General features: G+C 40.0%; 7 protein-coding genes across 8 annotated transcripts; 3 read left to right on the top strand and 4 right to left on the bottom strand.

Annotated features, from left to right (window-relative positions):
* Positions 1–424: 424 nt before the first annotated feature.
* Positions 425–23,610, bottom strand: arhgap1 (Rho GTPase activating protein 1). Its single transcript, XM_038716102.1, has 13 exons — positions 23,475–23,610; positions 15,372–15,612; positions 15,074–15,172; positions 14,833–14,920; positions 13,332–13,463; positions 11,100–11,186; positions 9,418–9,516; positions 8,972–9,079; positions 8,762–8,835; positions 8,563–8,640; positions 6,736–6,864; positions 6,350–6,453; positions 425–6,262 (listed from the first exon to the last, which is right to left on the bottom strand). The coding sequence occupies exons 2-13, from the start codon at positions 15,493–15,495 to the stop codon at positions 6,095–6,097; spliced, it is 1,290 nt and encodes a 429-aa protein (XP_038572030.1). The 5' UTR covers positions 15,496–15,612; positions 23,475–23,610; the 3' UTR covers positions 425–6,094.
* Positions 23,611–24,396: 786 nt separating this feature from the next.
* arl6ip6 (ADP-ribosylation factor-like 6 interacting protein 6) lies at positions 24,397–28,929 on the top strand. 2 transcript variants are annotated; one of them, XM_038716120.1, is made up of 5 exons: positions 24,397–24,505; positions 24,948–25,204; positions 26,675–26,728; positions 27,839–27,962; positions 28,116–28,929. In XM_038716120.1, exons 2-5 carry the CDS (start codon positions 25,048–25,050, stop codon positions 28,207–28,209), a joined length of 429 nt encoding a protein of 142 aa, XP_038572048.1. In that variant the 5' UTR covers positions 24,397–24,505; positions 24,948–25,047; the 3' UTR covers positions 28,210–28,929. The 2 variants fall into 2 exon arrangements, with proteins under 2 accessions (XP_038572048.1, XP_038572042.1); XM_038716114.1 differs by lacking the exon at positions 24,397–24,505 and having other exon boundaries at positions 24,819–25,204.
* A 5,101-nt stretch (positions 28,930–34,030) lies between these two features.
* Positions 34,031–43,831, bottom strand: slc19a2 (solute carrier family 19 member 2). The gene is made up of 6 exons (XM_038716076.1): positions 43,637–43,831; positions 40,015–40,575; positions 39,663–39,909; positions 39,248–39,440; positions 37,968–38,109; positions 34,031–37,865 (listed from the first exon to the last, which is right to left on the bottom strand). Exons 1-6 carry the CDS (start codon positions 43,775–43,777, stop codon positions 37,692–37,694), a joined length of 1,458 nt encoding a protein of 485 aa, XP_038572004.1. The 5' UTR covers positions 43,778–43,831; the 3' UTR covers positions 34,031–37,691.
* A 1,348-nt stretch (positions 43,832–45,179) lies between these two features.
* On the bottom strand, positions 45,180–53,421 carry atg3 (autophagy related 3). The gene is made up of 12 exons (XM_038716088.1): positions 53,214–53,421; positions 52,944–52,985; positions 52,805–52,854; positions 52,358–52,428; positions 51,258–51,365; positions 50,299–50,351; positions 49,537–49,621; positions 49,404–49,438; positions 49,159–49,311; positions 48,876–49,003; positions 48,522–48,590; positions 45,180–47,186 (listed from the first exon to the last, which is right to left on the bottom strand). Exons 1-12 carry the CDS (start codon positions 53,283–53,285, stop codon positions 47,105–47,107), a joined length of 948 nt encoding a protein of 315 aa, XP_038572016.1. The 5' UTR covers positions 53,286–53,421; the 3' UTR covers positions 45,180–47,104.
* Positions 53,422–54,637: 1,216 nt separating this feature from the next.
* Positions 54,638–60,776, top strand: cars2 (cysteinyl-tRNA synthetase 2, mitochondrial). Its single transcript, XM_038716055.1, has 15 exons — positions 54,638–54,947; positions 55,040–55,090; positions 55,171–55,288; positions 55,482–55,553; positions 55,885–55,990; positions 56,090–56,170; positions 56,602–56,731; positions 57,100–57,233; positions 58,093–58,160; positions 58,273–58,339; positions 58,436–58,574; positions 58,857–58,980; positions 59,886–59,984; positions 60,112–60,327; positions 60,473–60,776. Exons 1-15 carry the CDS (start codon positions 54,718–54,720, stop codon positions 60,560–60,562), a joined length of 1,725 nt encoding a protein of 574 aa, XP_038571983.1. The 5' UTR covers positions 54,638–54,717; the 3' UTR covers positions 60,563–60,776.
* Positions 60,777–60,862: 86 nt separating this feature from the next.
* LOC119900807 (DDRGK domain-containing protein 1-like) lies at positions 60,863–66,800 on the bottom strand. Its single transcript, XM_038716067.1, has 8 exons — positions 66,608–66,800; positions 64,848–64,997; positions 64,202–64,332; positions 62,929–63,030; positions 62,722–62,844; positions 62,580–62,618; positions 62,389–62,494; positions 60,863–61,614 (listed from the first exon to the last, which is right to left on the bottom strand). The coding sequence occupies exons 1-8, from the start codon at positions 66,693–66,695 to the stop codon at positions 61,454–61,456; spliced, it is 900 nt and encodes a 299-aa protein (XP_038571995.1). The 5' UTR covers positions 66,696–66,800; the 3' UTR covers positions 60,863–61,453.
* Positions 66,801–96,859: 30,059 nt separating this feature from the next.
* LOC119900792 (sodium/potassium-transporting ATPase subunit beta-233-like) lies at positions 96,860–104,746 on the top strand. The gene is made up of 6 exons (XM_038716042.1): positions 96,860–97,065; positions 100,637–100,765; positions 102,571–102,726; positions 102,821–103,005; positions 103,488–103,571; positions 103,735–104,746. Exons 1-6 carry the CDS (start codon positions 96,975–96,977, stop codon positions 103,993–103,995), a joined length of 906 nt encoding a protein of 301 aa, XP_038571970.1. The 5' UTR covers positions 96,860–96,974; the 3' UTR covers positions 103,996–104,746.
* The last annotated feature ends 28 nt before the right edge of the window (positions 104,747–104,774 follow it).

Below are 104,774 nucleotides of genomic sequence, written 5' to 3'. Positions count from 1 at the left end.
TATATGTCTTAAAATTAAAACCATAGATGGAGCTGCAGCTAAGGAGCCCATAGTTGTCACCACACCACACATCAACTATACGGCCTCAGACAGGGACGCTGTGCAATACTGCAGTAATCTGCTGAGTCAGCAGCTCCCGGTCAGGCTGTGAATGCAGCAGGTGCACGTCAGGTCAGCAGGTACATGGATTACTCATTACATCTTACCTGACAAACCAGAATACTTGATATCACAAGTATACTCTGTTGCAAAAAGATAAGAAGCAGAGTCTTCCAGAACCCCCACCCGCACCCCCTCTATATCAAATTTAGAGAGTAGCTTATGATTATGATCTGATATGTTAGGATTTTTTTCGTATTGATTTATCGTGTGCGTGTATTGTGAAAATCATGTTAGTATAAAAATATGTGAGAACTCATCACAGTAAGTTTTCATTCACCATTTCTTTATTGTTTGCACACATTGATATTACAGTATTTCACCATTATATCATACATATATGAGACTAGGATCCACAACATATCAAAAGTAAAGGATGAAAAAAAAGAGATAAGAAAATAAGATCACTAAGTATCAAATAAATCTGCATGAAAACCAGATAATTTCTCCCACAGAGAAATATTGTTCACCGTCACCATGAAAACAGTTACAGTACAAAGATCCATAGATTAGACAGGGCTGTAATCGATAAGCAGAGTTGAGGAGAAACAAGTGAACAAGAGAAATTAAATAAAACAGAAATTATACTTTGTGGTAATGAGTGTAAAAATTAAAGATACTGTAAAACGGTTGGCACCTAGTCGGATTATATAGTGGAGACAGAATTTGGTTGTGTAACATTTTTACACATCTGTGACTGATCCTAGATGTACAAGGATGGTCATCATTTAAATACATTTGAGAGCGATACATTATTAATTGAATTGACTGGATATTGTAGAAATATAGAGACATATGTAGCCTTAAAATAAAAGCCAAACATAAATATGAAAGTGATGAGGCGGTTTCTCACGAGATTTGTAAATTATAATAAAAGGAGGATAAGGGCCATGCTGAAATTTAAAATAAGTCTGAGATGAATCTGATCATCCTGAGATTTAAGACAGATATGATTTGTAAAAAGTCAAAGATTAAATTTAAAAATTATCTGATTTAAATCTCACAATTTTGCATTTAATTTCAGAAATCAGATTTTAATCTGAGTAGTTACGGATTTCGTACTAATGAGGTTATATTTCTCAAGCCTGCAATCATCCATTACAGCTGAGCTGTGTTCAACAAGTCAAGTTTGGATGGAAGCTCCATTGTTCCCTTTGTGTTTTCCATTCAGCCTGTTAACGTGCCGTTTTGAACACTGTCAAACAGACAAAACACCAAAGCTTTGTTGAACGCACCTTGTGTCGTTTTAATCTATGGCAGAAGGGGCACACTGGCACTTTGATGGCTAATCACATGATCACTTGGGGGGAAACAAATAAGGCACGAGCACTCATACACACTTGCATACTATTGTTGTCAAATTAGTATCTCCAAAATGTAAATTTTGAGCTACAAAAACTGCCCTGGTTCATTATTTTGGTTGTTTTTTAAATGAGGTTTTGAATGTGTGTTTTGAGAGAATGGTTGTACAATTTTGTCAACCTAAAGAGATCATTTTTCTCTTTATGTCAAATAATAAAAATCCCCAAAAATGGAGTTACCATGTTTTTTTCACCTGACAACAATAATACACACCCACACACACACACCCAGGCACTCACAAAACACCTCAACTGACAGGAGCCCTAGTTTAAAAATGTTGAATTATATATTTAAACCCCAGCAGTTAGACATAATTTGTCTACTCAAACGTGCAGGGTCCAGCTGAGTTAGCATTTACACACAAACACACACACACACACCCATATATATTTACACACACCAATATAGCATGTCAGTTACCACGGCATTGACATGACTGGGATTTACAACAAGTAAACATTTGAGATTTTTTTGCTTTCAGCTTCAGTCAAACTACCTCTGATCTTTTGGTGCTTTTCGGTCACATAATATTAAGAATCATAGCAACATTACAACAAATATTTACCTATACTGCTAGTACTTTGGCCATTTACAAAAATAAAAGACAACTGATTCAACAGCACAGTATGGCCTCGAGTCTTTTTATGAACTGCATGATTACAGAAAGGAGACTCAACTGATCAGGGCCACGAAGGTCAAACAGGTAACTTCCAGCAAAAGCTCATATTTAACACATCATACCTGTTAACAACTATAGGTCAAAAGTACACTAAGGAATTACAAGTGATCAATACATGAAAGAAAATGAGTGAAGAACAGTCTGACATGAAATGTAGCAGGAAACTGCTAGCCTCTGAAAGCAGATTCAATTTAAACAGCCTCTTTCTTTTAGCTTGATTTAAACCCTAGTTCACAGGAAGCTGTTAGTGTGGGCAGATGATTTAGCTACAGTCTACGGGGAGCTTTAACAACGTTTCTCCAAACAAATCTAAGATTTGAGACAAGGCAGAACAAAATAAACACAATTTTGGGAAGCAGTAATGTTTTTTCTTCAGACCTATCTTGTGACGCCAACCTCCAGTTGGGAACCACTGCCTTAAGCTACATGTGTGCTGTAAATCCACTCAGAGGTGGGACAAAGATTTTGTTTTGCAAGTCACAAGTGAGCCCAAGTCAAGTCAAAGTCTTACACTTTTCGAGTCTATAAACACACACACAACTGTCATTATTTGCCTGTCTGCTGCTCTGCAATGACAAACATCTTTCTCTCCCGCTCAAGCTACCCGATTGGCTGCTATCCGATTATTTAAATGTGTATCTGTTGGCAGACAAATTAAGAACTGATCGGCTGGCGCTATTTAATAACATAATGTTTAATATTTGGGCTTAGGGAGGATACCAAAGTCATTCCAAGGCAAAAGGCTTAAGTCTAAGTCACGAGTCAAAGTCGAGATGCAAGTCTTTTTGTTTTTGTCCACACCTGTGACATAGTTTCCACATTGTCGTTTTATTATTATACTCAATGAATAATCAATACAGCCATGGAACTGTAGCAAGAAGGATAATCCACTCTGTGTGGATGTAAATAATGTATGAAGCCCCTGTGAGTTATATTTTTTTAGAACTGCACAGCTTGTTATGGATTATCCTTCACTAACAGACCAGAGGACCCCCAGAAACAATCGTACAACTTGGTCAAACTCCATTAATGGCACGGCATCAACCAAAATATAATTAAACTAAAGACATTTTTTTATATATATGTATATATATATATATATATATAAAAAAACTTGTGTCACATCAGTATTAGTACTTGTTTATGCTATATGTGGGAGGAATCTAAATAAATAAAAAGAGCTGATGCCTTCTGTAAAGGACCGGTGGAGTGAGAGCACACAGAAGCCGGACTAATCTTCACCCCATGTATGTTTTAACAAGCAGTTCAGGCCGGTTTTGGTGAGGTTGTGAAAAGAAAAAATCTATATATAAAAATATAAAAATGTGTAAAACTTTTTCAATAGAACATAATGAAATCCATCATTTAACAAAAAAGAAAACCTAGGCTAGGCCCTTGGCTATTGGCCAGCTAGCAGCACGCTTCGAGCAGGTCTGCGTCTGAACTGAAGACTGATGATCACTTTTGTTAGCAGGTTAGCATGCTGCTAACCCACATGCACTTACTATGCTAACATAAGTTAGCACAGAGGCCTGGTCTATTCTGACAGAAACTTCAATGTTGTTTGGTCAGTGCGCAACCATTAGGATTAGCACCGTGACACAAACTGAGGGATCCAGAACCCGTCCAGAAGTGATGCCACATGGCTTAACGGGATGGCCGGAGTGAATGAAAACAAATGAAAACTACCAAACACTCACTCATAGATCTACTAACAGCAGAATTTGACTTGGCTAAATCAAGACTGTCTCAATAAGCAGGGATTTTAAGACATTTTTCACTGTAGCCCGATTTTGTGATGACACTGATTAGAGTCATGTTTTTACATCTTGCCACGTCCATGACACAAAATCCACACCGGGCGCATAGAGAGCTAAGTCAACGAACCTCAATGCTTTCAGCCGACCAATAAAGGAAACACTGGAAGACATGATTGTGTTGTTGTACTGATGGAAGTAGTGTTTTTTAAAAATGTACATAAGATGAAATTTATGAAGACAACATGGAAACATGGAGGAAGTGTTATTCCCATTAACTTGGAAAATAAAGACTTGGTTGAGGTAAATAAAGGCTCTAATCACCTGCTGGACTGTTGTGCATCTTTCTGTTGTGCTTCTAAATAATAGAGCTCACTGGACGGAGAGGTGTCAGCTGTTTATCCTGTACCATTAAAAAAAACCAAAAAAAAAAACAGCTACTTTGACGATTATAATGACAATGGAATTAATTCAATTATAATGTTGTGACAGGGTAAAAAGTCCCGAGACACTATTAGCAATACAATATTAAAGTCAAATACAGTAAGGAGAGAGCCATAAACAATCATACATAAACTATGAGGATATTTAACAGTATATTATAGAGCTGAAAGTCCTCAGTCTGAAACCTAAACCGGGTCAAGCACTTATTTTATCCACATGCCCAGCTGTGTTTAGGTCCTTACTAACACTTTATGATCTGCTGGTAGAATTACACAGCCTCTACTCTCCTGCTTACTTTAATTACAGCATTTTATAGATTGTCCACAACGTTTGGAAATTAACCTGAGACTTTCATGGAGACGCAAACTCACTCCTCCACTCTCTTCATCACTCCTCGCTTTAGTTTGGGGACGTTTGGTAAATGCACTGCTGCCTTATCTGTAGTTGTTGTTTTTTTTCAATATCACCCTGCTCTCTCTGGGTCTTTCTGTGAAAGCTGGAGGTCATTTTTCTTTTCTTTTTTTTTTTTTGGCACAACATAGAAAACAGCAGAGAGACTACAGCACAGCACAGATATACAGAGAAAGACTGCGGACATCTAACTGCTATTAATCTCTCTATTGAGATAAAAGATGACAGCCAGACTGTGTTCAGGTGGGGCCTGAGACACACTTAAATACAGATATAAACACATGCAGTTAGGACTGGAGTTTTGAAGGGTTGGATGGGTGTGATGGGATGGTGGAGGAGTCAGAAATGTATTATGTGACAGAATGGCAGGTGTGAGACTAACCCTGCTTTTACACTGGGACCAACGTGATTAATAAATATTAACGTCCTGAAAGATTCACTTCCTGGTTACGTTACGGCACGTTATAGAGCACTGAAGTGTTGTTTCACATTTCACTTCAGAATTCAGTCTGTTGTGTTTTCTGATGGGGAGAAGCTGAGTGGCGCAGACATGACATGAAACCCAAAGTACTGGTCGATAAGTGGGAATATGTCAATATGTCGTTCGGTTTACTCAGCTTCAAGACAAAGTTTTGGCAAAGTTTGACAGTTTGGCAACATCGGCATATCGTCAGCGTGAGAGAATCACAGAATTTGGTGGCACAAAAAAGGGAGTGGACCTTTCAACCTTTATTTTGTTTATAACTACTACTAGACTATTAGTATGTGTCAGGTAGCTCTGTTGACTGGATAAAAGGCAAGGCTTTGACACTGCCTCCATCTACAGGGGTTAAATCTGCGCCTTTGGTCTCCACAGTCAGGTCAAAGTGACCCAGTGTGAACTTTGTGTGGGATTTTGTGCTAGAACTTGTTTATAGAGAGGTGTTTGGCTCCTGTCAAATGTATGTACCATCTCCCTCCACATCTGCGTCATGCCTGGAGTCACATGGCCAGAAGCTAGCAGCAGTCCAGACCACTTTACGTAACAGCAAGACACGCCTGATGGGCCAATCAGGATGTAAAGACTGAAGGGGAGACTAAATGAAATGCAGTTGGTCCACAGGAGCTTTTTAAAGTGCATGGAATTTTAATGGAAAAGCAGATGAAATGGTCTTGTCTAAGTGCTGTAGGCGGAGAAGTACCCTGATGAAGCTCCTGATAGAACAGGAGCAGGTGGACTAAATGCTGTAAGGGAAGGGGGGGGGTCTCAGTGGTGTTTCTGACGGGAAGAGAAAGGCGGGATTTAGGTAAAGACCAGATGCTGCTGGTCCAGCAAGATTCTGGTGAAGTTGTTGATTGGCCCAATGGCGCTGAGTGACATGGCGTTGTCCCGCCCCCAGAGCAAGTTCGGACCAAACACAACAGCCAGGTTACTGTTGGTCATCTTATTCACATCACTGTTGGCAGATACCTAAACACAAACAGGAGACTGTTGGTAACAGACCGATTTAAATGTTTTCGCAGGTATCTAGTGGGTTGTGTAGTTTATCAGCTGTACCTGTGCCAGGAATGTGATGAGGTATCGCAGTGAATCGTAGTTTTCCTCTGGCAGCGACTCTACCAGTGCCTTCATGACTTCCGCCTGGCCGTCACCGGATACAGCTGCATCACACCAAACACAAACACCATCATTTAGGACGTAGACGCTAGAGACGCAGAACATTTACATGTGCACGAGAACCCATGTTGCTGAGAGAAATCAGGTGTTAAAAAGTTTGATTTTTGTATGTATAATTATTTTAACAAAAAGGAAGGAGACTGACACTGATTCAAGAGCTTTGTTTGTAAACTGGATGTTTCTTTTGACTGAGTAGTGGTAGTTTATAGAAAAATGAGAGTTCTTTAAGTCTTAAGATAAAAATAGTAATGATTGTTTGAGCATACAGGTGAAGTTGACAATGTCATTGTAGAGCTGGTAGGTCAGCAGAGGCTCAGGTAGTTCCCTCAGGAACGTCTTCAGAATCACAGCGGCCAAGTGGACGTCTTCCAGCTCTCTGAAATTCACCGTCTCACCTACAGAACACACACACAGACATGACAATAAGAAAAGAAACTCCATCCAAAAATGTATTATTATTATAATTATTATTATTAGTAGTAGTAGAAGTAATAATAATACTAATAATACATTTTATTTCTATAGCGCTTTTCTGGACACTCAAAGACACTTTACAGGTAAAAGCAGAAGTTATGTACATTTAAAACCGATTAAAAACATAAATAGCATAATATAAAATATACAAACAGTAGATAAAAACATGTGTAAAAGCAGGTGTAAAATAACAATATTTGATGTTAAAAGCTAGTCTAAAAAGGTGGATGTGATTTGAAATAGTACATATATCAAGCATCATTATTATTATTATTATTATTATTATTAAGTCCATCATAACCAAAAATCCAGTGTGCTCATTTGTAAGGTTTATTTGCAAGGTCTTTCCTGTAAATACAATGTTGAAGGTTTACAAGAAATATGTAATTGATCGAATTTGCATATGCACATGTTAGTAATCTGCTTTGATATATGGCACACAACATTTCTTTCTGCACAGAAACTCACCATCGCCATCAACACCAGCAAATGGATTGCGTCAGAGTTGTTGTATTAGAGACCATCAAGAGGGGCGGTTGTGGCTTAGAGGTAGAACGTATCGCCCACCGCTCAAAAAATCGGCGGCAAATCACATGGACACATTAGCGGGTGTCATGCTGAAGTGTCCTTGGGCAGGATACTGAACAATTACTAAACCACATCATGTTAAAACTGACTGGTCATATTTCTGGTTTATGAAACACATCTTTAAACCCAACCGTGTAATATATTATTTACATTTTATTGATAATAATGTGAAATAATCAGCTTGTTGCAGAGTAATAAGTGTGCAATAAACGTTGATATTAACGCTGTATGTTAGGGTTTTTTTACCCCTATAGTTCGTTTGCTCGGGTCCGAATCTGTTGATGAGTTTTGTAAACTTCTCTTTGGTTTGGTTTCTTTTCAACACAAAGAAAAATCCAAGCGAACCAAAATGCATCACTACAAACCACAGGAGAACGTTCGCCAGGTGAGATGTGTCTCGAAAGAAACGAGAAAATATCTAGAGGAAGAAGTCCAGTGTTCTGGAGTAGTGCATATTTAGTGCGAGAAACATGGAGCAACAGCACATTTGGCATTTTTCTCATAACCGTGGTAATTTTCTGGGCAACATACCAGGCCGGTAGAATGTCAAATACACTTCAAGGGAAACTTCTTGAAACAACTGCACTGCTTTCATTTCATAGTTTTCACGTGACGTCACATTCCAAGGAAAACGCTCCCATGCAGGGCAAACAAGACGTTAATTTCCGCTGCCCGTCAACCAGGAAGCAAGTGATGCACTGTTACTTTGAGTTTGTTACTTTTGCGTTGCCAAAATGCTGGACGGTTGTTGTGCTTTCAGACGCACTAATCGACGAGCCTGAGATGGTGTTAGGTGAGGGATTCCCTAGAAGATAAACGTAAACATTACCACAGCCGAGCGCTGGCAGGGACCTGGCGGGTTTTAACGGCGAAAATATGGCAGCGGGTGCTGTATATGGATCGCAAGTGCCCAACACTTGCAGTTTGTGTCTATATCTATCTTTTTCTTTTGTTTTGCCCTCCAGGTCACCGCGCATGTCACGTGACTGAAAACCATGACTAGACTGGTTAAACAGGCCTGTTGATCCTACCTGAGTTGTATCTGAGCTGGACGTCCTTCACCAGAGTCACATTGGCAGACCGTCTGAAAATCCCCTCGATCTCCAAACCTGACACACACGGTGAAGAGCAACAAAACAGTTCTTAGTGAGAGAACAATTAATGAGTGAACTACAGTCAAAGCTCAGTAGTGCATAATGTTTGTGTTTCTACCGTGACAAGAAGAGTTACCTTGCTCTAACAGGAAGGTAATGGTGTCCCTCATCACCACAGGAACTGAATCACCGTCACTCCTCTGTCTGAGCCTGACACACACACAGTGTTTAGGATAACAAGCTTAGACCAAAGGTTCAATACAGCCAGCGTTATTATGAGTTGACTGGGGCTTTAATACAGCAGCATACCAAAGACAGACAGGCCAGCAGAGATTTAGAAACTTACAGTTTGAGCGGCACCCCAAACACCTGGCCCGGGAGCGGAGGGCTGTGAAGAGGAGACGTGGGAGGCTGGGCAGTCGGCTTTATTGACGCTCTCAGCTTGTTGTCGTACCTGACACAGAGACGGTGTTAGATTATCAGCTGCTGAGGATTTTGAAAGAGTAAATATAAAAGTAAACTAATTGTTCCTGAAGGAGAGTAAATGTGTTTAGGTTCAGATCATTTCTGGGTGGAAACGCATTATAGCAGGACAGAGGGGTAAAAATACAAATAATGAATGTAATACAACCAATACTTTTGCCACCGGAACATGTTAAAATGCAAGCAGGGTGTGCAAAATGGCAACAGTAGAATGCAACAGTAGAATGCAGTGGGAAATCAAAAGCAAATATCCATTGTGCATAATTTCAAAGTGGATTTTCTGGAACATAATCTGGAATCCGCTCTTACTCTTTGACACGGGCAGGAATGATGAGCTGCTCACACTTCACCACGTCTTCCAGTTCACTCAGATAGCTCACGTAGTTGATCTTCCTGCCAAACTTAAAACTACAAAGAGATAGACACAAAATTCAGCTTCTGTTATAGTATTGTTTGCTGCATTCACATTGTCAAACTATTACCCCACTAACAAACGTTATTACCAAGCTGTTATGTAAAGCGCTACCAACTTTTGAATGTGAGGCATGCTAACTTTAGCTTTTACTGTTAGCTGGAGTACCGCGTCACCTGAGTCAGTCTGTGCCGAGAGAAGAGGAGGTTACTTTCCAGTATCAAATCTTTGTGACAAGCATATGTAACTTATAGCAACTGAAAACCCAGTATGACATATCCAAAGACACAGATGTGCCAGTGGTGTTGTAGTTTTCCACAGCTGCCACTAGATGTTACTAGAGCCATGTCTTAAGGAATAAGGGATTTCATCAGTTATGTTAATTTACCCCCCAATCAATTTGAAATAAGTGTTCCTCATTTAATTTAAAGGCTTCATTAGAGAGAGGGTACAAACTTCTTGCAAACCACAGGATATCAAATATCATGTAAAAGTACTCACACCACTGTACATTTATCTCGGAAACATTAACCAAATGGACCAAGTACTACTGGTTTGCTTATCAGTGTTGCTCTGTGAGAAGTACAGTGCTGACACTGGAAACAGCAGGATTTTCCCACGAAGGACTAATTTGACCACAAAGCCCCACTGTGCCTCTCTCACAGTGACCGTTTTTATATCAGGTAGCACCCAAATGTCCAGCTTAACATAATTTGTGTCACACGTAGCAATTATCAATGGCCAACCACCTTTTGTTGAAAGATAAGGGGCTTGAAGAAGGGCTGGACAATCCCATGAAATTTGGGAATCCAATACCAAGTCATATCAGGGCCAGAAAGACCAGTATGGATGTACTTTTTATTATTAAAAGCACCTAATGTACTATCTTGTTTACTGAGTTTAATGCATCATTAATATGCTTCAGAATGCATTCACCACTGAGTGCTTTTGTTTTTACTATTCTCTGTTAATTACTTCATCACATGCAAGTTTTTAACGGTAAATAAATGTGGGAACACTATGAACTGACGAGGTGATAAGTGCGTGCATGCACACAACAGCAGCAGAGAAGCACTCTCATGTCATCCAATCCGAGCAACACGGGTTTCCATCCTCTACAAGACTTAGTATCTGTGGCATCTATTACACAAAGTATTCAATTCTGTCCCTCAAGACCTTTTTGCTAACTAATAAAACTGTTTAATATAAACGCCATTTAACCAGAAATTAATGATAATGTACAACAGCTTGTGTTTTGTATGTCCTAAATACCAATCCTGGAAAAGTCTGCTCACAAACCGATTTCTAAGCAAACACACCTACTGGGCCCATTTCATTAAAAGTAATTTTACCCTAGTTGGACTTTTGCAGAACGTGAAGATGAAAGATGAATTTAGGTGTGAAAATGCAAAGTTTTATTCAGCTAGTCATATTGTTCAGAGAACACACAACGTATACAACAACAATAATGGCTTATATTCTAAAAGCGTCAAGAAAACCTGGTTAAAATGTAGAAATGTCACATTAAATTATAGATAAATAAGGTGTACCACGTACAGTAATTTTACAAAAAACTAACCTGATGATCGGTTTGAAGAGGATCAGCAGAGTCTTGATGAACATGGTGGGGTGGACGATATACAGAGCCTTGATGTTCTTCTTGTACCTGAAACCACATGCAGATGATTAGTCTGTCGGCTGATTATTCCGGAGGCCGATGTGTCATCCGAAATGACAGCAGATCTAATCTAAAACATTGACTGGCTAGTGTTAAATAAATATTGTTATACTGTGGAGAATAATGCAGCTGAATCACATCACTTTAGACAAACTGTACCCCGCTCTACAAATAAATCTACAGCAGAACCCAATGTATTTTTCTGTTTCATTCATTAATAAAACCTCCATCTAAAACAGCGCGGCCATTACTACCTAAATAACATGTATATTAGATTGTAATGTGCATGCAATAATCAAATTATATATTTGTTTTTAGATGTCTAAGATTTTAGTGTCATTAACTTAAAAAAGAAAATCAAAAAGCAAGTTTACGTTTCTTCTAAAAGCATTTTGAACACTCCCACACAGGGAGGGTGCAGTGGACAAGGAGGTCAAGGCAAAAGAAAGTCCTGAGTATACTGAATTTTTGTTCTTACATTAATAACTCATTCATATAAGGAGACATGACTGTCATGACATGTCAAGTGGACTGATAATCCCCATAGATACTCAATTAATCAGTCTTAGTGCTCTATTTTAATCAAGCAAGAGCAACTATACCAAGTACCAAGTGACAAAATGTATCTTGGGCGCATGGACTGTGGGCGTATCCACCTGCTATTTCAGTTCATGTGTACACAAAAGCTGGGTGAAGTGGGTTATAAATCAGAGGGTGTGGTGATTAATAAATACACTCTCTGCCGGTCACATAACTAGTCTCATTGCTCTGAAACAGCTGACTCAATCACAAAAAGGAATGAGAACAACAGTTCAAAAATTAGGACACTGCCTCTCCAGGAAATCATCTGAAGAGTGCAGAGTAGCAAAACATGACCAGACGGGAACAAAAAAGGCAGATGGGGTCAGTGTTTTTAACAGTACAATGATTATAAATACTAATAAAATAGTTTGGTGAAGCAGTTCAAATGATCGCATCACTCTATTTCATCACACATTACATTGTAAATGGTTACATCATATCTTAAAATGAAAACGTCAGCATTTGCTTTTTATATTCCAACAATTTAACATGAACAGCTAAATTTAGTTTTTGTTTCGCAGTATTAATCAGCTCTGGTACTCTGACGTCTCCCGCATAAATAATCAGAATACAGGATTATACCCGACCAGTCCGACGTGTGTTTAGGTGTGTGTTGTCATCCTGTAGCAACGTGTCATTTGCATGTGATTTAATAAAGGTAAAAACAGCGGGCGGCCGCGTGTAATAGCGCTGCACTGCAGAGGATGCGGAATTATCAACACGTCTAATGTTTCTACGTCTAACGTGTAATATGTCTAATGAATTGAAGAAGAAGCTTTTCACAGAGTATAAAGCAGCTGCGGACAACAGACATTAACACATAAATCCAGACTGCTTAGCTGGCGTTCCTGCTTTAACCACATTAAACGCAGTCCCCTCCAGGATTTCTCAATCGCAACTCTTCACACAAATTCAACAAATCCTCCTTTTCTGCAAATTTGACATGTCATCGCCTTGTTCCTCAAAACATTGTCATACGTCACCTCCTTAGAAGAAGCAGCAGACGTGTGTGACACCAACGTCTCACATTTGCCTACAAAAGTAACAGCAAAGGGCCGCGAAGAACAGGATCCAGATCTCCTTTACGAGAGCGGTGGTAAACTGTTTTGCAAAACGTGCGGCATTGTGGTGAGGACAAAAAAAAAAGGAAATCGTCTATTGGCAAACACTTCGCCAACATATAACATACGCGGAGAGTGGCAGAAACGCATGGAGGACGTCAGACGAGACGAATCACTGTGACACAGGCTGTTGCATCCCGGTCAGCTAAAAAGGAAGCTGAAAGAATCAAGGTAAGCTGGTTTAAATATGTAGGGTTAGGATTAGGCCCGTGAAATCCTGGAGGGACTGCTTTTGATGACAATTTAAACCTCCCACTTCTTTGATCCTCTACTCCCACCTGTGATCCGTGCGCACCAAAATACCACACAGGTCAGGACTTCAAACCGGTCAGGAAATACAAAAACGGTCAAAGCGATGACTGCACTGTTTGTTTTAAACCGGCCTAAGTGAAGATTTCAGGTCTGATAGGATGATCAGTATTGAGCTTACTTTCTGTCAAACTCCCTGTACGCGTCTCGTAGCCAGCTGAGAGATGGTTTGTTTTCACTGGTCAGCCCGTGATGGAAATAGATCAGAGTGTAGTCACTTTCCACATACTGATCCAGTGTTCCTTTAAGGTACCTGAAAAAAAACATCAAACAAACTCATTTTCGTTTAAATAGACCATTGTGGTGTGTATATCCACTGGACTCCATGTTCTGATCCAGGTTTACAGAGGAACCACATTTATACCAACCATCTTAGTGATTCAGCATGTTAGAGCAGCTGTCAGGCCATATGGTGAAAAACATTTTGTTTCCTTTGTTGAAATACATTTAAAAACAGACAAAACCCAAACCCAATATAGTTCCCTTTTGAGACCTCTGAGAAACATCCCCTGCTTCATACTGAGCCATACGGATGTCTCCTGGTGAGCCTAAGACAGAGACAACGTAACCACAGTATCCCAGGTTTGATTGCAACCAATGCAGAAATGCATTTGAAGGTAGAGTCAAAGTAAACACGGACTCTGAATCCAGCACAACACTTCACAATACTTTGCAGCTGCCTCTTAGCACCACTTAATTTCCCAGTGGATGGCTTGTTCCCACCCACAGAGCTATCAACACACAAGCAGGAACATTTACAAAGCACACAATAGATACACAAGATGTAAGTGCAATACAAAGTGTCACAGCATGCGATAGAAATGTCATTCCCATGTTTCATATTTCAACAACAAGACTACAAGTGCGTTAGCAGCTCCTAGAGATGTGAAAAAATGCTGCATGGAAGAAAAAAAACAGACTGAATTTGATTGTTTCAAGTAGCCAGGTTAAAACGTTGAATTTGTGGGGTGATGATTACATATTTCTGTGGTCAAACTATTTCTATACTATTCATTTTACTATATAACATTTTGCCCATGAATGTGCTCATTAGATTTCGAGGCAATCTGCTCCTTAGATGTTGATTTCTCTTGTGTACAAATGTAAAATGTTGACCGGCACTAGAGAGAGTCATCTGAGGAGCATGTTCATCTACAGCTAAATTAACGAAAGTGCTGCCTTTTCATTTCAAGACACCAAGCACCAAAAGAGACTTCTTCTGGGAAACAGGAATATGTACAAACATTGCATGACAATTTGGTGAACAGTATCGTGACTGACTGACCATCCACAGCTCCCACGGATTGTGGGATAAAAAATTATTCTCAACTACAGCGCCTACTCAACTAAAGTGGACAGTTTGTTCTGCTTAGAAAATGACTCACTGACTGTTGTTGTTCGGTAATAAAAAAAAATCCTGCTCTGCTAGGACTCGATCAGTAAGTTCATTCTCACTCAAGGACCTCAGCATAACTTAGCCTGAATAGGCAATAAAATGTAGAAATGTAAATATTACACACACTTGGATGAGGAACCACTGTGGGGAGTGTTCTTCTCTTCTAAATAGAGAACATGTTGCCCTCTCAGTAAATGCTATTTCTCCTTAAATCATTAGTACTTACATCAGAAGCTTGTGATGGTCCAGCTGGTGGTGTGGAGGCATCCTGCAGGCATTAAACACGATCACCTTCCTGCCAAAGTTATCATCACCTGCAGACACACACAAACAGACAAGCAAGGATTCACCATTTTCTCTATTAAAATGGATTACTTTGATTAAATAAATATGCTCCTACTCTTGACAAGTAGTCAAGTTTAGTTTAAGAGAGAAGACAAACAGAGGTTTGCGATTGGGGGACTGACCTGCCACTTCAATAATCTGGTGCCTGGCAATGTCATAGAAGGGATGGTCCCAGGGCAGGTGGGGAGAGTCAGCGTCGAAGCGCTGGGAGAGGTCCGTCTCTGAAATAAACACACATATGCATGCCAATTTCATGTCTGTTTCACATCCAGCAGTGACATCACAGGGTCCTGGAGTACACCTGTACATCACTGCACCACGGTGAGAAGTTATGGGGAAGGGTTGGACCGACCCCTCACAAGTCTAGATGTTCACATGTGTGACTTTTAGTGCGAGTGTGTCCTTAAAAATCCCTCTCACCTGACTTGCAGAGTGTAGTCTCATCAGCGGGCCACTGCTGGTCCTCTATCGTGGCCAGCTTCAGCTGTTCCAACTGTGCCGTCGCAGGCTCTTCACCCAAATCCACCAGCAGCTCCGAAGACATCACACACACACGGCAGGAACGGCGCTACACGCACACACTCACACAAACTAGCACAATGATGTCTCGGACACCCACATACACACACACACAGACTTCCAGAGAGCAGCAGCCAGCGTCCTGTAAGGGAAGGAGACACTTCAGGTCAGCTGGGTTTCAAAACATTTCAACTACTGCTGAAACTATAGACAGATTTTTACAATTCATTAGAGAAAACTGGTTCCTGCTTTATAAAGCCTTGTTTTGATCACGTTCGACCCTGTTTAAGTTTTTAACGCTGTTAATACAAACACTTTCTGCATCTGCCTCAAAATAAAAACCCTCTCGCGTTTCAGTGGACAGAAACCCTTCATTCGTCAACAAGGCGTTTATTGTGAAACATCTGCAGGAACGTCTGTGGAAAACTCATCATTCATCGGCTCTTATTATGTTATCATCAGGGGCACGTGCAACACTAAGTGCATCACTGTTCAACTGCACTTCAGTTAGTCGGTGAGCGAACGCATCACCGGTCAAATGCACTTCTGCAGGTGCAGCAGTAAGTGAACACATCACCATTCATCCGGCCATGCTCAGTGCTAATTCAGCTGGGTAGTACGTTCATTCTGTTGCTGGTATTTGGTCATAACCTTATCGTGTTGCGTGATGTAATGCACTGAATGTTGGCTATTGTTCATTACTGTACTATTTATTGACAAGCCAGCACACCGAGGGATCTCTTGATCCTCCTTTTGAGTCACTACTAAAAAAGAGCGAAGAACAGTACTAGAATAGCAGAGTAGAAAGGAATGTGAGAGAACAGCAAATACCGGTCGAGGCAGACGGCCGCCCACCCTGAGTTAAGGTACTGCTCGAGGTATGTTCTAGACCTGCTCTATATGAAAAGTGCGATGAGATAACTTCTGTTATGAATTGGTGCTGTATAAAGAAAATTTTACTGAACCCCCTTCAGTGAACACTTGTCACAGCAAAATGGAAACTGCTGAATATGTTACATAAACACAACACTTGTTATGTCAGATAAAGGGGAAAAGAGAGACAGGGAGGGAGGGAGGGAGACATTAGAAAAACCAGGAAATAACCCGAGGGTCACTGCATATTCATGAGACTAATTAGCTTAATGGTTTACAGCAAAGACAAAAGCAACACTGAGGGACGACCTTGTTGTAAATCAAAAGGTGTTTATACCTGAACCCAGCTGTCAAACTCAAAGCAGTGGAGGGAAAAGCTGACCGTCATCATTTAAATACGGAGAGAACAGAGCACATGTTCAGAGAGTCCCTCCTGGAAGACGTTCAGTTTTTCACGTGAAAAGTGGCAGATATAGCTGTGTAACATATGAAAAAAGAGCGCGCTGAGAGAGAGGAGCTCAAACCGTGGCTCGTTTCTCACCTCCGCATTGCCGGCCAGTCACGGCATGAAGCGGGTCTTATCGTCACTTTCACAAGGTCCAGAAAGGGTGGGACACAGCCACCTCCCTTATCTGATGTTGGAAAGATGTCGGGGGAGAGGGTTTCTGAAGCTATTTGTAGGCTACATGTAGGTACTGACCTCCTTTTGTTAAGTGTTTTTTTTGTCAGTACCTACATAGCCTCCTTTTGTTGTGTTTTTTTTGGAGACAACTCATTTAATTAAACTTTGACTCAACCTGAATTCAGTTGTCCTTACCACCTTAATTTAACCCAAATACCTTGTTACTGCCCTACCCTAACGAGCTGGGTTGTAACACTTAAACTTGCAATTTGTTTTTTGACCCGTGACAGCTACCACAGCTTCTTGCAACAAATGCATCTCTTGCTTCTGACTGGGTGGGGCCAAACAAAATAAGCCCCATTAATGTCGGAGTAAATAAAGTGAAAACTGGCTTATATATATATATATATATATATATAACAGGCTGGTGAAGGACCATCACTGATAGGAAAGCACCATAGAGATGCACCGATCAATCGGCCTGTGACCAGGATCGGCAGTTTCCAGCTTGATCGGTCATGACCGATGACTGAGGCCAATCAATCTCAGATATCCGATCCTGTGCCGGTCAAATTTACATGCATGCTGTGATGGTCATGCACACTTGGCAACGACCGTTGTCACAGCCACACACACACACACACACACGCCAAGACATGTTGCCCATGTGGAAGTTATTCACCGTGCGTGAATAAAAGCCAAAGCTCGTAATTTGTAATACCTGAAAGACCAAAATAAGCAGTGTTTCCCATTCATGAACTTTACTTGGGCGGACTGCCAACGTATAATAGCATTGAATATCAAAGAGCTAATCTGTCAGGTTATATTTTGGGAAACACATATTTCCATCTGATTAATTGCTGGGGACGTAAGAATATGAAGATATTGCAATTGCGATATGATTTGTGGGAAATTATAACATTTAAATCATTATTCTCATTGGAAAATATATTAAAATGAATTGTGGTGTGATTTGTGATGTTTTCTTAAGCCTCTAACAATACGATGTGTAGCCCTGCAGCACAACAGTATTAAATGTCATTTAAAATGGCATTTTCACACACATATTACCTTTACTAAATGCTACAATTTATTTATTTATTTTTTAATAAAATTTTGATTAATTGATATCAATTTAGAGTTGGAACAAGCAGATAAAAATAAATTAACGTTACTATCATAAACCCTGTTTAGGGTTGCACAAAAAATGTGATATTATATAGGTATGTATTGATCATGAATGCCTTGATATCAATATTCATTTTGATATTCTTAATTACATGTAAAAACTCAAAAGTTATGGGAAAACGGATCAAAATAGATGTATAACCTGGTGTATAAATGAGGTTTTATTACAACAAGAGGTTTATGTCATGTGGTACTGGTATGACATGGATACATAAAGACCATGTCTACACAACAGGACATAAGATAATAAGAAAATTGTATCAGAAACGGGGCCCACCAACTCAGGCTCCAGATTACAGAGGCTACAGATTACGTTTGGTTGCATTGCCTCTTATGCGGTGTATCAACAGTTTGTGCAACATCTGTTGGCTTAAAGCAAAAGTCCTTCCAACCGAGAAGGCTTTCTTTTTGGCCACTAACGTTTTCTCTTCAAATCCCCTCGCTCCTCTGACTCGTTTCACTCTCTCTTCACTCACACGCTGTCGAAGTGGGCACACGTGTCACGTGGTATGCCCCGTAGGGTATGTTGGTGTAGCGGCCCTCGCACTCAGATGTGACAGGAAAACTGGCCGCTGAAACATGATCATTATAAAAGCAGTTTCAAGCGGGCTCTAAATCGAACAAAACAAGAAATATTGCATACTTTCCGTGACATTTTTGAATAGATATTGTGCAACGTGATACCGCGATAACCTCATCACAGATTACAGGGAGTTTAAAAACATGAGCTGGGAGGAAAATTTGACATTTTGACTGAGTGAAAAGTGATCTGACTTCTGCAGCGCAACATCATCAAAGTGAGACCGTGACACAAAAATTCAGCAGCAACATAATGTCTTTATATAGAGCTAAGTCTATGTTTCTTTACATACAGCACGTGTGGTGTTGGCCACAGTGAAACTATCCATCTGAGGGCTGATAACACAGCCCTCTCTCTCTCTGTGTTGCAGCTCGGGTGAGATGACTCTAGTTTACATTCAAATCCTCCCTCCAGCAGCTCCAACAACTGGAGAACTCAGTGAGCTTGAGCCAAAAGCATAATTTAACCGCTTCAAAATTAATGACTGCTTGTCTCTTCCTCTTCTCACATATTAACTCTCTCTCTCCCTTTATTCTGTACTAACACTTCCTCTTATCTCCCAACCCCCACTTATTTACCCTGCTTTCTTTCTCTCTCTCACACACACACACTCTGTTCTCTCTCAGCTGTGTGATTTTATGCTAGCTGACAGCATGTTGCTTTAAATAAATATTGCTACTAACCAACAGACACGGTCGGCCTATTGATGCTGACCAACCACACACATACTAAGATAATGAAAAACCACTGTTAGCACACAGTCAGCATGTTTTTCAGCAACCAAAACGCTGTCAGGGAGGACAGGGAGGGTAGATTTTTGGACGACGTGGACAACAACAGGTTCCTCTTTTCTTGCTTTGTGTCTTCCTGAACCCTTCTCCATTGTGCTCATGTATTAGGTCAGCCAGTATGGGTCACAGCAGAAGGCGGAGGGCACACCGCCGGACTGTGAGGTCATCGGTGGACATGATTTAGCTCTACAGTTAAATGTTAAAAACTGAAACCAGCAGCACATTCCTCTTTTAAGAAGCTTTGCGGGACACAATCGGATGACTAGTGTGTGATTGATTGTATGAAGGACTATAAACAATGAGTCAATCAGTCATAAGGCTGAAGCCGGGTCCAAAATTAACTTTTAATTAATTAGAACTAGCCCACCGCAACAGTCTACACTTCAAGGTACTGTTAACATTTAATGTAGCATAAGGCAAGGCTTAATTCTTAGTGGTAAATGTGTACACGTTAGTTGTTACTGTTCTACGACTGGTTAGTCCGTGAGTTTGGATTGTAAAGTTAGAGCGATGAGTTACTCAGCTGATCCCAGTACCGAGGGGCGCCAAGCAAAAGTATTTCTTATCCAAATACTCAATGAATCGTTGAAAGAATCTGTAGAACACTTGATTACTAAAATAATCGATAGCTGGCTGCAGGCGTAAAAGGCTGACCAAATCATTATTACATGGTCACAACGCTGTCAACACAAAATCAACATTAATCCAGGTTATTGACAACCATCTGCTCGGCAAGCTTAGATGCAACAGAAAGTATTTCTTAACGTTCCTGCCAGAGGCTTACAACATCGTTTTGTAAAAGCTCTGTCTTACTGTTCCTGTTACAACAGAATTAAAAACAAGAGAAATGCACTGCTTTTATCATCATCATGTCAAAAGATAATTTCCATGACACCTGAGCAAACGGCGTCCAATGAAGCCTATTTGTTTTGGCTTAAAAAAAACAGAGAAAAAGCTAATAAGTGGACCTTTTGGTAGGATAACTACTATTTCCAAAGGTAAAAATAATGAAAATTGATGCTTTGTGAACAGTTTTTTGTTGATGACTAAGAAATCTAGACGTTATGACTTTCAACACTGCCAAAAATACAGACGTTCCTCTTTCTATAAAGCTGATACTGATGCTGTATTGAGCTGATGTAATGTAGTGTATGCCCTTAACGTAGGCAGGCGACACTGCCAGAACTCACTACGCCCACCAGAAGGAGTGACTCGATGGCGTCTGCGAGTGGTTGGATAATGCTACAGGACTAGTAAAGAAACATGCCACTGCCCCTGTTTGGCAGTATTTAATAATGTCATATACCCCAGTGAAATGTCATGAAGCCTACAGACAGCCTGTTTGCTTCCTCGAGTATTTACTACAGTGGAGCAGCGCAGCTTCCAGTGTGCTCAGGCCTGACCCACCCGGACTGCAACACCTGTCTCGAGGTGTTAATGTTTGTGGGTCATGTTGCAATACCGCCTTGCACACGCACACGCAGCCAATTTGCAGATACGAGCGGTTTACCCAAGGATGCAGTCATAACAGCACTCCTTCATTTCTCTCCTCTATCACAGCACTGCAGAGCAGCAGAGGAAAGCAGCTTAGTGAAAATGTTCTCCAGGGGGTTGGGAAGTGGTTACTGAAGGAAAAAGGGCAGGAATACTATACTGCAGACAAAAACCTCCTTCACATTTTGAAGTTCCACCCTCACTTGTGTTGTTCTTTTGAGGAGCTGAAGCGCTTCTGGGCAGATTCACAGACCAGGGACACTAGTTTTTATGTTTGGTTACTGATTCGCTAACAAAGACGCGACACTTGAGGACAAAGACTACTGTCTCAAACAACAGCTGCTTCTGATGCCTTCTCTTGAGGGCTTATGACACTGCTGCTCATACGGCTCAAACTGGAAACTCCCCTCTCTGCGCTCCTCCTCACTGAATCAACAATGCTACAGCTGGAGCATGAAGGGGAGAATTCACATGTTCAGACCGGTTCAGACCGACGACCGGAGAATTTGGTAATTTAAAGTCTGCCATCGTCATGACACAACAGCAGGTGTGACTTGTCCTTTCAGTGAAAATGAATACAAAAATGGTCATTCCCATTAGTAATCATGAATCATATCACAAATCGTAATCTCTGTCAAAATAATTGCAATATGATTTTTTTTCGTGCAGAGCTAGAATGGAAGTCGCATCCCATATTTGCCTCAGAGTGCAGAACCCATGGTCCACTGTGGTTCTCCTTGGCAGCATCCAGTGAGGAGGGACCTCCTGTGCCAGCAGGACGGGAGGGTTTGGCATCTATGTCCAAGTCTCCTTCAACTATAGCGATTGAGAGGGATAGGCCTCTCTTAACTGACCTTGAGCCTTTGCAGGATAGCGTGTCGATACTGCTTGGGATGCTAGGACACGGGATTAGTATAATTCTCCTGCCCTCTGCAGAAGATACTGCAGTATATTTTGGAAGCTGACAAGACTGCCACAACCCTAAAGGTTCATGTGGCTGCTTTAAACCATGTCCAATTTGTGCTGAAAATTAGACCAGACCCAAGTTTTGATTAGTTATAACCGATAAAATATTAAATGCTGATCAGTGTGAAACCTTCTTTTGGTGTTGCCCACAGACGAGCTCAGTTCCTGCTCTCCATTGGCTACAACAGGGAATGCAAGACAGCAAGATGCAAGGCTAGCAGAGACAGTGTGTCAGCAGAGTTGTAATAGCCACAAAGTAACACACATGCATGCATTCACTAAAAACACTGCAACCACCACGACACTGCTTCCGTTGAGATGGAAAATGAGGGCTTATCACTTGCATCTGTGCGGTCAACTACACTCTACATTTTAATTTTTGGTGGATGTTTATTAGATTAGTCTAAAATTGACTGGAATAGATTCCAGTCAATTTTAGACTCGACATGTTTACATTTGACTACATTTCCAATTCATTCATTCATTCATTATTTTTCCACCAGAACTTCACCCCAGGCAATGTCGACAATTTCATTTTCAAAAACTTTTGTTTTTCTGTAATTTAAATTCAAAAACACCATTTGAGCAGAAATATTCTGTAATTTGAGCATCATTATTTTTTTAATCCTTTTTAACCTGGGTAGTTTTAAGAGCTGTTTTCTCTCTGCCCAGGTTCAACCACCGTCTCCTCTGTGGGCCAGGAAGCACTTTAAGGGCTGAGGGCCTTGCTCTATGGCACAACCCAGCCACATTGCTGCTTCTCTAATCTTTACATTATCTGCATAACTTCCTGTTATGAAATGTTTCTGGTCACATTTTTTATGTATGCATTTATAGTATATATATATATATAAATGGGATTTAATGTGTACAAACATTTCAAGAGGAACCTTCTGAATATGTACAAGTTGATATATAAATTATGTTTAGGGTTGGGGAGAAAATATGCAAAGGACAAGAAAGCATTGACACATTAAGCTGCCAGCTCTCTCCATGCAGGAGGCAGTATTAATAATCTAGCTATTGATATGTCCTGTCTGATAAAAGCAACAAGTGATCCGCCAGGTAATTGAGTTCCTTTACTTTAAAAAAGATAGAAAGAAAGGCATTTAAGCGACCTTAGCTGTTGTTTATAAACGCCAAACAAGCTAACGTAGTTAGCAACATTAGCTGATAAATGTTTTCAAAGCTGGTTCATTTATCAGTATGTCTGCATACAGATTACACAGACGACGTTTTATACGACCTATGCTTTGTGGAAATTCATTCACAAAGACAGAGACAGAAGTTACGCATAGCTAAACAGCCATATCTTCGCAGAATAACACAACAAATCAATATTACCACAGCAAATTAGCCCCGTGTTACTGTAACGTTACGACTGAGCGCGCACGACTAAAAAACGCCTCACGCCGTCATCGTGCCTCTGTCTTGATTGTTGAGTTTAATATAACAACACCGAAGAACAGCACAGTTAAACGTGTATTTACCGTATTTGTGCAGATGCGTCTGTAGAGTCACCCGACGGGCTTTGTGGCGTCTGTTGTCGCCGTAGACTTCAGCGCTGTTGACAGCAACAATCTGCGTTAACACCTCTTCCGGTTTATTATTTTCAAAATAAGCGAATGGAGATCTGTTTACGTTGCGCCTGTCAAAATAAAAGCACCCGCACGATTAACGCGCCCACTGGTGGTATAAAAGGGAAATAACAATTGCGGAAGGCAATGTGGCGAATATTTTCTTTCATAACAACTTTTATTAGAGTTTGCAGTAAGTACACGGTGGACGTATTCAGAATAGCACACTGTAAATGTATGGAAGTATAATCGGGGAAATGTGTCCTCTGTGACTTTTATACTGTTATATAATATCTCTCTATGTTGTTGTTTGGTGGTGCATGCTTCTTCTGATTATTCTGCAGATTACACACAGCATGTCAATTTGTTTTCAGCACTAAAACTAAGTTTAATATCACAAAAATCTGCTAATCTGCTAGGCCTAATGTCAGGCTTTATAATACCCAATGAGTAAAGTGTTACTTTCTGCAGCTACTGTTTTTGCACTTATGTCCTCTGTATATAATATAACACCAAAGAAATACACTTCAAAGAGGCAGAGATACCAATTCCACCATCAGCATCTTCAATAATTCTTAATACCATGTAGCTACATTAGGAGGTTAAATGTTGCATGTTGAAAAATCACACCCGGCCCCAAGCGGGTTATGAACATGCAGGTAGAAACACAAGCAGTGTGGCATCAGGGGGTGTAAGAGACCTGCTGAAAAGTGTGTGCTGTGATCTGATCTGATGTGCTGTGACATGCTGTAGTGTGATGTAAGTTGCTGTTAGGTGATGTGCTGTGATGTGATGTGATGTGACCTCCTTCACGAATAGGGGAAATAGCTCCTGGTAGGGTCTCCCATCCCAAATTGGCCCCAGAGGAGGGGCTAAACTGAGAGCAATTCCCAGAGACTATAAGAAACAACCAAGAAGGAGCTGCAGCACCTCACCTGGAAAAGGTAAACCATGAGAAGGACAGTAATGCCTCATACTGTTGTGAAGAGGAACCTGAGCCGGAAGGCCAAGCTATGGAATTACCAGGCTTATAATTTTCTATATAGGAATACTTTTATATATTGAAAATTAATTTTAATTCTGTTTTACAAAATCACTAACTTCACTTCCTCCAAGCCCAAACTTTATAGCACACATTCAAGTCAAGTCAGTTTTATTTATATAGCCCAATAGATAAAGCTGATGGCAGTAAATGTGTTGCACAGGCTTAAAAAAAAACGAACTACACCGACGGGAACAGCCTGAGGGGCAATTCTGTGTGCGGAAGGAAGGAAGTGCGACTAAAGAAGGCTGTAACAGTTCCTCCAGTTTAACACGTGACTTATAATCAAGCCCGAAAACATAAATTTGTGTTACCCTATTGAAAGTTCATTCTTTCATGTGCAGCAGAAAACCGAGGAGTGCGACAAACGGGGGCGCATTGAGAGAAAGTTTCGAGGACACGGAGCCTACAGAATCTGTCTCTGGGAGGCCCGAGGTGACAGTCATGTCAGGAGAGTGTCCCGGTGGCAGTGCGGGACGGCCCTTCACCAACCGGAACGGCCACAAACCGTGGTCCGTGGTCGCGCTGTCCGTACTGTGCTCCGCCGGGGCTGTGGCCGCGGTCGGCTGCTTCAGCGCGCTCATCTACCCGATACTGAAAGGTAAAAGTGTCATTCAGGGGTGTGTGTGCGTGTGTCTCGCATAGAACTTGTTACTTTTAAGTTACTTCTTTGCGTAAACTTGGGTTTTAACTGAAACTAAGCCACACACTTTGACAACTCCTGGCCAATTTTCTACAGTAGGGGAGACCGGGGATGGTTGTAACATTTACATTTTAATCCATTGCCTTCAGAATGTGATAAAAATTAATTAAATGTGTCTGCAATTAAATGGTAAATCTGTTTCTCCTGCAACACGGACAGACGATGCATTTAGTGTCAAACACAAGGAGTAAAATGTTACAATTCACCCCATAGTCTGGGTTAGCTGTACCATACACTGAGGTGAAATGCAATATTGTGTAATAAAAGGGAATATTAGAAAAACATGGTATTGAAAGCTTTTTATTTAATACTTAAATTAATTTTGACATAATTGGTGTGTCTGTGTGAGTGTCAGTGATAGTAGTTACATAGTAGTGAACACAATAATGAATATTAGTGTGTGTGTTTGTGCATCCTCACAGTGGCTCTCCTGTAGTGCAGTGCTCCTGGGCCCACAGAGAAGCCTACAGGTCTTACACTAACTTTTGAACATAATAATAAAACAATTAAACATTACTGTGCGTGTCAGACACATATTTAAACTCCATATAAAACATAAATACAGCTAAAACATTAGGACAGACAACTTGCTTTACTTGTTTGATGAGTTTAACTACAAAGCAGGAAATGCTATAACAAAAATAGCCTAAATGAAACATTAAAATAATTTCTTCCCTTCTAAAATTGGCTGTTTCTGCCACAGGATGCTACTTTTCCTCATGTGGAGTAAGGACTAAACTGAACATGTGCAGAGTGAATCAGGTGATTTGTAACTTGTTCCTGATTGGAGAAATTGGATGTGATAAAACCATCTCCGGTCTCTCCTAAATTAAAACTTCAGCTCACTGTGAAGGCTTTTCCTAATACATTTGTTGTTATATTGTAAAATGTTATTTGAAAGGAGCTGTTCATAAGTGAGTCAAGACATTCCGTGTTACCACATTTTAACAATAAACAATTGTGAAATTAGATAATCATCAGATTCCAAGGAGTCTAATCTAATCTAAACTGTAACATGAGCACGACAGTTCAGTCTGACTTTACGAAAGAGTAGTTTCACAAAATAACCTTCACTCAAGGCTGCTTGGTATCTGAAGACCGTGACATGAGGTTGACAGATCCAGAAAAGGCCAGGAAGTGGACCTTGAGATTTGTTTTTGGCAAACTAACCTAAAACAGCTGGGGGGAAATATGAAACAACACAGACTCAAAAGCACTGCTTCTATCACAAATAAATTAATTGTAGTTAAATCCATCCACCTTTACTGGTGGTATGACAACAGCTGATCAATATGATATTTGCTTGTGCCAAAGAGCAAAATGCTGCTTTTCTTCATCATTAGTGATACTGAGTGATGGTTGTTTCAGAGCTGCGGGTAGAGAGGGTGAAAGGAGAGGATGGAACTGAAGAGAGGATGTTGGGTGAGTATCAATTTCTGTTCATGTGGTCCCAGATTCACTGCTCCTTCAGGATCATCTTCATATAGGCCTAAAGTTTGGACTTTATTTAGCTACATGTATGCAGTAACTTTCACTCCTTCCACTGACAGTTTTGCTGGGACATCCAAAACATTTAGTTAGCATTTAATAGCTAAAGCTCGTATGGGTTTGATGGTGCTCATGGCAATTTTAGGTATTAAATGCTCACAAAATAATTATCATATTAATAGTACCATATCAGTACTAATATAATATTTAAAAAGTTGTAGATAAAAAGTTACCATTTCATTATCAATTAATCTGCAAATTATTTTCTGAATGAATTGATATATTGTTTGTCTCTAACAGAGCCCGACCGCTAAATCGGTGTGCCGATCTTATAAGCCGATGTAAGCTAATGGCAGATAATTCGTTTTTTTAACTAAGTTTAAAACAGCTGATAATTGAAAATTAAAAAAGAAACCCAGAGAAGTCCTGTTTTGAGTGTTGTCGTTGCATAGTTTGTCCACCAGAGGCCGCTCTGTAACTTCCCTGGTGGCAACAGATACAGCACAAATACAGCAATGAGCAGACCTGAGTCAAGCAGAGCATTTAAGAACCCACAACAGAGTTCATCTTTGTTCCAAGTACTATTTATAATAATTAAAAAGTTTCTTTTTAAACTGCAATATGTATAATATGCAATGTTATCTTGGTGAGGCCTCAAACCTCCACATAACAAATGTTAGGGATAATCTGTGTTTATGTTGTGTCTTTCATAAACAAGAAAAAAAAAATCTGCCGATATATTGGAAATATGGGATTTTAAAATCCTCAAATATTAAAATCACTTACGGTCTCAAAAATCCAACATTGGTCTCTAAATTGTCAGAATATATTCCAACTGTCAAAAACCTAAATACATACAGTTTTTACTCTAACTATGACAGATAAAAGCATTTGAGGAGCTGGAGCCAGAGAATATTTAGCACTTTTGCTTAGAAAATGGCACCAGTGAGTAATTGCTGAGAATAGTAGCATCTGCGGCACAGTGTGCTTATACACCATTATAACTTTCCATTAAGCTGTGTGTGTGTGTGTGTGTGTGTGCAGGTTTCTGGAGTATCCTGGTGCTGTCAGTATTAGTAGGATGTATCTGCTGTGTCTTCTCATGGACTCTCACCTACCTTGACTCGTATCAGCCTGGTATGGCGTTCCCAACACTGGCCAATTTCAGGTAACACACTGGGTTACACCAGTAAATCAGACTAGCATCATCCAGTCAGAGCGGTCCAACACAACCTTTGGCCTCGTTAGCAGACTGCAGGTGATGAGGTCAACATGTTAAAAAAAAACCAACAGGAATTTGTATTTGTGTGTTTTCTTCTAGAGATGTATCTGACCATGATTTCTACATGAGTTATGGTGTTGCGGTCCTTAATGGCATCATGGGCATGCTCACCGTCATCTGGAGCCTCACCTGACAGACGCACAGGCATGAGACAACTGGGCCTAGAACCACACAAAGGCCTCTGAGATGTTCTCCACAATTCAGTTAAAATAAAAGTCAAGATATTTATGTTTGTAGGACTACTAGACACACGTTTGAGTTGATTTTACCAACATTTCCTGAGAAAGGGGCTGTGCGTGTCTACAATTCAAACATCTGTTTCTGCACTACACTCTGACTGTTTTGTATCCAAACTGTTACACTGTCTACACAGGATGCATTTCAGCCATGTTTTTAAGTAACGTCTTATGCAAGTCAAGTCTGTTAGCAACAAAAAAAAAATGTCATGGTCCTGTGATTGGACAGAAATGGTCCATGCACAGCATTTACATGTTTTGTTCTGTGATGAGGGACAACTATCTACAGACATGCCTGGTTAAAGCCTTAATACTTTACTTTAACTGTGGTGGATATGTTTATGTTGAAAAACTAAATTAATACAGAAATAAATAATGGAAGCTTAGGATGATGTACATTTTCACCTCAAGGTGCAAAATGTCCTCCCAGAAGCACATGAGACTGAATCTACTGCTGTGTATGTCGAGCTGTTAATGATAATGAATTTGCTGTGTACTGCATGTTGGGAGATCTCTGTCATTAAAAGGTAACACAGGGAAATATTTTTGTTTTTTTATGTGGAAATAAAGTGTCATTAACTGTAACAATAAAGCAGTGAAAGAGCGATAAGAGCTTCTTCAGTCTTGCTGTTTGTGCATCTGTAGAAAAGACAAATACGTTGAATCTGAACAATAGCAAGTAAGAACTCTATTTAAATGTCACTTTTCAAAAACAACATACAAGGTACTTAAACTGTTGCTATAATGTTACTGTACTGTAAGCCTGTATATAACCAACTCGGCATACTTACCAAATACATATATGTTCATTCTGTACATACAGCCTCACATTTGCACTCTCCATTCTCTAACTGTCCACTTCTCTATATGTTGTTAATATATTCACATATACTGTATAGTATTTGTATATTGTAAGATATAGCATACGCAATAGTACTTACTTTCTGCACTTACCTGTAAAAAAAAACAACAACCATATTTTACACTTCTGGTTAGATGCTAAATGCAGTTCATTAGCTCTGCACCCGTACTCTGCATAATGACAATAAAGTTGAATCTAATCAGATCTAATAACAAGCTTGAGGAAAGTTGTTCCTTCAATGTAGTCGGTAGCAGGAGAAAATCAAGGGGAAAAGGCAATATCAATAAATCCAAAAGGATTCAAAGTTTAAATCAAGAAAGACAGGCATTTTGATCATGGATCCACCCATTAGGGGTGGGGGGAAAAACGATACAGGCATAGTATCGTGATATATGCCACGGCAATACTGTATCGCTACACGGACGCCAAGTATCGATATTTTATTATATAAATTGCAGATGGGAGTTTTAACTTTTTGGTACTAGAATAATAAAATCTATTGCTTTTTTAGTCCACTAGAAAACTTAACAGGACCATATAGAGGACTGAAAAAGTGATATGAACAAACAGAGAAATGTATCTTGAGTTCAGGTCTAAAGCTGCGGTTTTGGTCAAATATGAACAAACTACAAAAGAGTTTTTCCACCAGGCTGCAGTGTGTGACAGATTTTCCACACGTGAGTCTTTTTCAATCTTTTGAACTTTAGTGTAGATGTATAGATGTTATAAAAACGGTTGTAAACAACTCGTATACATGCATCAGTATGCAGCAGTGACTCTCTCGTGTTGGTAGGAAGGACCATGCAGTTCTCATGCAGTTCTCATGCAGTTCTGGGTTATATGTATGCCCAGGGGAAAATGACTGTATGAAAAACAAGCAACATTTTTACAACAGCTTCATTAAAAGTCCCAAAATAGGAAGCATGACTCAGATTCAGGAACATGATCACAATGAGTGAACGTTAGGCCACAGTTTAAGAACAACTTTGAGGTGCATCCTTGCCAGGAGAAGTTTTACAATTTCAGCAGCACAGTAAGCATTAAAAGTAAAGCTAAATACCTGCTGTAATTTCTGAAAGGATCTGAAAACAATCCAAAATGTATGTTACAACACGTGTTACTAATCAGAATCAGCTTTATTGCCAGGTATGTGTACACATACGAGGAATTTGACACAATGTACTTACAAAAATACAAAATCACAATAATAAAAATAAAATAAAGTCAGACACAGACTACAGTGTAGACAACACAAATATACACACTATGAACAAAAACAATGTACATGTACATTGTATGTACATGTCGGAGATGGATGTGATATACAGGTACGTATACATGCATACATGTACACATGTACACAGTGCAATGAAGCATAGTGCAAATGATGCTGGAATAAATAAGTATTTTGTGCAGGAGTAATAACTTGAGGTAGGTGGATTGGTATACAGTATCTACAATATGACAGTATAACAGTATGAACAGCACTGAAATGGAGAATGGTGAATATATAATAAGTGTTAATAAGCTAATAAACAAGTGGCTGATTAGAGGTAGAGTTACTGGGTTATTGCACAAGAATTGTTCCTGAAATCAGCTGTTCATCAGAGTGATGGCTTGTGGGAAGAAACTGTTAATTAAAAACCATTAGGTTATAACAGAAGTTCAGGAATACATTTTTAATCCTGCATCATTGAAAAACCATTGCAAGGCATAAAATAATAAATCATACTGAAATCTTAGTTATCTTTTGATACTCACAATTTTTTCCCCACCCAGACCACATAAGACCAGGTCAAGATCAAATACTTAGACTTGTCAGACGTTGACCGGACTAACACAGAGACTGTAAATATCGTTAAAAAGCCCAGTTACAGATAAATCTGGCAAGATTTTACCAGAGGACGTTGTTGACTCTTCTGGCCAGATATAAAAGCTGATACCAATTTCCTCACATCATGATTAAATAAATCATTAAATCATTATAAATTAATTAAAAACGTTGGTCGATTATTACACCAAAGTCTAAGTTCACCTAAATATTTAACTTTTGTTTGATGTCATTGAGGTCATTGAACTATTTATGGGGCCAAAGTGAAGATAAGGGGACAAAAATAAAACCTGTGAGCAGCTAGTGGGAGCCCGAACCACATTTTATGTTAACTATTACATTTTCCTGTAGCCTACAATGAAAAGAAAAGCGCTGGATGTTTCTGTCTGATTAAATCTCTTCCCAGAACTGTGGGTGTGTACAGACCGATTTATTTCACTACACAAAAACAGAGTAACACGCCAATAAATCCAACAAATCATCATAACACAACAGCAGACAAAAAAACTAAAGATTCTTTCTTACAATTGCAACACAAAAATCTGAAAAAGTTGGCTGCTTTTCAGCTACTTGAACAGCAAAAGTTTTTTGTTCCATTGATGCCAAATCCAAATAATCTTCAGGCCAGTTCTCCAGTTTGAAACAATAGGTCTGTTTCAGAGCAGGTATTTTGACATGTCATGGCAGGTATAACTAATAATTACAATGACGGCTGCATTCCACACCAGGGGCAAGATCAATCTCAAAATGATGTTTCCTGGTTTGCTATGGTTTCCGGGTTGAACAACATGTTTCCTTGAAACGGTGTGCAACGGGTAGAGGTTACAACGGTGCAAAACAGGTTTTGAGCGATGTGTATATTAACACAGGCGTATTAAAAGGGCAGTAAAGTGAAGTGCGCTTGAACACATAAGAGGGTGTTAGAGGCGCCACCATTTTCTGTTTGAATAAACGTTGTCAGGACTGAACTCGGCCCAGTTTCAGGGCTGTGATATTCCTGTTACGACCAGTCAACGTGTCACACTTGAGTAAATGTTGTATATTTTCTAATGTTTTCATATTTTTTGTCATTTCTAACGTTTTCCTGAATAAACTAGATTTTTTTTTTTTTTTTACCATAACCAGCTAACCAATAACACTGGTGACATGTTGACATGTTGTCTGAAACGCAGCATTATATGTGACTTAAAACCAGTGACATGTCTGTAATTAAAATCAACTGTTGCTCACACACACATGCAATGTTACTCCACTTACCTTTCCCAAAATGAACTCAGCAAAGAATATTTAGGCTCACATATTTCAGCACCGCAATTTAACGTCTCATCCGAAAGATGGCATCTCCTTCAGCACAGTGTCGGCATTGGGATCTTATTATTAGGACCAGAGGGAAGACTGCCCACTACTGGCCCCCCAAAACCTCCTTTTCACAGGAGGTCTCCCATCCACGCACTGGCCAAGCCCAAACCTGCTTAGCAGCAATCATTCAGCAGTAGCAGGGTTTACATTGGTGTGGCTACTAGCTTTAATTTGATAACTTTATTTGTATATATATATATCTTTTTTTTAATTTTATATATGTGTATATATATATATATATATATATATATATATATATATATATATATAAAAAATAAAAAAAAGAGTTTTGTGAAAAAGTTTGAACAATGCAATATGTCTTCATGTTGGTCTGAGGTGAGAGATACTACTAGGCAATTTCCCCAGGGAGCCCTTATATTCATAGAGTCACCATGAAAAGTAACAACAATCCACCATTGGGCTTGGCTCACTATGCAGCAGGACATTAAAAGGGCGTTCTCAGGTGGGACAACATGTTGCGAGCCAAATAAAAGCCTCAGGGTCACAGAAAAACCCTAAATGCAGTTGTGTTTGGACTGTTTGGATAAATGCTTTTAAGTTGAAGGGATCCTCAGAGGTGTTAAGTTGGTTAAGAGTAAATCCACACACCTTCTGATATTATGGAGTCGTAGCTGCGTCACATGTTCGTTGCTACTGGGAAAATTTAAAATACCTTTTTTTTAAATTTTGTTTATTTTAATAAAAACTTTAATTAAAAGGTTTCTCCTGCTAGGAACTCTAACCTCGGTCAACACCTTAAGGGTATTAAGCAAAATTCTGCATTTGTACATGCCAGGGTGTAGGTAGACCTTTGTCTCAGGGGTTTTGTTAAAGCTGTTGTCGTCACGGGCCAACACTTCGTGACCCCTGTTGGTTCAACACTTTGTATCTTTTACTGGGTACATGAAGAATGAAGGTTGGCCGAGCTGAGCAGAGGGGGAGTGTAGGCAGAGTGGCAAGAAGGCGAGCTGGGCTGTGAGCCTGGCTGGCAGTGACGTGGGCGGGTTGGCAAGCACCCTCAGGTTTTTGGAGATGGCTATGCAGCAGCCTGTTCCAAGAAGCAGTTATCTGGATTAACAGCTGAGTAAAAGCAAGAATCTTTTCAGATGTGGAACATAAGACTGTAGACCTGCTCCAGCTTTTTTTAGTTATCAGATACCTCAGATAATCTGCTCGTTGAATCAGGCCCCAAGAGGACAATTCAGCCTTGAAACTCAGCAGTTCTCAGTATTAAGGCTTTCTGAACCCTGAACCAGCTGATCCGATTGCTACAACGAAAAGACTCATTGTTTTTGAAATGCCAAACACATTGTATGCTAGCTGAGTAATCAGGTTTTAGAAGTCCTTGGATATACTGTATTTTAGTACAATTCAGTGAAGCTCTACAGTATTTTAAAATAGCTAAACAGATGTTAATCTATGTCAAACGTAAAAGAACTTCGTTCTTAAGTCGATTGTTTGTTATGAACTGATCGTGCCATTTTTTAAATTTAAAATGTGTGACTATAATGCAGCTCTGATACGTCCGGTTCAATTGATAGACTTGTTCTGTTGATTAACACGAGGCCCAGGCTTTAAATGACAAGCATTTCAGTTGAGTCCCGTCTTGTTCAGTACAACCTTATAGTAGCCACGTTTGTTTGTACAGAAAAACAAAACAAAAACGTTATGTTATTTCTGTTTATTTAAAATATACTGTATGGTTATAAAACAACAGTGCAAATACAGCCATGTGAAAGACACAACACATGATTATTAGGCAAAAAATGTTGACGTCATTGTGATATTGGATAGAGACAGCACAAACATTCACAAACATTTACTCAGTTCATCATCTATGACCAAGTCACATCAACGCAGTGCAAAGGATTGAACACAAATCCTAGCTCTCATACAATACACACGACATGGTGACTGCCTCCACCAATGTCAAAATTAATTAATACACTACATAATAACCTTAATGGGGAAAAGAGGAAAGGCACAGTCTCACACAGCAGAGGCCATATGTTTAAAATCCATTCATGTATCATCTCTGCACAGAGAGAAATTAGTCTTGATAGTACAGCGGAAACAGCTTAGGAATACTGACGGTTACAGTGATCAACCTCTTATATGGATCAGGAAAAACCTGAGAGAGAATCGTTCCCATACTTTTTAAATAATTCACTTACAGTGTAGTAATCAAGTATTCAGCTGACAGCGTTCAGCTTAGTTTTCACAGTCTGCTACATATTCAACATCGATAGCCTGCAGTTTATTTTCAGGCCTGTTAAAAAATGAGATGTAAAATTATAGCGATGGAAAAACCAGTAATGTTAGCAGTAATAGCATATAAATAAATTCAAAATTGAGTAAATATACATCCATTATATTCATGTAATACATATACAAATGTCAGTTAGATAGTAATTTGATGAGAAACAAAGAAAAAAAATTGGTTATGAAAATGATCCGCTTAAGGTGATCAATTAGACCTGAACAGGCGTGATCAATATAAGAAGTTTCCTCTGTAGTGTGTACAATTAAGTTATTTGTTTTCTTGTTTGCTGCAATCATCATTTATTCACAAACTGTCATAAACAATCACATGAAAACGTGAATACCTAGAACGCGCTCATCATCAGTCATGTTGTTTGTGTGGAAGTAAAACATCTGGCCAGCAGAAAAGAAAGGCATCGTTTCTCTTGTCCTCTACTAAGCAGGTTACAGTTACATACCATATTTTGAAAGACTGCAGGTATTTAGAGTTTATATTTGGTCATGTGTTTCTTATTTCTTCAAAATGTATTTGGTTGATGTCAGACAATAACCTTTACAACACTTTCGCTCATTAAAGTTTTTTTCAACTGCTAACATGCATTGGTCAAAACTCTTCGCACAGTCCAACTGGGAATTATTTTGTCTTTCTCCAAAAATCAATGAACTCTTTTCTCATTACTACGATACATCTGCAGCACATTTTTCAAATGCTAACACCCTGTGTCCACAACTGTTAAAAACACATTCAAAACAGAACGATGGCAAATGTCCTCCTGCATTTCTCAGTAACCAGACTGAGATCTACAGATAATCTTTTGAAAATCGTCTGTGGGCGTAGAGGAGTGTGTGTGGTGTTTTGAAAAAAATGTGGTTTAGAACTGCAGTCTGAGTGTAAAGCTTTAGCAGACTTGTTCCTGGGGGGTTGGTGCATGAGTTACAGGTTGTGGTCATTGTTTCTCAAGTAATTATTAAACTTTAGTCAATCAAGTGAAAATATGCTTTTCTTATTCTATAATGAAATACTGGTTTATGTGAAAAATCTGAGACAAGTTAATCTTTTATGTGTAATGCTTCCTGTTGTTAGGTCGGTGTGTTATGAGTGACATGTTTGCCGTCTGAGTGAGAATCGTTGCCAGCGTTTGGGCAAATGAGTTTATTTTGAGACGTGTGGTTTGAGGTGAGCAAAGATGCGTGGTGGTAATGCAGACTGTGTGAAGAGTTTTGAACAAGTGGCTTCAGTACTGATCGATGCTTGTTAGCAATTGAAAAAAAACAAACAAAAAAAAATCTGTAAAGAAATCTGTCAACAAACGCATCCAAAGTGCAGAGCCAAACCAACAATGAATGGATCCTATAGTGTTGTGTGTGTCAGACGCCTGATAGATCTTCTTCCTTTGAGCCATAGCGCCTCACTGCTGCACTGGGTGACATGTTCCTTTATCCTCATGAACACACACACTGTAGGCCGCTGACAGGAGGTGCGAAACCACTAGCCAGCTGGGGCCCTTCTGCACGTTCTCACTCTGCCTGTGTTGGTTTTCTCCGGGACTGGTAGGTCAAGCGGTGACCGCCTGGCAACCTTTCTGAGATTTGCTCAGCCTCCCGCCGATTGTCAGCTGGGATCGGCTCCAGCACCCCCGCAATCCTCTAAGAATGACTCAGTCCCACAAACGCTGCGCCCTGCTGCCACAAATACTCAGTAGAGCACAAAATGTGGGTTCATCCACAGCTGACATGCAACAAATGCATAATTTCCTTTATCTCTAGGACATTTTTAATAAGGAAACAACTCCGAGTGTTTCTGACCTTTTTAGGCACCTTCTCCAAATCCAGTAACAGCTCATTTAGCAGTGATGAACATCTTGTGCCGATATAAGCAGCCGAACAATATCAAACATGTGGTGCAGGTGAACAATGTAACATTTCAAGCTTCAGCAGCACTGTGTTCATTAAAGTAAGATATTGATAAGCTTGATACAAATACTTAATACAATGATGGTACAATACATAATCTATACAATTACGGGGAGAAAGAATAAACATAAAAACACAAACATATATATATTTTTTTGTAAGACAGCAGTACTTGTGCTAATAAAAAAAAAGGTACCATTCATGGTGTTTATGTAGCTTTTTCCATCAAGTCTAAAAGGCACCAACTTCAATAAGCTGGGAAACAGACAGAAACTGAAGGCTTAACATTTTTCTAAATTGTGCGTGTTTATCCGATGCAGCCTTTTTGTCCGTGATCAGCGAAGTGTGGTCTTTTAAAGCCGCACTCATCTTGTTTTTCTGTTCACACTGAATCAAATGACTATATTTCAAGTGAAAGGTGTTGTTCATGTTTGTGAACTTACGAAGAATCATCACCAGACTCTACAGCTCCAAGGAGCTTTCCAGCCTCTCTTTGGCCAGCGTTTTGTTTATACTGGTTATTTTCCATTCCGGTCAGTCAGGGACTTTTTCAGTCCTGAAACTTGGGCTTTGGGCATCGGCTGAGTCCCGATCCGATACCAGCGTAAAATTAATAAGCTGTGAGACTGGAAATCTTTCTTTTACATGTAAGGCAACATCAGGCTTGATCAAGAGTGAAATACCTCCAAAGTGCTGTTTTAACTCCGTGCTATGCTAGCTCTCCTAGCAAAATGTTCAGATCTACCATCTAAGCTGACGTATCGCGCAGTACGTACATAACCTGACTGAACTCGGCCATTGATCGGCCCCTTTGTCACGGATACCTGATCCAGCTATTTGAGTCAGTATCAGGCTGATATCTGGTATCAGTTTCAGATCCTTAAGTTCAGTCTCAGTGCTCTAATCAAGTGTTTTTCCAGGAGCAGGCAGCGGTTTTAAGCAAACCAATTATAATAAGCCCACTGTATACTTTCTTCCCAGCATCATTTGGAAGCGTCTACACTGTAGTTTTAGCATCTACCTTCTACTTTGACACAGTAAAAAAAAAGAAACTTTGTGACTGAAGAGCTTACTGAAGGTCACCTTGTGGAGGCGCTGTGCCCACTCACCTTTACTGCTTTAGTATGCGAGGAGCTAATCAATATCTATCATTAGCCATCATCAGCAGGTTCTGGCATCACTGATGGGGGAGAGTCCGACTCCGTTTCTGTGGGGCTGTTGGCCAGGACGTCCTGCTTGGAGCGCCTCCTGGAGGCCAGTTTGGAAAGCCCGGCGAGGAGGAAGACCACAGAGATGACCGCAAAGTAGCCGCCGTAGATGAGGAACTGAGGGAAGGAAAAAGACCAATGAAATCCAGACTGTGGTAGGTGGATGAACAGCGTAGGTGCATCCGTGCATGGTGTCACAGGCTTGTGGCACTTCCTCACCTGGGTGAAGATATCGAGGCCAAGGCCAACGGAGTCCACCACCACCACAGTGAGCAGAGACTGCAGCAGCAGAGCCATGAAGGTGTTCACTCCAAACACCAAGGCGTAGCGCTGCATGCTGAGACTGGCTGCGATCTGATATCTGACCGGTCAGACGACAGACAACAGGAAAACATTGTGAAATACCTGCTTTTAATGAAAGTTGGAGTGTAGTGGTTAAGGAAGCTGTCATCCGCATACATGCACAACCTACTGCCGCAAATCAAGTATAAACAGAGATCTGAGATCCAGAAAAACACAGAACACAGAGGGAGACCACAGTAATGCCTCATTCCCCAGCAAACCCTGCTGTTTGTTTAAGCTCAGGTTTGGTTTTTGTTGGGGCAGTGATTCCCAAACTTTTCAAACAAGAATGTATTCAGATGCCTGGAGATGAATGGGCCTCTTGTTGTGGACCTTTCATGTCAAAAAGTTGGGTTAAAGTCTATACCAACCGTGAGGCCGGTGTTTATTTACACATTATAAACAATGGTTTCTGCAATCTGACCTATACTTACTCAAGTTTCCCCTTCTCTCTCTCTTCCCCTTTCTCGCTACAGTGGTTGTGAACAGTGAAACTCTCTCTAAAATAAGGTTAGCAAAAACAAATGCTCATGCAATTTACTTTCTTTCGGAACATTACTGGTTAACTTACAGTAGGCAAAACATCTCTGAACTGTCCAGCATCCATGCTAATGTAATCTGTTTTAGAAGCATGTATGTATATACCCTTCCTCCAAAGCACTTTTATCCTCTCTACCACTTTTCTAATATGACTATTTTATTACTGCAACAACTAACAGCAGCAACGGTTCAGTCCTCCTGTCTCTTAACTGTCAAATAAAATTTCTTTCTACATTGTGCTTCTTAATGCATTTTAGATTCTGAATTAAATTACTAACACTCGGATAAACCCAATAAAAACTAGAAAAAAAACAGAACTAGGTGCTGACACGAACTTGCATATCTTCAACTTGCCGTGGTTCTTTTAATAAAAAGTTGTCGTGAAAACATTCAGTTTCCACTTTCTGATATCCCCGATTTAAACTCAGGTTCAATTTCAAATTCATTTCCACAGAAGGGTTTCAGATAATCCAGATAAACCACATTTTCTGAATTTATTGGTAACACATTCCTGATTCGCTGCTCACAAGTTTCAGTCTGACATGACTCTAAATGAATATGCAGTAACTGGCTGATGAGCGAGAATTAAAAACTTCATGCCGCCTCTTTGTACTCACGTGGCCACGGTGATGAGCAGCATGTACGTGGCTCTGAAGAGGACGTACGAGCTGTAACACAGCCAGATGTCCCCCAGCGCGTCCATGACGAACACACAAATAGCCATCAGCAAGGAGAGGACACACAGAGCCAGCTCGCCCCACAGAGTCCAGCTCACCGGCAGGTAGCCCACCAGCAGCGCCGCCAAAGCCCCTGTGGACCAGCCGAACTGTTAGAAATACATCTGTATGTGAAACCTGCTGGCCAGTCTGAAGCCTCGCGTTCCATGACGTGCAGTCAAAAGCTCCGGGAAAAGCTAGCAAGTAGACCTTAAGCCTGCTTTCATGATCAGTGCTTCACAGTTAATTCCATCTAAGAAAGCACAAATGCTCTGCCAGCAGATCATTTTGAAGTCTGGTGAAGTGGCAAACTCACCTAGCAGTGTGGAGAGTGTCTCTACATAGCCGTTGTAGATTTCATACTCATGGGATGGACGAATGTTCTCCCACAGCGCCTGAGCGTAGTTGATGACCTGAAAGTAGCCACACGTGGCCAGAGCCCACCACACTGACCAGGCCAGCAGGGGGCGACATCTGTAGCACTGCAGGAAGTCATCAAACAGCATCCGCAACACGTCCACAAGACCACTGTTATGACTTTCTGCCTCAGAGGACCGGGATATCTGCATGGGGAGTTGGGGGGGTCAAACATGGCCAAGTGACTGTGTCTCTTTATGCAAGTACTCACAATATAAGAGATGAATCCCTGCTATGACCTGAACACATACCGTGGAGACGTCCGTGGCGTTCAGAGGCACTTTGCTCTCTACATCCTCAGCCTTCTCCGTCAGGGCTGCGCCGCAGCTGCGCGGCCTCTCCTCTGCTGCTCCTGGACTCTTGTGGAAAAACAAGCTCCTCTTGGGCATGGGCAGAAACCAGGGAGCGACGAAGGCCACGGCGGCAGACGTCAGCGTGATGATGACGAGGTGGAGCAGCCGGACTTTGGCCACGGAGAGCAGGAGCTGACCGATGAGAGATCCGGCCGCCGATCCGAACAGAGTGACGCTGCGGCAGTAACCCGTCACTCTCTGGTAGTGCGCCGGCTCCACCACGCTGTAGATGTAGGAGAAGTAGGCCACATCGGAGGCCGTGGCCAGCCCAAAGAAAAACTCCAGGAGCTGCATAGCCAGCATGCCCTGCGCCCTCAGCAGCATAACATAGGTAACTACTAAGCCGGTGGCCTGCAGGACCAATACAGGCTTATAACAGAGGTAGTCAGTGGCCAGGAAGATGGGGAACAGCAACGCAAGGTAGGAATACGTCCATATCGGATAGATTTCATTTACGACCTGCAGATAACAGATGAAGATCATTTTAATTCCCCCAGTATCAATTCTGCTTTCCAGGGAGTCGTTGTTTAAAAACAAACAGTCAATGCATTCGAGTCGATCAAGTGCATTAGGGTGCAGATAAATACTAGTTTGTTCCCTTGCAGACTTGCCTAATGATTCCAGACTCTATAATACTGCACTACAGTTCAGTCACTGCCTTGTTACGAATACTGTAACTGTGCTGTCAGTACTAGCCATCTGAGAGGTTTTTGATGGACTTCCTTGCAATACGATGCGATTTAATTGCAATAAACGGATGTATGCCAGATTTCTGAGCATGCACTTTTTTTTTTTTAGGGTTCAGGGACAGTTTACTGACTCTTAATCAAAAGGCCAGCTAGCTGACATTCCTCTGTCATTTCCGCTTAGCAAGTACAACCACAATGACATTTCCCTGTGGCACAACATAATTCCTTCCCTGTAAATAGGATTCAATCCATTTCACTGTAACAGAGTCAAAGCCGTAGCAGTTTTCACAGCAAGAGTTTGTGTAGAAAAGTATAAAAAGCCTTTTTAAAGGAATAATGCAGCAGTGGCTTCCTGTCTATTTAATATCTTCAACCACTTAAATTTCCTTCAACTGCTTTGACCTACACTAAGCACTCTCTCCAAGACTTTAGGTGTTGAACAAAGGATGGATAACGGACAGTAATTTGCTATCTTTAGTATGGACTAGCGGTGGTTAACATCATTCAGAGCAAAAAAACTGATAACTGCTTCACTCTCTGTACGATGTTTCCAGGCCAGCTTCTAACTTATGGAGGTAATTATTTTAGGATTAAACTGAAATGGGATTAGTCAACGTGAGGGGAGTTGGGGCCTGAAAAAAAAACAAAAAAACAAAAGGACTGAGGCATTAGAAGACATTCAGCATTATTATTCTGAAAATAGCGTCAACACAGACTCAACACTGTTTTCTATAGGGCTGGCTGCAAAAACAGGAGAAATACAGAGCTTGATGTGGATTCGGGCATGTTATTTGTTAGTATTAAAAAATATTTAAATATTCAAATCACATTAAGCGCCCCTGTGAGCTTCAGCACAACACACTGCATGTAAACCGGAGAGCAAAGCCTCGTGTGAGTCTACATGCTAAGAAAAGGTGGACGGGTGAAGAAATGGAGACAGGCAGCAGTACAGAGGCAGGACCAAATGATGAGGAAACATGTTCAGCATGAAGAACATGTGCGAACGCTGTCTAGTTCTGACACAAGCTGCTTTAGAGGTGGTGCAACCAGGAAAACTGCAACACGGACATCATTGCTTTAGTCTGTGTCCTAAGGCTAAGAGACGTACTTCATGTGTAAAGACATGGGGAGGCCTGGTTTTAAGATTTAGAGACCAGCTGGTCTGTCTTCCTTCATTAAAATTGTATAAAATATATATAATATTGTCCAAATAAAGCCTCAACTTTAAAAGCTTCATTTACTTCCATTGGTGCAATGCAGAATAACTTAAGAAGGTAAAGACAAAGTTTTAGGTCCGAGAAATTAATTTTCAAGGATCAAGTAATGAGTTAACAACTTCAAGATACTCTGCAACAGTGGAAGTAAATGGAGCCTTGAAAGTTGATGCAACACAAATTTCTACAGGTTGTTCCAATGTGTAAAACACCTTGAACAGCCTGTTATTACACACTCTGATTATATATTATATATACTATCAATAAAGAGGACAGACCAGTTGGTCACTGGTTGATCATACAATGAAATAATGAACCAAACTACTTCATTTAATAGTTAGCTTTAGATATGAAAATGTCTCAGTTTTGGGGAGGTAAATTTTTTAACTTTGGCAGTTTGTTGCTTACTTTTGTACCATTTAATAATTTTTTTCACTGGACTTGAACTATTTATATTTCAATACAAACTAGAAAAGTGGGGGTGTCCTAAAACTTCCGACCCGTGGTGCAGTTTGTGTTGTTCACAACATTGCATTTTTTTATTTTATTTTAAAACAACAAGATCACCATCATCTTATGCAGCCTTGTGCTGCATAATGACAAATAAACAACCTTGTACCTTCCTGGTCATTTACAGAACACACTGTCAACAGATTCCATTGAACCTATTTTTCTTCTTCTTTTGGTACCAAAATAATGTCCTAAAAGTGGAAGAGGATTTCATTTGTGTAAGTTGTGTCTTTGTTAGCACATGAAGGTGAACTGTCTGGAACTGTTCAGAAGCAGTGGTGGACAATAACTAAGTACATTTATACAAGTACTGTAGTACAAACTAGAGGTATTGGAAAAACCAACTGGCAACTAACGTGATTGTTTAAGTCATTTTCCATGTGAAAACATTTCTTGGTTCCAGCTTCACAAACATGAAGATTTGCTGCTTTTCCTTTTGATTATTTTAATGCATTTTAAGGTTTGGACTGTTGGTCTGACACAACAAGCATTGTGAAGGTGTAGCTTTGGGCTCTGGGTAACTGCGACAACATTTGTCAGTATTTTCAGAATTTTTACTATGATTAATGGAGTAAATTATCAGCAGATACATCTATAATAAAAATAATTATTAACTGTAGTAAAATCCTGCTTTTACATTAATGCATGAGTAATTAAAATGCAATGATAATATTTATGCAAGAGTCACAGGGGACATTTTTCATTCTGCTTCGAGTACTTTTACTTTTAAGTAAGTACATTTTTTCCAATGCAGTACTTTGACTTGTAACAGAGTATTTTAACAGTGAGGTATTAGCAGGATCTGTTTCGCTGTTCAGAGGTGCACCTGCGCTGCCTGATGTAACAGAGCAGTAATGAAACGCTTTTTTCACAGTGATCAAACAGACTGTGTAAAATATCCGAACAATAATAAACTTAATAATCTAACGTTTTGATAGATTATTGAAGAAGACGCGCTGTCAGCTGTCATTCTGCTGCCGAGGAAAGAGATACAACTGTGCAGAAGGAGTGTGAAGACAAAACGTCAGAAGTTAAAACGCAACACAAGGTCTCGCGTCGGTGCTAATGCGCAGCGTTGGCCTTCTTCAGCGCAGCCAGGTAACTCACCTGAGTCTCTGTCAGGTTCTTGTCTGGGCCCATCAGGTAGGCGGTGAGGAACGGCTCCGACGGCCGCAGGTTGGAAAAGAAGCCGTACACACAGAGCAGGAGAGTCGGGCGGAGCACGGACATGTTGGCCCCGAACAACATGACCTCCACACCATCACTTCTTACTGCAGCCAGCAGCGCTACTTCTTCTTCTTCTTCTGTTTTGGTTGCGTGAACAGCTCTGGTGTCAGCCTCATGCACACTACCGCCACCGGGTGGTAGGAACGAGGAGCTGCAGCAGAGACGAATCCAACAGCTGGAGGAAGGTCTACTATTCTTTTTATATACAGTCTGTGATACTATTGCGTGTTTTTTGTTTGATGATTAAAAAAAAAAACGCCTAATAATCATTTTTTTTGTGTACCTAAGCTTTATATGTACACAACCGGTCAACAGCGCCATTTCAAGTAGTTCAAGTCTAGTGAAAAACTTAAAATGTTACAAAAGTAAGCAGAAAACTGCCAAATTTATAAACGTTTATGCACAAAAACAGAGAGATAAAAATAACAATGAAATTAAGGAGTTTTTATTATTATTATTTCACTGTAGGATCAATGAATGAACAGCTGGTCTGTTTACCTTCATTAATTGCCTTTTCAGTTGCGTTGTTGTACGAACAGAGCTTCTGATGGTGTGTGTTTTTGCTTCAACTTTTAAGGCTCCATCTACTTCCACTGCTGCAGAAAAACCAAAGAAGGAAAAGGCAAAGTTTAGGTCAGCAAAACTGAGAAATAATGTACATTTCAGAGATATACAATTTTCAGGGACAAAGTTTTAAGGAACAGCCTGCGTTAAAACACCCTCAGAAGCTTTATTTGGACAACATTGCAACTAAAAAGGTAATTGATGAAGAAAGACAGACCAGTGGGTCATCAGTTCATCCCTCAGTGAAATAATAATAATAAAAACTTCTTAATCTCATTGTTAATTTTAAATCTGAAAATGTCTCCATTGAGTGACGTAAACAAAGGCGTGTTTTAAATTGTTTTGTTCATTATTTCACTGTAGGATAAACCAATGACAAACTGGTCTGTCTTCCTTCATTAATATTATATAGAAAACTTGATATAGATAACTTGAAGTAGTTAACTCATTACTTGATCCCTAAAAATTGTATATCTCTGAAATTCACATTATTTCTCAGTTTTGATGACCTAAACTTTGTCTTTACCTTCTTTGGTTATTCTGCAGCAGTGGAAGTAAATGAAGCCTTGAAATTTGATGCAAAAACAAATTTCTACAGCTGTCCTGACGTGTACACATTTTGGAACAGCATGTGTTAAAACACCCTCAGAAGAATTATTTGGACATTATAGCATCTAAAAAGGTAATTAATAGAGGAAGACAGACCAGTTGGTCATCAGTTGATCCTACAGTGAAATAATGAACACATCTCCTTAATTTAATTATTAGTTTTATATCTGAAAATGTCTCGAAGGAGCTGTAGTTATGCTGACCACTCCTCCTCAGCCCCAATAAATAAATAAATACACAAATAGCATTCTGTTTACAATATTTGGGAAACGCTTTATTGATAAATACTTTAAAATGTGTTACCAGTGAGCAAGTTACATCAGGAGACTGGACCAACAGGTAGTACAGAGTGAGTATCTTATCCAACGGACAATAAGGAAAGCAAAGCAAAGATTACAGAGCCAGATACTTTATTTAGTTGTGTAAGTACTGTCAGAAACATGTTACTGTAACTAAGCCAAATATAGTTTATAATTCACAATCTTATAAACAAAAGAGACCAGAAATAAATTCAAGGTTTATTTATGCAAGTACACCGAGAGGCTCATGACAATAAAATAATTCTCTATTTGTTGCACAAATGCTGCACAATAGAGGTCACAGCCAACCGTCACGTAACTCTTCGACACTGTAGGTTGTGATACACCATGCTTGTAAAAAGCAAGACAAACCGAAAAAAAAAAAAAAAGACAAAATCTCACAAGGTTCTGATACAAGCTGCAGAGGAGAGAAAAGTAAAACTCAAAACCATATAAGTCAACCACAAGAACCATGAGTGAATGAACGGGCCTGATCATCAACACATTCAGAGAATGAAGTATTAAGACAAACTGGCGTAAAGAGCTGATTTACAATAATGAGGTTTATCCATGACTCCTGCAAAGTGCATTCAAATGGTAGCAATAATAACAACTGCAGTGAAGCATGGGAACAATATTAATAGTTAAAGAAGCTTTTGTCTGTGCTGCTTTTAGGTAAAGAGCAAGAAAACATACATTTCCTTCCTAACAGCTGGCCAAGTCAACAGATAATATTATTTGTATTTGCACAAGAAATGGATGTGCATAAAGAGAAGGGCCCCAAAAGAGGGCGGGGCGAGCTTTTTGTTTTGTGTTTACAGCCCACACTTTTACTGTTTTGGTTCAGCCTCATTATTCTCATCAACCTGATTTAACGTAGCAGCGGGCAGCCGTGATAATCCCACCGTACACGACCTGCTCAGCAATAAAAAGCAGACAGACGCGGTTAGCGACTAGCTGGTGAACACGGTGACGCATTCAGCAGCTAAAGAGACGGATATTTTTTCTCATGGGGGTGGTGGAGACCAAAAACAGAGCTGAAAGAGAGGGAATATTGAACTTACATTCATCAGAAGCAGGAAAAAAAAAGGATGCTAATGTTGTTTGCAGGATGTGTTCCTAGGCAACTGTGTGCTAACATGTTAGCCATAACAACTTCATAAGGTGATAAAATACCAATGTTGAGTTTACAGCTTGTCCTGCAGCCCACAGGAAATAGCTTAATGCAGCTACATACACTGAAGATGACTGTTGATGACCCGTGATGCAGGCATGTTTTCCAGAACCCCTCTAATTCTTAATAACTCAAGGAGGTGACACTTATTTTCCAGGGTTCACTTATTTTCTGAAAATGACTCTTTTAAACATGTGAAGCAGTGAAGCAGTTTGGAATGGGGTGAGTTTTTGTGACAGCATCTTCCTAACAAGAACTTTGTGAGAGGTCACCACATTGTGGTCACAACATTAAACCCGTAGAGAAACAGAGGAACAGTCTGACCTTTGGGACGGAGCCTTGTCTGCAGTCTTACCCGGAGTCAGTGTAATTTCTGTGCGTCGAATACAGAGATATGCCGTGGATGTGGTTAGTCGTAGAAGGAAACTAGCCAGCTTTGTCAAAAGTAAACAAAACAAAACAAAAAGAACACTGACTCTGGGTTTCATGGATCACAAGCCTGCTTTCCCAACATTTCAGACTGTTCCTTTAACACATTTTTGTCACATACCGTCAATATTGCCCTTGTCCAGCACCCACGCAAAGTGTCTCAGAGTAACACAAACTGGTTGTAATCAGATCAGAAATAATCTCAACACAGAGGCAGAAGAGCTGATCGTTCCCATGTACACATGATGCGTTAGCAGAGGCCGACTGACGGAGCTACATCGTGAAGTGTCTTGTGTAGTCGTATTCTATTGTGGGAATGACGGCCTGGACAAACTTGAGAAAAATCAGAAGATACCTGAAAGTCCAAGTTAAGGAAAACACGGAGGAGTATGGAGGGAAATTACATGGGCGTTTATCTGGTGAGGACCGTCTCAAACATTCAGCTACTCCAGGATTGTCTCTTTATTATCTGAAATTCAAACTACTGTCTGAATAATACAAAAAAAAATAAATAAACATTCAATCTGTAATGATTTGTCAGAATTTAAAAGTCAGAGTAGAAATGCAACAAACATGGCTTGTCCTTAGTGGACAGTGTTGGTAAATTCACTCTGATCAGTCACTCTGTGAACCGACTCTTGTTGTCACCATGGAGGAAACTAGCAAGGTGTTTACTATAATGTCCTGTAAAGTCTAATAATTTACATAATTTGTGATTTAGGATTAGGCTTGTGTTTACAACTTGATTTTGATAGAGGGGAGTGCTGCGGGAATGAGTCTTGAAATCCTGGAAATGAGTTGTTGCACTTCGGTTCCCTCGTCTCAAAGTCAGTGGGTTTTTCAAAATTTTCCTTGGTTAGATGCCCGAAGCTCAAAATCCCATTACAAGTTGGAAGCTTAGTGGTGGTGACGCAGACGTCAAGCAACCGTGGCATAGTTAGTTTAAAGCCTAACGTTACTTGCTTATTACTCCTGGCGACTGCATCAAAAGTAAAAAAAAATCATGAAGGCGGTGTTTATCGGTCAAGTATCATAAACGTTTGTTTGCCACAGAGATTATTTTCTGCAATAATCCAAAATCCAATGGAAAACTCACATAGGCTTCCAGGTTGGCCTACATCATTCCTGCAGCACTCTCCCCAGTTTCCCCTCTCGGAGCATCATGTGTGTTTAATTATGATATTTCTTATGTAAAAGAGGAAAGGTCGACACTGCAAAAACTGAGCTCTCAAACACAAGGAAAAAAAGCAATAAAATGAGGAAAATATTACTTAAAATAAGCAACATTATCTGCCAACAGAACAAGAACATTTCACTTGCTACATAAGGACAAAAAAACTTGAAACAAGTGAAACTCTCAAACATAAAAAAGAAGAAGAAAGATCTTGTCAGACAAAAAACAGGTATATTCTGCCTTCAATTAAGATAATTAATCTTACTTAGGTTTTAGTTTTTGCAGTGTACCAACTATCTCATACCTTTTGCACCTTAAATACATATTATTAAATGTCTTTTTTTTTTTTCTTTTTTTTTTTTTTTTTAGAGGTGCCAGTGGTGGTTCAGTGGTCCCTTTAGTAAATAAGGACACAATTTGGCTGTTGAGCGACTAAGGCAAGTCCTCAGTAAAGAATAATCAACTACAATTGTTGCATAAGCAGACGTGTACCAGGTTATTACCATGAAAGGATACATATGCACTCCAAGCTCTCCTCCGCCTTCCGCCACAGTCTCAATTATCTTCTTCATCACCTCAGCATGTCTGAAAGGAAAGGTTAGAGCAGCCGAAGCTTTTTATCAGTGTCTGTGAAAAAGACTAGAACAACAGTCGCGCTACCAAACACCTAAGTTGTTATTTGTGATATTGGTGCTTCATTCATTAGTGAGCCTGCCACCAAGGGATTAGTCTCCATGATCAGGCAAACAATAAACCATTGCGCCAGCTTGTCTGCTCGGTAGCAGCGGAAGCTAACATCGTTTAAAGCTCACAGACGATGGCTGCAACTAAAGAAGGAAGCTTTGTTTGATCTCCCTGTGTTTTCCTCACCTGCAGGGGTGGACAGAGCACATGGCAGGTGGAGGAAGGTGCGGGTGGTTCTCGATGGTGACCGTCTTCTTCACATGGTCCTGGCTGATGTCCTCGTACATCTGCTCTACAGTCAGCGGTTGCCTGTCCTGGGAGACACCACAACAGCTTGATAAGCTGATGGTTCGTTAGTTTTGCTTGAGTTTGATTTGGAGTCATTCTCTATGCTGGTTGATCAACACTTCCATGCTTGGTCTATTTAGGCTTTTGAGAATAATAAGTCCCATTTTGCCCAGGTACATACTTCATCATATCCAAACAGCCAGAGTCGAGGGGTCTGGTAGTATTTATCATATGTGATGTACAGGTCATATGTTCTAGTCTGAAGGATGGCGTCTTCACTCCCAGGATCTGCTTTGGCTTTAGTTTCTACCATTTTACTGGTGTCCAGGGTCGCCTACACAGAGGAAAGAAGTGCAAGGTGGTAGTTTGATTGACGGTAACTGATATTAGATCGCACAATAAATGATACGCTGATGAGCAGTCTACCTCGTCTGTTTCCAACAGGCCGCTTTCCTCGTATTCTGTAAAGGCGGCATGAAGGATATATGAGTGACGTGCTGTTTAAAAGAAACTAAAAGTCTGCTTCATTACCGGTAAGATACAAGTGAGATATGAATACCTTCCATATCTGCTGCTTCTCCATCTTCATCGTCATCTTCATCATCATCCTCACATGCTGCAGATGTGGCGTTCATGTTTTTGTCCTGGAGGAATTCAAATTAAAAGGACAGCTGAAACTAAACGGCCACACTCTACGATTATAAACCTGCTCCCAAGGCATACGACGAACACCAAAAGAGTATTCACCATCTGAAAAGGTCTTTTTTTTTAAATGAACTTCAGGTGCTCACCGACTGCTGCTAAGAAGTATCATCTTTCATTTCATTTAAAGCCACAAAGTGTACAATGTCAACTCTAGTAGAAGTATCAAAAAGACAGCATGGATGCCCATCATGTAATCTTTTAATGCCTTTAGCGGCACAAACTAAATTCAAAAACCTGGAAACCTGCGCACATAAACCTAAACAAGTATAAACAAGTTTTTCTAAGTTAGTGTGACCTTTTTACAACAGCAGTGTAATGGGCGACTTTTGGTATCTGTTGTATGTGAACTCAGTACATCCGAATGTAGATGTACATTTTAAATTCAACGGAAACAAGTAGTGAACACAACACTGACATGTCATCAGCCCCAGCAGTTACTAAGCAACATTGGCATTCATTTGGAGATGTGTTTGTGTCCACCTGACGAATGCAAGTCCGCTATTCTCTCTCTTTTAGCTCGGTTTTTGGTCTCCACCAGCTCCTGAGGGAAATATCTGGCTCTGTAGCTGCGACATGCTGCTGACCTGGTTGTGTATTTAATCAGAATGAAACATACCTTATTATTGTCCAGTGAAATATCTTGTACAGCATCTGTGACTCCTGACACACCTGCCGGAACACATCAGTCAGAGAAATTCAGATCATCTTTATAAACTTACACATACTGAGGTCTCACAGTCATCTTCATTTTTATTTTAAAGAAATATTTTACATTAAAAAAACATCATCTTCATTTCTATATATTTTCAGTGCCTATTCCCACTAGAATTGTGACTTATATGTAGGGCGGGTCAATAAAGCAATAATAGTATTTATTTTTGTTAATAACAATATTACAAATGTTCAATAAATGTTTGATTTATTCATTTGAATCACGAACGAATTAGCATCATTTTTCTATTAGGATATTTATTTTGTCGAGGAAAAGGACAGAAAAAAGAATTTTACTCATGCATATTTGTTGAAAAAAGACTTTATCATAAAAGTTTTGAAGGTTCTACCTCAGATTTGTTAAGTGATCCACTGTTTGACATCAGGTGTTCTGACCATAAAGAAAAGTTAAAACCCCGATTAACCATCTGGTTTCTTCAACTTTCACTCAGGAGCAAAAAATCAGCCTTTACACTTGAAAGAAATAATGATTTGACATTTATCGTGATAATTATCGATTTCAAATTATCAGATTTTTATTTTTTTTATCATGGTAACATCTCCCAGCCCTCTTTTCCGATATAATTGCAATATAATTTTTTTGCATAATGTTTGATCCTCTGCAGGTCTCTGCTGGGTAGAACAACGTTTGTTACTCTTCTGACCTTAACCTTTTTCTCACAAATTTATCACAGCTGTGATGTAAATTTGACTGTTTATACTGTATTTTCGTACAAACGTGCTGCCATCCGACCTGCATATCAATCAAACCCACATCAGTTTCTGACATTAAACAAACTGAACTAGATGCAGCCTCGGTCAGGATATATGCAATATAAGGATGTTTGACAGATGGCGTCCAACCTGAGTTATGGTAAGTGTCCACCCAGCCCCCGTCTCCATCATCCTCCTCTATGATGGCCTCCAGCTCATCTGAATACTCCATCTGTTTACAACGCTTGTAACAGGGAACTGCAGAGAGTCAACACACAGAGAAGTAGGGGTTAAACACAAACAAGAAGTAATAAAAGAAAGTACAGATCTCGCTGGTGACCTACATTAGCCAGTAATGATGTTCTGATATAAACCTTAAACTTTAATGTTAGGTTCTACATGACGCTATTAAATAGAGTTTACCTACGATGCTGTACTGAAAGCAAATTTCACCAGCCTCAGCAAAGAGGTCTTATGAAATTTAAATCAGTTTTATTTAAAAGAGTCAGTTATAATGTAAATATAAATGCGTATATACAAGTAAATGTAAATATTTAAATGATATCAACAAGCAAACAAGGATGGTGGGGGGTTTCCTACTATCTGCAAAAACTAAATTCACGGGGTGTTTAAGATGAAGAAATGAGTGCAAAGGTGATATTGCACAGCTGGGGAAAACACACACAGAGAAGTGAACACAAAACGAAACACACGAGGAGCAGAAAGAGGTTACTACTTCCTGCAACGCTGCTTTGCACTCCAATGTCAGTAATCTTGTGTAACCCCTAACCCTATTTGTACTGTACAACTAATGTTTTCCATTAATGTGGACTGTGACGCTGAAATGACACGAACAGTTCCTGTGTTAATTATAACAGAACATTAATAAGCAATTAATAAAGAACTTAAATGTACACTTAAGTTATGACGTGAAAGCATTCAGTAAAGGAGCATTTCAAATAAACATTAATTAATCAATAAATCTTTTCTTAAAAACGTTTCATTATGTGTCATAATTAATTTACATGCAGCTAGAGAGCCACTCTGCAAAATAAATGAAGTCGGAGACATGGAAGTTTCAGAGTTGCTTCACTAGAAACTTTTTCCATTTATGGGGAACTGGAGAGAGTTGTGGTGTAACATGTGATACAAACTGTTAATGTGATGAAGTGCGAGTTTTGGTGGAGGGAACAGTGATGAAAGTAAAACATAACGCAAACAGCAGTCCGCTCTTTAAATCCACTTCTTACCATTACGTGTCAGGAGAAACTGTTTGTCTTGGGGCAAATATGGCTTCACCTTGACTTCTTCCCCCGTGGCCCTGAAGAGACGGAAACACAAACATAACACCCCAGTATTTTATATCAGCGCATGTTTTATCAATACTCATCAGTAGGACCCACAGTAACCACAGTACTACCAGCAGTAACCACAGTACTAACAGTACTACCAGCAGTAACCACAGTACTACCAGCAGTAACCACAGTACTACCAGCAGTAACCACAGTACTACCAGCAGTAACCACAGTACTACCAGCAGTAATCACAGTACTAACAGTACTACCAGCAGTAACCACAGTACTAACAGTACTACCAGCAGTAATCACATTACTACCAGCAGTAACCACAGTACTACCAGTACTACCAGCAGTACTACCAGCCCCACCTCTGTGATTCAGCTCAAAGTAGAAACTCACCATTTCCATGTGGGACAGTGGTGAACCAGGTGATCTCCTGCTGCTACAAACTAAAACACAAAAGACAGCAGTTTGAGCCGCTATAAAGTGTTTTATAAGGAAAGACAATAAAACACATAATACTACCGTTTGTCCTCACCTCCTCTGGTGTGATGACTCCAGTCTCTTTGAATTTTGATTCCTGTGATTAATAATAAAACCAAAAGTGTGTCTCTCAGAGGGATTTCACTTTTAAAAACATCCAGCTGTTACCTAAATAAATGTGCTGCTCATTTAGCTGAACTGTGAAACGGCATTAATGAAGGGATGATAATCATTAGCTACTGGACAACAGCGATCATCTGTTCATGTGTTTATGACAGCTCATAGTAGCCACCACCTATCAACAAGCTAGCTGGTGCAAGTTTACCTTCAACACTGGAGTGAGGAACTCGGCCACTCCGAGAGCCGTGCCTTTCACTGTGTTTATCACGTTCTGCATCTTGAAGGGTTCCTCTTCGATAGAACGCGGGGTTCTCCTCAAACCGTCCTGTCAAAATCACACTTAGTATTTTGACATAGCTACTCAAGCAGAGACAGCCAGCAAGAGGAAATCACATGATACGTCCTAACACTTCTGGTATCAAACTCTCGCGAGGAGTGCGGAGGTGACGTGTGGAGCGTAGACTGTTGGTGATTCAATGGTGCATTCACGTGCTCCACGGTGTGTAGGAATCTGGAAATAACATGGACACTGACACAAAGACGTGTTGGAAACCACCAAACTGTTTCTTGTGCGGCAAATACTTGTAAATGTATTTTCTAATCAATCTAGTTCGCTACATTGGCTGCAAACTAACCGTTATAACCTAATATCATGCTACAAATAACATGTTAGCAAACAATGTATATGCAATAAGTGATTTTGCGCCATTAATCAAAGGTTTCTTACCATTTACCATGTGTTTTTTATAGTATTTTTATTGCAAACCAAGTACAATGACAGATGACAGGATACATATTTTTAAGTACCAGGGGTTAAGTGGTGAAAAGAATTCAGCAGTTATGACATTTACAAATAGCTCAACCATGTTTTTTTATTTATTAAAAATTACAATAATAGTTAAATACGTACAAATACACAATACAATGTCAGAGAGCAAAAAAAAACATACCACATAAAATATACACACACAAAAAGAAACTACAGGAACAAACAAACAGACAGTAAACAACTGTAGAAAAAGTAATTAAGTAAACGTAGAGAAGTCAATAAATGAGGGATACAAAATAGGTAAATTCATTACATGGATAGAGAATTAAATAACTAACATGGTGTCAAGGAAGCTCATCAAATACTCTATTAACAGTGTACATGTCTGTCGTTTTTGAAAATTATTTACCAGGAGGAGGAGGAGGTGCAGTGAGCAGAGTGCAAAGGATGCAGGAGTAAAATTAGTATTATCATTATTATTATTATGTACATGTCAGAGTTGGATGTGATATACAGGTTCACATACATGTACACAGTGTGATGGAGCATAATGCAAAGGATGCTGGAATAAATAAGTATTATGTGCAGGTGTTATGTACTTGAGGTAAGTGGGTTCAGTATACAGTATATTCAATATACAAAATGACAATATGAACAGCATGAACAGCACTGAAATAGAGAATGATGAATAAATAATAAGTGGTATCCAGTAAACAGGTGGCTTACTGGGTTATTGTTTCTATATACTTGTAACAGAGTATGTTTACAGTGAGATATTAGTTCTTCTAAATCTGATCTGAAGACAGCACCTGAATGCACCACAGGTCTGCTAGCACTGACCTCAGACTGCGCGCTGTGTTAATGTGCGAGCAGCTAAGCTAAGCTAAGCTAAGCTAAGCTAGCAGTGCGGATGCAGCTTCATCCTGTGTGAGGTTTCACTATGTGGAGGTGCTCAGTGAGGTCGCTGTCAAGGAAAGCAAACGTCCTCCGCGGGCTTTTCTCAGTCCAGTCAGCCAACACTGTCAAATTCACATCAAATGGATCCTGCAGCGGTGTTTCAGGGAAGAAATGGATAACACCCCGCGGGTTTGACACGGGTTTAAAGACTTTCAACAGCCTGACTAAACAGAAAGAGCCTCTCATTCTGGCAAGAGAGGGAGTAGCTACCTGGTACGGAATATTTTTATATAAATAAAACACACTTTTCATAACTGCATTGTAACTTACACAGCAACGTTATTGTGCGTATGTTGTGTTTTCAGGTACAGCTGTGGACCCACCGTGTATGACCATGCCCACCTGGGCCATGCATGGTACTGATGAAAACACTTACTGTATAAGCCAGATGTTGTAAAATGTGCCAAATGTAATCTTTGCGTGTGTCTTTTCACAGCTCTTATGTCAGGTTTGATATCCTGCAGAGGATTTTGTCCAGGCTGTTTGGAGTCACAGTCGTGCATGCAATGGTCATCACTGACATTGATGACAAAATTATCAAAAGAAGTTGGGAGGTAAGATTACAAGAGAGTGTTGCAATTAAAATGATCATTCCCACCAATATCACAATTCGTATCGCAATTGCAACATCAGTCAAAATAATAGCAATTAGATTCTTTTCAAAATTGTTCAGCCCTAATGCTGCTGGATCCATTAGTTTTGATGGAAGCATGTTTATTCAGGAAATGTGTTTCCCTTGTTTTATAGGAAAATGTTTCCCCAACCATCATTGCCACAATGTATGAAGATGAATTCAAGAAGGATATGCAGTCATTAAAGGTGTGTGATTAGGTCACAGCATTGAAGTATGTGATTTAATTTACTGATTACGTTCATGACTGACACAGAATCACTCCATGGAATAATATTTTTGCAGCAACAGGACAGAAAAGTTTGTGAGAATTATTGACATGTCCTCAAAATGTACACTTTGTTACTCAAGCTGTCACGTTCTGAATTTAATTTTTGATATAAACAGGGTTATTATTATTATTTGTAACTCAAATGTAATCATAAATGCTAGTGAAGTTTTAAAAAAAAAGTGGGGGCTAACGTTACTGTGAAGTGTATTTATCTATAAACGTTTTTATCTTCTGTCATTGTTTTTGAGGTGATTCCTCCTGCAGTGTATTTAAGAGTCACTGAGAATGTGCATCATATTGTCGCGTTTATTGAGGGAATCATCAGAAATGGACACGCTTATGCCACAAAAGAAGGTGAATATTTAGGGACTTGTGATTGTTATTTTTCTCATGAAGTGACGGCTGTGTCCCCACAGTAGCTGAGTCAGCACTTGTGAAATGCCTTGGTTGCAGGTGACGTGTATTTTGACATCCAGTCCATTGGCGATCGTTACGGAAAGTTTGTGGGAGCTGTGGACTCCCATGCGGAACCTGGTAAGTGGATCTGTCTGCTTCAGTCAGTGCCAGTCAGGTCTGTCTTACTGAAGAAAATAAATTGGATGCTGAAAAGGAATTTGAGAGCAGAGTGCTGTCATCTTTTCCGCATCTGAGAGACCTTTTTGGGATAACTGCTCTCTAAGAGTAAAACTTACTCATGCCTGTTTGGGTCGTTATCGTTAGATTTTTTTCATCCTTTAAAGGAAATCTCAGATTTCTTAAAGTTGAGGTAAGGTTAAAATGAAAAAGCAACTGGGCTTGTTTGAAGATACGTTTCTTCAGCCTCTTGAATTAGAGATGCATCATTAAAAGTTTTGAAAAGTGGCTTTTTGAGACCCCCACACACACTGTGATCATTGGCACTGCTTGTTCTGTATCAGGCTACATGTTAACTTTACTAACTGACAACAAACTTTGTGGTTCTCCAGGCAGCGCAAATAAACGAGACTCGAGGGATTTTGCTCTTTGGAAGCGGTCCAAACCTCAGGAACCGTACTGGGAATCTCCGTGGGGCAGAGGAAGACCCGGCTGGCATATTGAATGCTCTACAGTTGCTAGGTTTGGATTTACAACAGCCTGGCTCACACTGTATGTTAGTCTGTCCTTGGGCCTTACTACTTTAATTAGAAGCCTGAAAAATATGAAAGGATTTTTAGCATAAATCATATGCAACTATTTATGATGCTACTGAAACTAATTTGAAGCCCAGTTTTATACAGATGCCAGGGACTTTTGTTCTGCAAACTTATACACAGAGCTTAAGCTAGGCATACTTCATACCTTTGCAGTTGTAAGAAATCACTATGGTTTCTTGGATCTTGTGATTGGCATTTTCCAGATTTGTCAACTAATCAGTAGATTGCTTATTAATGATATTGCGTGCTCTTCAGACTCAGTCTACATTGTCTTCCCTGTGGTGGTTTCAGCTCAGTGTTTGGGAGTCAGCTGGATATCCACTCTGGAGGTATCGACCTGGCCTTTCCTCACCACGAGAATGAGGTTGCTCAGAGCGAAGCCTATCACCAGTGTGGACAGTGGGCAAACTACTTCCTCCACTCAGGTAAATCCTTTTTTTCTCTCTCTAAACGTCCAATAAACCAGGTTGGAACATGCTTTTAAATGTTTAATAATTCAATGTTTAGTAACTCATTACCACCTGGCTTTAAAATATAATCAGCATCTAAATATATCACCGAGGTTACAGGGTTAGGTATCATTTAGCGACAATGATTCTGCTTATTGAAATGGTTTTTATGGCATCGGGGTTCCAAGTCTTTTAATGAGAATGAAAAGTAACCAAATTTGTTCAAAGCAAAAGAAGCTTTATTTTCTGCAGATTTAAGGAGCTGCCAACAGCACACTGACAGCACAGCGCTAAATGAAATTTGCAGTGATTATATTCTGTTGTATTGCTTATCCACACCTCATTTATAGCAGACAGTAGATTTTGTTCCTGCTAAATTATAAATGCTATGCTTGTAATTTGACAGAACCACAGCAAGTCTGCTATTCTTTGAGTTTAACACCGCTTAAAAAATTTATTCTTATTATTTAATAGCTTAAATTAAAACTTCCAAACCTAATTTGCAGAGGTAGTTTTGATTTGATATGAATATTTTTACTTCCTGCAGACATAATTGCTCCACTGTGTGGTTTCCACTGCCCACATTCATGAATTCCTAATACTTGTGCACAGTTTTGTCCAGTTTCACTCATCTTACTTCGAGCAGTCCATGTATAACACTGATGACGCATCAGTTGTAGGTGTGTGGACTGTACAGGTGCACTGTTTATTATGTGCCGATGGTGTGAGTAAAAAGATCCATTTTCACCAGTGTGGTTAATCTCTACAAGGGAGCACAATTGAAGTGTATTCTACGAACGTCAACACGTCTTTGTGTTTGTGTTATTGTTTTCAGGGCACTTACACCTAAAAGGCAGTGCAGAGAAGATGTCTAAATCTTTAAAGAACTATGTCACCATCAAGGTAAAGTCATTATTCATCCCTTGTTGAGTAACTGTTTGTAAGCATATATGCCTGTATCCTCTGTATTGTATGCTGACGTTTGTGAGAGTTTGTGTTTTTTGTCCTCCATCAGGATTTCTTGCAGTCTTACTCTGCCAACGAATTCCGGATGTTTTGTCTTTTGACCAAATACAGATCAGGTGGGAAAAATTAAAATGCTGTGGACTGTGTCCAAGATGTTAAGTTTTCAGTAGCGAACAGACGAACATTTGTGATTTCTTGTGGCGTCTTCACAGCTGTAGACTACAGTGACAGTAGCATGTCAGAGGCTCGGACCTCCTTGGGAACCATCTCCACCTTCATCCATGAGGCTCAGGCCTACATGAAGGGCCAGCTGCAGTGTTCACCTGTACAGGAAGCTTTTCTCTGGGAGAGGTAGCAACTCCCTCCAGTTTAATTCATGTAATGGTCTTTATCATATGTGTTTCTGTTGTTGTCATACTGTGTACTTAACAGTTTTATTATTATTACTCATTATGTTAATGTGCGAGAGTAAACCCAATTAAAAGTTAAATTGCATGTCCAAATTAGCAATATTGACTTTCATCATAGTTATTAAATAGGTTCCATTTTAATCAATAAGGATATGATCATTTCTTTCGTCTACTAGTTATAATTCAGCTGATTGGAAGAACTAGTGTTCTTTTGTTTCTTCAGGTTAGCTGAGACGAAATCCACTGTGGTGAAAGCACTCGCAGATGACTTTGATACCCCGCGAGCCATTAATGCTGTGATGAACCTGGTTTATCATGGTAACTGCCAACTCCAGCCGGTTTGTAAGGTAACGCACAGTGTTTAACTGCACATCTGACGCAAACAGATTAAAGGTTACAGTTCTGCCAATACTACCTGTCAATCATTGTTTACAACAAGCCTTACCAGTAAAACAAAAAATGTAATCCTTGTCCTGAAGAGAGTCACTAGAAGAAGAGGGTCATTGTATGGAGGTAAATTGATGTCAATATCATTGTAAGTGTACAGACTGAGTCACAGATATACATTAGTTTGTAGACACAAAATATAATCTACAAATAGATCCAAAATCCACAAATAAACTCTCCATGATCCACAAATAGAAATTAGTAACTTGTACTTGAAAACCAGAATTTCACTGCATGCTATTATTATCATTTGAAAGGCTTATTAAGATGACTTGACATCACATAGAAGCAATACCCCTGAGTGGCCGACTACGTTTGTGGATCGTAGTCACACAAAACAGTTTCAGAATGGTTTGTAGACTAATATGAAGCAGTCCACAAATAACAATGTGATCTGCAAACAAAGATTTGACACTTGAATGCTGAGCTTTGCACAGAATTTGTACACATGTCTAGTTAGTCAAGTTAGACAGTGTTTGTTTGCAAATTGTGAAGAGTGCATTTGTAAAAACAGCAAAACAGTAGTGTCAAAATGCTGAAAACAAATGAAAAACATGTATAGAATATGACTGTCATGCACAGACAAATAATTTTGCATTCATACATATATATATATATATATATATATATATATTCTGGTTTTCGAGTACAACTGACCGATTTATATTTGTGGATCATGGAAAGGTTGTTTGTGGATTTTGATTTTATTAGTAGATCGTGTGTTTACCAATTGTAATATATATTTGTGACTCATAGTCTGTGCATTTACACTGAACCCTTGTATGTGTATTTTATCTCGGTTCAGTCTGACGGAGTGGCTCGGAGCCCTGCAGTGTTTGGAGCGATGGTCAGCTACATCAGAGATGTCTTGGATGTGTTTGGCATCGATCTTCTGCACAGTAAGGTCAGAACACAAGGTGCTGGGTTGGGGATTTGTGGACAGACTTTTTCTTTAAAAGGTATTCCACATTAGAAACCGTTTTTTTCTCTCACACATTTCCTCACCTCTGCTGTCCTGCCGTCATGTGCAGGATGCTGATGTTGCGAGTAGCTGTGGAAGTTTGGAGGGCGTCGTGGAGCAGCTGACTTGTTTCAGAAGCAAAGTTCGAGTGTTCGCACTCGCTCGTCAGGATGGTCCAACCACCGGATCCCCCAACAAAGCTGGACTTTACCCAGAGAGAATCCCCCTCATTCAAGCCTGTGACACCCTCAGAAAGGACCTGGTACCCTTGGGTGTGCTGATAAAGGTATGCTGGGTTGGCTCACATTTAAATTAAAATTAATATTTTACAGTTTGAATACAGAAAAGGTGGCTACATGCAGCATTTAGACTGATGTCAAATATTACAGTTTACAGGGAGGTTGTACCAATTTTGTTTTTCCTGTTTTCAGGATAGAGGAGCCAACTCGACGTGGGAGATAACTCGGGGAAAACAGATAGGACAGACAGTCCCGGACAAAGACCGGGAGACATCCAGCTGAAATCCACCTTTGCCTCTGAGACTGATTCTTTTTTTTAGTCTTGTGGACTCAATTAAATGAAAAGACTTTATGAAAAGAACAATCCTGATTTCGTAACAGAAACTCGCTTTAGGTCAAATGCCTGATGTGCCTGCCATCAGTGTTTGAAAATTCCTTTTTTCATAAAGCAGATGGTAGATTATATAATAAAATGTCTATTTAAGTGTTATAAGTATAATATGTGTTCATTGTATTGCATTTATAGTGCAGAGTTTGGTATGTACAATGAAAGTTGAGTTGAGCACAGAAAGGACTATGTGATTCATTACTCTCATTATAATATTTATAGATATTTAAGAGATCTGTACATGAATACAATATCTGTAGTCAAGGGAAAAGGTTTTTGGTATCGGAAGTGTTCTACTCCGAGCCCTATTGACCAATTACATTTGAGCGGACGCATGGAGAGCAAAATGTGTTGGCTGAAAGGTAATCTTGGAGCCCTAGAGATGAGCTTTGATGAGGTAAAACAGGATAACTGTGCGTGGGGATGCCCAGCTCGCAGTTGCACCGTACAGATTTCATTCACAGCAGGCAGCCATACATCTGGTGGAATGAGCTCTAAAAACATGAATCCCAAAATTTTTACTTTTGTTTTGCAACAATACTAAGTGATTGTTTGTCATGTTGATAAGGGCTTGTTAATGTAATGCCAAACACTGTAGTCACTGTCTGTTAATTTCAATTTTTAGATTAATCAAACAAGTCCAAATCTATTTGAAGCCTGACACCTGCAGGCAACTGATCCGTCACCTGGCACCAAACTCGAGCCAAAAGCAGATTTACAGTCCAGTGTGTGCTTTTCATGTGTGAAGAGTGTGGTCCAGGTGTTCTGCGTCAGTAAGGTGTCAATCAGGCGGTGCTGCGGCTCTCAGGCATCAGGTTGATCAGAGAGTTACTGGCCTGAGCCAGCTCTGTGATGGACACTCTGCCTCTCTGTCTGATGAAATGAGCCACTGAGTCCAGCTCTTCTTGAGTGATGGAGATAAACTTCCCTCTGTCATCAATCACTCCTGCAGGAAACAGCAAGCAAAATACAATACATCAGAAGAAGAAACTGATCCATCACTTTATTAGAAAAATTACTTCAGTATCAAATCAAGTGTAACCTCGGCCAAAAACTACTGGCACGGCGATTTATTTTGGTTAATCGGCAATTTGTTTACCTGCTTAAAGTGAAGTTGTTTGGACATGCATGTCATCTAGCCAGGTAGTCATGTGACGGCCAAGAAGCCGGCTTTATTCATCTAAAATATTTCAAGGAAGTGTAGTGTGGAATAATATGACGTCTACAGAGGGCATTTAAAGTTTGATGTTTCATTTCATCCACAGATGTTTGAAACCTCCCAGTTCATTCCTGCTGCAGATCGTTGATCTGACTTGTTTGCTTCAGAACTCATGTCTACTGGATGCAGCTGTGTCATGCTGCATCTTCCCTCTGGCACTGTTTTTCAATATCAATGAATATGTGTATTTAAACAATACTTTAAAAACTCATTTCTGATATAAGTGGGAACAGATACCGTAAAACTTTGTTGTGCCATTTAAGCAGCTTAGTACTAGCTCAAGATGGTGACCTGGTGGGCTTTAAGAGGTTTTTATAGATCCAAAGACCAGCTGTCTAATTGAGACCTGCATTTATTTGTCAAAAAGTGTTGCCACACCAGACCAGTAAAACAGACAGGGGTCTATCATTGAGACTAGGCTTTTAATTTAAGTTTGAGGGTACTGTGCTGGTTTTAATGAGACACAGGAACATTTCTGCATGTCATGTTCATCACACTCACCTGTGAGGGAGCCTTCTGCCAACAGGTCCTGCAGTCTGTCAATAGCATCCTGTGTCCTCATCCCAAAATGAGAAGCCAAGTCCTCCAGGAGAACCACCTTAGAGCTCTGCAGGACAGTGGGGACACTGTTTAAACACTAGATTCAGATACTTCAGCACAGGTTTGAGTGTGTGGAGTCGGTCAGCTCTCACCTTGATGTACTGGATGAATTCTTGCAGCAGGTTGCGTGACTGAGAGGAAAGACCACAAACACTTGTTATATTTAAAATATTACAGTGATATATTATGAGAAAATTGAATGTTGAGATGAAATGAGCTGGGCAGAGATGTGACCTGGTCCTCAGTGAGATGCTCTTCCTCTCCCTGGTCTTCTATGATGAAGGAGGCCTTGAGTCTTAAGTACTCCTCCTCCTCTCGTCTCTCCTGCTCCTCTTTAGCCCGGTGCTCCTCCTCTTCCTGAATAGACATCAGCACAGAGTCTCAGCATCACCTCGTATAGACACAAAGAAAGGAAAGAGCTGCTGAGGGAAAGGGTGTGACCTGTCTCTGTTCCTGAAGTCGTTCTCTCTCCTCTGCCTGACGTCTCTCCTGCTCTCTGAGCTCCTGCATCCTCTTCCTCTCCTCCCTCTCTTCCATCTCCACCTGAAAACACAAAACCAACACAATACAATACTGAATGTTACTGCAAAAGGGCCAGTTCACAGTGGAGTTTTAAAACCAAAACAGTGAGCTAAAGATATCTGAGGGTTGTCATCAGACACTAAATAAGACTGGAATTTGAAACCAAACATAATAATGTATGCCGTCCTGTCAGTTGTTTATTAAGCTTTTACCATCCTAATGTGACTATGGAAGACTTAGGATCATACTTCATTCATTCATGGCATGACACTTTGACATCCCTTGATTATATTAACGCCATCTTGTGCTCAGCCAGCCCGTTCTCATTCCCAGAGTGTCAAATATCTACACTTTGTCACGTCCTTCAGCGTCTTGCACCACGTGTCATTGATCAACCCAGTAGGGGAAGCCTTTGAGTGCCGTTGTTTAACGCTAAAAGTACTACTATAAATAACCGAAAAGTTGAAGTAAGGAGGTGGTTGGGGTTCATGGGTGGGCCAAAAACCGGACTTTCACACAGAAGACTGGTGTTCGTTTCCCATGTATAACAACATTGATTCCTTTGAGTGATGTTAGATAAGTTACATGACTTATGTAAGTAGCTTTACTTAACTTACATAATATTAGTCTCATAAGTAACAATTACTTTAACCCAAACCATGATCTTTTCCTAAACCTGACCAGGTAGTTTTTTTGCAACGTGTTACAATGTTGTACAACGTTAACCACGTGCCATTTCACAAAGTTAAGCACTATATAAAGTCTAACCGTACTTTGTATATTTATTCTTGCTAACGTGACTGTGGATGCTAAAGCGACGGCAAAGGCTGTTGACAAAGCGTCCATATGTGACGGCCTGGGATTAGAACGAGGTTGGCCCTACTCCAGACTACATACTATGTATTTGCTACATACTACATTATTTGTCATAGTATGCTGTATGCAGGAAATAATACCAAACATGCGGCTTTGGATGTTAAACAAATTGCGACTTCAAAGTGTCACTGCCAATTAAATTTCACAAAGAGATTTCAAAATGTTTTTACAAATATTTAAGATTTACATTTTTCCTTTTCCAATATAATTTGCAGATGTGAGCAGCGGCTCCATGTTTCCCTGTACATTGCATTGTAAAAGAATAATGTCCATCAACAAAATCGACAGTATTTAGTGCGCAGAATGGACCTCTCACCTCTCTCTGGGCTTTCTTGGCCTGTTTCTCCTCCAGCTTCTTCTGCTTCTTGGCTCCAACTTTTGCTGTCGGCGGGAGGTTCTGCTGCTGCTGCTGCTCCTCTTCTTCTTCTTCCTCCACACGCTCCTCCTCTGAAATCAACAGCACACTTTTCAATTTCCATCTAAATATTTTTGTACTTTTCCATAACTGGAAAATTGTTTTGTTGTTATTAAAAAAACTTTCAAAACAGGTGCTTCAGTTCCAGTGTCCTGGCGGTGGTGATGGTGGCTCTCTGGAATGGCTAACTGGACACCCTAGAGCATAATTAAGTCCTGTTGTTTGAAAAACTTATTTTTTTATACTGGAAATCTACTACACTGTCCAGAGAGGGGAGGTGGAATCTTGTAGGGTAAATGGTTGAAGAGACAGTTTCAGGAGAAACAAACTCTTGCTAACAAAAACACAAACACATAAACACAAAATACATAGTTACAGTGGTATTACAGTTCAGATTATATCAGCTCAAGCACAAACTAAGCAGAAGGTCATTATAAACATTGCGCTCTGGTATTATGTATAGATGTTCGGCATTAAATGTGTGTGATTACATTATCTCAACCCTTAGCATTAACAGCTAAATTATAAAACAAAGTTATGTGTTTACCATGTTCCACGGCGTCTCTCTGTGGTCGTCTGTTGGCCATCACCGCTGCAAAGTTCCTCCTCCTGCGAGGCATACCGGCTCCTCGCTCCTCTGCCGCCCGCTGAGGAGCCCCCACTGCCCGGATAACATCCCTCCGTTGCCCCTCATCGGCTGGGAATGGAGAGGGCACACAAAATATCATGCTTATCTATATCTGTGTCTATGCACATTGTATATGAAATGACTGCATAGATTTCAAATTTAAAAGAACAGCACTGGTATACAATCAGTGCATGCTATTAGCCAATGCCCTGAGGTTGGCCACTGAAACTATAGTGAGACTGGTGCCTCCCGATCCTTACCACAATAAAATGATCATCTATCAATTCATAGAATTAGAAGACAAAAATGCCAACATTTCCTGTTGGGTGGGTGTTTTTCTTCCAAATGTAGCAGCAGAATGCATTAAGTTTAGGTTTTATATACAAAACATTAAGAATTTTAGTGCTTCCTAAATCCCTCAAATGTCTTGTTTTGTCAGCAATCCAAAAATTTTCGGTTTACTGTCATAGAGGAGAAATGAAACCAGAACATATTCACATTTAAGAAGCTGGAAAATTCCTCAAACCGATTTAATGATAAATGATATTGTTGAGGCACTGGATAACAAGAAAATATGTGCTGCACTGTTCATAGATCTTTCAAAAGCTTTTGATACAGTTGATCACTGCATTCTGGCAAATCGATTACTGAGCATTGGCCTTTCTAAGCATCTTTCTCTTCCTTTTTGCCCATTTCCGAGGGGGTTCCTCAAGGCTCAGTACTTGGGCCCATACTGTTTTCAATTTGTGCAAACAATCTTTGTGATAATCTATCGAATGCTATGTATCATTTTTATGCTGATGACAATGTTATTTACTGTACTGCATCATCTACTGCACAAGCCCTTGATCTTTTGCAGTCTGCTTTCAATATTGTTCAGAACCGTTTAAAACAGCTTAAATTGGTCTTAAATGCAGAAAAGTCCAAAGTAATGGTATTCACAAACTCAAGACAACTTCCAGTTACAACTTCAAGCTCCTACCTATTTGAATATCTTTTTAACAAGTACTCAAGTACTCAGAATTAGGTTTAAAAAAGCATTAATGTTTGCTGGACCTTCTGCTTGGACCCTTTGTCAGAACTCGTTATTTCTTATAGACAGTTTGTTTCAACTCTGAAGGATATGGAGCAGGTGAACATTGGTTATTGTCGCTGTTTATAAAGTTGTATTCTGCCTTATTCAACACAGGGGTTTGTGTTACTTATGTATGTATGACTGATGTCTTTTATATGTTGGAAACTTGTCCTTTATGTTCTTTTATGCTGCGTCTTGGCCAGGTCTCTCTTGCAAAAGATATTTTAATCTCAATGAGACTTACCTGGTTAAATAAAAAAAATCAATTATCTAAATAGTTTGCAATCAATTTAATAGTCAATTATTCAATTTATCTATAAATATAAATAAATAAATAAAGTAATGCTGGTTGAAATGGCCCTCAGCAGCCTCCGTAGTTCGTGACAGCTTTGACAGCTGCGTGTTTACAGTCTCTGACTTTAACTGAGAACTTATAGCTGAAAGCTTTTGTTCTGACTATTTAAATATGTATAAACATGTACAAAAAAGAAAAACATGACACCGCGTCGAAAGTGAAGGAGCTGAAGTTTGGAGCGCAACAGTTTGATTAGCACAAACGTTAACTATGCTAACAGTTAGCTCGCCAACGTCTAAAGGCTCCTACCTTCCTGTGTTTTCTTCCGCACCTTCAACGCAAACAAAATCAGGACAATGAGCATGGCAGCTGCCACCAGATACAGAGCTATATCCATGGCTGCTCTGAATTATATCAATTATTGTCCAAATTATTGTCCACGTCGATTTAGCTCTTTTTCTTCTTCGTCTCCTTCTTCTTCTTCTTAGTTAATGGTGGCTTGCAAACAACCTTTAAGTGCATACCGCCACCTACTGTACTGGAGTGTGTAACATCATCTCACTCAGCTATCAACCTCAATAAGGTGCTCTCATGTTCTGTTCACCAACCCAGTGTCTTTAAGAAATTTAAATAATGCTTTCCTGGTGATTCTTATACCCTTTTCTTCTCCCTCTGTTCCCAACACCCCCATCAGATTCCATTCCCGCCCTGTTTCCTGAACCCTATCTTGAAATATCTGTCTTTCCAGTTCAACATTTTCTTTAACCCCACACTTTTCACTATTCCTTTTCCCCAATAAAAACAAGGTGTCATTCAGTCCTGTGTGATCTACTCTTAGTCTTGTCATAATAATTTCCTCCCGCCTGTTCCTTTCGCTATAATTGTTATTACTGACAGACCTTTTGTAATGCCTCTTTTGCTAGTTTGTCTGCAATCTCATTTCCATTTACTCCCTCATGAGCTGGCACCCAGCAAAACTGAACATCTATCCCTCCCCGATGTAATCTTAACAAGCTGGGAAATATTTCTATCAATAGGTCTTCATTGACTGAATGCTTTTAATAACCAATAAGGAGTCTGTGCATAAAATCACCCTATCGGGTCTGACCTCTTCAACCCACTGTAATGCTATAATGACTGCCACTATTTCTGTATATGTTTCTATATACGGATATCTGATAATCGTTTTGAGATATTTATTTTGAATTCTGGTATATATATTCCAATTCCCACACATTCCTGTTTGTTTTTAGATCCATCTGTATAGATTTTTAGATAATTATGGAAACTGTTTCTCAGATAGCTGCTAGTCCGTATTCCCACTTCCTCTATTCCCCATCCTCTTTTCTTTTCCAGTATACTAAAATCTGTTTTTAGGTCTGGATAGAGCCAAGGTTGAATGTTACTGACTAGATTGGGTGTGCTGACTCTCTTTTCTCCCCGTCCATCCAAACCCATGCCCCTGAAACTTGAAATATTCCCAACAATCCTTTGTTATCTCCTTTGCAGGGTTTTCTTTCCCACTTCTTTTCAATCTGACCCAATATGCTCGCGCTAGTTTCTCTCTTCTTAACTCCAGTGGTGTCTCTCCAGCTTCTATGAGTATTGTGTTAATGGGAGTTGTCTTAATGGCTCCAATGCATATCTGTAAGGCTCTGTATTGTAATTTATTAATTTTTTCCAATGTTGTTTTTGCTGCTGCATCATATACTATGCAACCATAATCTATTGATGACCTCATGCATGCTCTATATATGTCAATTAGTGACTGTTTATCTGCACCCCGGTCGCATCCTGCCACCGCTCTCAGTAAATTAATAACTTGTTTGCATTTAGTTTCCAATTGCTTTATGTGTGTTTTCCATGTTACTATCAAACCACAATCCCAAATACTTAAATTCATTTACTTTTTCCATTGGCTGCTGATATAGAAAAAGCTTTTCTACATGACACTTTCGCTTGTTTGTGAACACCATATAACAGGATTTGCTTGTTGATATTTTAAATCCCCACTTGAATGACCACTTCTCTACTTTCCCTATTGCTTTCCTAATGTTCTCCAACACATATGTCTCATTTCTTCCTCTCATCCTTATGGCCCCATCATCTGCATATAACGCTGATTTGATAAATAAATCTGAAAATATATCATTAATCATAATGTTGAATAATATAGGGCTAATTGCGCTCCCCTGGGGAATGCCATTATTTACCTTAAACTCTGTAGAAATTTCTAATCCAACCTTTACTCTAATTTTCCTATCTGTTAAAAAGTCTAGTATCCAGTTATAAATCCTTCCTTCAAACCCCATTCTATTTAGTTTAATAAGTAGTCCTTCCCTCCACATAGTATCATATGCCTTCTCAATGTCAAAATACACTATTATCATCAGCTCTTTCATTTTCAGTGCCTTTTCTACCTCATTGCTTACTCTAACGAGAGCATCTGTTGTGGAGCGCCCTTTCCGAAATCCATTTTGTATATCACTCAGTAGTCCTCTCTGTTCCATTACATGTTATAACCTACGAACTATTATCCTCTCTATCCATTTGCATAAGTGTGATGTCAGAGTTATGGGTCTATAATTACCAGGATTGGTTGGGTCTTTACCAGGTTTGCTAACTGCACTTTTCCAACTTCTCGGTATTATTCCATCCTTCCATATTTTATTGAACAGTCTTAACACTAGCTTAATTGACCCTGCTGGCAGCTGTCGGAACGTGGCATAACATAACTGGTCTTGTCCTGGGGCTGTATATCCCGTGCCAAGCAGAGCTATATTGAGTTCTGTTATTGTAAAATCCACATCTAAAGTTGTTGTACCATCCTCCCTCTTCAGCTTCACGTCCTTATTTTCTCTGAGTGCCAGGTCTTTCTGTTGCTTATGAAATATCCATAAGGTGATCACCACTATGCACAGCCGCAAAAGCCCTACCCAACATCTCTGTCTTTTCTTTGTCTGACACCACCGTCTTTCCTCCATCTATCAAAGCTGGGATTTTAATCACTTTCCTTTTCCCACTCATTCTTTTAAACATAGACCACATATCCCCTAACTCTACACCTCTACCTATGGTGGAACAGAACTCTCTCCAACTTTTCTTTTTGGTTAACTTAATTGTCCTACGTGCCTTTTCCTTTGAAAATCCAAAACACTCTCTTGTGATAAATTCTTCTTTAATGTTTTAAAGGCTTTGTTTCGTTCTTTTACAGCTCTGCTACACTCCTCATTCCACCAGGGGACCACTTTCTTCCTGCCCTTTGTTGTTTTTTTTGGAATACTTAAATGTGCTGCATTTATAATGTGTTCTGTAATTTGCTTTTTGCACTCCTCTACATCCGCTTCTAACGTCACAAGGTTTGCTGACTTCGTACAACATAACCATAACACCATAACAACATAATTTCTTTCCTGTATCCAGTCCCTGCCATTTCATTAAGTTTATTGATATCTAAGTTTTTGCATGGGTTGTAGAAATTAATCAGTTCGATATTTCCCTCTTTCCTTGGGCTATAGATTTCAACTCCACCAGTTTGGTTGTTAGGTCTATCGTACCTTATAGAGCTAAACCCTGGTATCACATAATCGAGTCTGTCTCGTAACCAAGTTTCTTGTACACATATTGCATCTGGAACAACATCTAATTCATGAATGTACTATTTGAATTCTTGACTATTAGCTATAAGACTTCTTGTGTTCCACTGTAGTATGTGAAGAACCATTATAAGCGTCCTAACCCTCTGTTTGTGTATTTCCATTTTCAGTTACCATCAACAATGCATGTATTTGATCTGCTTTGATATCTTTCATATCAAGAAGTTGTCCTGCTGTTTCTACAATAGCCTTAATTCTGGTGAAAACTTTTTTCACTATCAACGTATCATTGTCAACTTTACATTTATGCTCGCAGCCATTCTGTGTGTGTGCTGGAATCTGGTTTTGTGTCTGATTAACTGCTGTTATGTTTCTTTGGACAATTCCACTGGAGTTTTTGTTATTTGATCCTGTTTCTCTTACTTTCTTTAGAGCTTCTGCATATGATACTTTGTTCAATATCTTCCCCTTTTGGGCTTCTCTGGCTTCTCTTTGCACTTCACATCCACCAAATGCAGCACTATGCTTTCCTCCACAGTTGCAACATTTAATCTTTGCATCCTTTTCACATTTCCCATACTCGTGCTGGCCCACACATCTAGCACACCTTAGCTTTCCTTTGCACTGCTGAGCGGTGTGCCCCATCCTTTGACATTTATAGCATCTGATAGGGGGAAGGATATATTCTCTCACGCTGTAATTTATGTATCCCATTTGGACTGACTTAGGGAGGGTTCTCTCAAATTGCACAACCACAGATAGTGTGTCTTTTAACGATCCATCTCGTTTGCTTTTTAGTCTAGTAGCCTCAACTGCTTTGCCTCCCTGAATCTCATTTTTAACATCTTCCATTGACTTGTTCAAAGGGACTCCTGATATAACTCCTCTAACCTTTGCTGTTGCTCCTGGGATGTGGGCCTTCATCCTTTCCCCTTGAAGTGTGGACATACTAAGAATCTTTTCTTGTTGTTGTTTGCTGCTTGCATGTATCAGTTTTCGTTTATTGTTCAAAAATCTTGCAAATTTAATTTTGCCAATCGCCTTTGTAAGTTTAATTGGGTGATAGTGTCCACTATCCTGGTTGAACTCAATTATAACTTTCCAATCGTTTCCTTGCACTTTCTCTGTATTCTCAGGCTTCTGTTTCTCACACTGGCTAGCTCTCAGTTTCTTGTTATTACTTCCTTCGCCGGTCTCGCTATGTTCTGACTAACTTTTCCCTCTCTCTCTTTCTCTCAAGTCCCTTTTCAATCTTACAGATCTGGACATCATCCACTCCATCTCATCCCCAGCTGAACTATTTGACATGATGTTACGTTCACAGTACAGTTTATGCAGATCCTACTATGTTTTCCGGCCACCGTTCGTTGACTCTCTCCACGTAGCTCCAAACCTCCGCGCTCTCCACCAGAGGTTCTTACATTAGGCCTATTTTAAAAAAACAACTCATATCCTCTCAGTCATATTAGTTATTCTAAACAGTGGTTCTCAAAGTGGGGAGGGAGGGAAACTAAACTGTCATAGCATGGCACATTTAAAACTCAAGATATTGACCACACTTCTTTAATTCTATAATTCCACACAAGAGGAACACAGTGACAAAATGTATTTGTTCATGGGTTTCATACACTTTCTGTAATAAAACATCTAAAATCACCGTCATTTCCTCCTCTGGTTGCTTCATTCTCTGTTTAATAATGCTCTTGAATTAGGTCTTCCTGAAGCTGTCACAACACTGTTTTTTGGCCACCTTTGCAACCTCATCTGCCATTTCATTTCCTTGTATATATGAATATGTGCTGCTTGCCATAACGATACGACTGCAAGACCCAACATTTGAACACTAGTGTTGTACTTCTATCAAAATGTGTGTTCTTCTGTCTGAAAGACTGTTCTGTAAACTGACTATTGATGCACTTGAGTCTGAACAAATGTTTGCTCTCAATGGTTTTGTTTCCCCTATCCACTGCCCTGCAAAACAAATACAAGCATTTCCCCTGTGGACACTGATAAGTCATCACCGAACCTTTTCCCTATTCTGAGATGAAACTCTCTGAGATGAAATGCAAATCATTTTTTATTTACAAAATACAAGATCTAGTTGTAACTGTGGTATCTGTTAATACACGCCTGTCCTTCTTCTGCTTTTTTAACAACGTAAAGTCTTCTCGGTATGCTGGCAGATGGCTAACAACTTTAAGGAGCATACAGCTATTTCTACCCACCAATCGTGTGTCACTTCAGAAATCAAAAAAATACCTTCCTGTTGACTCTTACCCCTCTCTCTCTCCTTCTGTTCCCAGTATCCCCATCAGATACTGCCTGTCAGATTTTTATCATGTTGCCTTTCTCTTTCTGCTTCATACATGGTAGATTCAATGCAATATGATATGTTGAAGGTTTTCTTTAACTCCACAGTTCCCACACTTGTCACTGTTAGTCCTGTTGTAATGGTTTCCTCCCTTCTGTTCCTTGCTTTATAGTTTTTTGTTATGAAAAATCTTTCTACCATCATGTATAACATTTTCTTCTTAATCATGCTTTTCCTTCGCCTTTTCCAACTGGAACAGGTTATTTCCATTTGCTAGTTTATTAACACACTGAGCTTGTAGTATCTTTAGATTTTAGACTTTATTGTCCCCAGATGAAAAATCTTTTTCACATCACGCTACATCACCAATTAACGTTCAGCATCTTCCTCCTCACACATCAGTTCCCAACAAATATACATCCTAACAGGTCAATGCACGGCTCCTGGAGTCCTCATCAAGACACCTTATTCATGTTCTCCCAGCGTTTACGTGGGTTTTCCCCAACATCAAAAACCATGTTAGGTTAATTCTCCTGTCAGTGGCCCTGACCAAGGCACTGTCTTACAATTGGCGCTGTACAGTAGCCTAGCACTTCCATCCTAGTACTTTGGATAGGTTAAACGCAGAGAATGAATTCGATATTAGCCCGGGTTCTTCACCTCATTCTCCGTCAGATCATTAGTTTACCTCAATGGTGTTTACGATACAGTTTAATATTATTAATAAAATCCTTGTTTATTCTGTGAGGCACCTGACTAACAGTGGCTTCCCTGTGCCCAGGATTACCCCTGCCTGGAAATCCTGCTTTCACCCTCACTCAGCTCTCTGTCTGCCACTTCCTGGTCTCCCCCACCAAAACCCCCCTGCACATTCAAATAAACTATGTTGACCTGTCTGAGTATTCAGTTCTTAACACACTCATTTCCCCTCACCGCTTCATGTAGTGGCACCCAACAGAAATGTACATCTTTACCACCTCTATGGATTCTTAGCACGCTTTGGTAAAGTTCTGTGAGCAAATCTTCTCTGGCAGTTGTTGTTTACTGTATGCACACCACCACCACCCTTTCAGGTCTGACCCCTTCGACCCACTGTAACCCAATAATGGCCGCCACGGTTTCTGCTGTTCCGGAGATAGATATTTTAAACTCAGGGACATACACACCAATTCCCACACATCCTGTTTGTTAAAATCTTCTGTGTATATTTTGAGATAATTGTGATTTTTAACTGTTCCTCAAGGACATACTCCACCCAAACTCATTCCCATGGAACTTGGAAAACTCCCAACAATCCTGTAGCAACTACTTGGAAGAGTTTTCTTTCCCACTCCATTTTAATCCAGCTCCATTAACTATACAACCATAATCTATTGTTGACCTCAAAATCGCCCCCTTCCTCCCATTTGTTTACAACGATGCCTTCACCAGCAGACTTTCTACTTTTTCAAAAATCAAGTGTTTTGAAATGCACATGGATGCTAAATCTACAGTAGCATGTTGGCGACATAAGTGTTTAAATAACCAAAAGCGAGGCCATCTTCGCAGACTGGAGATCTTATTCAGCAAGCAAAGCAGTTTGTCCTGCTTCCAGGTAACATGCAGTGCAGTTTGACACTCACTAGGAGGCAGACACGCTGCCTCTACAGGCATCACCTCAACTGCTGAGACACCAGTGTGTACTATGGTTATGTATGAACGCCTCTCTCTCTCTGTCTCTCTCACACACACACACACACACACACACACACACACACACACACACAACTCATCTATCAAGTCAGAAGGAAGGTCACATTCACAGCACTGTGCTCTGCTCATAATTAAACCTGAAAGCATCAATCATTATTCCATATGGATTATAAATCTAAATACTGAGACTATTGTAATAATGCAAATACAACAAAACAAATAAAACCCCACCTTGCTCTGATGACAGGAGCTGACATAGAGATTTGGAGGCTCTCTGTAAAACAAGCACAGGGCCCACTGAATCTGAACCCTGAGCCTTTTCAATTATTTATGTAGAAAATGAATATAGAGGCTGTCTTAAACCTTAGAATCAAGTGGACATACTGCATTAAATCTAAATGGCATTGACATATAAACCTGCTGCTGGGCCCCTGAGAATGTGCATTTGTTCCTGGTCTGTGCAATGTATAAAATTATGGAATATGTAACATTTAAACACAAAATAATGAAATAATGAAGGTCATAAAACTAGATTTTAACACAGGGCCCCTCTAAACAGGGCCTAAAGAGCAATAATTGAAAAGTCCTGCATTTAAAACAATAAAACTACTTAAATAACAGTACATAGCACAGTATTAACAACAAAATGCATTCCTAACATCAAAAGGACCTTAGCAGCTAAATGGCCCCTGTGACTGAAATATTATTCCATGTGACACTATTAGATTGACTATGTGTTGGAACCATTAACAACTTATTTGAAACATGACAAGGACCCCCAACTATGGAGGACTGATTCTGACAGATTAAGAAATAAATAAATGCTCAATAAATAAATAAGCATCCGATTAAATGCACAAAAAATAAAGTAAATAGAGGTGAACTCCTCTCCTATTGGCGGACCAGTCAGATGTGAGAAGTCGACTCTCTGGCAACAAACTTGCTAGAGACTATTTCTGTCTATTTCTCTCTTTACAAAGACAAGTGTTGCAGTCTGAGAGTCTTATCTGAAGAGAGTCTATCAAATCTCAATAGTACGCGAGTATACGAGCACCACATACAACATACTTTGTACTTTGATTTGAAAAAAATCATTCACTGAGGGAAGCCATCTGAAGCAAGCTAGTATGCATAGAATGAACCTCTGGTGGTCTGACTGGTCCACCAATAGGGGAGAAGTTCACCTCTTGAGACGCAGCACCTCCTCATTTGCATAACGAGGCAGACATAGAGAAATGTAAAAAAAAAAAAAGGAGGCAGAAATAAATACCATTGAAGAAATAAATAGGGCAGAAATGCAAAGGAAGAATTAAACAGACAAAAATATTAAAACGCACACATAAATAAATACATTTAAAAAAGAAGTAATTAATAAATAAAAGTTGAAGACCATAACGGACAACCAATAAATAAGGTAATTAATACAAAGGTGAATAAATAAAGCTAATTAAATACATTTATGTCTCATTGTATAATTTAATTACTGCCCAAATTTATTTATTAACTTTATTTTTTGTGCATTTAATCGGATGCTAATTTATTTATTGAGCATTTCTTTATTTACGTATTTATTTCTTAATCTGTCAGGATCAGTCCTCCATACTCCATACCCCAACTACACACTGAAGTCACAAGTCAAGTTGCTTTAATCTTTAACAACGCATTGTATTTCTGTTCAATCTGAGTTTGTAAAGTAACAATTTGCTACAACATAGAAATATAATGGAATATATATACGTATATATATATATACACTTAGCTGAGGTGCAAGTACCTCAACATTTTACTTATGTATTCTACTTGAGTAGATGTGTTTATTTACTTTTCACCACTGTAACTGAATTAAATTAGCTCAAAACACAATAAGCCAGGAGTTTTGGGGCCCCTGGAGCATGGTGGTCACTCCAACCTACATTAAATTGAATTGTCATGACTAAACAATGAAATACGTTTTCACAATAATTAGTTGGTTCTTGTTCTCTTCATTCAAGGTGCAGTTACTTGCCCTTTCAAAAGAAGGTGACTCAGAGATATATATAAGTCAGGATGTTGATCAATGTGGTTTAAAGTTCTGGGAAATGCTTGCACATGTGGATCAGTTTACTTCTTCATGAAGAGGGCTACTTTTTTACAAGAATTGTGTCTCAATTCTCTTAATTACATCCAGGTTTCCCTCACTTGCGTCACTTCCTCCACTTCATCTTAGTCCCACCCAACCCACCAGGGATGCACGCAGAGATGCAAGCAAACCATGTGAGGACAGAAGAAATGAGGAAATATATTTTTAGAGAAATGAGACGCCCTTTCCTCTGATGCTTCACACAAAGCTGCGTCTGTCTCTGACGATGGCAGCAGTGAATCAAAGCTGGATCCGTCGGCCTTAACAGCTGTAGAGACTTTTGATTGAGCTTGTGTCTGCCTACATGTGCACTGATACTAATAAAGGCTCACAGTTTTTACTGCTAGGGCAGCATGTTTTCTGTCTGTAGCTATCACGTTTAACAAACACCTGCACATGAAGAACAGCCTGCAGTTCTGTATTTATACTGTGTCCTGCTCAGAGGCACAGGATCATTTGTACTGGCAGAATGCGTCTCTATTATTTACTATCTTTTATCCGCATCTGTATTTATTTATATTCTGATTGTGAATTCACTATTGAATAACCCAGAATATGATCATGGATCATGTCTTTAGATTTATTAGGCTAAATGTTTGAGGGGAAATTGAAATGAAACTCTTATCAAAGCTGATGCTCAGAAATGTTCAGTCTCGTATGTGACTGAATAGAAATGACATTAAATTACAGTGTTTAATGCTGACAGACAGACTTTCCGACTCTCTCTGACTTCAATTGTCTCCATAATACAAGTTAATGAGAGAAATAACAGAAAAGAAAAGTCATTAATTTTTCTTTAATAATGTCTGTTCAGCTGCAACATCCAATTAATACCTATCTGATATCCAATATGGGGTCGTGTCGGCCAGTAAGACTTCTGTGGAGGGTGCTCTCGTGTGTCCTCGCTCATGGCTCCTCAGAGATCGCTTCTCGATCTTCAATTACTCCTCATGCGCAAATAGGAGCTTTGGGACGGTCTGCATGATGGTGGACCAGAACGCCTTCTGGATCTCTCTGAGCTTCTTCAGGTCTGAAAAAACAACCTTGTAGAGGTCACCAGAGTTATCTCAGCTCAGCTTGAGACTTCAATTTATAACACAAAGCCTGTGTTACAAACTGGAGTGGTTCAACCGGTTCATCTCTGTCTACTTGATACGACAGATTTCTTCACAGACCACCTCCAGACACTTCAGGTGCTGGAGGTGGTGCTTCAATTGTTGATGGATAATACATTGTTTGTTAAATCTGAGAAGTGTGAATTATCAGCTTTGCATTGGTTTTCCTTGTACATGTCTGGCAATACCCTCTTGGTTACAGTTTCTAATTCCCTGGTTTTATGGTGTCCTCTGAAGTTCTGTTCTGGGCCAGAGCCTGTTTGCATTGTACTTACTTCCTCTCTGGCAGATATTAAATCATTTTAAAGGTAAGGTAGATTGTTATGTGGATGATATTCAGTTATACACTTCCTTTAAGCCTCAGAATGTTTACAAAACTCTCTGTTTTACACTAAATTACTGGATAGCAGATAATTGTCCAAAGATAAATTCTGAGACAACAGAAGTTCTTATGTCTGGCGGATATGTCGTTGTCTCGAAGGTGATGGAAAGTCTTGACTCTGTATCTTGCGATGTTAAACCTTCTCTCTATGCAATCTATGTTTCTGGATCAGGCTTTGAGTCTATTTTTTTCTTATAGAACCGCTGAAGAGCGACAGAGAAAGAGAGGTGATGACATACAGGAAAGAGCTCACGGGCTGGAATTGGAGGACTTTGCCTTTGTATATGGTGCAAATGTTCTACCAGGTGAGCTAACCTGCACCAGTATTGACACTTTTAAAAGCAGCTCAGGACCCATTGGTTTAGACCTGCTTTTGTTTCATTTGTTTTGTTTATTTTTGTTTTGCCTTTTGTGTTTATGTCCGTTGCTCTGCCTCTTATTAGCTTTTGTCTTTTTCTTTGTTTTTGTGAAGCACTTCGTGAGGTGATATATAAATAAACCTTATTATTATTAAGACTGTAATGAGTTCATCGTGACGCATCTTGTGTGAATGCGGGACAGTGAATTGCAGTGAGCTCGTGTTCTCTGCTCGTGCAGCAGGAGCTGAAAGAATGTCCCGCTCAGCAGTTTTCTCAGTCAGAGAAAAGCAGCAGAACGTAAGAACAGGAGAGAAGAGTGCAAATGAAAGTGAGGACGAGCTAATCATTTAATCCCCTCTCCCACAGAAGGATGTGATGCTCCACTGGGTGCGACTGTACTTTTCCGTCACCGGTGACATGTGGAGGACACAGCCTCCGTCTGGAGCACCCACTGCAATCTGATACGCTCTCTCTCTCTCTCTGTTTTTCTGTGTGTGTGTGTATATTCCATCTTGTATGTGGAAATGTTTTGTTACTAGTAATAACATTTTCAATGCTGGTGAAAAGACCAGTGTGTGTGTTTGTGTGTGTGGCTGCAGGATCTTTACTCTAGTGATTACAATGACGGAGCAGCATGTCCTCAGACTTTCTGCCTGAGCTGATATGTCTCAGTATGATGAGAAGCTGTGGAGTGATGGACAAAAAACAAATAATTTTACTTGTTTCTTCTGTCCAATGAACTGATTCTTATTATAACAGTTTAAGGTATGCAAAGAATGCATGCATGGTTGAGACTGTCTAAAATTGAAGGTGAGTATCCCAAGGACACTATACTTGCCGCAGTCCTCATTTCCTGGTTCACCGCTCAGGTGATCTACAGGGGGCGGAGATTACTGCAGCTCCTCTTGTGGGACGGCCTTGGAGAGGAAAACTGCAATATACAGTAGCGAAGAAGTTGTGGGAACATGACTGATGTCCCCTGTTTCTATGTCAAACCTCCAGAGGTCAGTGTGGCCTCAATCCCACGTGAAAGGAGCAGAGCCGGATATGTTCTGCCAGTCAGCAGACTGTGCAGGTGTAGTAGTGTGGATACAGTCATGCAGATACAAAGAGGAAGTAGTAGTAAGGAAGGGGGCTGGACAGAGAGGCAGGAAGAGGAAAACAGGAAGCGCTGCAATGTTCTGCAGGGACAAGGTGACTCCTCTCCAGGACAGGTATGTTCATGAGTGAAACCTGAACAAATTCACTCACCTTCAGAGTCAGTGGGAATGTTTATATCACACATTACACACAGACTTTAAGCGGTCACCAGATTAATTACACAAATGGTACAGGAGTACATGAGTAGTACTTTGTTACAGAATGTATTGAAATGTCATACCTGATGTGATTGGCCTTCATTTAGTCAGGCATTCTAGTAACTCAAGATACGCCCATGCTACATCTCTGTGTGTATCACTCTACCTGACTTACATTTCAATGCCAACTGTATGTCAACACTCCACTCCAAAACCTTGGGCCTCAAAAGAAAGGATCCTATTGTGTAAGTGTTGTGTAAGTGTATCAAAAGCCTGATATATTGTATTCCTCTGTGCCATAGAGCTCCTTTTCTGTCCAGGAACTATTAAAAACACAATGTAGTTTATTTTGTCTCATCCCCACATTCACCATCCTGCTGCCATAGATACTCACAACAGCACCAAATGTGGATTAATCCACGACTGAATATAGTCCCCAACAGATAAACCACTTCCTCCTGTTTGAGAAACATTTGATAGCAACTCCAGCAGCTGTAAGGAAATTACTGAATCTAAAAACAATTAAAACTACATATATTTGTGAGCTGTTTTTAAAGAGCTTCAGTGGGAATCATTGAGCTTGTGGCTGAGAGCCGGAGACAGGGTAGGGAAGTCAGAAACACTACTGAGACACAGATTAACACTTTGTTGGTTTGGTCTTTGGTATTTGTTGGCAAGATGAAAAATATTGTCTTAGCCTTTTAGGACAGAGTTGAGGTCAGGACCTGGTTAGCATAAATACTAGAAGGAGGGCGAAACAGCCTGACCCAACGCTTCTAATGCTCACTGACTAACATGATGTGTCTTGTTCATAACCCTTTGTGATTTTGAGGGGAGTTACATTTATGCCCAAGTGCTGAATAGAAAGGGGCTTATCTGGACCTTTTTATACCAGTAACCTAGCAATCTTGCAATGGCAGACGACTGGGTTATTTTTATTGTGCAGAAATTAATTTATGTTCAGATCAATTGACCTCTTCAGATCTTGATGTTAAGTCTGTTGGGCAGCATATTGTACTGGCCAGTCCTAGTCCCAGTCATGCTGTTTGGAGGCCGAGATCATGGCTGTATGTTGCTACAGATGGGAAATAACCTTTGTCACTGTTGACAATGCAAACAATAACTTATTACTTAATAATAAGTTATTGTTAATGTGTGCTCTTACACTGACGGCATGACATGTGATTAATGGATATGTAAGCATGTGCAAATAAAGACATTCTCTTGTGCGGCTCAAGCAATGCCAATGATGTGCATTTGTGATTATGAAATGCTTATAGTTAAACTGGTTTTCCTACCCTTATAATGACACCAATATATTTTTCACTTTAGTACACGAATGGTCACACTTTTCTGAGAACACTTTCTCTTTCTCTTGTAACACACCTCACCCCTAACCTCTAACATGCACTTCCTGCGCTCTTCTTCTTCTTCTTCATCCCCTTACAACCTCTTTTACTGATTGCACTCTTTCCCAAGGCATTTACCCCATTGCTGCTCTTACTAGTATGCATTGTCACTTGTAGATATCTTGCTGTATTGATAGTTTGTTGATGCTTGTATGTTGTTCCTCAAATGGAAGTCGCTTTGGATAAAAGCTTCTGCCAAATGAGTAAATGTAATGTACTTTACATAATGCATTAAAACCCCTTAAACATAAAAATAGAGATATAATGGATTTAGGTAAAGATATCAGTGCAGCGTGGATAATGTTGAGGGTGTCAGGTTTAGTAAAAGAATAATTCAACTTTTAATCCAACATAAAAGTTGGATAAAAAGTTAACGAGAGTCAGGGACTGTATGAAAATTATTTGGGTGGGGAAGTGGACTGAACTTCTTTTCAAAGTTTTAAAAAGTAAAATCCTTACCACCATTATTACTATTTTATTTGTATGCACTCCTTGACTGAGAAATTTTTTTGCAACACCCTCAAAATAATATAACACTATTGAATTGGTCTGATTAACTTTGCCATTTAGAACGCATGATCCCTGAAAGCTGCTTCTCAAATAAACCCCTGATTGAAATATACACACAGGATAGTGGGCATATTTTATATTTTTGTCATGCTTGTTGTATTTATTTCCTGATGATTTTGAGACGCACTTTTTCAGAGGATTACATTGTGAGATGCTTGGGAAACATACCTATTGTCTCACTCTCTGTGGTCTGTTTAGATGACGTGCAAGGACCACATGGCCTTGCTGAAGATAAAAACTGAAGGTTTAATGTAGTGTGATGGGGAAATATTATGAGTATGGTTTCAAAGGCTCACCACAAACATTTAGTCACAGCAGATTAGTCAGAGCATGCTGGGAACATTTGTCTTCCCTCTCTGCACACATGAAACACTAAAAGACTGTTGTATGTTTCATGTGAGTTTGGCCCTGAAGAAGAAGGTCTGTGAACACATGAAAGCAACATGTCACACACCAAATTATGAATGAAATAATCAAAATATCCACAGATATGTGCTGATATGTCAGCTCGTTGATGTCAGATCTTGTCAGGATTCGTGGCCCTCCAAGGGGCTTTAGTTATTGATTTCTTATTCTGTACAATGAAATGTAAAAATAATTTACAGTATAGGTTTTTCATAATACTGCTTTGTTACAAGGAAAATAAGAAGCGATGTGACTGTGTAGGATCTGCTTACTTTACATACACATTTGTATTTTTTTGTCCAAATCCTTCAGTCATTCCAAATTTAAAATCTACACTTAATCCTACCATGACGAAGGCATGACCAACCTTACTTTGCCTCTGATTGGCTTAGCCTGACGATGACGCTTCTCACGTTTCCCTCGCTGAAATAACAGCCGTGTGGTTAAAATTGTGAAACGTCGCAATTTGTTGAGACGACAAAACTGCTTGGTTAGATGTAGGATTTGGGTTAAAATAACGATGTTAAGTAACGTTACCAATGGAGCCTAACTTACTTAACATAACTAAAAAGAATCAATGTTGACTTTTTTGTCTCATATGGGAAACAAACACTGGTCTCCTGGGTGAAAGTCCGGTTTCTGACCCACCTGTCCCCTATCCACCCCAACCCCCTTGTTACTCTGACTTTTCTGCTATGCTTATGCTACTTTAAGTGTCGAACAATGATGCTAAAGGCTGCTATATGTGCGTTGGTACCAGACGCTGAAGAACGTGACATAGCATTGGCTTCGCGATAGTAGGCTTTGCAAATTCGTGCCCGCACTGGGAGCTAGTATTTACACCGCTGGCACAGGAGCTTGGACCACCAGGTTTACAGTTATACTAAATAAAGCTTTATTTACGCTTTAAAGCTACTAGGACCGCTAGCTACATGGCTGATTGAGCTAACTAGCTCAATCAGATATACAAGTAAAGCTATCTGTCTATCAGGAAACTATAAATCATCACTGGTTAAGTCAGATTAGCCAGGTGACAAGAACAAGAACATATTTTCTCCATGAATCTCCATATGATTCAGTTTTTATTCTGTAATCAGTGAGGCACTCCAACGGCGTCTACTGTTTTTCCAACCTAATTCTTGTCTTTTTTGTGGTCTGATAAACAATAAATTGATCAAATTCAGGTTGAAAAACAACAACGCATTTGGTTCTTTGCAAACAGAAATGATCTACGTGTTTATTTGAATATGTCCAGGTGCATTATGGGAAATGTAGGCTCCTGTCTCTTTGGAACTTGGCACCAAAACCTGAATACCTCGGCCTCTGCTGCTATGATTGGGACCATTCCTTGTACAATCTCTCTCTTGTGAGTCCCCAAACTTTTTAGCAGTGAAGTACCACATTAAATTACTGGATTCCCTTTAGCACATGACTGATTCAACCACATGCGGCCATTTTCAACAGGAGACAGGTGAGTGTAGACAGGTGAAGGGCAGGCCAGAGGGAGATTGTCCTCCTCTAAAAACACACTTTGTTGACACTGTGTGCACTGACTGGTGATCCGTAACGATGAGTTTGTTGTCGTCACAATAAAAGCTGATGACGTCCACGCTGCTACTCCGATTCATCTACAACTCTTCTGTTGGTTAAACAGATAGATAGATAGCTCCGTCCTCCCCATCCTGAGTCATCAGAGAACTTCTGCAGGTGGTACTCCGAGTTGTAGGTGAAGTCAGAGTTGTATAGATAGATAGATATATGCATCCTTACACACATAGCACCCACACATATCACTTTTATGGGTGTGTTTAGGACAAAACTCCTGCCAAAGCATGCCGGTTGAGCAGTGGGAAGAATGGGTTGGGCGGTTGCCTGGGATAATGTGCTATTGAGTGTGCTCTGCATGTAATGGCTTTGCTGTCGAGGTCTGAGAGGTTGGGGGTGGGGAGACGAATAATTTTGGATGACATCATGACGACTTTGGTTGTAAAAGCATTTCAACATGTTTTACAGGATTGTATGAGGATGAGTACAGGATTGTATGTGAATGAATAGCCTACTGGAGGACTGTGAGTGGGCCGGACTGACAGCTGTCTGATTTACAGCATAACATTCCCTTATCAATCCATCAGAGAGTCTGTTAATGGTTGCGTGTTTTATAAGATCAGGCCAGATCGGCTGTGACAGGGCGTGTTGTGCTACTTTCACCTTGTGCTTCAAGGTCATCATGGCTTCAGCTAAGACTCACAGTGTTTCCTTTGTCTCTTTAGTTCAGCCAAATACTCAGTTCTGTCTTTCAGCTGGTGTTAATATAAGGTCACTGCGGGTCTGCTACAGGGGAGGACTGGGATCACTCTGCTTTACCTGTATGAGATGGAGAGGAAACGCTCCAAGCAATGTCATGGAGTCAAGGTTAGGACTCCACAACCCAACCATGGTCCCAGCCAGTAAAAAGCAATGGGCAAATAATCATTTCTTAGAGCTTCCTTTAGGCAGTAATAACAGAAAACTGACCACACTGTTTTTTATTTTGAGCTTTCTCCAATAGAGCAAAAGTGCACTTTAAATACATAGATTAGTCTCCATTAAAGTGAAAAAATACCTGTGTAAAACCCAAGAAATACAATATTTTTAATAAAAACAACTGAAAACAAAATAAAAAATGAAATTAAAGTGAGAGCTGTGTCACCATGGTTCTACCTGGTTAGTTACTGTATCATACGATATCATCTGTATCGTCTATAAAATGCCCAAACGATCATAGTGATACATGCAATACAATAAACCAATGGAATTACATTAGATTTACCATATTGACAACAGCTAGTATTCCTTAAAACAATGTTAGCAATACCGCCTTTATCATTAATGGACATTTCTTCTGATTGGTTGAGCAAGTTTTTAAAACATCATCAGACCTTTTGGGAGGTATTTATTTTCATCATTCTGTTCAGTAAGCTCTCTGAGACTAAGCTAAATATATGATAACCTTTGAAAACTCCGCCATTAACATTTTATTTAGAAGAAAAAAACCTGGAAAGGTCTGGATTTTGGCAAATTTCATCCGAATGTACTTCATGCACGCACCGTAGTTCAAGTCAGGTTACACTTTCAACTAATTTTCCAAAAGATTTCACAAAATGTGCTTAGAGAGAAAAGGATCAGGTGAAGGGGGAGCCTGAGAGCTCAAACCTGACAACAAGGTTTTGAGATGCTGCTGTTAGTTCCCTTTAAAGAGGAGTTTCCTCTTTGAAACAGTTCTGAACTGAGATTGAGCCCTGGGCCTTTACCTCGCAAGAAGTTTCATTACCTTTATAGTGTGACCAAGTAGCGCTAAATTGCTCCCAATTCAAGGAGCCGGAGTCTAATTCTGTAGATCGGGTTATCTATCTGGCTCAAATATTAACCATCACAAAAATTATTGGAAGGAATGAGTACTAAACTTTGTACTGCGGTAAGCAGCAGCAAAATATGAGTGAGATGTGGATTAATTTGTAACCAGTGCAAAGTTTCGCAAGAGCATATATTTCACCACAGCATCAGGAGTGTGGCCAGTCAGGATGTGTGATCTGCATCGAACAGGTTTGGAGCATGGTGACAGCTCAGACAAGAGAGGAAAACAATGAAAGTTTAATAGTGAGAGTCGACACCGGCAGCTGGCCATATACACTCTGTAACCTCAGGGTTGTACTGGCACATGCGGAGGCCATCGGCAGATAGAAGACTACCAGCTAAACATGTACCTTATAAGACAACAATCTTTGCTTCAGACATGTTGTTGTGTGGTTTATTTGAATGCTTCTCATCCAGGAAAACTCACTTCTAGATTCAGAGTTATTATTCCTCTATATCCCATTTATTTCCAAATGTGCATATTGATGACAGCGAAGGAGCCGATGAAATGCAAGTAGCCCTATCTAGTTCCCACCTTCCCTCTGTCGTGACATCATGTCCTGCCTTTAGGGGATTTGGTAACAGAGCGACACAAATGCAAAAGCAAATCACTAACACAGAAAGAGATCACATAAAGATTAAGTTCTGTGTATGGTGTATTATATTTCTATGCTAAAAGTGCAAAATGTACACATTTTTCTATTCAGTAGAGTCATGTTAAAGGTTTTATTCAGCTGCATCACTGAATAGAAACACCATACTCTCAACGTTGTTTAGACAGAGAAGGAAGACACAAAGATATTTGGTTTAAAGGTCAGGTATTATTCTATTATTTGATACTTTCTGACTTCCCTACTCAAGCACATTGGTTCCTACTTAAGATATAAATCTTTAAACAGCTCACAGATATATATTGATAAAACAGTCATTTCCTACAACAGCTGTACTTTTAAACAAACATTACCCAAACAGGAGGAAATGTGGTGCTATAGTGAGTTTCCCAAAGCAGGACAGCGTATGTGGGACTGAGTCAAAATAAACTATAATAAAGCATAGAATATCACCAGACTCATCCTAATACATCAAATTTATCAGTGGTGGATTAAGTACACAAATCCTGTACTTGAATAAAAGTACAAAACCCTTGCTAAATATTACTCCACTAAAAGTAGATGTCTTAAATTTAAATTTCTACTTGAGTCAAAGTATAAAAGTACATGCTTTCAAAAACACATAAGTATCAAAAGTAATAAGTACTGGTAGTATGGTTATGCTTGTCAGGGGTTGTTGACGTGAAAAACAGAATAGTTGCCAATTAAATTTCTGTCAATTAACTAATCCTTTTAGCTGTACTACTTTAGGTTTTTTTAAATTGTGTATAAAAATCCTTCTTAATATATCTTAATTTGTAGAGTAACTAATAACTGAAGCTGTCAGATAAATGTAGTGAAGTAAAAAGTACAATATCTCCCTAGTAGAAGGCATTAAAATAATACTTAAGTAAAGTACAAATACCTTTTATTTGTACTTAAAAACAGCGCTTGAGTAAATGTAATTAGTTAATGTCCACCTCTGGGATTTATATGATTGTCATACTTTTGCACTTTGCTGAAAGAATCATGGTCAGTTGGTTTGGCAGCACACAGGATGATTTCTAATGGTTTTGGTGATGCTGATTTTTCCTTCAGTATTGTCATCAGATCCAAGGTTGACCTTGACCAACACTTTGACAAGGCGTTCAAAACGGTACTATATGTTTCAAAACAAACTCCACACTGTGCTCTTCAATTCTGATTGGGTTTGTTGGGTCATACGTATTTGGTTGTTTAAGCTGCTGCTGTCTAAAGTCACTTATCACTTGCATTCATGTTCGGACAGTGGCCAGTCAGTGATCTTTTCCACTGCGGTCCATCAACACCAGTATGAGATAAGTTTACAAAAACACTAGATATCTGTCACCTTTGCTGTACTTTGAACATACAGAAAGCTGCAGGTTGACAGGTGGACTTTAACCCTCAATTATAATCATTGTTCTTTCGGAGATTCTCCTTTGTACATTTCATTGTTCACAGAAACTGCTTGTTTGTTTTTTTGCTCACTTCACTTGTAAAGTTCAAGCAGCTGGGAGCCGGGTTGAACAAGTTAAATGCAACCACAGATTCTTTTCACAACCCTGACACATTAACCAGTGCTGTTGAGAGAGGACATTAAACTTTCCATAATGATTCCTGTCAATTATTGACCTCTGGGGCATTATGTTGTGGCCTCGGGTTGTGACTGACAAAAGGACTTCAGACATTCTATACCGCAAAGTTAAAGGGAAGCACAGAGAGGCTTTACTATCGACACATGGTCCTGTGTTTATCTTAAAATAGGTCTAGCAGGAAAAATAGTACTACTGTGTTAGTACTGTGTGTCCTTTAAACCTCAGTCTGAACTCAAACAACACTCATCAAGGAACAGATGTATGTTCTCACCAGACAGAATTGACTTTTTTTCGTTTATTGTTTCTGTTTAACCTTTACAATCCGTCCCGAATCTTACCGCAACACACAGACACACAGGCCACAAAGCCCCTCAATGAACACACACACAAACAGATCCAAATGAAGTTTAATTCTCTATTTCCCTCTTAGATGAGAAAGCATTAGGACTGGTACAAAAATGTTATCAGGATAAAAAGTTTCATATCTTTTGATATCGATAATTATCACAATAAGTATCAAATCGTTATTTATTTCGAATTTAAAGACTCATTTTTGCTCCTGAGTGAAAGTTAAAGAAATCCGATGGTTAATTGTGGTTTAAACTCTTCTTTACGGTCAACACTTGATGCCAAACAGTGAATCACTTCACAAATCTGAGGTAGAACATTCAAAACAATTATGATAAAATCTTTGTCGAGTAACACGAGTAAAATCAAGTAAAAGCTTATTTCAGCCAGTTTTCCTCAACATAATAAACATCTTAATAAATAATTAAGTCCTAATTTGTGTACATTTATTGAATATTGAACATTTGTTATATTGTTATTGAAAAAAATTATATTGCAATAATTATTGTTTTTATTGTCCAGCCCTAATTGTCATTGATGAATATGATTTGAACGCCATGACTAATGGGACCAAATTGGATCTGTGCATTCATGTGCATTCATGTGGTGTCAAAAATTATTTCTCGACTAGGAAAATTCACCTGAATGACCTATGAAGTCGGAAAACAAAATCTTGCTACACGACTTGCCGAGTTGGCGTCATACACGTAGAAACATGGCGGACAACATAGCTGATGGTTAGAAACGTTTGATTAATGGTGCGACATTTTATATACATTTTTTGCGAACATGTCATTTTTAATATGGAATTAGGTTGTAAGTGTTAGTTTGCTGTCCATGTAGAGTGACCTAGATTAATTAGGAAAGTGTTTTTATTAGCAGGATTTGCTATACAATCAATATTTTAGCTGTTGTAGGTGGTGTACTGGTGCAGTAACAGCTCTGGGACACGCATGGGCGTGGCAAAATGGCTCGCTAGTGCCCCTTACAGAGCAGCCCCCAAACAAAGTTTCACCTACGTGTACGAAATTTCTGTGACACATGTATCATGTCCAGACGTGCAAAAAAGCCTCTTGGAGCGATGCCTGACACGCAACAGGAAGTCAGCCATTTTGGATTTAATGGTCATTTTTGGCGATTTACACACTTTGTACTTTAACAAACTCCTCCTAGGGATTTAGTCCGATCAACTTCAAATTTTCGCTGTGCACTCTAAACCCATTGTCGATTAAAAGTTATTCAAACCGTTATTACAAGTTGAACAGTTTGCCCGTGGCGTGTCATCAAAAATTGGTATTTAGCCATGAAACAGGAAGATGTTATAACTTCGGTACACATGCTCACATCTGCACCAAATTTGTTAAGTATAACAAAAGTCCTGCTATGAACACATCCACATGCCAACATTCACTCAGTCATAGCACCACCAGCTGGCAACAGGAAATGACACTTTTTACGCTGTAATGTACTACTCCTAGCAGGTTGGACGAATCAACTTCAAAACTGTCCCAGAAAACCCATAACGCATTGATGAAGCCATGTTGTAAAACTCGTGACTTTGCAGTTGACAGTGTGACAGTGGCGTGGTGGCAAAGTTCAACTCTTCACCATGACACAGGAAGTTGTTGTAACTTGACTGTACATGCTCACGTCTGTACCTGATTTTACATGTTTGAAAAGAGTCCTGCCCTGAACACATGTACAAGACAACATTCACCCATAGTCATAGCGCCACCTACTGGCAACAGGAAGTGACCTTCAACGAAGCAGCCTCCACGGCACGTTTTACCTACATGTATGAAATTTTTGTGGAACATGTATCATGTCCAGATGTACAAAAAAGCCTCTTGGAGCGATGCCCTAAACACAAGAGGAAGTCGGCCATTTTGAATTTTATGGTTATTTTTGGAATTTTTACACACTCCGTACTTTAACAAACTCCTCCTAGAGAATTAGTCCGACCAACGTCAGATTTTCCCTGTCTACAAACGTTGACTTTTCCTGAAATTGCGTGCCCATGACATGGCGTCCCAAATCAATGATTCGCCATGAAAGAGGAAATTGTTTCAACTTCAGTACACATGCTCACATCTGCACCAAACTTTACATGCTTGATAACATTCCTGCCCCAAACACATCTACATGTTCATTTATAGTCGTAGTGCAAAGTGCTATGTAAAGGGGACACAGGAAGTGATGATTAACACGTTTGTTCAGCGTCTGAAGCGCGGAAATTCACAGCCACACTGGCAGAGCTCCAGGATCTGCAACGTGGCCTCCTCACACCTCAACACGCTACACATGCGAGGGCCCGCCCAACGCTGGTTGCGGCTTTAATTATTCCTTATTTCGGGTGAGGTCTGCTGTGTAAACCACATAATTATGTGCGCAGAATTACATAAAATAAAATGTATTCTCAAATAAATTCTCACATTAGTCAAATTAATCCCATGAAAGACTGTCCTAAAACTATTAAAATCACATCACTGAGCCACAATATTGCACTGGGTGATATGTTCTTTCATAACTGTGAGCACACACACACAGTGCAGTTTATTTTGACTCAAATCTACATACACTGTCCTGCTGCCAGAAATGCTCATTACTGCACCAAATGTGGAAACTAGCCCCTAATAAATGCCTTTTACTTTTTGTTTGAGTAATGTTTGATAAATAAAGTGACCAGCTGTTTTAGGAAATTAATGTTTTATAAGTATAGCTTATATATTTGTGAGCTGTTTCTAAAGATTCATGTCTTCAGCAGGAACCAATGAGCTTGACAGCTACAGACCGGGTAGGGAAGACAAAGTATCGCGAGATGGACTAACATATTACTGCTTTGGTCTTTTTGTTGATGGTAAGAAAAATACTAAATAATAACAGATTGATGCTGTGAGGGAATATCTTAAAGAAAGTACTGTAATCTGCAATGTAATTTGCTGTTTCATATTTAATGTTTCCACTGTTTCTTTAGTTTATGTTGGCTGAAAACAACACTGTTTATACACCTATAAACAGCTGCACAGTACACTCTGCCGCCATAGTGCCGATATGGTCAAGGTCAGAAGCTTTGTCTGAGGACAACATATACAGGCGGATATGAGCCTGAAACATGATCCTATTGTGTATCCTGTCTATATTCTAAACTATGGCTATCTACTATTGTATTTGCTAGTTAAATTAGATATAAATTAGATATGCATTATTAAGATGTAACCAGGATTTTGAATCAGCAACAGCTTCTATCTCACAATATCAGATTCTCAGTTGTTCAATGCTAACAAAGTCATTAGTTTGTTAGAATGACTCTGAGTTCCCAAATGTAACCAGTATGTACAGTAATAATGCAATGGACAGAGTGGTTCAGTTTCATGTTGAAGCTTTTCAGTAAAACACTGCAGAATGGAGCCTAATGATGCATGAGGCAGAATAGCAGCTCTCTCTAACTCAGTGTAAGTGAAGCAAAATATACAGCCCTAAATCACGCCTAGAAAACACAATGCTTAGCAGCTTCTGACAAGAGGTTCCCATGATGTTGATTCCCTCTTGCAGTCAAACGTTGCTGACGCTGCTTAGCATAGAAACTGGAAGCCTGGCTCTGTCCAAAGTTCAAAAATACTAACAAAGCTCACTGATTAACACGTTGTCTCTTGCTTGTTAAATCTATATTCAAACAGATCAAGTATCCAGCTACCCAGCAGCTGTAGTGCAGGTTGCCAGATGTGATCGGTGAGCACAGGTCTTGGTTTTGGTCTCTGGGAAGGCACGATGCTACCAAACTTCAAACAGACAAGACTTCACAGTGAATTAATCAAAGAAATGACAAGCAGCAAGATAATTAGAGAGCTATAGATAAGTTGTTCTGTTGATATCCTTACTCTGCCGAAAGCGATCTATTGCTTTTTCACATTCTTCTGACAAAAATGTACTCATCATAAGTGGCTAAGGACAAAAGGTTCAGCTAAATGCCCTTAATGTAACTGTAATTTTAGCTGGTAGCTGTATTTTTGAACTCTAGAAAGAGCCAGACTAGCTGTTTCCCCTTGCCTTTATGCTAGGCTAGGCTCTCAGTATGACACATTGAGGGTTTTATGTTCTCAACAATGTTTTCCCCTAGGTAAAATGTTCAGCGTACATTTCCCTGGATTAATGTGTTGAATTATGTCGAAATCCCCCACCTTCAGCTTATAGCCTACTGATGTTATACTCTTTAAAACTGCCACCCCAAAGGTTTTCTTGAGCTTAGACACTGAAATATCTATCTCTCAGTCATAATCATACTGATAATTATGGTAACTCCAATATGACAGGAACACAGCGTTAAGACAAAGATATGTTGATAAACTGCAATAACAAAGTATAATTTGATGAGGACGCCAACAGTTATAATCCACAGCTCTTGAATTTCTTAGTAATTAACTTCTTTGACCCTGCCAGACACAGCAGTGGGTCAGTTTTTACAACCTCACGTGAAGTGGATAAGTCGCGTTCACACTTGTTTTATACAGTCTATGGTTCAAACACCACCTATTTTAAATTCCAAAGGAGAAGGTCCAACTTGTCATGCTGAACATTTGAGAATAAATGCATGAAATGATGCATGTAGAATATTTATATTGGATGTAACTGTGAAGCCAAATAACCTATCCTGTCTTGGGTTTGAATATTAATGTTTCAGTTTAAACATCATCAAGCAGAATTTATAACTTCACCACTGCAACAGAATCACTTCATGACATCCAGAGTTGAAGAGATTAATATAAGAGGAACCCAGCAGGCAACCAAATGCAATAATCCACAGCACTTGAATTAATTAGCAATTATCTCGTAATTCCGGCATGTGCCATAGGCCATCGTAAAGCATTTGGGGTTGGGTCTGCTTATCAGTGCTGCAGAAGCTCAGCCGACGTCGATTGTCTTCTCTTACACTTTCAACTCAAGCAGCTACAAGCCTCCACTTTGCATGTTCTGTAGACTCTTTGGTGTTTTCCCTAAATGAAGGTGGAATTAAAACCATGCGGATGCTTTTTCTTGTTTAGTTAATTTACTACAGATCACGTTAACAATACATCACTTGCTATAATTATTGCTAACCATTTTCTAAAACCCATGATAATGTCTTTTTTTTTTTTTATATGTAATTTTTAACCACTGGTTTCTATTCTCATGCAAAAATCAACACGCAGAGACTTAATACTAATTATATCTGCTTTTTATGTTGCATACACATGGTTTCATTTCAGTGAAATGATTGTGTGTCTATTTAGGATTTCGTAAATGTGCAAAACAGTTGGATGCAGCTCCTCAGTTCTTTTTTTAAATTTTTTTTTTTTTAGACAAAACAGAAACAAAACAATATCATAAAAACACACATTACAATGAAGCACAAGACATTACAAGGAGAGGGAAAGAAGGCTTTGTTTGTCCCTGGGTGCACAGGTTACACCAGTTGCCCAGCGTCCCCAAGGGCGAACTAAGCCAAAGGGTGAGAGACTTGGGGGGAGGGTTGGTACATGACATTGAGGATGATGATGCCAAGACAGTTTCCCATTCACTGTAGACATCTTTACCCCATTCAATCTCATCGGTTCTACCTTGCACCCGCTCAGGTCCTACTCGCATTTGTGCCATAAACATTAGCCCTTTGTCACATACATACACAAATGTGGATACATACTAATGAGGTCATTATTTTGTTATTGTTCACATAATAATGTTCATATAACAGCTTCTCAGTTCTGACGTCAGAAAACTGTGGAGGTTGGGGGTTTGCAGACTTGCAGAAGTTCGGCCAGTGTCACTGTGAATGAGAGTAATGTTTATTTATTACGCCTAAAGAACAATTTGACGCAAGTTAGTTTAGTTATGAGTCATTTATTTGGATGTCACTTGATTGTAGCATTACTTTTAATACAAGTTAACATTAATAAGCTAACGTTAAGTCACATAATGATGGTAACGTTTTTTTGTACCAGGTTGTAAACAAGCATTTGAACATGGGGGTCTATGAAGGTTCGCTTTTGGAGCCAGCCTCAACCGGCCTTTCGAGAAAATGCAGTTTTCCCACTGAGGTGAGACGGGTTGGTGTGTTTTTCTCTGACAGGATGTTTATGAGGGAACAGCTACACATCAAGTTCATCATTGGTACACACCCAATACTACCAGAGTAGGTGAAAATATTAGTTGATCAGATAGAAACTTGTATTTGTGTAAACGATGGCATGCGACCTGTGCAGGCCTCAAACAGGAAGACTCACTTTCACCTTGAGTCCACCCTCCCCCACGCACCCTTAATACAGTACTCATGTTTATTGTGTACACAAGCTGATAAAAGGCTGCAGTTGTCTAGGTGTGGTCGCTGTCAGACACCAGGCTGTATCATTAGAAAAATGGCAGGTTTTATCTCACTGACTACTCCACAATCGTTGCCTCTGTAATAACCAGCTCGATGGTTACCTTCATATTAGCTCCATCATAAACAAAGGAAATGAGCATTGTAGTCGTGCAAATTATGACCAATTTCGAATCAGGACAAGTATATAGTAGCAGCGTGGTTCTCAGCAATTATTAGAGTTTGTCTCATCATGTTTGGGGCAACAGATTGGTATGATTCACCACTATGAATACGGTAGCAAGTAAGTTAAACACAATATTCACAGGAATATTCACCGTGTAGCTCTACATAAATTTTTTATTGTAGCTGCTGAAGACATAAATCTTTAAAAACAGGTTTTAAAAAGCTGGTCACTGTAGTTCTTCGGCATCAGACTGACCCACATTGGTGCTTTAGGGCTGCTAGTAAGTAAGCATTTGTCCAAATCTATTTCCAGTAATGCTGGTTAAGCTTAACCTTAATGTTCTGAATATCACCACACTTTATTTGAATTCTGCAATCTTCCCTATGCGACTAGACTATCTTGATGTAAATCTTCTAAATTATGTTTGATCGATTTTTTACTCAAAAGAGACTAATACTCTAATACTTACTACTATTAACTAGGAAAGAGAAAGTTTGTGTTTTTTTTAAATCGGATCCATTTGAGTATTTCTGAAGTCTTTAGAGTTGACGCCTGGCTTGGCTTCAGTTTTTTATGTAACAGTTTCTTTACTTAACAAAACGGTTTATGTTTGGTTAGGGTTAGGGAAAAGCGGTTAAAGTCAAGAAATATGCAAAGATGGGACTTGCTTGTGAGCAGGGCTTTCAGGTGAGCCTTTCCTCCGGGATGGAGCTACACAGAGCTGGACAACATCAGTGATGTGACGCCTCTCGTCCTTGAGGTGATATTTAAAGGTCAAAACCCTCATGTGCGAAAACGCGACCAATCACACTAACACACACACATGTTTACATTCAAACAAATGTACACAGCTCAAGAAACCCAGATGGCAGCGCATTGCCACACAGTCCACACATGCACGCATGAACACACACATTACACACAGCAGCCAGACAAGAATGTGAAGTGGAAGCGCGCACACACGTCTGTTTAGTCGGCGTGTGTGTGTGTGTGTGTGTGTGTGTGTGTGTGTGTGTGTGTGTGTGTGTGTGTGTGTGTGTGTGTGTGTGTGTGTTCTGGGTGGGGGAGGGGCAGGTTGGTCAGGAAGAGGTTATTCTAGTAATTTCTTGCAAATCAAATTTTAAACCATTTTAATTTATTCAGACAAGGCATTTAAGAGGCATAGTCAATTAGTACTAAGTAACACAGTATAAATTAAAAGCATCTTATTTGGAAAGTTAAGCCATCCTGTGGCCCCTGGAACTAGCAGCAGAAATGCCCTTGGAGTCGGCTTTAGACGGGGGTTATAGGATGCAGAAAGCAGGATATATATAAAGGTTTCAACTATGTGTATACTTGGCAATGCTGTGTAACTAGAGCTTATTATCCCTGTGGTGTGAGGAGGATGCCTGTACAGAGGGGTTCACTGCAGGACACCCACCGAGTTAAACCGGGAACAGATACGAGTGTGAGCAACGCAGGCTTCAGCTAAATGAGCTTTGCTGTTAGTAAAGGGGACGAAATGATTGTATTCTTTGTGCCATAATTAGTGTTTTAGAGCAGCCGACTTCACTTAGAATTGTAGGTTGGTGCACTGTAATCTGGCATTCTGCGTGTGCATTGTTGGCATGCAGTGACTTAACCCGAACCGCCATGTTTAATTATTGTTATTGTTTTTTATTTAACCTTTATTTTACCTGGAAAGTCCCATTGAGACAAAATCTCTTTTACATGGGAGACCTGGCAAAGAGGGCACATAACAAGAAGAAACAGCGTAATTAAAATAAAATACAGGACAGAAAATATATACAAAAGACACGACCATTAGGGGTCATACATAAAGAATACATACACAGAGTGACAGAGATGCTTACATGTAACCATCAGGGCCTACACTTTTTAGCAGAAAACCTCCTGACCAACACAAAACAGATGCTATGAAATGGATTTACATTAAGTCCCGGGCCCCCGGGATCAGTGTGCATCATTTGGTTTGTAAGTCAATGAAATACATTTACTCAAGTATTTTACTTAAGTGCAAATTTGAGGTATTTTAATTGAGTATTTTCCTTTCATGCCACTTTCTGCTTCTACTCGTGCCACATCTCAGAGGGAAATATTGTACTTTTTACTTCATCACACGTGAAGTTTATAAAACATGTTTTCTTACACATTTACAGCTGACCCGATTATTAGATTGACATTGAAATTAACTGGTAACAACTTTGATTGTTTAAGACGTTATGGGCTTTGACTCCAGTAGAAATTTTAAATTGAAGGCTTCTACTTTTAGTGGAGTAAAATTTAGCCGGGGTATCTGCACTTTTACTAAGTAGTAAACAGGATTTGTGTACTTCATCCACCACTGACTAGGCTACACCACAATTTCAAATGCTGTAGTCTGCACATGGGAGTACATCGATACACAATGCATAAAAAAACAGAAGAGCCAGGGGCAAAAAGAGGCCTAGTGTGTGTGCATGTATGCAGGCATATAGTCTACACATATAGGCTTACTCTTTGTAAAGAGACCCACTTACTGCAGTGGTTGCTGATTCTGTTAAACATCTGGAGTTCATGGCTGACAGAGGTTTGGGCTACACCATTTTAATACCTGCAGACAATGAATAACTTTCTACCTGCACATGTGACATCATCTGCAAAGCTCAAGAAAAGGTACAGCATGTATGGTGCTGAACGTCTGCCTCTATAGGCTTTCTGTCCGTCTTCCCGACGTCAGAGTTACGCATGGCTTCTCCGTTCCCCCAATTGGCCCGCGTTGCTCCGCCCTCCTGCTAGGTAACTTGTCGGGAGTTTCGGGCGGAGCCAAGAAGGAACGGTTTATATTGGGGGGGACCTTCCAGCGGACCAAGCTGGGTTCCTCCTCTAGCGACGGGTGCGGACTTTGGTTACCACACGGAGGGAGTCCGCCGAGGAACGACTTTAAGGAGCAGCTTAGCGGGGAAATAACTGAAAATGCCTTCAAATAAAGAAGATGGCGGATGGAAGAAGTTTCTGTGGGATTCGGAGAAAGGAGAGCTGTTCGGCCGTACCGGTAGCAGTTGGTGTAAGTATGGTCAATCTGCCCGGGTGTTCGTGGTGAGATGGTATGCGCGCACACGGTTCTTGGAGCGCGCACCGGTCACCTCGTGTTTCTTACCACCTGTTTGATTTGACTTTGCTGCATCCAGTAACAAACCGGCATCATCATTCATTTTGCGCCATGGTAACTCATAAGTTTCACTTGATTTGTCAGTCCCCACTTCTGATCTGACCTGACCTCGGGAGTCCACATCCCCACCCCCCACCCCCCCCTCCTCTCCTCCCAGACAAGGTGGCTTTAGTTTTATTAAATAGCTCAGTGACTGTGGGGGGAAAAAAAGGTCCTGATGTGTTGAGCTCCAAACTGTCCACAGTGAGACAGCGCACACCGGGGCTGCGGCGCGCGCTGCGGTGCAGACGGGAGACAGCTGGCTGATGATTGGACCTCAGCTGTTGACTTTTTTTTTGTTGTGTTGTGGGAAAAGGCAAAGTTGTCGTTTGGCAATTTTTTTTTCAGGAATGGGCAGGCAAAGAGTTAAAAATGCATCACGGTCCAAGGTGAGTCAAGGTGATAGGGGCCCCGCTCGGAAATGGAGAAAGGACTATCGATCCGTGTCGGGTTCCTCTGATCAGGTGTCTATGTAATCTAACGAACAATACCACTGATTAACTTGTCTCGACCTTTCTTCTCTTGTTTCTCCTGCGCTGTGCGGCTGTGCGCACGTCCTTGTTCCTCCTCTCAATGTCACACAGCTGTTCGGTCCTGTCTGGACTCTTAACACCTGGGTAAAAATAATGTTTCAGTGACACCACATCTGCTCAGCCTAGAGTCCGGCCACTGCAGGTGCTCCAGCTGAGTGGGGCTGATGTGTGGAGGTGGTGGCGGGGGGCTCTTAATCTGTCCTTCTGAGGTCATCTGAAAAATGCTGATGCATTTTTGGAAGTGTGCCATGCGCAGTGCCGTGTTAATGGCTGTAATGAAAGGACATCCGGGCGGAGGTGGGGACCACCTAACAACAAATGAGTTTTAAACACAATATATCAGATCTGTATCTTACTCATGTCTGCAGTTTTACTTTTGCAGACTGCCGAGGAATGTAAACCGTCCTCGTGCTGTGGCTGAGATAAGGTGCCATAGATATCTAGGATTGTTAGATTTACACTCCAGAGGACACAACCTTTGACGTCTGCATCTAATAAGCTCAAGTGGCTGTCACATATTAATGCTTCATGTGACCTTTTTGACATTGTTTCATGCAGCAAAAGACTGACTGACTGGTAGAATTTATAGCTTGCCAGCTGCAAGGTTATCTTCCGCCGTATGTAAATGTATTGCTTTGGATTGCAGATACTAGACTTGTAACCCTCTGTTAGCTGCAGTTGTACAGCATCTTCATGCCAAATATTGATTACAGTGAGGAACTAACAGTGCCTTGTATAAGTACTACCTTGTATGCACAGGATTCACAGTAAAAGTAAATCTGTAAAGACAATGGCAGCCACTGTTGTATTGCGTTATTATGAATGGTGGCATTGTAGTTCCTTAACAACCATAGTTGAGACACAAGCTCTCCTGGCATGTTCTTTTCTGACAGGCATCCTTAGAGCTGGAGCAGCTCGATGAAAGACTACTTCACTTTGAAGAGACTTTTGAGTTTGTACTCAGAAATATGCGGTTTCAAAGGTTACAATGGTGTAAAGTCTCTGAGCCAATAAAATGCTGATGAACTAAACGTTACTTGAAGTCCTGTTCCAAACAACACTTCATTCAAAAGTGTTCATATCTGTTAAATCCATTTCTTCTGTTTAGATGAATCTCTACGAATCGATGTAGGTTTAATCACAGAAAAATGTATAAAAGTAATTTGCTCCCTGAAAGGTTGGTATTCAGCAGAGGCCCCATTGCAGCAGTTCTAACCTTGAGTGTGTATCAGCTCTGCTCATCTGCACACTGCAGTTTGTTTCCTCCATATCTCTGCACAACCATTTGAGCTGTGTCAAGTTACATGGGGACTGAGTGGACAGCCATTTTCAAGTCCTGCTACAAATACTGGATTTAGCTGTAGGTCCGAACCCCGGGAGTTAACCCTGTGGTTCCGGTGTAGCTTTGGCTTTATGTTTGGGTTGGTTCTCTTGCAGAGTGCTGGATGTTCTCCCCTGTATTTTTCTGCATTCTTTAGATCCTCTAGCTTGAACAGCCTGTACGTCCAACGTCCAGCCCCTCAGTGTGTTGCTGACGCCAGCAGGTTTAATGCTGGCGGTGGCGTGTTTCCGCTTATGTGTGGTGTTTAGCATAAACCAATCAAAGTGCTTGTTTAACAGCAAAAAGCTCATTTAAATTATTTATGGTCTATAATTTGTCGGTCTCATGAGACCATAAAACCTTTTTCCACTTTGTCTCAGTCTGTCACATGCCTTCTGGCAAGCTGAGATGTCATGTGAGGCTTTTCCTTTCAGCAGCTGTGATGCTGAAGCACATGGAACAGTTGTTGTGTTCATACCTCGGACTGTATGGGGGATTGACTCGAGCCGGCCTCATGTGGCCCTTCGAGGAACTGAAGTTTTCGTCACTTTCGGCTTCGTTTCTCAGCCCTGGAGGATGCCGCTCGGTCCAAACTCCCTTCTCCCACGTAGGCCTCAGAGCCCTGCAGCTGCCCAACAGGCTCAAGTATACGCAGGCATCCTTTTGAGCATAGCTACTTTTGTTAAATACACTTTGTTTGTCCGTTAACATCCCAACATAGAATCGCCTGGTAGAGGTGGGAATCACCAGAGGCCCCACGATACGATTTTTCTAGTGGACTAAAAAATAAATATTTTATTATTCTGGTACCAAAGTTAAAATTCCCATCTGCAATTTATATAATAAAATATCGATACTTGGCGTCCGTGTATCGATACAGTATTTCCATGGCAAATATCATGATACTATGATGCATCAGGGTTTTTATTTTTTGTTGTTGGTGGTTTGTTTTTTTTCCCCACCCCTATCGCCTGGTGATCTCCAACTTTATGTGGCTTGTAGACTAAAAGACTTGAGGTTGTGAATCTTTAGGCAGTCAGTTACTGTATTTGTTTTACATTTGATTTTACTTTGCCCCATGTGGATTTACTGTTATAGAACTTGATAGTAAAAGTCCAAGGTGTTGGATACCTTTTTTTTTTTTTTTTATAGACACCGTCACTCCAGTTGTGTAACTGTTATCAGCTGTGGCGGTGTTGCTCAATCCAAGTGTAGGTCTTCTAAAGTTTACCTGTTACAGAATGAATGCCTCAGTCTTTGTTCGTTTCCGTTTCCATTTTGGCAGCTCCTATCAGTGAGAACAAGCGATCCGTGCGGTTTAAACTTTAGAGGTACTATCTAGAATTGGCCCAGGTGATAATATTATGGCTTATTGTTGTTCGAACAGTACCTCATGATGATATTATTGTACAGTCTTACTTTTTAAAGATTTTGTATTTACCTCTAATTACATATGAGTCTGTATGATTTTTAGTTATTTGTAACTCATAACGGTGGAATCCAGTTTGTTTTACCTTCTGTCTCTGTACAGCTTTACTGACACATTCTTTATTTTTTTTTTCTCTCTCTGCAGTCAAAATTTTTTTGTTCTATGTCATTTTCTACGGCTGCCTGGCCGGGATCTTCATCGGAACCATCCAAGCCATGCTGCTCACCCTGAGCAACTACAAGCCCACCTGGCAGGACAGAGTCGCACCCCCTGGTAAGAAATGTCACCCACTTCCTGTCTCTTAAAGTCCAAAGGCTGTTTTCTCGACACTCGTAAAGAAAGGCAGAATAAAGACGCAGCTTGGTAACGGGTCGTGTGATGCTTAGAGGATCTTCCAAGTAATGTTTCCTAAACAAATAAAATGGCAGCGTCTAGAATGGGTCTGTAAAATAAGTCTCCTAGTTTTTGTTATTTCAGAAGCGCTGTGACCTCTTGGTGCTTACTCAGTGGATCAGAAGCTGCCTTATCAGTGCCGGTTTTCGTGATTCAGTAATTGTTTTTCATGGAAGTCTCAGCATGAATATATGTGTAAACCATTCTGGTCAAGTAACGGTGTTATTATGTATGACGCTGACTTCCAAACAAAGGTTAGATGTGGGATATCATATCTGTCTTTGGAGACAAACATACAAGTAACAGGAGTTTATCTAGGCAGCGCACATGGATAAATTTAACCCTATCCAATACATAATTGTGTATATTTATTTCCTTTTTTATAAAAGTCAGATTGATTCTTTAATAATTTTTTGACATGGGGCTGTTTTTGTGGTTCACTCGAGTGTTGGCTGGTGGAGTTTCTCAGCTCATACCTGTAATTATATGTTTTGAGAAAACGGTCTCACCACAAACCTCCAAATCTCCAGAACAGCTAATCAGAACTTTTGCACAGAAAACATACACAATACTTTATCTTCAACTATAATGAAGTAACATCTAAAGATTGGAAATATTATAAATGGGTGATCACGGTGTTTGTCATACTTTTTAGTGACCGCATGCAAGCTGGCTCGGTTAAAGATACACCTGCACAGTTATCAGAAACATAGATGTGGTGTTTATATATGCCACAGCGCCGCTGATCCTTTGATATGACTTATCAAGATTTCTGAAATCTAAAAATAAACAGGGATCTCCGAAACGATAACTAACTACACATGCTCTGCCTTGGTGTCACATTTCTTTAGAAAAGTCAACACGCATGTTCTTTGTTGGTACATGTGCTCACTCTGGCCTCAGGAAATGTGGCTGCGTATTGTCTCGGAAGTGAACTCTTTATATATCATCATATCACGGTAGCAGGGCAGTGCTGACAGCAAGCTTCCCCTGTGTACACAGCACAGGCTGGTTTCTGTGGCGGGGAAGGCCAGCTGGTGTTCACCAGGCCAAACTGAGCATGTGCGGGGTACAGTCAAACAGCTGTTTGAGTAGACAGGATGAAGGCTGGTTGCAGCCAGCAGCTGTCTGAGGCTTTCAGAGTTCAGTGAGCATTGTGATCATTTGAGGTCATTGAAGTTGTGTTACCTGGAAACCTCCCCAGTGACCTGATTTCTGGTCAGCCAATTAATAATTGACACTATTTTGTAAAGATGCAGCTAATAGTTGAAGTTAAAACAACACAGATAAAGTTAAAATGAGCTCCCTAATGTGTGGCATTATCTGGGCCAGAGCACCAGCCTGACATTTAAAGAACCACTCATTTGCATTTTTACCCAGTCACATGAGATCTATCAGTTTCATCCAAGTCCAGTACTGAGACTCTGCAGGACTGGACCGTATTCAGCTTATGTTAGCACAAAGACTGAAAGCAGGAGGAAACTGTATCTGTTTCCTGGATGCAAAGACATGACATTGAATCTGCACAAGCTGGCAAAATCATTAAACTCAAATGTCAGATTTTCAGACTTTCTAGGCTTTCTGCTCTATGAATTTTTATTCACTTATTCTCTGGGATCAAGACACACACATTCAACACAGTTTCGTTCCTGATAACAAATGCAGGTAATCTGTTGTCCCTGCAGGCCTTACACACACCCCACGATCAGACAAATCTGAAGTTGGCTTCAACCTCAATGACTTTGAGACCTACCTGCCTTACACCAAGGCCCTGAAGGAATTCCTGGCCAAGTATGACGAGGAACAACAAAGGGACCAGATGAAGTATGAGGACTGTGGAGGTAGGATTCACTGACGTCTCATTGGCTTTCAAACATTGCTGCTTGAAAGGTTTGACTGTCAGACATTGTTATTGAGTCCTGATTTCCCCCCCAGATGAGCCTGCAGAGTACAAGAACCGGGGCGACTTGGAGAGCGATGTAGGGATCAGGAAGGCCTGCCGCTTCCCCAGGAGCCTGCTGGGACCCTGCTCCGGCATAGAGGACCGCGAGTTTGGTTTCAAGGAGGGCAAGCCCTGCCTGATTGTAAAGCTCAACAGGATTGTCAACTACCGTCCAAAGGTGATTTTGTTTTTTTTATTGTTTTTTGTTTTTTTTTAAATGAACGTTAAATTATTAAGTCTGCTTGCAAATGCAGTCATGTTTTGTTGGAGGCCAAAGTCCAAATGTATGAAATTGCTGGTGGATGCAACAAATTTAGCCTGAAATCTGAATTTGGCTGTTCAAAATCGCAGCCAGTGCTGTGTGGGCCTGACTTATTTTTCCTCTGCAGCTGGAGATAATGGGAAGAGGCAGGTGACCTTTTCGACTTTCAGAACGTGTCTAAACTGTACATATGCCTTTTACACCTGCTGAGATCTGAGCTAGACCTTTCACTGTGGTCTTGTCCATCCAATCACAATACGTTCTGTGTGCATGTTTTTTACTGAACGACATATAGATTGTATTTAAGCACCAGGTAGAAATGGGGGGGACATAATCTCTGTTGATGAAGCATTTGGGTCCAGTCCACATCCTAACTTGTCTCCTTTTTTTTTGTTTAGCCTCCTAGCTCTAACGACAGTATCCCTGAAGAGGCTAAACCCAAGGTGCAGCCCAACGTCATCCCGATCTACTGCACCAACAAGGTTCCCCTTTTTTCTAGTTTTATCTTTTTTGTTTCCACTTTAGACCTCAGTACAGATGTGTGATTTTCCTTTTGTGAATATAAAAAATCTGTCCCAGTTTGGTCATCATCATTCGTTTGTCTCTTTTTTTATTTTTTTATTTTATTTTTTTTATTCCTTCCAGAAAGAGGAGGATGCTGGTAAAATTGGGGAGATTAAGTACTACGGTATCGGCGGCGGCTTTCCCCTGCAGTATTACCCCTACTACGGCAAGCTGCTGCACCCTCAGTACCTGCAGCCGCTGGTGGCGCTGCAGTTCACCAACCTGACGATGAACACTGAACTGCGCATCGAGTGCAAAGTGTACGGAGACAACATCGGCTACAACGAAAAGGACCGCTACCAGGGACGCTTCGACATCAAGCTCCAGGTTAACAATTTATGACCGTCGTCAGGACCGTAGCACTTTCCCTGACAGCCTATCCCCCCACCCCCACCCCCTATCTCCCCCCTTGTCCTTATCTAAATAGAAATCTAATGTAGGAGATTTTAAGTGAGGGGGTCAGGCTGCAGCGGTGAAGTCAATCACAACTAGTCTTGAATGAATTAATGAAAGGAAAAAAACCTGATAGGGGACCGATGTGTAATCTGTCTGCTTTCATAACTAGCTTCTACACTTCTGTCTAGCGTTAGAATGTAATTTAGAGGAGAAGTAGAAATAGACCTAATGAAAATATTTATTCTGCTGTAAATGAGACTTTTAAACAAGCCATGGGACGTTGTTCATTGATGACTGTAAAGTTTAATTCCATCTCTGACCTGTAGCGAGCTGTGTTTGTCCCCCACCCCCGCCCCCCCCTGCACATCGCTGCCTCGTGTGGTTCCAGTAGATATTTTTGGAGTTTGCAGTAGTCGCAAAATCTGGTCCTTCCAAGCCACGCCTCATTTTCTTCTGCGAGCAAGCTTTAGTGGCTCTAGGCATCTGTGTCAGACATAAACACTCACACACTCACTTAACTTGATGATTGAAATTGTTTGATATGAAACACTCTTCTGATCTGTGTAAGGAAAAGGCTGCACTCCAGGGAACTTCTTTCCTCTTTGTATTTTACATGTGATCATGGGTGACTTTACTTTGCCTTTTTTCTTTTGATTTTGTGTTAAATCACTTTAAACGTGTGAAGGAGTTTTTATAACTTTGTTTCATGCCTTTTACTTTTATTT

This window comes from Micropterus salmoides, unplaced genomic scaffold (genome assembly GCF_014851395.1).
Source record: "Micropterus salmoides isolate LMB-PRFRI ecotype aquatic unplaced genomic scaffold, ASM1485139v1 Ms_hic_scaffold_1, whole genome shotgun sequence".
In the NCBI taxonomy this organism is placed as follows: domain Eukaryota; kingdom Metazoa; phylum Chordata; class Actinopteri; order Centrarchiformes; family Centrarchidae; genus Micropterus; species Micropterus salmoides.
The sequence above is the reverse complement of the archived record's forward strand: the minus strand, read 5'-3'. Positions and strand labels throughout refer to the sequence as shown.

Excerpts from the sequence above, each read along its gene's own strand:
- arl6ip6 (XM_038716114.1), top strand. The coding sequence starts at position 24,940 with ATGTGCAGCAGAAAACCGAGGAGTGCGACAAACGGGGGCGCATTGAGA. Across the intron at positions 25,205-26,674 it reads CATCTACCCGATACTGAAAG|AGCTGCGGGTAGAGAGGGTG; the intron begins GTAAAAGTGTCA and ends TGGTTGTTTCAG. Across the intron at positions 27,963-28,115 it reads CCAACACTGGCCAATTTCAG|AGATGTATCTGACCATGATT; the intron begins GTAACACACTGG and ends GTTTTCTTCTAG.
- LOC119900807 (XM_038716067.1), bottom strand. The coding sequence starts at position 66,695 with ATGGATATAGCTCTGTATCTGGTGGCAGCTGCCATGCTCATTGTCCTG. Across the intron at positions 64,333-64,847 it reads GAGAGACGCCGTGGAACATG|AGGAGGAGCGTGTGGAGGAA; the intron begins GTAAACACATAA and ends TGTTGATTTCAG. Across the intron at positions 61,615-62,388 it reads GGCAGAAGGCTCCCTCACAG|GAGTGATTGATGACAGAGGG; the intron begins GTGAGTGTGATG and ends TGTTTCCTGCAG.
- cars2 (XM_038716055.1), top strand. The coding sequence starts at position 54,718 with ATGTGGAGGTGCTCAGTGAGGTCGCTGTCAAGGAAAGCAAACGTCCTC. Across the intron at positions 55,091-55,170 it reads GCCCACCTGGGCCATGCATG|CTCTTATGTCAGGTTTGATA; the intron begins GTACTGATGAAA and ends GTCTTTTCACAG. Across the intron at positions 56,732-57,099 it reads GAATGCTCTACAGTTGCTAG|CTCAGTGTTTGGGAGTCAGC; the intron begins GTTTGGATTTAC and ends TGGTGGTTTCAG.
- atg3 (XM_038716088.1), bottom strand. The coding sequence starts at position 53,285 with ATGCAGAACGTGATAAACACAGTGAAAGGCACGGCTCTCGGAGTGGCC. Across the intron at positions 49,622-50,298 it reads TTTCACTGGACAATAATAAG|GACAAAAACATGAACGCCAC; the intron begins GTATGTTTCATT and ends GAATTCCTCCAG. Across the intron at positions 47,187-48,521 it reads GGAGAGCTTGGAGTGCATAT|GTATCTTCTGATTTTTCTCA; the intron begins GTATCCTTTCAT and ends TTGGACTTTCAG.
- slc19a2 (XM_038716076.1), bottom strand. The coding sequence starts at position 43,777 with ATGTTGTTCGGGGCCAACATGTCCGTGCTCCGCCCGACTCTCCTGCTC. Across the intron at positions 40,576-43,636 it reads AGAACCTGACAGAGACTCAG|GTCGTAAATGAAATCTATCC; the intron begins GTGAGTTACCTG and ends TGTTATCTGCAG. Across the intron at positions 39,910-40,014 it reads ACGCCACGGACGTCTCCACG|ATATCCCGGTCCTCTGAGGC; the intron begins GTATGTGTTCAG and ends CTCCCCATGCAG.
- LOC119900792 (XM_038716042.1), top strand. The coding sequence starts at position 96,975 with ATGCCTTCAAATAAAGAAGATGGCGGATGGAAGAAGTTTCTGTGGGAT. Across the intron at positions 100,766-102,570 it reads GGACAGAGTCGCACCCCCTG|GCCTTACACACACCCCACGA; the intron begins GTAAGAAATGTC and ends TTGTCCCTGCAG. Across the intron at positions 102,727-102,820 it reads GAAGTATGAGGACTGTGGAG|ATGAGCCTGCAGAGTACAAG; the intron begins GTAGGATTCACT and ends TTTCCCCCCCAG.
- arhgap1 (XM_038716102.1), bottom strand. The coding sequence starts at position 15,495 with ATGTCTTCGGAGCTGCTGGTGGATTTGGGTGAAGAGCCTGCGACGGCA. Across the intron at positions 8,641-8,761 it reads TACCTTCCTGTTAGAGCAAG|GTTTGGAGATCGAGGGGATT; the intron begins GTAACTCTTCTT and ends CGTGTGTGTCAG. Across the intron at positions 6,263-6,349 it reads TCATCACATTCCTGGCACAG|GTATCTGCCAACAGTGATGT; the intron begins GTACAGCTGATA and ends GTTTGTGTTTAG.